Source organism: Syngnathus typhle, linkage group LG5 (genome assembly GCF_033458585.1).
Source record: "Syngnathus typhle isolate RoL2023-S1 ecotype Sweden linkage group LG5, RoL_Styp_1.0, whole genome shotgun sequence".
NCBI lineage: Eukaryota > Metazoa > Chordata > Actinopteri > Syngnathiformes > Syngnathidae > Syngnathus > Syngnathus typhle.
Window position 1 is genome coordinate 531,826 of NC_083742.1, and position 144,179 is coordinate 676,004.

Consider the following 144,179-nt stretch of genomic DNA (forward strand, 5'->3'; position numbering starts at 1 on the left):
CCAAAACGCAACAATATAATTACGTGAGCTCTTTGCATAAACATCGATGCAAAGAAACTCCTCTTTTTGGGTACAGGCTACAAGGAGTATATATTACAAAGGAGACTTTCTACTTAATTGTGATCATCATTCATCCATCCATCCATTTTATTTTATTACTCAGGTATTTTCAAAGCAAATTAATATTGTTGCATTTATTAATTTGCTTTAACATGACAGCGCAATATAATTAAAAGCTGACACGATAGCAATGTCAAACGTGTTCATTTAAGAAAAAGCCACACACGTTTTGTGATCAAATCTTTCATAACGAGAATGATTTGAGTGAATTGATTTTACAATTTTTATCCCCCCTCCCCACCATCTGTCACTTTGCTTGGGACAAAAGGAGCCTTCAGAACTGAAATTTTGTCTCAATTATTCATTCAAATCAATTCACTCAAATCAGTCAAGTTATGAAAGATTTGATCACAAAACGTTCCCGTCTGTACGACTGGTTTTTGAATGCACCCCGCTTCAATGGCAGAACGCGGATGAATTTAAAAACATCAAATGAGAATAATCCTTTATAAAAATTAAAATTGACTGACGCAAACGTGAGTTCTTCATGTTTTTATTGAAAACAACATAGTGCTGACGCCGTACGACGCCGTACGACATCGGTTTTTCGCTATAATTCGGTATAATTTGACGTAGTTCAAACGTACCCAAAGTTAAGGTTTCATGGGAATATTATTGTCATAATTGTCTGGACCATATATGATATTTGTTTAATGGTAGTTATTGATAGATCTTGAAGATGTCAGGTTATAGGTGCATATAGCACGTTCATTGTAAGAGGGGAAGAGATGTTGTGTATTTTGGGCTAACTCAAATTCCGTAGTAGAAAAACCCTGGAAGTGGGATGGGCGCATTCTGTGTTGTTGTGGTACGCCCTGTGAACGCACTGTGAGTAAGGAATAAAGCAGTTATCATTCACGTCGTTGTCCGACCTATTCTTGCTATCTAAGAACCTGGAAAATAGTAAGGATATAACATATATCACGGGTCATTACGGCGAGTTTGGTGGAGTTTTTACTGCTTCTTACAACTCCTACCGCGCTGACTGTAACGTGACACTCTCTGGCTGCGTCTTGACTCTTTTTTTTTTATTGTCGGACTCGGTGGACTCGGTCAAAATCAGCACTGAGTCCGAGTCCGAGTCCGGCAAAAATGACCGAGTCTGACCGAGTCCGAGTCCCCGAGTCCGAACCGAGTCCATAGCCCTGTGTGTATGTATATATATTAAGACCGGGCGTGCGTAAAAGCCATGTACGAGCCCCATCCACCGTCCCCGGACAGCCACCGGGCCAAGCGCCGGCCCCCGGCTTCCATCCACGGAGGTGAAAGAGAGCTCCGTAGAGTAGGACCGGGCGTGCGTAAAAGCCATGTCCGAGCCCCATCCACCGTCCCCGAACAGCCACCCGGCCCAGCGCCGGCCCCCGACTTCCATCCACGGAGTTGAAAGAGAGCTCCCTGGAGTAGGACTGGGCGTGCGTAAAACCCATAATAGTTTTTCAAACCTTCTGTGTCACTCCAAATCATTAAATCCTTCAAACTCTTCGTCCTCCGTGTCACTTACAAAAAAAGCTGCTAATGATGCCGGTAGTACGTGGGCCCCTTCGTCATCTTCGTCGTCCCATGATCAAATCTTTGGCCTTTATGTAAACAACCGGCGGGCCGTGACGCTGACGTCACTTGAAATTCAAATTACAATAATCCCTTGCTACATCGCGGTTCCACCTTTTTTTGGGGGGGGAATTTTTGAAAATTTGTGAAAAGATTCACATATAAGTCGCTCCTCAGTATAAGTCGCCCCCCACCCTAACTATGAAAAATAAACGCGATTTACAGTCCGAAAAATACGGTATATATGAGACGGCGGGCGGGGGAATGCTCGCGAGTCGCCAAGGCTAACGTTGCCCGGGTAACCCTAACCCGCTCCCGATTCACGAAAATACTTTCGACAGAAAAAAACACGGAAATCCGCGGAGCCGCGGAAAATTCTCATCCCTGTTGTTAGGGTTTACAGATTATCTTGATCGGATGATTATGTTGGTATGTAAACTGTAATAAGTTACCTAGCTTGTTCTGTCTTAACAAAAGTAGTAGAACAAAGTGCTAAGATCTTTTGAACTGATTGACTAGCTGCAGAGGAAGCAATCAAAGTTGCCTTGTTTACACAACGTTGTAAAAGACCCCCTGCTATGCTTTGATCAGCAGGCCAGGGGCTTCAACCCCATCCTGTTGTATCTTCCACCCCCACTCTGTTTCTCTCAATAAAAATGCTCCTGCACGAGGCCTGACAGATCTCATTCGACCATCGCTGTAAGCACAGCGACGAATGGACTCTCCACCTGCAGGTGTCTAAAAGGACTTGTCTCCCGTTTGGTTCTTGCAACATAAGTTAGAGTGAGCACCACCCTAACACCTGTGATTTAGGGAAACAAGACTGGCTAGAAGCTCTCGTGTTACCTCTCCTTTATTTGTGTTTGCTATCTAGTGGAGTTGGCGACAATGTGCTGTGTCATCATGTCCTTGCACATCTCCCTGATGCATATAAATCTGCGGGGAGGGGGTGGTGTTTGAGGATCGAGATCATAATGTAATTTTTAACAATCTCATTAAAAAAAATTCAAAATCATAACTGATACACTCGAAAGATTATTTATGATGGGAGGGGTGGACTGGGGCTAGTCTATGGGCAAAAAGTCTGCTTTTTTAATATGGAGAAATGGGATGTGACAATGGGCTATTGACCCAATATTCAACCACCTTCCATCTCATGGCTGTGGGGCTGAGCAAGGAAATCCCGAACACTTCTTCAATAACAGATACAGGAACTCCACAGTCACAACTTGGAATCAAATGTTTATATGGTCATAAGTTAAATGGCAAAGCGAATGTAGCAAAATGTCATAGTTAGATGTTAATAAACATTTCTTTCACATGATATATTAACAGAAATAAAAACAATATAGGGAAAAAGAAAGGGTAAGACACAGAAATGGACAAAATAAGAGACACTGGAGGATGCTTAAAATTTAAACATGGAATGGAGGAACAAACAACTACACCCGTTCTATTTTATAATTGTGAAAACAGAGAAAATAAACACAAATTTAACGGAATCTTTGTTCCACTATGCTTGGTTCTTAAAAGCAGCAGTCACAAGCCAACTTCAATGGTACTATTTAAAAGAATGTGTCCACCAATTATTTTATTCAAAGCGCCTTACTGATTACAGAGTCTAGCCACTTTTTGTATGCCAGGCCAAAGTGTCTTTGCTCAGGGTTACATTGTCTGTCTAGAATAGCGCTCAGAAATGTGCATTCTGAGGACAAGCTGGGGAGGTTTGACTCATAGCCACCCCTCTTAAGACGCTTGTTACAAGGATCAGGCAAAAATATGCCATCTACCTCTATTGCACCATCTCCCCGATTGCCACACCCTTGGGCACCTGGCTTCAGTTGGGCTGCGTCACCAATGTTATGAAGGACAGTGCCTCCATGAGAGCTGAAGTAGACAAGCTGGTGTTCCCACCTCCACTGGTGCCACAAATAGAAGACATGACGTCTGGAGTAAAGGAATATATACATATTTAGTATCAAGTAGGTTTTTATAAATCATGCACATTTAATATCCTTACAGTAACAAAATTCAATAAATGGTCAATAAATAAAAAAAAGACTGATTTCAGCTATGTTTCAACTGGGCTGTTAAAGCATGCTTGAAAATGACAACATATTATTACAGGGCTTGACAAACATCTGCCAATCCGCCAAATGCGGATGAATTTATTCACCATAATTATAACGAGCCACTTTGGTCTTTCCGTATGGATTACTGCCCACGCAAAATTTGGCATGCAGGTAGTCAAGCAGATCGATTGGCGAAAAAAAAAGTGTCTTTACGTTAAAGAAGCAGGTCCAGGGCGGATATACATTGGCTCCACCAATCAAAATCCGCAAGCATCCTGAACTCAGTCACCTCCGCGGAGTAACAAAATGTGCTGTGTGCTGGCTGTCTGTGATCTACTGTCTGCAGTGAGAGTGCACAAAAGACCATAAAGGCATGTATTATTTAAGGAAATATGTGAGTGTGCCTTTCAAGGATAGTGTTCTTATTCTGTTAATTTTAGCAGAAAAAGCTGAATTTATTAATGTTAGTTTTAATGTACATTTACCGTAATTTTCGGACTATAAGTCGCGTTTTTTTCATAGTTTGGGTGGGGGGGCAACTTAATAAGGAGCGACTTATGTTTTTTTTTTTCAAAAGTTCCCCCCCCCCAAAAAAAAGGGATACCGCGATAAACGAATTTGAATTTCAAGTGACGTCAGCAGCGCGACGCGGCGTGGTGCGGCGGTTGTTTACATAAAGGATAAAGATTGATCTCGGGATAACGAAGGGCCCCACGTACTACCGGCATCATTAGCGGCTTTGTTTCTAAGTGAAACGGCGGACGAAGAGTTTGATGGGTTTAAGGATTTGGAGTGACACAGAAGGTTTGAAAAACTATTATGGCTTTTACCCAAGTCAGGGGCCGGCGCTCGGCCGGGTGGCTGTCCGGGGACGGTGGATGGGGCTCGGACATGGATTTTACCCACGCCCGGTCCTACTCTACCGAGCTCTCTTTCACCTCCGTGGATGGAAGTCAAGGGCCGGCGCTCGGCCGGGTGGCTGTCCGGGGACGGTGGATGGGGCTCGGTCATGGCTTTTACGCATGCCCGGTCCTATTCTATGGATCTCTCTTCCACCTCCGTGGCTGGAAGTCCACGCCGCCACACGCCTGGAAGTTTGTTTTGTGAAATAAAGACCCGTTTACCAAACCCACGTCTTTCCTTGTACTTTGTTATGGCTACAATATAGTTATATACTAGATCCGTGGAATAACGACAAGGCTGACGTCAGGGCTCACGCGCGAGGACAAAGGATGAGGACTCTGCTGTAAACTGAAGATGACTTCATACATGCTGAGGGCTCAGGTAACAACTAGTCTCGGTGTGGGTGCAAGAATTGATTGGCCTGCAAATTTGTACCGGGGTCTTCTCATACAAATACAAACCGGATTCGGTTGAAGTTGGGAAATTGTGTAAAATGTAAAAAACAAAATACGATTTGAAAATCCATCTCAACCCATATTCAATTGAATACACTGCAAAAACAACATATTATTTGGGTTATTTGTTTATTATTTATTCGTCACTCATTTTATTTATTTATTATTTATTAGTTATTGTTTGTGTTTTCTTGTTTTTATTTTGTGTCGTCTACTTGTATGTTTATCGTGTACTGTGTCTCGTCACCGTGGGATGGAGGAAACGGAATTTCGGTTTCTTTCTTTCTTGACATATGAAGGGATTGACAATAAAGCTGACTTTGACTTTGATATTTAATGTTCAAACTATTAAACTTAATTGTTTTATGCCAAATAATAATTACAGTTTTTTTCCATGTATAATGCGCAAAATTTAAGTAATTTATTGTCCTAAAATCTGGGGCGCCATTATACATGCGTACAATAATTATTATTATTATTTCTTAAGAAAATCTCCCTCGAAATAAAACTTGAAATCACCTTTCTTCTTGTTCGTTGTCAATCGCGCATCGCATTCAGCCATCCTGCCCAACACACTTAGTCAGTAAAATTCATAATTTTCGACACATCGTTTGATGCGATGATGCAATCCTTGATGGTGTGTTATTGTCAAATAGCTTGTTTTTAAATCTCCATCGCAGACCGGATATCATATGGAGGCCGCCATTACAGTATGCGCAGAACGGATGGGCAAGACACGTCAGCTATATAAAGAGCGAGAGATCAGTTCTCTACCTATTCATTTCAATTCACAGTTTACTTAGCAGTTTCAATCAGCAAATAACAAAATGCGTATTACAGGTAATATTTTATTTCACAACACTTTGCCTTGTTCCTTTCCTCTCTGCTGTTCACTTCAAAAACGCTCCATACGAACACAATGCTCCTGTATCAGACGCTTGCTCAATCACCTGCTCGTTTGCTGTCACAATGTACCCTAAACAAATCCGAAACATTTCTTCGCTATCGAGTTTGCTAGCGCATGCGCAGTGATACTGACCGGCAGAATAACATCCGGTTGTTCACAAAGATGATATTTTTTCTGAAATAATTTTACGTTTACGGACTTAAGTAGGAGTCAGAATTTGGGTGCGTATTATACATGGGTACAGGCTTTTTTCCAGCATCAGCATGCCATTTTTAGGGTGCGTAATATACATGGGGGCGCACTATACACGGAAAAAAACGGTAAGATTTTCATGGCTGCAACACGTCCAGTAAAGGTTGTGAAAGGTGGCAAAAAATAAGCTGAGGAAAGCTCATCAAACACCTATTTGGAACATCCCATATGTGATCAGGCTGATTGGGAACAGGTGGGTATCATGATTGGGTATAAAAGGAGCTTCCCCAAACATGCTCAGTAATTCACAAGCAAGGATGAGCCGACGTACACCACTTTGTCCACAACAGCGTGAGAAAATAGTTGAACAGTTTAAGAACAACATTTCTCAGAGCAAAATTGCAAGAGCTTTAGGGTTTTTAACATCTACGGTCCATAATATCATCAAAAGATTCTGAGAATCTGGTGAAATCACTGCACGTAAGCGCCACGGCCGGAAACCAAGAATGAATCACCGTGACCTTCGATCCCTCAGACCGCACTGCCTTAAAAACCAACATGAGTGTGTCAAGGATATCACCAAATGGGCTCAGGAAAACTTCAGAAAACCACTGTCACATCAGTAAGTGCGGGTCAAAACTCTACCATGCAAAGCAAAAGCCGTTTATGAACAACATCCAGAAACATCCTGGCCCAGGGTTCTCTGGGCCCGAGCTGATGTAAAATGGACTGATGCACAATGGAAAAGTGTTTTGTGGTCTGATGAGTCCACTTCTCAAATTGTTTTTGGAAACACTGGACATCGTGTCCTCCTAACCAAAGAGGAAGCAGACCATCCGGACTGTTATCAACGCAAAGTTCAAAAGCCAGCATCTGTGATGGTATGGAGGTGCATTAGTTCCCATGGCATGGGTGACTTGACTAACATTTCTGTGAAGGCAACATAAATGCTGAAAAGTACATACAGATTTTGGAGCAACATATGCTTCCATCCAAGTGACGTCTTTTTCATGGACGCCGCTGCTTATTTCAGCAAGATAATGCCAAGCCACATTCTGCACGTGTTACAACTTCGTGGCTTCGAAGTAATAGAGTCCAGGTTCTCCCCTGGCCCGCTTGCAGTCTAGACCTGTCTCCCATTGAAAATGTGTGGCATATTATGAAACGTAAAATACTGAAGACCCTGGACTGTTGAACAACTGAAGCTGTTCATCAAGCAAGAAGGGGAAAGAATTCCACATGAGAAGCTAAGAGAATTAGTTTCCTCTCTTCCAAAACATTTATTGAGTGTTATTAAAAGGAAAGGTGATGTAACGAAGTGGTAAACATGCCCTTTCCCAACTTCTACTGCACGTGTTGCAGCCATGAAATTCTAAGTTAATTATTATTTGAAAAATAAAAAAAAGTTTAAGAGTTTTAGCATTACATATGTTGTATTTGTAGTGTATTCAATTGTATATACTTTGAAAAGGATTTTCAAATCATTGTGTTTTGTTTTTATTTACATTTAACAAAATTTCCCAACGTCAACCAAATCCGGTTTGTATTTTAATTAAGACCAATGATTTTTTGTGTACTAATGTATTCTTTTTAATAACGTCACCAAAAGAGCCATACTGGCTCATGAGCCATAGGTTCCCGACGCCTGTTTCTTCAAGAAGTGCATTTGTGAGGTCACTTACTGATAAATATGTTGTCTTTGTAGTGTATTCAATTGAATATACCGTAATTTTCGGACTATAAGTCGCTCCGGAGTTTAAGTCGCACCAGCCATAAAATGCCCAAAAATGTGAAAAAAAACATATACGTATTAGGGGTGTAAATCGCGGGTTTTGTCACGATACGATATCATATCGATACAAAGAACTACGATACGATATTTGCAGATTTCTGAAAGCCTGCTGCGATTCATTCACGATATATCGCGATATAGTGCTCTACGATCGATATATTTTTTTTAAATAAATAATATAGAACAATATCCTGATTTATAACAATTCATACGCAAAATCAACAAGGTACTGCAAACTCTATATTTTATTTAGGAAATTAGAAGAGTATTGTAGTATACAAAGTGCATATTTTAACACTGAACTTTGATGTCGTGTTTTTTCTTTAAATGTGCGGCGAGATTTGTGCTCCCTGAATAATTGATCACCGCATGGCAGGATTTACGAACTGCACGTGTCCGTTGAGTCATCTTTTCTTTGGAATCCAAAGTGCTTCCAAAGAATGACTTGAAGCCTAAAGGGGAGCCAATTTCCTCGTCTTTTTGGACACTAGCCATAACACCAGCCCAGGAGCCGCGTACTAGTTGTCGACTCCCCTTTCACGTGCCTGCTCTGCTCACAACACAACAACGCTGCGCACTGCTCCCGGAAAGAGGAAGCAAGCAACAATGAAGTGGATTTCAAAATAAAGTCGCGTCTAATGTCCGAGGTCAAACACGGCGATATAAATCGATCTTTACGTTTAGCATCGATGCCAATAAATCGTACAGCATTATATCGATTAATCGATGTGTATCGATGAATCGTTACACCCCTAACACGTATTAGTCGCTCCGGAGTATAAGTCGCATTTTTGGGGGCAATTTATTTGACAAAATTCAACACCAAGAACAGACATGAACGAGCAACAACAGGCTAAACCATACGGTATGCTAACGTGACAAACACAAACGAGGAGCTGAGAACGGGCCTGACGTAACATTCAGTTATTTAAAAAAAACTATTATATAAATAACACGTTTATAAAACCATCTGTGTAACTCCAATTCATTAAATCCATTGATTGTCCTTTGTCAACAATGCCGTGTGCCGCGCCGCAGCTCAAATTATTCCACAAGCCCATACAACGATATATAAACTATATTTTAAATAACTATCACATAAACAACAATATTATCAAACCATTTGTGTCACTCCAAATCATTAAATCCATCGATCAAATTTCTCGTCCATTATGTCATCCTGATGACAGAGGACATGTCCAGAGGATATCGCGCTTTAAAGTGTTAATTACTTTATTTGATTTTTTCTCTCTATTTTTCATGTTTTGAATATGTTCAAGATAAAGCATGTGAAGTGATCAACTAAACTAAAAATAACATGTGAAGTGGTCAACTATACTTGTAAGTGATGTGTTAATGATCAAGTAAAAACTTCTGAAAAAAAACATATATAAGTCGCTCCTTAGTACAATTCGCCCCCCCACCCAAACTATGAAAAAAAAAACGCGACTTATAGTCCAAAAATTACTGTAGGTTGAAAAGGATTTTCAAATCATTGTATCTTGTTTTTATTTACATTTTACAATATTTTCCAACTTCAACCAAATCCCGTTTGTACAACAGCCAGTGGGTGGCAAAGGTGAGGGAGAGAAATAGCACTGGGTGCTGTGACTAAAAACTGGGTTTACTCTCACATTTACATACGTATTTTTCGGACTATAAATCGCGTTATTTGTCATCGTTTGGGTTGGGGGGCGACTTATACTGAGGAGCGACTTATATGTGAATTTTTTCACAAATTCCCCCCCCCCCCCAAAAAAAAGGTAAACCACGATAAACGAACCGCGATGTAGCAAGGGATTACTGTAATTTGAATTTCAAGTGACGTCAGCGTTGCGGCGATTGTTTACATAAAGGACAAACATTCGATCACGGGATGACAAAGATGACGAAGGGCCCCACGTACTACTGTCATCATTAGCGGCTGTTTCTAAGTGACACGGAGGACGAAGAGTTTGAAGGATTTAATGATTTGGAGTGACACAGAAGGTTTGAAAAACTATTATCGCTTTTACGCACGCCCGGTCCTATTCTACGGAGCTCTCTTTCAACTCCGTGAATGGAAGTCGGGGGCCGGCGCTCAGGCGGGTGGCTGTTCAGGGACGGTGGATGGGGCTCGGACATGACTTTTACGCACGCCTGGTCCTACTCTATGGAGCTCTCTTTCACCTCCGTGGATGGAAGTTGGGGGCCGACGCTCGGCCGGGTGGCTGCCCGGGGACGGTGGATGGGGCTCGGACATGGCTTTTACGCAGGCCCGGTCCTATTCTATGGAGCTCTCTTCCACCTCCGTGGCTGGAAATGCCACCTCTGGGGATTGAAGTCCACGCCGCCACACGCCTGGAAGTCGACGCCGGTGCTTGGGTCCGTGTGGCAGTGAACTACTTATGTATTAATTATTTGATATATTTTATTTCGTGGCGCAATTTATTTATGGTTTTATCGTTACAGTGCAGTATTTGTTGGCTTGTTGAACTCGTTTTGTTAAATAAAGAGCCGTTTACCAAACCCACGTCTTTCCTTGTACTTTGTTAACGCTACAATATAGATATAATATCATAGATCTGTAGAATAACGACGAGGCTGACGTCAGGGCGCACGCGCGGCGTTGTTGTCAAAGGACGAGGAATTTGATCAATGGATTTAATGATTTGGAGTGACACAGATGGTTTGATAATATTATTGCTTATATAATAGTTATTTGATATATAATTTATATATCGTTATATGGGCCAGTGGAATAGTTTGAAGCGCACCTGGCCGTCATTGTTGACAAAGGACAATTGATGGATTTAATGATTTGGAGTGACACAGTTTGATAATAAGGGTGTAACGATTCATCGATACACATCGATTAATCGATATAATGCTCTACGATTTATTGGCATCGATGCTAAACGTAAACATCGATTTATATCGCCGTGTTTGACCTCGGACATTAGACGCGACTTTATTTTGAAATCCAGTTCATTGTTGCTTGCTTCCTCTTTCGGGAGCAGTGAGCGGCGTGTTGTGTTGTGAGCAGAGCAGGCACGTGAAAGGGGAGTCGACAACTAGTAGGCGGCTCCTGGGCTGGTGCTATGGCTAGTGTCCAAAAAGACGAGGAAATTTGCTCCCCTTTAGGCTTCAAGTCATTCGTTTGGAAGCACTTTAGATTCCAAAGGAAAGATGGCTCAATGGGCAAGACACGTGCAGTTTGTAAATCCTGCCATGCGGTGATCAAATATTCAGGGAGCACAAATCTCGCCGCACATTTAAAGAAAAAACACGACATCAAAGTTCAGTGTTAAAATAAGCACTTTGTATACTACAATACTCTTGTAATTTCCTAAATAAAGAGTTTGCAGTACCTTGTTGATTTTGCGTATGAATTGTTATAAATCAGGATATTGTTCTATATTTTTTGATTTAAAAAAAAAAAAAAAAAAAAAAAAATCAATCGTAGAGCACTATATCGCGATGTATCGTGAATGAATCACAGCAGGCTTTAAGATATCGGCAAATATCGTATCGAGGTTCTTTGTATCGATATATCGTATCGTGACAAAACCCGCGATTTACACCCCTATTTGATAATATTATTGCTTATATAATAGTTATTTGATATATAATTTATATATCGTTATATGGGCCTGTGGAGTATTTTGAAGCGCACCTGGCTTGTTGACATCAGGGCTGTGGACTCGGTCGGATTTTTGCACCGAGTCCGAGTCCGGCCTCTTGACCATGAGTCCGAGTCCGGCTGTCCATTTTTTCTGTTAATTCATGTGAATGCTTAGTCTTTATTCAAGGATAATTTAGATCAAAATCTAAATAATTACAATAGTTTTGTGATGGCTTTGTCTTTATTAAACATATAAACGAATACAATAAACAGATACTTTCAAGTTTTAATCATTAATTACACCATTACAGCTCAGACATTTTTCTAAACACAAATAATTAGGGACGACCCCTTATTTGGAAAGCGAAAAACCCATGTCGTACGGCGTCAGCACTATGTTGTTTTCAATAAAAACATTAAGAACTCACGTTTGCGTCTGTCAATTTAAATTTTTATAAAGGATTATTCTCATTTGATGTCTTTAAATTCATCCGCGTACTGCCATTGAAGCGGGGTGCATTCAAAGACCAGTCGTACAGACGAAACACTCATTCACTTCACCAAAACGCAACATTATAATTACGTGAGCTCTTTGCACAAACCTCGATGCAAAGAAACTCCTCTTTTTGGGTACAGGCTACAAGGAGTATATATTACAAAGGAGACTTTATACTTAATTGTGATCATCATTCATCCATCCATCCATTTTATTTTATTACTCAGGTATTTTCAAAGCAAATTAATATTGTTGCATTTATTAATTTGCTTTAACATGACAGCGCAATATAATTAAAAGCTGACACGATGGCAATGTCAAACGTGTTCATTTAAGAAAAAGCCACACACGTTTTGTGATCAAATCTTTCATAACGAGAATGATTTGAGTGAATTGATTTTACAATTTTTATCCCCCCTCCCCACCATCTGTCACTTTGCTTGGGACAAAAGGAGCCTTCAGAACTGAAATTTCTTCTCAATTATTCATTCAAATCAATTCACTCAAATCAATCTCGTTATGAAAGATTTGATCACAAAACGTGTCCGTCTGTACGACTGGTCTTTGAATGCACCCCGCTTCAATGGCAGAATGCGGATTAATTTAAAGACATCAAATGAGAATAATCCTTTATAAAAATTAAAACTGACTGGCGCAAACGTGAGTTCTTCATGTTTTTATTGAAACCAACAGTGCTGACGCCGTACGACGCCGTACGACATCGGTTTTTCGCTATAATTCGGCATAATACGAGGTAGTCCACCCTAACCCAAAGTTAAGGGTTCATGGGAATATTATTGTCATAATTGTCTGGACCATATATGATAATTGTTTAATGGTAGTTATTGATAGATCTTGAAGGTGTCAAGTTATAGGTGCATAAGACTGTTGTTCATGCATATAGCACGTTCATTGTAAGAGGGGAAGAGATGTTGTGTATTTTGGGCTAACTCAAATTCCGTAGTAGAAAAAACCTGGAAGTGGGATGGGCATTCTGTGTTGTTGTGGTACGCCCTGTGAACGCACTGTGAGTAAGGAATAAAGCAGTTATTATTCACGTCGTTGTCCGACCTATTCTTGCTATCTAAGAACCTGGAAAATAGTAAGGATATACCGTAAATTCCGGACTATAAGCCGCGACTTTTTTCCAAAGTTTTGAACCCTGCGGCTTATAGTCAGGTGCGGCTTATATAAGGATTTTTTTGTGATTTTTGTGATGACTTGATCACTTGAAGATTCAAGATTCAAGAGTTTTTTATTCGCCATGTTTGAGCGTGCCAAACAAGGAATTTGACTTCCGTAAAACACACCCTCTGTTCAACATTTAGGTGACTAACAACACGCAGGACATGTGAAAAATGGCAAAAAATAAAATAAAATTCACTTTTATACACTGCGGTATCTTGAAGAAAAAAACAACAACAAAAATACTATTTTGAAACACTACTATGGCTGCTGCTTATTCTGGCTGTGTTGCTTGTGACTATTATGAGCTTTAGTAGAAATGTACGCTAGGTGACCTGCGTCAAAAGGCTCTAAACCCTTTCTCTTACTCTGCTATGTGACTCAGAGATTACACAAAGCAGTGGTGCTGTTTGGACCATCTGCATTGTATTAAAACCCAATCAATCAGCATTTAAATTTAATTCTTCTGACATTTTGCTCACCAAAAACAAGTTGTAATGAACGTGAACTTTTAATGCATTTTATTCAGAAGGTTACTTTGAACCCCGAGGCTTAAATGGCGACGTGGCGTATTTATGGATTTATACGGCCTCCAGGGGGCGCTCTAGCAGGATTGCTTCTTCTTATTCTTATTATTATTATTATTTCTTCTTCGTCTGTCAGATAATGCGCCGAAGAAGACGTGCTAGTTTGTGTTTTGAACATTTCGCGCATCATGCACACACCCTCATGGAAAACGCGAAAGAAATGCATTTGATGCAGCTTTTAAGTTAAAAGCAATCGATTTGGCTGTCAAAGAGGGAAATAGAGCTTAAATGGCGGCGCGGCGTATTTATGGATTTTTACGGCCTCCGGGGCGCTCTAGCAGGAAGCAAGAGCGAGACAGACAAAGAAGAGATAATGCGCCGAAGAAGACGTGCTAGTTTGTCAAGACGGTTGCGTCACCCTTTTCTTTATTTCGTGGTCCCGTCCGTCTACTCTGGAGCTATACGTGTCGCTCGCTAGTTTAATGTAATTTAGTGCTTCGTGCATGAATACAATTAACATGAACAGACCCTCATCACACTCCTAGCAATGCATAAAAGCGACGACGAAAGAGAGACTGAGAAAGTGTGAGGCGAAGGATATCTAACGCTATTCCAATCGGACGCTGAGGAGGAAGGCTTCGATGGTTTCAGTGCACTGGAGGAAGATGAAGACGAAGCTCTTTTTTTACTTTTACTGGTATGTTTTTTAACGAGCCCTGTTGGTGCTGTACTACAGTGTTGCTGCTGTGTTACCGCCGCGTCTCAGTGACTTTTACCGGGTATGTTCTTTTTAATCCAGCCCTATTAGTCTTGTGTTACTTCCGTGTTGCTGCGGTATTACTGCCGCGGCACAGCCAGTGTTTGGAAAGAAATGTTAAGGTATGTTATTAAAACTTTAAAAAAGCTTTCTGTGTCCAGTCTTTCTTTGTTAATAACTCGCGTTGGAAAGAAATGTTAAGGTATGTTATTAAAACTTTAAAAAAGCTTTCTGTGTCCAGTCTTACTTTGTTAATAACTCGCGTGCACACTTCCGTGTTGCTGCGGTACTACTGCTGCGTCACAGGCAATGTTTAGAAAGACATGTTAAAGTATGTTATTAAAACTTTAAAAAGGCTTTCTGTGAACGGTCTTTCTTTGTAAGAAACGCGTGTGCACGTGCGGCTTATAGTCCGGTGCGGCTTATATAAGAAAAAAAACTAAAATGTCCCCCAATTTTAGCTGGTGCGGTTTATAATCCGGTGCGGTTTATAGTCCGGAATTTACGGTAATATATATCACAACGAGTTTTGTGGAGTTTTTACTGCTTCTTCCAACTCCTACCGCGCTGACTGTAACCTGACACTCTCTGGCTGCGTCTTGCCTCTTTTTTTTATTGTCGGACTCGGTGGACTCGGTCAAAATCAGCACCGAGTCCGAGTCCGGCAAAAATGACCGAGTCCGAGTCGGAACCGAGTCCACAGCCCTGGTTGACATAAAAGACAATTGATGGATTTAAGGATTTGGAGTGACACAGATAGTTTGATAATATTATTGCTTATATAATAGTTATTTGATATATAATTTATATATCGTTATATGGGCCTGTGGAAAATTTTGAAGTGCATCCGCCGTCAGCTGCGCGCACCCAGCCGCCATTGTTGACATAAAGGACGATCGATGGATTTAATGAATTGGAGTGACACAGATGGTTTTATAAACGTGTTATTTATGTAATCGTTATTTGAATAACTCTGAATGTTACGTCAGGCCCGTTCTCAGCTCTTTGTTTGTATTTATGTCACGTTAGCATACCTATCGTTTAGCCTGTTGTTGCTCATTCATGTCTGTTCTTGGTGTTGGGTTTTGTCGAACAAATTTCTCCCAAAATGCGACTTATACTCCGGAGTGACTTATATATGTTTTTTTTCACATTATTGTGCATTTTATGGCTAATGCGACCTATATTCTGGAGCGACTTTTAGTCTGAAAAATATGGTACTGTAAAGGGCTACACACCAATGCACACAATATTGTTACAAAACAAGTTAATCCTTCAATCAGTCCCTCATTTTCTTTCTGCTTATCCGGGGACAGGTCATGGTGGCAGTAGCTTTAGCTTGGAAGACCAGACTTACCACTCCCTAACCACTTTATCCAGCTCTTCCAGAGTGATTTTGAGGCCTTCTCAGTTCAACCGGGAGACAGTCTCTCCAGCATGTCCTGGGTCATCCCCTGGGCTTCCTCCAGGTGGGACGTGCCTCAAACATCTCACCAGGAAGACGTCCAGAAGGCATCCTGATTACAACCCAAAGCCATTTCATCTTCTCAATGTCGAGGAACAGTGACTCTACTCTCTTGGAGGGAGTGCTGGGTGTGAGTGTGCTCACAAATGAGCCTAAGATGGGTGGATCGGTGCAGCATCTGCTGTGATGCAGAAGAGTTTGGTCAGCATTTCCAGCAGTAAGTCAGATTTGTTTCCAGTGAGGGTTGGACTCTGCCAAGGCTGCTTTTTGTCACCGATTCTGTTCATATATTTTATGGACAGAATTACCAGGGGCAGTCAAGGGCGTTGAGGGAGTTTGGTTTGGTGACCTGTTTGCTTTTTGCAGACGATTTGGTGCTGTTGGCTTCTTCAAGCCGTGATCTCCAGCTCTTACTCGGCCACGAGGCGAAGGTCTCGATTTACCAGTCGATCTAATTTCCTATCATCTAGGGGTGTAAATCGCGGGTTTTGTCACGATACGATATAATATCGATATAAAGAACTGCGATACGATATTTGCCGATATCTTAAAGCCTGCTGCGATTCATTCACGATATATCGCGATATAATGCTCTACGATCGATTTTTTTTTTTTTTAATAAAAAATATAGAACAATATCCTGATTTATAACAATTCATACGCAAAATCAACAAGGTACTGCAAACTCTTTATTTAGGAAATTACAAGAGTATTGTAGTATACAAATTGCTTACTTTAACACTGAACTTTGATGTCGTGTTTTTTCTTTAAATGTGCGGCGAGATTTGTGCTCCCTGAATATTTGATCACCGCATGGCAGGATTTACAAACTGCACGTGTCTTGTCCGTTGAGCCATCTTTTCTTTGGAATCCAAAGTCCTTCCAAACGAATGACTTGAAGCCTAAAGGGGAGCAAATGTCCTCGTCTTTTTGGACACTAGCCATAGCACCAGCCCAGGAGCCGCGTACTAGTTGTCGCCTCCCCTTTCACCAGCGTGCTCTGCTCACAACACAACAACGCCGGGCGCACTGCTCCCAGAAAGAGGAAGCAAGCAACAATGAACTGGATTTCAAAATAAAGTCGCGTCTAATGTCCGGGGTCAAACACGGCGATATAAATCGATGTTTACGTTTAGCATCGATGCCAATAAATCGTAGAGCATTATATCGATTAATCGATGTGTATCGATGTATCGTTACACCCCTACTATCATCACCTATGGTCGCAAGCTAGTATGTGTTGTGATTGAAAGAATAAGAATCCGGAGACATTCACTGAGTGTCCCGGCTTTCTCATAGCGATAGGGTGAGAAGCTAGGTCATACGGGACGAACTCAGAGTTAAGCTGCTGCTCTTCTGCGTTGAGAGGAGCCAGATGAGGTGTCTCGGGTATTAGGATGCCTCCTGCATGCCTCTCTGGTGAGGCGATTCAGGCATGTCCCACCGGAAGGAGGCCCCGGGGACACGCTGGAGTGACTACGTCTCCCGGCTGGCCTGGGAACGCCTTGGGCGCCTGGGGAGAAGGAGTTTGGGCTTCCCTGTTGAAACTGCTGTCCCCGCAACCTGACTCCAAATAAGTGGGCAAAGATGAATGGATGATTGGATCCCTTGCCACAATCGATGGTGAGGAAAAACGTTAATGTCAAGCCCTGATCTCATATAAATGTCACTTGGGATCCTCACCTGTGACTCCACAGGGTCTCATGTCCAGGAAAAGACCGGATCAGGTCTGAGCACAGTTCTATCTCCTGGTGAAAGAGCTCAAACAGTTCAAGCTCCCTCTCATCTTGATCCACTGTATTGATTTCTAACTGCTTGCCATTGGCCAGGGGATTGATGGAAGATAAGAAGCGGCTTCTAGGCATGGACTGTTGTTGGGGTGAGCAGTATATGCTGGGAGCTGGGGGCTGAGAAAAATCTTCGATGAGCTCCTTGAGCAGGAATTGGCGGTAGTGAAAGCCACTATGGTCCGTTACATGCATTAACACCCATTGACGCATTGTGGACAGCTCATCCTGGAAAACCTTAAAGAGATCAAAACACATGGCCTTATGAAAAAAAAATACATTTACTTTCAGATCACAGTTAATGGTATACTTTTGAATTGTCAATATAAGTGGCTTCAAAGTGTACCCATGGAGATCCCACATTGAGGTCTTGATGGGGAAAGGGAACGATTATTTAAAGTTTGGTCAATAACCAGTGTTCCTATTTTTTTGTGTCTAGTCCTGTATTTTCCAAAATAATCCCCACCTTTACCATTTTATGCAGGGCACAATGTTGGAACACATGACGTTGACAGGGCCATCTTTTTTACTTACCCACCTGCCTGCTATAGCCAGATCGCGCGCCTATGGATGAATTTTTATTCTATTATTATTATTTTTTAATCACTAGGTGACCTTTATGAGCCGCCATACAAGAAAAAAGAAACAGCTAGGTCACTGACCAAGATCGTCGCTGCTTCTGCCCCTGGGCACCTGCTTCTTGTTTGGCTTGCGATGTCCCCAAAATCCACACGACCCAGGCAGTAGATAACTCAGCTCTAATAAATCCAGACCTTAAAGTGGAAGCTCCGGGGGTAAATTTCAAGCACCATAACACAAACATCTTTTTTTCTATAACACCTCAGCGCAGAGCCAGTTCAGTTCTGATTGAACTGCAAATTTGTGAAACAATTTAGCTTTCCATGCTTTGAGAAGCTATAGTTCTCACTAAAATAAAAAAAAATATAGATCATATCACTCCAGTTCTGAGGTCCTTACACTGGCTTCCTGTCTACCAAAGAATTAATTGTAAAATACTTCTATTGGTTTATAAGGCTCTGTATGGTCTAGGACAAGGGTCACCAACACGGTACCAGGTTGCCCGTGAGGACCGCATGAGTCGCCCGCAGGACTGTTCTAAAATTAGCTCAAATAGCGCCACTTGTCAGTGAGTCGCATTTATTTATTTTACAGTCAAACTTTGGTTTTTGAAAAAAATCGGAATTCGAAAAAAAAGATCGAGATTTTCGGTTGTCAAACAAAATTCGGAGCTCGAACCTCGCGAGATGAGCCGGGAGGACCCGAGAAAACCCGACCGCGCGGCCCGGATGCCGACTGACTCCGTTATTGTATTTTCATTACTTTGAGGATTGTATTAACTCCTAATCATGCCTCCAAAGAAAGCAAGTGGGAGCAGTAATCATCGGCATCACGGTCTCGAAAGACCATAGATTTCTTGTGTCTGGAGATTAGGTGTTCTTTGCACAGCATCTGCTGTGGGTGGTGAGCCTCTCCAGTGCGCAAGAAGCCTGGCCAAGTTTTAGGGAAGCCTAGAGTTTCCCAGGCATCAGGGCTTCCCTCTTGGCCTTCCTGTTGTCATCCAAAGGAACGGTGAACCGATACATTTGGCATCAGGTTGGCTGTAGGAGTTGCCAGAACAATGCTTTTTTAAAGCATGAGTCTGCCAAACGGTGTCCGAGCCGGGTTTCCTGTCGGGGTTTGCTCCCTTAGCATTTTCGTTCCAGACGATACCCACAAGGCAGTGGGGGTGCTATTTCCCCCATAGCTGGGACAGTGGTTAGCGGGTGCCAGGACATCCACACGCCAGTGGGCCTGTATGTCACGCCTAGGGGCCCACTGTTGCTCCCCCGATCGATCCCCTGCAATTTAGCCTGGAGCCGTGAGGCACCCAGTTACCATGTGTGGCCACGAGGAGGCATGCAGAAGTCTTGACGGTGGAGAGGCTATGTACCGGCTGAGGAGACTTACGCACTCGGCTCCTCTTTTCGCCCCCGGAAACAGGGGGCGAGGTAGAAAGCAGGAAGAAGCATACAGCATGCACTAACTACGAGCACACACACACTAAAGCAGCAGTAAAGCCGTCCTAAAACACAAAAACGCTCTTAAAGCAATGAGACAGTGAGCGCCTGGCGTGCTGCGGGTGCACGATCGGACCGAATTAAGCTCCCTGCGCACTGAGGTCCACTTAAATTTTGGAAAGTACATAAGGACTTTAAAATTATTTTCTAAATTTTAGCGACGGCTCTGTCACAATAATGCGACCAGCGCGGTTGGAACAAACTCCCAGAGACATGCAGGTCTGCTGTAACTCTCAATATATTTAAGACAGAACTGAAGACTTCTTTGTCCAAGTCAAAGTCAGCTTTATTGTCAATCTCTGTCAAGACACACGAAGAAATCGAAATTACGCTTCCTCTATCCCACGGTGACGAGACATAGTACACAATAGACCAGGGGTGGGCAAACTACGGCCCGCGGGCCACATCCGGCCCACGGGACCGTTTAATCCGGCCCGCCAACCCTGAACAAATTGTATTATTAAACTTTTTTTTTTTGGTCATTTTGCCTGCAATGACTGCGTTTTCCCAGTAGATGGCGAAGCGCTCGCCTGCGCATTTACTACCGGAAGCCGTGTCAGAAAGCTCGGTGCACACTCACAAGTGCGTGTACGTACTCAGTAGTACGGACTTGGCGCACTCTCGCTCTATTCGTATCAGTCCCGAATTTAGACGACAGCATTCTTATAATTCGCGCGCTGAGCTTTCAGATGCAGTTTTGCGCTAAAGCCACCCACAAACCTTCCCCTGGAATCCTTCCATTAAAATGAGTGGCCCAAAAAAAAGAAGTGAGTGCCGAATGTTAAAAAAGAGTGGCCAATTTGGCTCGACGTACGCGACGTGACGTTCAGCCACATCAACATCAACCCGTCACAGATCAAGGTAAACGGACCAACATCTCGGATCTCGCCTAAGAATTGCCACAACAAATTTTACTCCAGACTATGACGCACTAGCAAAAAAGGGAGACCAACAACACTGTTCCCACTGAAAATGAACGGGAGGCTCTCAAGTTTATTGTAAAAAAATGCATTTTGAATATGATTTGTACACATAGCAGGGATTGAAACTAGCGACCATTCTCATTTTCAAACAATGCAGGATGCTCAAGGACATTGATGCACCACCTATTTGCGACTAATCTTAACCTGTAAAGTTCTTAAGGCTTACTTTAAGGAGGTGTTTCCCGTTTCCTCACCTCTGTTACCAGGTGTTTGCGAGTTAAAACTCTGCTCTGATTTTCAGATACCCCTCACCGTGTTGCTGTTTTGATTACTTTATTTGTATGTATGCTTTCACCGATTCTTCAAGATGATATATTTGGTCAGAATGTTTGCCGTTTGATGTGATCTCATAAGATAAACATCTTTCATTAATCTGACCTGCAGGCACTGAAGTGATGGAGATTGTTATTCATAATAACAGTATCGTATTTTATGAGAATCACTGATAGCAGTTTTTTAGTGAATTATTATTTTTTTAAAGCTGTTAATAAATGCATTTGTTTTCAAAAAAATTGTTTGGAATATCCATGCTTTACTACCTACTGAAGGCCAAGATCTTTTATGCAATGACCTTTACAGGTCGCTTATATGACTTCACACAACGCCTACGTCCATCTGCTCCTGGTCCGGCCCTCCGGTCCAAATTTAGAACCCAGTTCGGCCCGCGAGTCAAAAAGTTTGCCCACCCCTGCAATAGACAAACAAGTAAACGACACAAAAGAAAAACAAGCAGGCTAAAAGACAATAAATAATAAGAGTGATGAATAAATAATAAATGAACAAATAACACAATAAATAAGAGAAGCAAAACGGAGCCAGTGTGCATACAGCAGACAGTAAGCATAGCGCAAAAGTACAGGACGCTACGGCCTATGGCTGATATTACCTTAACTTATACTGCACTGTAACTCCGTTCCTGTTTTATTTGATTTTTACTGATTTTAATTTTAATCAACTGTTTTTAATGTTTTTTAACTGTACCTTGATGCTTTTAATGTTTTCTTTTATGCGTTCATGTCTTGTGTGAAGCACTTTGGATTGCCTGATTGCTGAAAAGTGCTATACAAATAAACTTTCCTTGCCTTACCTTGCGTCTAAAACGTGGCATGTGCTTAATGTAACTGTATATATCACCTATCTTAGCATCCAGCTCAGTGGCCTAGTGGTAGAGTGTCCGCCCTGAGACTGGAAGGTTGTGGGTTCAAACCCCGGCCGGGTCATACCAAAGACTATAAAAATGGGACCCATTGTCTCCCTGCTTGGCACTCAGCATTAAGGGTTGGAATTGGAGGGTTAGATCACCAAATGATTCCCGAGCGCGGCACCGCTGCTGCTCACTGCTCCCCTCTCCCCCAGGGGATGGATCAAAATCACATGGAGATGGATTAAATGCAGAGGACAAATTTCACCACACCCAGATGTGTGTGTGACGATCATTGGGACTTTAACTTTAACTTTATTAATTCAGAAAAATCAAGTAATTGTGATTTTGTACGTCATAAGATGGCGCCGCGGATGACCGCCTCGGTGACTCGCTCTCTGCTACTTTGTGTTATTTTGTATGTGTTTTGCGTCTTCTGCTGCCGGATCACTTTTAGCAGAGAAGAACTGTTAAACATCGGAGAGTCTTCTGGTACTTTCTCTCCAGTTTTCACGGACCCAGGCTGTTTGACGGAGATTTTAGCCGGAACGGCGGTGCTCTACAAACTATGCCGAAGACGGCGGCGTGGCAAGCGCACCGGAGGCCTTGTGAAGCTGAGGCAGAGAGGGTTCCGTGCTCCCCTACCATCAATTCATCTGGCGAATGTCCCCTCCCTGGCGAACAAGATGGACGAACTACTGCTTCTAATCCCAAGGAACCTGGACGTTAGCAGATCCGCCACCCTGTGCTTCACCAAATTGTGGCTCACCAAACTCGTCCCAGACAATGCCGTGCAGCTGCCTGGATTTAGGCTACTACGTGCCGATCGCAACACGGAGCTCACGGGAAAAACAAAGGGAGGTGGTCTATGATTCTATATTAATGAAGGTTTTTTCACTTTGACACTCAAAGTGTTGAAAGAGTTTTGCAGCCCTCTCCTAGAACCACTTTTCATAAACTGCTGGCCGTTTTATTCACCACGTGAGTTTGCCTCGATGGTAATGGCGGCTGTTTACGTTCCACCACACGCACGTGCGATCGAAGACACGCAGCTGCTGGCTGACCAGGTAACAGACATGGAGAGAAAACTACCAAATTCACTGATCATTGTTTTGGGTGATTTTAACAGAGCGAACCTCACACACGAACTCCTCAAATACAGACAGCACATAACGTGTCCCATCAGAGGGACACAGACACTGGACCACTGCTACTCAGTAATAAAGGACGCATAAAAGACTTAGGACTCTCGGACCACTGTGTAGTAAATAATTTACTCGTAATCTAGTAATAATTTACTAGTAATCTAGTAATAAACTCCAGTCCTCGGGGGGCGAATCCTTACATGTTTTCTAAGTTTCCCTCGTTAAACACACCTGATTCAATTGATCAGGCTCCTGCAGAACACGAGGATGAAATGGTCATTTGAATCAGGCGTGTTTAACGAGGGAAACTTGGAAAACATGTATGGATTCGGCCCCCGAGGAACCCTGTCTGATCCCAACCTACAGGCAGAAATAAAAAAAAACTTCTAAGCCTGTGGTAAGGACTGCGAAGAAATGGACAGTGGCGTCAAAGCAGGACCTCAAAGTCTGCTTTGACTGCACCGATTGGGGTGTTTTTGAAGCTGCAACTTAAGACCTGCATGAACTCACTGATACTGTGACCATCAAAGCCATTCACAGCCTGTGACAAGTCATTAAGGACAAACTCTTCAATCAAATCAACACATCTAATTAATTTTTGTGAAGACTTGTGTGTGCAGACTAAGACCTTCTGCACGTACAACAACAACAAACCGTGGTTTACAGCAAACCTCAGGATGCTGCGCAAAGCCAAGGAGGAGGCTTACAGGAGTGGGAACCGTGACGTGTTCAGGCAGGCCAGGAACACACTGAACCGAGAGATCAGAAAAGCCAAGAGGTGCAATGGGGAGAGCCTGGAGGGACACCTCTCTGCCGATCCTGATCCCTCAACAGTGTGAAAAGCCTGCAGTGCATTACGGGCTTCAAGAAATCAACTCCTGTGGAGAACAAAAGGCTTGCAAACCAGCTAAACAAGTTTTATTGCAGGTTTGAACGGTCCACCCACACAAATGGACCTCCTGCATCACAATCAACATACACACCTCCCCACACAACCCCCCTGTTCACACCTCCATCATCATTATCACCTACTCTCTCTCTTTCAGAAGCCAAGCTCGCACTTCAGATCCGCGAGGAGGAGGTGCGTCAGATGTTCTGGAGACAAGAGGTCAGGAAGGCACCAGGCCCAGACGGCGTGTCCCCCTCCTGCCTGGAAGTCTATGCTGAACAACTGGCAACAACCTTTGCACAGATCTTCAACGGTTCCCTGGAGCTCTGTGAGGTGCCCTTGTGCTTCAAAAGCTCCACCATCGTACCGGTGGCAAAAAAGCCTGCCATCAGAGGTTTGAATGATTATAGACCTGTCGCTTTGACATCTGGGGTCATGAAATCCTTTGAGGCCAGTGTTGAGCTACCTGAAGGACATCACGGCCCCCTGCTTGACCCCCTGCAGTTTGCCTACCGGGCTAACAGGTTGGTGGACGATGCGGTCAACATGGGACTGCACTACATCCTGCGCCACCTAGACACCCCAGGGACGTACGCCAGAATCCTGTTTGTGAACTTCAGCTCAGCGTACAACACCATCGCTCCCGACATCCTCCACCAGAAGCTCATCCAGCTTGCGGTGCCTGCCTCCACCGGTCAGTGGACCCTGACCAACAGGAGACAGCATGTGAGGCTGGGGACCATCACATCTGACACCCAGACCACCAGCACTGTCACCCCCCAGGGGTGCGTCCTCTCCCCACTGTTCTTCTCTCTCGACACCAATGATTGCTCCTCAGGCGACTTTTCTGTGAAGCTCCTGAAGTATGCGGACGACACCGCTCTCATTGGACTGATCCGGGACGGTGACGAGACAGGAGGTGGAGCGGCTAGTCCACTGGTGCAGCCAAAATCACCTGGAGCTGAACCCGCTCAAGACCGTGGAGATGACAGTGGACTTCAGGAGAGACCCTTCGGCACTTCCACCCCTCACCATCCTCAGTAATGCTATTCCCACCACAGACACCTTCAAGTTTCTGGGATCCACAATCTCCCAGGACCTGAAATGGACCGGCCACATAGACTGTCCGGAAGAAGGCCCAGCAGAGGTTGTACTTTCTGAGAGAGCTCAGTATGTTCAACCTGCCACAGGAGCTGCTGAAGACATTCTACATTGCCATCATCCAGTCTATCCTCTGCACCTCCATCACTGTCTGGTTTGGATCGGCCACCAAACAAGACAAGCACAGACTGTAACGGACAATCAGGACTGCGGAAAAGATAATTGGGACCAACCGCCCATCTAACCAATTCTTCGGACTGTCCAGGACCAGGAAACGCAAGTAACATCTCTACAGACCCTTCTCAACCAGGTCGCAGTCTGTTCGAACTACTCCTCTCCAGACGGCGTTACAGAGCGCTGTACGCCAAAACCAGCAGACACAGACACAACTTCTTCCCCCAGGCTGTCGCTCTGATGAACTCATACCTCTCAGAGACATCACTGGGCAATAACATACACCTCTTGCCACATAAATGTTGTTAGTCACCTGTATATATGTATGGCAAGTACGTATGTCTTCAGATCAACAGGTTTGTACAGCTCCGTGCACCACCTGCATCATTTTAAAGAGGTTGTGTCTGCTAGAGGGACGTGTCCGCCAGCTATAGCAGAACAACCCGATAACTGTAGATGTGCCAGACACAAATGGGGGCTGTAGTCAGCCCGCGATCCCAGTTAGCATAAGCCCCAAGTGGCTTGCTAACAGTGACGAGCTTGTTAAGATGGATAGCCGTCCAAAGCCACCTTGGTCTACTGGCTGTCGCACTTCAGTCATAGGTGAGTCCATTACCCGCAACATCTCGCTTAAAAATCCAGCCATAGTAAAGTGTATCCCTGGAGCCAAAGCACCCGACATTGAATCTAACCTTAGGAAGCTGTCAGGGAATAGGTCTAATCAACAGCATAACACCAACAACAGTCGTTACTCGAATATAGTGATACACATCGGCTCAGGGCTGTGGACTCGGACCCGGACTCGGTCATTTTTGCTGGACTCGGTGCTGATTTTGACCGAGTCCGACAATAAAAAAAATACGTTCCATTTTATTTTGATCATGCTGCTGAGAATGCGTGTAGGAATACTGTCCACAGCCCTGCTTGCTTGTTATGCAGACAAATTTAGTTGTTGCATGCGCGCCCGCGCCTGCCAGCCTGCGTGCGTGCACGTACAAGACCCACAATGCCCCGCGCGCAGCCAAGATGGAAGAACCAGCCGCGGTTCTCCCCTGCCGCGGGAGCGCGCACGCCTTATTTGGAAAGCGGAAAACCGATGTCGTACGGCGTCAGCACTATGTTGTTTTCAATAAAAACATGAAGAACTCACGTTTGCGTCAGTCAATTTTAATTTTTATAAAGGATTATTCTCATTTGAGGTCTTTAAATTCATCCTCGTTCTGCCATTGAAGATGGTAATGATACAAGGATGAGGCAATCAGAGATCACAAAGAAAATGATCTCGCCAGAAAGATGAGTCGGCATCGAGTAATTGTCTCTGGCCCCTTGCCAGCAAGAGGCAATGATGAGAGGTTTAGCAGATTATTTCGCTTAATCGGTGGATGGCTGGTTTCTGCAAGAATCAGGGATTGCAATTGGTAGATAATAAACTGGTCTTCCTTCTGGGGATGCCCCAACCTGCTGAGGATGGACAGCCTTCATCTTAACCGTGAAGGCGCCATAACTCTTTCTAGGAACATAGATTACTGTTTTGATTCATTCATGACAGTCCACTTTAGAGCAGCCCGGGTCACAGGTGGCTAGGCCACCTATTAAGATAGGTTTGGAGTCTGTTAAGTTTAAGTCAACTAGCGCTAGGCTAGACTCACATCATGCACGAAGCTCTTTGTGTAGACTAGAGCATCACAGTTTGAATAGTGCTACAACATCCGGAAGTAAGATGGTGGCGCGTGGACACGCAGCGGCCTCTCTGTCCCGAACGGTGGTTTGTTTTGTCATTTAATGTGGGTTTGTCCGACAGTTTTGTGTGTCCGTCTTGTCGTACCGGGTTGTGCTACAAGTACAGCGGGCTGGTTCTGCTCGACATCGGCGAAAGCGAGTTTTGTGGCGATCTGGACTTTGAAGCGGGGACATTAAAGGCGCTCGGTCTGCTCCGTCCTGAAGCGTCGCCGGACTCGCCTGCTGGCGGCCAACCCAGCTCGCCCGGCCGTGCCTTCCATTCTTCTGGCGAACGTTCGATCGCTGGACATCAACATGCCTGCTGAGATCTACGAACCGGACAGTGCGTGACTGCTGTGCATCTGGAGCGGCTAGCGTGCTATTGGGCGGACCGGGCCATTGTACGAGGGGGAACATCGCGAGGAGGTGGAATGTGCGTCTACATCCGTGACGAATGGTGCCGGGACTCTGTAGTGGGATGCAAGCACTGCTCGCCACTGGCGAAGTTTGTGATCTCCAGGCTGTTGGGGTCCTGAACTCTCTCCCCCGTTTACTTGTATGTTAATCGTGTACTGTGTCTCGTCACCGTGGAATAGGGGAAACGAAAATTCGATTTCTTTGTGTTTCTTGGCATGAAGGAATTGACAATAAAGCTGACTCTCTCTCTCTCTCTCTGACATACGTACACTGACATACTTTCTACTAATGGTATGGTGCTCGCTCCTAATAACAGCGTGTGTGTGCTGAATATTAACTATCAAATTCCTACAGCTGTCTCCTTCCGTCGCGTTAATAAACATCTCAAAGGGCGAGATAACGCAATCTCACTCTTATATTGTCCAAACATCTTCCGATGGGTGCAAAGTCCTCTCAACTAATTAGACTCAAACTCAGTTGTATAAATATTAGATCACTCCCCACGAAAGCGCTAGCGACTAGTTAATTACTAGGGGTGTAACGATACATCGATACACATCGATTAATCGATATAATGCTCTACGATTTATTGGCATCGATGCTAAAGGTAAACATCGATTTATATCGCCGTGTTTGACCTCGGACATTAGACGCGACTTTATTTTGAAATCCAGTTCATTGTTGCTTGCTTCCTCTTTCCGGGAGCAGGGAGCAGTGCGCGGCGTTGCTGCACGTGAAAGGGGAGTCGACAACTAGCACGCGGCTCCTGGGCTGGTGCTATGGCTAGTGTCCAAAAAGACGAGGAAATTTGCTCCCCTTTAGGCTTCAAGTCATTCGTTTGGAAGCACTTTGGATTCCAAAGAAAAGATGGCTCAACGGACAAGACACGTGCAGTTTGTAAATCCTGCCATGCGGTGATCAAATATTCAGGGAGCACAAATCTCGCCGCACATTTAAAGAAAAAACACGACATCAAAGTTCAGTGTTAAAGTAAGCAATTTGTATACTACAATACTCTTGTAATTTCCTAAATACCGTTTTTTTCCGTGTATAGTGCGCCCCCATGTATAGTACGCACCCCTAAAAATGGCATGCTGATGCTGGAAAAAAGCTTGTACCCATGTATAATACGCACCGAATTTTTATGAATTTTTTTAAAAAAAAAATTTAATTTTTTTTTTTTTTTTTTAAGTCCCAATGATCGTCACACACGCAGGGAGGCAATGGGTCCCATTTTTATAGTCTTTGGTATAGTCTTAACTAGGCTGGATGTAATTTTTTTTGTTGGCGTTGATTTCTCCGACTGCCCGTAAACGCACCACCGCGCTCCGTGCGCATGGAGCGTGTTTGAAGTGAACAGCAGAGAAGAAAGGAACAAGGCAAAGTGTTGTGAAATAAAATATTACCTGTAATACGGATTTAGGTAGAGAACTGAACTCTCGCTCTTTATATAGCTGACGTGTCTTGCTCATCCGTTCTGCGCATCTGTAATGGCGGCCTCCGTATGATATCCGGTTTGCGTGTGTGCGAGAGCGAGAGAGAGCGAGAGAGAGCGAGAGAGAGAGCGTGCGAGAGAACGCTCAACCGTAGCGCGCCGCCGACCGCCCAACTGCACCGGGCTGGCCGATTATTGTGACAGAGCCGTCGCTGAAATTTAGAAGATATTTTTAAAGTCCTGATGTACTTTCTAAAATTTAAGTGGACCTCAGTGCGCACTGCGCAGGGAGCTTAATTTGGTGCGGTCGCGCAACTGCAGCGCGCCGGGCGCTCACTGTCGCATTGCTTAAAGAGCGCCTTTGTGTTTTAGGATGAACAGCAGAGACCAAAGGAACAAGGCAAAGTGTTGTGAAATAAAATATTACCTGTAATACGCATTTTGTTATTTGCTGATTGAAACTGCTAATTAAACTGTGAATTGAAACTAATAGGAAGAAAACAACTCTCGCTCTTTATATAGCTGACGTGTCTTGCGCATCCGTTCTGTGCATTTTATTTCACAACACTTTGCCTTTCTTCTCTGCTGTTCACTTCAAACACGCTCCATGCGACCGCAATGCTCTCGTATCAGACGCTTGCTCGATCACCTGCTCGTTTGCTGTCCCGTGCGCGCACGAAGCGCGGTGGTGCGTTTACGGGCAGTCGGAGAAATCAACGCCAACAAAAAAAATTACATCCAGCCTAGTTAAGACCATACCAAAGACTATAAAAATGGGACCCATTGCCTCCCTGCGTGTGTGACGATCATTGGGACTTAAAAAAAAAAAAAAAAATTAAAAAAAAAAAAAAATCTTTTTTTTTTTTTTTTGTACCCATGTATAATGCGCACCCTGGATTTTAGGACAATAAATTAGTAAAATTTTGCGCACTATACACGGAAAAAAACGGTAAAGAGTTTGCAGTACCTTGTTGATTTTGCGTATGAATTGTTGTAAATCAGGATATTGTTCTATATTTTTTATTAAAAAAAAAAAAAATCGATCGTAGAGCACTATATCGCGATATATCGTGAATGAATCGCAGCAGGCTTTAAGATATCGGCAAATATCGTATCGTAGTTCTTTATATCGATATTATATCGTATCGTGACAAAACCCGCGATTTACACCCCTATTAATTACCTCATTAGAGACCATAATCTTAACATGATTGGTCTTTGCAAGACCTACCGTTTTTTTCCGTGTATAGTGCGCAAAATGTAACTAATTTATTGTCCTAAAATCTGGAGTGCGCATTATACATGGGTACAAAAAAAAAAATTTTTTTTTTTTTTTAATTTTTTTTTTTTTTTTTTTTTAAGTCCCAATGATCGTCACACACGTAGGGAGGCAATGGGTCCCATTTTTATAGTCTTTGGTATGGTCTTAACTAGGCTGGATGTAATTTTTTTTGTTGGCGTCGATTTCTCCGACTGCCCCTAAACGCACCACCGCGCTCCGTGCGCGCACGGGACAGCAAACAAGCAGGTGATTGAGCAAGCGTCTGATACGAGAGCATTGCGGTCGCATGGAGCGTGTTTGAAGTGAACAGCAGAGAAGAAAGGCAAAGTGTTGTGAAATAAAATGCACAGAACGGATGCGCAAGACACGTCAGCTATATAAAGAGCGAGAGTTGTTTTCTTCCTATTAGTTTCAATTCACAGTTTAATTAGCAGTTTCAATCAGCAAATAACAAAATGCGTATTACAGGTAATATTTTATTTCACAACACTTTGCCTTGTTCCTTTGGTCTCTGCTAGAGATGCACCGATCCGACTTTTTCAGTTCCGATACCGATACCGATGCCGTGGCTTTGCGTATCGGTCGATACCCGATACCGATCCGATATTATGGTTGACTTAACAAGCTACATAACTCTACATGTGGAACAGAAAAGACCAAAGGCAATGGCATCAGGCAGACTACACAGTTCTTTGCTCTAAATTAGGGGTGTCCAAACTAACGGTCCAGTTTTTATTGGCCCGCAGCAAATTCTGAAAACATAATTGAATATGGCCCGCACAAGAAGCTTGAGCTCAGCTTCTCAGTTTCCACACTAGATGGAGCCCGCCACACAAAGCGTTTGACGTCCCATTAACACCCCCGCCGGAAGAGAAGCGAACACGCAGCGTTTGACATCCGATTAGCCTCCGCCCCCCCCATTCGGGAGAGAAGCGAACGCGCAGCCTTTGACGTCCCATTAGCAACCCGAAGAGAAGCGAACGCGCAGGGTTTGACGTCCGCTTAGCAACCCGGGTAAGAGAAGCGAACGTTCGCTCCATGTTTGCGTTTGTTTAGAAAACTCTCGTGGCATGCGGCACACGTGCTGCTGGCGTATGACGTAGCCCGCGTCCCAATAGATTAAGGAAAGTATCGGCTCACAGATCGGCTGTATTTTCCGATACCCGATCCATCTATTTTGTTGATATCGGGGCCGATATCCGATCCAGATATCGGATCGGTGCATCTCTAGTCTCTGCTGTTCATCCTAAAACACAAAAGCGCTCTTTAAGCAATGCGACAGTGAGCGCCCGGCGCGCTGCACCAAATTAAGCTCCCTGCGCAGTGCGCACTGAGGTCCACTTAAATTATAGAAAGTACATCAGGACTTTAAAAATATCTTCTAAATTTCAGCGACGGCTCTGTCACAATAATTGAGTTGGGCGGTCGGCGGCGCGCTACGGTTGAGCGTTCTCTCTCGCGCTCTCTCGCTCGCTCTCTCTCGCTCTCGCACACACGCGCACACACGCACACACACACGCAAACCGGATATTATACGGAGGCCGCCATGACAGATGCGCAAGACACGTCAGCTATATAAAGAGCGAGAGTTCAGTTCTCTACCTAAATCCGTATTACAGGTAATATTTTATTTCACAACACTTTGCCTTGTTCCTTTCTTCTCTGCATCGAGTAATTGTCTCTGGCCCCTTGCCAGCAAGAGGCAATGATGAGAGGTTTAGCAGATTATTTCGCTTAATCGGTGGATGGCTGGTTTCTGCAAGAATCAGGGATTGCAATTGGTAGATAATAAACTGGTCTTCCTTCTGGGGATGCCCCAACCTGCTGAGGATGGACAGCCTTCATCTTAACCGTGAAGGCGCCATAACTCTTTCTAGGAACATAGATTACTGTTTTGATTCATTCATGACAGTCCACTTTAGAGCAGCCCGGGTCACAGGTGGCTAGGCCACCTATTAAGATAGGTTTGGAGTCTGTTAAGTTTAAGTCAACTAGCGCTAGGCTAGACTCACATCATGCACGAAGCTCTTTGTGTAGACTAGAGCATCACAGTTTGAATAGTGCTACAACATCCGGAAGTAAGATGGTGGCGCGTGGACACGCAGCGGCCTCTCTGTCCCGAACGGTGGTTTGTTTTGTCATTTAATGTGGGTTTGTCCGACAGTTTTGTGTGTCCGTCTTGTCGTACCGGGTTGTGCTACAAGTACAGCGGGCTGGTTCTGCTCGACATCGGCGAAAGCGAGTTTTGTGGCGATCTGGACTTTGAAGCGGGGACATTAAAGGCGCTCGGTCTGCTCCGTCCTGAAGCGTCGCCGGACTCGCCTGCTGGCGGCCAACCCAGCTCGCCCGGCCGTGCCTTCCATTCTTCTGGCGAACGTTCGATCGCTGGACATCAACATGCCTGCTGAGATCTACGAACCGGACAGTGCGTGACTGCTGTGCATCTGGAGCGGCTAGCGTGCTATTGGGCGGACCGGGCCATTGTACGAGGGGGAACATCGCGAGGAGGTGGAATGTGCGTCTACATCCGTGACGAATGGTGCCGGGACTCTGTAGTGGGATGCAAGCACTGCTCGCCACTGGCGAAGTTTGTGATCTCCAGGCTGTTGGGGTCCTGAACTCTCTCCCCCGTTTACTTGTATGTTAATCGTGTACTGTGTCTCGTCACCGTGGAATAGGGGAAACGAAAATTCGATTTCTTTGTGTTTCTTGGCATGAAGGAATTGACAATAAAGCTGACTCTCTCTCTCTCTCTCTGACATACGTACACTGACATACTTTCTACTAATGGTATGGTGCTCGCTCCTAATAACAGCGTGTGTGTGCTGAATATTAACTATCAAATTCCTACAGCTGTCTCCTTCCGTCGCGTTAATAAACATCTCAAAGGGCGAGATAACGCAATCTCACTCTTATATTGTCCAAACATCTTCCGATGGGTGCAAAGTCCTCTCAACTAATTAGACTCAAACTCAGTTGTATAAATATTAGATCACTCCCCACGAAAGCGCTAGCGACTAGTTAATTACTAGGGGTGTAACGATACATCGATACACATCGATTAATCGATATAATGCTCTACGATTTATTGGCATCGATGCTAAAGGTAAACATCGATTTATATCGCCGTGTTTGACCTCGGACATTAGACGCGACTTTATTTTGAAATCCAGTTCATTGTTGCTTGCTTCCTCTTTCCGGGAGCAGGGAGCAGTGCGCGGCGTTGCTGCACGTGAAAGGGGAGTCGACAACTAGCACGCGGCTCCTGGGCTGGTGCTATGGCTAGTGTCCAAAAAGACGAGGAAATTTGCTCCCCTTTAGGCTTCAAGTCATTCGTTTGGAAGCACTTTGGATTCCAAAGAAAAGATGGCTCAACGGACAAGACACGTGCAGTTTGTAAATCCTGCCATGCGGTGATCAAATATTCAGGGAGCACAAATCTCGCCGCACATTTAAAGAAAAAACACGACATCAAAGTTCAGTGTTAAAGTAAGCAATTTGTATACTACAATACTCTTGTAATTTCCTAAATACCGTTTTTTTCCGTGTATAGTGCGCCCCCATGTATAGTACGCACCCCTAAAAATGGCATGCTGATGCTGGAAAAAAGCTTGTACCCATGTATAATACGCACCGAATTTTTATGAATTTTTTTAAAAAAAAAATTTAATTTTTTTTTTTTTTTTTTAAGTCCCAATGATCGTCACACACGCAGGGAGGCAATGGGTCCCATTTTTATAGTCTTTGGTATAGTCTTAACTAGGCTGGATGTAATTTTTTTTGTTGGCGTTGATTTCTCCGACTGCCCGTAAACGCACCACCGCGCTCCGTGCGCATGGAGCGTGTTTGAAGTGAACAGCAGAGAAGAAAGGAACAAGGCAAAGTGTTGTGAAATAAAATATTACCTGTAATACGGATTTAGGTAGAGAACTGAACTCTCGCTCTTTATATAGCTGACGTGTCTTGCTCATCCGTTCTGCGCATCTGTAATGGCGGCCTCCGTATGATATCCGGTTTGCGTGTGTGCGAGAGCGAGAGAGAGCGAGAGAGAGCGAGAGAGAGAGCGTGCGAGAGAACGCTCAACCGTAGCGCGCCGCCGACCGCCCAACTGCACCGGGCTGGCCGATTATTGTGACAGAGCCGTCGCTGAAATTTAGAAGATATTTTTAAAGTCCTGATGTACTTTCTAAAATTTAAGTGGACCTCAGTGCGCACTGCGCAGGGAGCTTAATTTGGTGCGGTCGCGCAACCGCAGCGCGCCGGGCGCTCACTGTCGCATTGCTTAAAGAGCGCCTTTGTGTTTTAGGATGAACAGCAGAGACCAAAGGAACAAGGCAAAGTGTTGTGAAATAAAATATTACCTGTAATACGCATTTTGTTATTTGCTGATTGAAACTGCTAATTAAACTGTGAATTGAAACTAATAGGAAGAAAACAACTCTCGCTCTTTATATAGCTGACGTGTCTTGCGCATCCGTTCTGTGCATTTTATTTCACAACACTTTGCCTTTCTTCTCTGCTGTTCACTTCAAACACGCTCCATGCGACCGCAATGCTCTCGTATCAGACGCTTGCTCGATCACCTGCTCGTTTGCTGTCCCGTGCGCGCACGAAGCGCGGTGGTGCGTTTACGGGCAGTCGGAGAAATCAACGCCAACAAAAAAAATTACATCCAGCCTAGTTAAGACCATACCAAAGACTATAAAAATGGGACCCATTGCCTCCCTGCGTGTGTGACGATCATTGGGACTTAAAAAAAAAAAAAAAAATTAAAAAAAAAAAAAAATCTTTTTTTTTTTTTTTTGTACCCATGTATAATGCGCACCCTGGATTTTAGGACAATAAATTAGTAAAATTTTGCGCACTATACACGGAAAAAAACGGTAAAGAGTTTGCAGTACCTTGTTGATTTTGCGTATGAATTGTTGTAAATCAGGATATTGTTCTATATTTTTTATTAAAAAAAAAAAAAAATCGATCGTAGAGCACTATATCGCGATATATCGTGAATGAATCGCAGCAGGCTTTAAGATATCGGCAAATATCGTATCGTAGTTCTTTATATCGATATTATATCGTATCGTGACAAAACCCGCGATTTACACCCCTATTAATTACCTCATTAGAGACCATAATCTTAACATGATTGGTCTTTGCAAGACCTACCGTTTTTTTCCGTGTATAGTGCGCAAAATGTAACTAATTTATTGTCCTAAAATCTGGAGTGCGCATTATACATGGGTACAAAAAAAAAAATTTTTTTTTTTTTTTAATTTTTTTTTTTTTTTTTTTTTTAAGTCCCAATGATCGTCACACACGTAGGGAGGCAATGGGTCCCATTTTTATAGTCTTTGGTATGGTCTTAACTAGGCTGGATGTAATTTTTTTTGTTGGCGTCGATTTCTCCGACTGCCCCTAAACGCACCACCGCGCTCCGTGCGCGCACGGGACAGCAAACAAGCAGGTGATTGAGCAAGCGTCTGATACGAGAGCATTGCGGTCGCATGGAGCGTGTTTGAAGTGAACAGCAGAGAAGAAAGGCAAAGTGTTGTGAAATAAAATGCACAGAACGGATGCGCAAGACACGTCAGCTATATAAAGAGCGAGAGTTGTTTTCTTCCTATTAGTTTCAATTCACAGTTTAATTAGCAGTTTCAATCAGCAAATAACAAAATGCGTATTACAGGTAATATTTTATTTCACAACACTTTGCCTTGTTCCTTTGGTCTCTGCTAGAGATGCACCGATCCGACTTTTTCAGTTCCGATACCGATACCGATGCCGTGGCTTTGCGTATCGGTCGATACCCGATACCGATCCGATATTATGGTTGACTTAACAAGCTACATAACTCTACATGTGGAACAGAAAAGACCAAAGGCAATGGCATCAGGCAGACTACACAGTTCTTTGCTCTAAATTAGGGGTGTCCAAACTAACGGTCCAGTTTTTATTGGCCCGCAGCAAATTCTGAAAACATAATTGAATATGGCCCGCACAAGAAGCTTGAGCTCAGCTTCTCAGTTTCCACACTAGATGGAGCCCGCCACACAAAGCGTTTGACGTCCCATTAACACCCCCGCCGGAAGAGAAGCGAACACGCAGCGTTTGACATCCGATTAGCCTCCGCCCCCCCCATTCGGGAGAGAAGCGAACGCGCAGCCTTTGACGTCCCATTAGCAACCCGAAGAGAAGCGAACGCGCAGGGTTTGACGTCCGCTTAGCAACCCGGGTAAGAGAAGCGAACGTTCGCTCCATGTTTGCGTTTGTTTAGAAAACTCTCGTGGCATGCGGCACACGTGCTGCTGGCGTATGACGTAGCCCGCGTCCCAATAGATTAAGGAAAGTATCGGCTCACAGATCGGCTGTATTTTCCGATACCCGATCCATCTATTTTGTTGATATCGGGGCCGATATCCGATCCAGATATCGGATCGGTGCATCTCTAGTCTCTGCTGTTCATCCTAAAACACAAAAGCGCTCTTTAAGCAATGCGACAGTGAGCGCCCGGCGCGCTGCACCAAATTAAGCTCCCTGCGCAGTGCGCACTGAGGTCCACTTAAATTATAGAAAGTACATCAGGACTTTAAAAATATCTTCTAAATTTCAGCGACGGCTCTGTCACAATAATTGAGTTGGGCGGTCGGCGGCGCGCTACGGTTGAGCGTTCTCTCTCGCGCTCTCTCGCTCGCTCTCTCTCGCTCTCGCACACACGCGCACACACGCACACACACACGCAAACCGGATATTATACGGAGGCCGCCATGACAGATGCGCAAGACACGTCAGCTATATAAAGAGCGAGAGTTCAGTTCTCTACCTAAATCCGTATTACAGGTAATATTTTATTTCACAACACTTTGCCTTGTTCCTTTCTTCTCTGCTGTTCACTTCAAACACGCTCCATGCGACCGCAATGCTCTCGTATCAGACGCTTGCTCGATCACCTGCTCGTTTGCTGTCCCGTGCGCGCACGGAGCGCGGTGGTGCGTTTACGGGCAGTCGGAGAAATCAACGCCAACAAAAAAAATTACATCCAGCCTAGTTAAGACCATACCAAAGACTATAAAAATGGGACCCATTGCCTCCCTGCGTGTGTGACGATCATTGGGACTTAAAAAAAAAAAAAAAAAAAAAAAAAAAAAAATTTAAAAAAAAATCATAAAAATTGGGTGCGTATTATACATGGGTACAAGCTTTTTTCCAGCATCAGCATGCCATTTTTAGGGGTGCGTACTATACATGGGGGCGCACTATACACGGAAAAAAACGGTAGTTAAAACCTAATGAATTGCTGCAGTTTAATGAGGCCTTGCCTCCAAACTTTGTGAGCTTGCATGTTCGTAGGAAGGGTGGGGGTGTAGCCCTTATCTCAGATACTCATCTCAGACTTAGCCCTCGCTCAATTAACACATTTAAAACTTTTGAAGTTCTTGTTATCCGATCCACAGACTTGTTGGCATTTTATCTTACTGTTAACTACCGTCCACCTGGCGCTTACTCTGGCTTCTTAGATGATTTTTTTAGAATTTGTGGCTGACTGGGTGACCCATACAGATAGTGAAATAATCATAGGGGATTTTAATAGTCATATGAATCTACCGGCAGAATCACTTACTATAACATTTCAGACAATAATCGAAACGTTCAGTTTCATACAGGTAATACAAGTGGCAACGCATAAAAATGAAAATACATTAGATTTGGTGTTATCACGAGACTTGGCAACCTCAAATATAAGATGGAAGAACATGGCGCCCCCCGTGGCTGTGTTTGCTAGCTCTGCTCTAGAATGCCGGCTTTTTCTTCTTTTCTTTGTTGTTCTTCTTAATTCTGCGGTACACAAAATATCATGCACTGCTAATCTACAACAAGCAGGCACTGCTGGATATAGCCAGGCTGCACAATAACCTGGATTTACGGGATTCATACCACCAGAGCTACAACTCATTGTACGCTCCCGCAAAGACCCCCCCGAATCTCAGGAAGGCACGGGCGCATCGACCTCGAGTGAGCCCGCCGACCCCAGAAGAGTGCTCCGAAGACGGCGTCAAAAGTGAGGCGAGAAGGGAGGGCTCCATGCTAAGTTAAAAGCTCGCGCAAGCCGACCACCGCTACCCAGCTTCCTGCTAGCCAACATGCAGTCTTTGGACAACAAACTGGACGAACTGAGACCACGAATCGCATCCCAGTGTGAAATAAGAAAGTGCTGTGCTTTGATTTCCCGGAACGTGGCTTTCTAACGAAGTTCCAGAGTGCGCCATTCAGCTACAGACCCACTCCGAGATGTGTGTGTGCTTATTAACAACTCGTTATGTGGGGACATACAGACTGTTCATAGACACTGGTCGCCGTACGTGGAGTTTTTACTGCTGAAAAGCCGTGCCCATTACCTACCGAGGGAATTCACTGCTGTGTTTTTAGCCGCTGTTTACCCCACCACCAAACAACAAATTTTGGACCAGAGAAGCTGAGTGCATCTTGCAGGAGTGTTTTGCTCAAACAGACTGGGATGTGTTTAGGGATGCTGCCACAATGAAGGATTCCTCAGCCAACGTCCAGGATTATGCTGATTATGTGACCGGGTACATCAGCACCTGCGTTGATAACATCGTGCCCACGGCAAAAGTGAGGAAGTTCCCCAACCAGAAGCCCTGGATAAACAGTCATGTACATCACAATGTACACCTCGGACTTCATGTATAACACTGACATCTGCCATCTCCAGAAGTTCTCCGATGACTCGACTATTGTTGGCTGTATGTCTAAGGGGGGCGAGCTGGAGTACCTGTCGGCCATCAGCGCCTTTGTGGACTGGTGTGAGCACAATCACCTGTGCTTGAACACCAGTAAGACGAAGGAGCTGGTGATTGACTTTAGGAGAGGAGCACCTCCCCACTCACCGGTGGACATCCAGGGTCAGGACATTGAGGTCGAGGACAGTTTCAGGTACCTGGGTGTTCACCTCAACAATAAACTGAACTGGACTGATCACATGAACGCCGTCTACAAGAAGGGACAGAGCCGCCTCCACCTCCTGAGGAGACTCAGCTCCTTTGGAGTGAGCAGGCCTCTGCTAAAAACCTTTTATGACTCAGAGGTAGCCTCTGCTATCCTCTACGCTGTGGTCTGTTGGGCTCCGAGCAGCACAGAGAGGGATAGGAAGAGTCTCAACAAACTGGTTAAGAGGGCCAGCTCTGTGGTGGGCTGCCCTCTTGACACTGTTGAGGAGGTGGGCGAGAGGAGGGTGCTAGCCAGGCTAGCATCCATCAGGAACAACCCCTCTCACCCACTGCATCTGACCTTGGAGAACTTGAGCAGCTCCTTCAGTCAGAGACTCAGACTCCCCCCGTGTAAGAAGGAACGCTACCGCAGCTCCTTCATCCCCACCGCAATCAGGCTGTACTATGACAACCTGTAAACACATCCTTCTGTGCAATACTTGTCTCCGTAACGTGCAATTTTTAACCCCAATGTGCAATTTAAGACCAATGTGCAATATCCTCTGCCACACAATGCATAGATCTATTTCACTTCTATAACCCGTGCACTATTTATTTTTGTTATTAGCATTACTAAACTTCATACACTTCACGACACTTTTCCACTATTTTATCTTCTTTTTGTAAATATTCATAGCTTATATTTTTAGTTTTACTACAATTGCTGTTATTTTTCCATATTTTTCTTTTTATATTGTATTCTATTTTTTATGCCGGAGGACTACGGTCCAGAAGTTTCTTTTTGCACCTTTATCCCCCAACTTGTACCTTCCTGTAAATCGAGCTGTGGTTACATGCAGTTTCTCACACATGAGATTAATAAAGTTACTCTTATTTTATCACATGCTGTGTGCTCGCTGCCTGGCATTCAGATCAGACAACGAGGCAGGGTAAAAAGCTGCAAGTACGGGCTGAGAAAAGCCATCACAGCAGCCAAGAAGCAGTACAAAGAGAAGCTGAACAGCTTATATTCCACGGCTGACGCCGGGCGGGTGTGGCAGGGCCTCCAGCACATCACAGACTACAGGGCATCCATCAGCACCATCAACGCCACTGACAGCCTCCCAGACGACCTCAACAGCTTCACACCTGCTTTAAGACCTCCAACCCCAGCACAAAGAGAAACACACACACCCGGACCACCCGACATCCCTCCCCCGTTGCAACAGTTCACATTAAGCCAGGTATGCAGAGCCCTGAGGAAAATCAACCCCTGCAAAGCAGTAGGACCACACAACAACAACTCTCCACAATTGGCTTCCACCCCAACCTCTGTGACTGGCTCCTGGACTCTCTGACTGGCAGGCCTCAGTCCGTCAGGATTGGCAACAGGATTTCAGCCAGCATCACTACCAACCCCAAAACCCACAGGGATGTTTCCTCAGCCCCATCCTCTACACCAGGGGTATCAAACTCATTTTTCTCACGAGCCGCATTGTAGTCATAGCTTCTTTCGGAGGGCCATTATGACTGTCAACCCAAATAAATGTATGAGCACCTCATATTACATACAGTATTTGCTGCAAAACAAACTGACAAATAACTCATTTTCAAATCAGTCAAGTAAAAAGTGGTCAAATATTTAAAAAAAAAATCCTATTAAAAGTGAAGGCAATTTGCAATTCTAGTAATGACACACGAATTTGATGCACAATTTGACTTCGCGGGCCACATAAAATGATGCAGCGGGCCGCATCTGGCCCCCGGGTCTTGAGTTTGACACCTGCGCTCTACACCATGTTCACTCACGACTGCGTCGCCTCCCACAAGGACCCATCATCAAGTTCGCAGACACTGCAGTGATTGGACACCTTACAGGCGGAGAGGGAGGCTACAGGAGGGAGGTGGACAGCCTGGTGTTACAGTGCAACGAAAAAAACCTCACCCTCAACACGGACTAGACAAAGGAGCAGATAGTGGACATGATGGAGGAAAGGACACCTCATCAGCCACTTTTCATCCAGTAGCTTGAAGTTGATAGGGTGAGCAGCTTCAAATACCTGGGTGTTCATATCAGTGAGGACCTCACCTGGACATTGAACACCACACAGCTGGTCAGAAAGGCTCAACAGCGGCTGTGCCTTTTTGACCAGACTTTGACTTTCTGAGGAGGCTGAGGAAGTTTGGGATTCCTCCTAAGATCCTCAGCAACTTCTACAGCTCCGTCGAGAGCATCCTGACCAGCTGCTTCTCCGTGTGGTATGGCAGCCCCACTGCCAGACCGCAAGCGGCTGCAGAGAGTGGTGAAGACGGCAGAGAGAATCACCAGGACTGCTCTGCCCTCCCTGCAGAACATCCACCATTGCAGGGTCCACAGGAGAGTGGCCTCTATCCTCAGAGACCCCACCCACCCCCAACATTGACTGTTCACACTTCTCCCCTCAGGCCCAAGGTAAAAAAGTGTAAAATGCCAAACCTCCCGCTTCAAGAACTCTTTGACTTGAAACTTGACTACTCGACCCACTTCCAAGCAAACTAGTTAAATGATTTTTTCAGCTTTTAGGACCCTCTGTCTTAAATATAATTAATGTAATTAATGACTGCATTTTACCGCGGCACCATTGAGAGCGTCCTCTCCAGCTGTATTGCTGTTTGGGGTGGCGGCTGCACTGACTACAACTTGAAGGCCCTGCAGCGCATAGTGAACACTGCTGGTAAGATTGCTGGTGCTTCGCTCCCCTCCTTGAAGGACATTTACACCTCCCATCTCACCCGCAAGGCGACCACGATTGTGAGTGATGCGAGTCACCCCGCTCACTCTTTGTTCGAGCTTCTGCCCTCTGGGAAGAGGTACAGAAGCCTGCGCTCCCGCACCTCCAGACTCTCAAACAGCTTCATACTCCAGGCTGTTAGGATCCTGAACTCGCTCCCCCGTTCTGCGTAGCGTCCTGTACTTTTTACTGTCTGAACTGTCTGAATGCACACTGGCTCTTATTATTTATTATTTGTTATTATTCTTATTTATTGTTTGTGCCTTTTTGTTTATGATGTTTTTTACTTTTGCGCTATGCTTGCTGGCTCCGTTATTTATTGTGTTATCTGTTTATTTATTATTTATTCATCACTCTTACTATTGATTGTTTGAATTTTTGCCTTCTTGTTTTTATATTGTGTCGCGTACATGTATGTCTATCGTGTTATGTGTCTCGTCACCGTGGGATAGAGGAAAACGTAATTTCGGTCTCTTTGTGTGTTGTGACATGTGGAGAGATTGACAATAAAGATGACTTTGACTTTGACTTTGACTAATAAAATTAATCCTCTGGCAGTATGCCAATAGCCTTTAAAACTGCTATTATTCAAAAATTAATTACAGTGCCTTGCGAAAGTATTCGGCCCCCTTGAACCTTTCAAGAGTTCGCCACATTTCAGGCTTCAAACATCCATCCATCCATCCATTTTCTGTACCGCTTAGTCCCCACGGGGGTCGCGGGCGTGCTGGAGCCTATCCTAGCCGTCATCTGGAAGTAGGCAGGGGACACCCTGAACCGGTTGCCAGCCATTCACAGGGCACAGAGACAAACAACCATACGCACTCACACCTAGGGCCAATTTGGAGTGCTCAATCGAACTACCAAGCATGTTTTTGGGATGTGGGAGGAAACCGGAGTGCCCGGAGAAACCCCACGCGGGCCCGGGGAGAACATGCAAACTCCACACAGGGAGGGTTGGAGGTGGAATCGAACCCGCACCCTCCAAACTGTGAGGCGGACGTGCTACCCAGTGCTCCACCGAGCCGCCTTGGCTTCAAACATAAAGATATAAAATTGTAATTTTTTGTCAAGAATCAACAACAAGTGGGACACAATCGATAAGTGGAACGAAATTGATGGGATAATTTAAACTTTTTTAACAAATAAAAAACTGAAAAGTGGGGCGTGCAATATTACCGTTTTTTTCCATGTATAATGCGCCCCCATGTATAATACGCACCCTAAAAATGGCATGTCGATGCTGGAAAAAAGCCTGTACCCATGTATAATACGCACCCAAATTTTTTTATTTATTTATTTATTTTTTAAGTCCCGATAATCGTCACACACGCATCTGGGTGTGGTGAAATTTGTCCTCTGCATTTGACCCATCCCCGTGTGATTTTGATCCATCCCCTGGGGGAGAGTGGAGCAGTGAGCAGCAGCGGCGCCACGCTCGGGAATCATTTGCTGATCTAACCCCCCAATTCCAACCCTTAATGCTGAGTGCCAAGCAGGGAGGCAATGGGTCCCATTTTTATAGTCTTTGGTATGGTCATAACTAGGCTGGATGTATTTCTTTTGTTGGCGTTGATTTCTCTGACTGCCCGTAAAGCCATCAGTTAGGTTAAAATGGAAAGAGGAAAGTGAGGTGCGGACATGTGAAAAATGCGGCTCTGTATGGGAGAGAAGTTGAAGAGGAATAAAAACACCCTTGAAAACCAAAACTTGCTCCTCGTCGTGACTCGGAGCCGCAACAAATGTTTTGGATTTTGCGTTTGCATGGAGCGTGTTTGAAGTGAACAGCAGAGACGAAAGGAACAAGGCAAAGTGTTGTGAAATAAAATATTACATGTAATACGCATTTTGTTATTTGCTGATTGTATTAAACTATCACATTCATTGTCAGTCAAGAAGAGGACTATTCGTATCGGATCCATAGTGCGCATGCGCAGTGATACTGCCTCCGTATGACGTCCAGTCCGCGATGGAGATAAAAAAAAAAAACAATATTTGACAATAACACAGGTGTCTGTTCCTGTCTTCTGTAATGTCACCCTGTCTTTTTGTTCCACTTCTTTGTCGGTCAGTCCTGTTGTTGGTTTTGTTAGAGAGTTACGTTAGTTTACCAAGTCTGTGTTTTGAGTTCCTCCAATGAACCCTGGTCCAAGCTGCACTTGGTCGCCCTGCTCCTTTCCACACTCCATCCGTGACAAGATTTTCTTCAAAAATTGTTGTACCATGATTTTCTTAAAAAAATAAAAATAAAGAAATTTAAAAAAAATTGTACCCATGTATAATGCGCACCCCAGATTTAGGGCAATAAATTAGTTAAGTTTTGCGCATTATACATGGAAAAAAACGGTATGCGGGCCCCTTTACTTTCAGTGCAGCAAAGTCACTCCAGAAGTTCAGTGAGGATCTTTGAATGATCCAATGTTGTCCTAAATGACTGATAATGATGATAAATAGAATGCAACTATGTGTAATCAAGAATCCGTATAAATGCACCTGCTCTTTGATAGTCTCAGGGTTCTGTTTAAAGGGCAGGGAGAACCATGAAGACAAAGGAAATCACCAGGCAGGTCCGAGATACTGTTGTGGAGAAGTTTAAAGCCGGATTTGGATACAAAAAGATTTCCCAAGCTTTAAACATCTCAAGGAGCACTGTGCAAGCAATTACCGTTTTTTTCCGTGTATAATGCGTAAAATTTAACTAATTTATTGTCCTAAAATCTGGGGTGCGCATTATACATGGGTACAAAAAAAAATGTTTTTTTTTTTTTTTTTTTTTAAGAAAGTCATGGTACAACAAAACCAACAACAGGACTGACCGACAAAGTCGTGGAACAAAAAGACAGGGTGACATTACCAAAGACAGGAACAGAAACCAAACAGACATCATGACAGTAACATGCAATTTATTCCTCTTCAACGTCTCTCCCATACAGAGCCACCTTTTTCACGTCCGCATGCCTTTTTCACATGTGCGCACGGAGCGCGGTGGTGCCTTCACGGGCAGTCGGAGAAATCAACGCCAACAAAAAAAATACATCCAGCCTATTTAAGACCATACCAAAGACTATAAAAATGGGACCCATTGCCTCCCTGCGTGTGTGACGATCATTTGGACTTAAAAAAAAAAAAAAAAATTAAAAGTTTTTTTTTTAAAAATTGGGTGCGCATTATACATGGGTACAGGCTTTTTTCCAGCATCAACATGCCATTTTTAGGGTGCGTATTATACATGGGGGCGCATTATACACGGAAAAAAAACGGTATATTGAAATGGAAGGAGTATCAGACCACTGCAAATCTACCAAGACCCGGCCGTCCCTCCAAACTTTCATCTCAAACAAGGAGAAGACTGATCAGAGATGCAGCCAAGAGGCCCATGATCACGCTGGATGAACTGCAGATAACTACAGCTGAGGTGGGAGAGTCTGTCTATAGGACAACAATCAGTCATGCACTGCACAAATCTGGCCTTTATGGAAGAGTGGCAAGAAGAAAGCCATTTCTCAAAGATATCCATAAAAAGTCCCGTTTAAAGTTTGCCACAAGCCACCTGGGAGACACCAAACATGTGGAAGAAGGTGCTCTGGTCCGATGAAACCAAAATCGAACTTTTTGGCCACAATGCAAAACGATATGTTTGGCGTAAAAGCAACACAGCTCATCACCCTGAACGCACTATCCCCACTGTCAAACATGGTGGTGGCAGCATCATGGTTTGGGCCTGCTTTTCTTCAGCAGGGACAGGGAAGATGGCTAAAATCGATGGAAAGATGGATGGAGCCAAATACAGGACCATTCTGGAAGAAAACCTGTTGGAGTCTGCAAAAGATCTGAGACTGGGACGGAGATTTATCTTCCAACAGGACAATGATCCAAAACATAAAGCCAAATCTACAATGGAATGGTTCACAAATAAACGTACCTAGGTGTTAGAATGGCCAAGTCAAAGTCCAGACCTGAATCCAATCGAGAATCTGTGGAAAGAGCTGAAGACTGCTGCTCACAAACGCTCTCCATCCAACCTCACTGAGCTCGAGCTGTTTTTTTGCAAGGAAGAATGGGCAATAATTCCAGTCGACTTGCAGCTGTAGTTGCAGCAAAAGGTGGCGCTACAAAGTATTAGCGCAAGGGGGCCGAATAATATTTCACGCCCGACTTTTCAGATTTTTATTTGTTAAAAAAGTTTAAATTATCCAATAAATCTCGTTGCACTTCACGATTGTGTCTCACTTGTTGATTCTCGACAAAAAATTAAAATTTGATATCTTTATGTTTGAAGCCTGAAATGTGGCGAAATGTTGAAAGGTTCAAGGGGGCCGAATACTTTCGCACTGTAACCTCCCGCTTCAAGAACTCGACCCACTTCCAGGCAAACTAGTTAAAGATTTTTTTCAGATTTTAGGATAGTCTATCTTAAATATAATTAATGTAATTAATCTAATATAATTAATCCTCTGGCAGTATGCCAACAGCCTTTAAAACCGCTATTATTCAACAATTAATTAACCTCTCGCTTCAAGAACTCTGACTTGAAACTTGACTACTCGACCCACTTCCAAGCAAACTAGTTAAAGATTGTTTTCATATTTTAGGACCGTCTGTCTTAAATATAATTAATGTAATTAATCTAATATAATTAATCCTCTGGCAGTATAACTTTAAGGCCCCTATTATTCAATTAACTGACCAAACCTCGACCCGGATCGTCTCAGTAATTCAAATCTTCTGTTCATTGCAAAAATTCTTGAAAAAGCAGCAGCTTAATGATTACATAGTTGCTAACAATCGATTTGAATATTTTCATTCTGGTTTTAGAGCTAACCACTCCACTGAGACAGCACTTGCTAAAGTGACTAAAGATCTCTTAGCTATGGATTCAAACACCTCATCGGTACTAATATTAGTGCTGCCTTCGTCACTGTCGATCACAACATATTAGATCGCCTTGAAACATGTGTTGGTATTTCGGGGTCAGCACTTTCTGGGTTTAGTTCTTATCGCTCAGAGAGGATCCACCATGGCAAAACGTCCTCTGAGCCAATTAATGTTAGATGTTGTGTCCCGCACGGATCAGTACTTGGACCTGTACTGTTTAGTATTTCTATGATTCCGCTTGGGGACATTATATTTAAATAAAAGAAAAGTTTTCACTGTTATGCCGATGGCAACCAATTTTTTAAGCTGTTTAAAATGACAAATCCGCGGGATTGTTGTAATCTCGAGGTGTGTCTTGCTGTGATTAAACAATGGATGTCGCTTAATTTCCTAATTCTTAACCCAGATACAACTGAGATGTTGATAATTTGTCCTGCTCATTGTCAGCACCTATTTAAGGAAGCCACTGTAAATTTAGATAAATGTCCAAAGTGATAATGTAACCAATGTTAGTGTAATATTTGACCAAACTCTCCTTTCAGGGATGAGAACGAGAAATGAAAAAACACTGAAAAGTAGCCGAGGTCTGGGGGCTGCATACCCCACTGGGGGGGCCGAAGGCCCCCATTGGGGGGGCTTGCGCCCCCCCACTTGCCGCAGGGGGCCAGGGGCCGCAGCCCCCCCCCAATGGGGGCCACAGGCTCTCATTGGGGGCTGCAGGGGCCAGAGGCCACTATTGGGGGCCACAGGGCCCACAGGCCCCCATAGGGGCCGCAGGGGGCCAGTGGCAATGCCCCGGAGGGGGCTCAGGGGGAAAAGCTCTCTGGAAACTCCTGAATTTTTGCAGTATCGCAACCCCAATACCATTCATTTCATCACTCAATTTCAACAGTTTTGTTGAAAAAATATTCCTGCTTGGTGGGCTACCAAGGTGAATATGATACAGTCTAGCCTCGGTTTTCGACCACAATCCATTCCAGAAGGCGGTTCGAGAAGCGAATCGGTCGATTTCCGAATCTATTTTTCCCATTACAAATAATAATATAATCGGTTCCAAGACTTTTTTTAGGCATTTTTTCATTTGCGCATTTTTGTCCGATCGCGCAACTGCAGCGCACCGCCAAACGCGCAACCATAGCGCGTCGCCGACCGCGCAACTGCACGGCGCTGGTTGCATTATTGTGACAGAGCCGTCGCTGAAATTTAGAAAATATTTTTAAACTCCTGATGTACTTTCCAAAATTGAAGTGGACCTCAGTGCGCAGGGAGCCTAATTTAGCCCGATCGCGCAACCGCAGCGCGCCGGGCGCTCACTGTCGCATTGCTTTAAGAGCGTCTTTGTGCTCCGAGTTGTAAGATGACGCTGCTCTCGAGCCCTGCCCATCTGAAGCAGTTCCTGATCCCATTCGACTTGCCCGCCCCACCCCCGCCCCAGATAAAAACAATTTTCTCAACGGATCTACACGATTCACAAAAATGATACTCCCGACGGAAAACAACACGGAAACCCGCGGACCCGCGGAAGATTCTCATCCCTGTCCTTTGAAAAAACACATTAAGAACATTACTCAAACTGCATTTTTCACCTCTGTAATATTGCTAAGATTCGTCCGATTCTTTCAACCCACCCACTCACCCATCCATCCATCTTCTTCCGCTTATCCGGGGTCAGGTTGTGGGGTTAAGCAGCTTTAGGAGGGACTCCCAGGTTTCTCTGTCCTAAGCCACTTTGTCCAGCTCATCCCGGGGTAACCCAAGACCATCCCAGGACAGCTGAGAGACCCGGGCCCTATGGGCGAAGGCCCGGCCACCAGACGCTCTCCTTTGAGCCCCACCTCCAGGCCCGGCTCCAGTGACCAGCGTCCGGGCGAGGGAAAATTAATTCCATATATTGTATTCTTCATAAGGGGTTTTATGAGCCGTGCTTTGTCTGGCCCCTCACCTAGGACCCTTTTGCCATAGGTGACCCTAGCAGGGGCATGAAGCCCCAGACAACATGGCTCCGAGGATCATAGGGACACGCAAACCCCTCCACCACGATAAGGTGATGACTCACGGAGGAAAGCCCTGCTAGTTAATCAGAATCAGCTTTAATGACCATGTTTGTGCATGACAAATTATTATACATGCGTTTGTTACGTCGCGCCTTGATTACTGTAATGTATTGTTCTCTGGTCTTCTTAAGTCTCGTATTAGAAGTCTGCAATTGGCACAAAACACTGCAGCGAGACTGCTTACAAGGATAAGAATGTTTGATCATATTACACAGATACTAGCCAACTTAATGGCTCCTGGTCCACTTAAAATCTGACTTCAAGGTTCTCTTATTAACATATAAAATATTGCATGGCTTAGCGCCTTCGTATCTCGTCGACCTACGTAGTTGTACCTTACATTCTGTCCCGAAACCTTTGTTCGCACAAGACTGGTCTGTTAGTGACCCCAAGGACCAAAAGGAGTCTGCAGGGTCAAGAACATTCTCTATTCGGGCTCCAGAGCTTTGGAATGCCCTACCAATACATATTATGCAGCCCTTCACTTTAAATTGGACATCCACTTTTTCTTTCGATTATTTTACCTTATGTGTTCTATGTCAAAGTCAAAGTCAAAGTCAGCTTTATTGTCAATCTCTCCACATGTCACAACACACAAAGAGACCGAAATTACGTTTTTCTCTATCCCACGGTGACGAGACACCCTATCTGCATCCATTGCTGGAAGGAGGATCTTCTCAAGGTTTCTCATTTTTCCCCCAGTAGTTTTTTTTCTAGTTTTTCCTTGCCCTTCTGGGAGTTTAAGATCAGGGGATGTTTGAGAATAATTGTCAATGTTCGTACATGTGAAGCCCTTTGAGACTTGTTTGTGATTTAGGGCTATATAAATAAATTTGACTTGACTTGATTATTTTTAGTTACAGTTCTTAATCTTTAATGCTCGCTATGCTAACAGTAATTACCAAGAGGCAGCCTTCACAGTTTAACTATTTAATGTATGCCAGAAAGATCAATACACAGCTGTGGAGCCTTCTCTGCGAGATTGCGGAAGAAGGTCTAACTCCTGCAAGGAGGCGACTCTGCCTAGCTTGTGATAATGTGTGACCTTGTCGTCTTAACTGAGTGACTTCTATGTATGTGCAAAGAGTGTCATAGAGAAGAAAAAGCCAAGAAAGCAAGAGAAGGGTTACAGCGATATAACGGCATAGCTCAAGCTACATAGCTAATCACATGTGCCAAAGAGACCTATTCTAACAACTTGTATGTGTGCGTGCGTAGTCCCTCAACTAGTCGCTGCTCAGCGAGGTGCTTGGCCAGATTAGATGTGCTCCCACCTTGAGCCACAGTAGTTTTAAAACAAGTCTTAGAGACAGGCTTTGCATGGTTGTCGGCAAAAAACTTCCAAGAAATTCTGTATGACACTTCGTGCATCATGCTTCTCTGTTTGAAGGCATCTTCCTTCCTCCCAGAAGGAGGCGTGTTAAGCACTTAAAGGCATTTTCCACGGCGAGCCACCATTTTTTTTAAGTACCGTATTTTCCGCCCTATAAGGCGCACCTAAAAACCTAAATTTTTATCAAAAGTCAACAGTGCGCCTTATAGTCCGGTCCGCCTTATATATGGATCAAGTGATGAATTTGTTGATCCATACTGATTGTACACAGTACTCTGCCAAAATGTTTTAGTACGTTTTAGTACGACTAGTAAATTACAAGGTCGCATCGCTTCCCAGCATTACGGTAACTGTAGTCAGGGGGCGTCACCGAATAGCTGTTGTACCCGCGAGGCTATTTCATTTCAAAATAGGCTGCTCCGTTAATGTTTCGAGTAAATCTACGGATCGATATGGAAGGGAAACATAGGTAAGTGGTACCAATGCGTTATATCGAACTTTAGTCAGTTCTGATCATTTTACAGGAGCTCGTTTGAGAGACGCGATTGTTTACACTTTGCTGAGGCTCATGGGAGATTGCGAGCTGAGGGTCATGGGTTTTTGCGGATGGCTAATGCTATAACGATAGCTGCTAAACGCGCGAGGCTATTTCATGTCAAAATAGGCTGCTCTGTTAATGTTTCGAGTAAATCTACGGATCGATATGGAAAGGAAACATAGGTAAGTAGTACCAATGCGTTAGATCGAACTTTAGTCAGTTCTGATCATTTTATAGGAGCTCGTATGAGGGACGCGATTGTTTACACTTTGCTGAGGCTCATGGGAGATTGCGAGCTGAGGGTCATGGGTTTTTGCGGATGGCTAATGCTATAACGATAGCTGCTATACGCGCGAGGCTATTTCATGTCAAAATAGGCCGCTCTGTTCATGTTTCGAGTAAATCTACGGATCGATATGGAAGGGAAACATAGGTAAGTAGTACCAATGCGTTAGATCGAACTTTAGTCAGTTCTGATCATTTTATAGGAGCTCGTTTGAGAGACGCGATTGTTTACACTTTGCTGAGGCTCATGGGAGATTGCGAGCTGAGGGTCATGGGTTTTTGCGGATGGCTAATGCTATAACGATAGCTGCTATACGCGCGAGGCTATTTCATGTCAAAATAGGCCGCTCTGTTCATGTTTCGAGTAAATCTACGGATCGATATGGAAGGGAAACATGGGTAAGTAGTACCAATGCGTTAGATCGAACTTTAGTCAGTTCTGATCATTTTATAGGAGCTCGTTTGAGAGACGCGATTGTTTACACTTTGCTGAGGCTCATGGGAGATTGCGAGCTGAGGGTCATGGGTTTTTGCGGATGGCTAATGCTATATTGATAGCTGCTATACGCGCGAGGGTATTTCATGTCAAAATAGGCTGCTCTGTTAATGTTTCAAGTAAATCTACGGATCGATATGGAAGGGAAACATAGGTAAGTAGTACCAATGCGTTAGATCGAACTTTAGTCAGTTCTGATCATTTTATAGGAGCTCGTATGAGAGACGCGATTGTTTACACTTTGCTGAGGCTCATGGGAGATTGCGAGCTGAGGGTCATGGGTTTTTGCGGATGGCTAATGCTATAACGATAGCTGCTATACGCGCGAGGCTATTTCATGTCAAAATAGGCCGCTCTGTTCATGTTTCGAGTAAATCTACGGATCGATATGGAAGGGAAACATAGGTAAGTAGTACCAATGAGTTAGATTGAACTTTAGTCAGTTCCAATCATTTTATAGGAGATCGTTTTAGAAACGCAATTGTTTACAGAGGGCTCGTTAGTTATTGGCTAGTGGGTGCATACCGCAACCCTAGTCAACCTCAGTTTGTTGCAGTAAAGCTTCTATTTTATGCGTCTTATAGGCCGGTGCGCCTTATATATGGACAAAGTTTTAAAATGGGCCGTTCATTGAAGGTGCGCCTTATACCCCGGTGCGCCTAATAGGGCGGAAAATACGGTACATGATATGAGCCATTTTAACAGTACCGGTATCACGTGCAACACTACAATTGACCCCTACATACCTTAACATTGCCTTTGGCCATGTGTTGCAGAATCCAGATGCGGTGGGACCATGCATTGTAGTTGCTGGGATAACGACATGCAGCATCAGAGCAGACATTTAGCTCTTTGTGGAGCATTGGAGCAAGATGGTAATTGAACTTCTGACTCCTTTTTAAATCTGCCTGCTCTGCTTCACCCGGTTGCTTCTTTCCATCACAATCCACATCTGAGGGGCCTCTCAGGATTTGCTGCAGCACCCAGCGTCTGCAAAGAGGCATTACTGTTCATCATTTGTCTAATCAAGTCATGTTGTTGGTAAAACACCATTTACAAATAATTAACAACATAAAAATGAGACATTTAATAATGGGTACCTCTCAAGTTAAGGTCACCTTAAAACATAATAAAAATATGTAAACATATTAAGAATGCTATAAAAGTAAAATTAATCAAGTCTGTCAAGTAGCCTGGTGGTACAAGATGGTGTACAATTGGGTATCGAATTTGGCCCAGGCACATTGGCTCTTCTAAAACATGAAGTAGTTCCAAAATGTCACCAGGAGATGGTGTTAAAGCTTGACATAGGGGTGACCTGATGGAACCTAACAAATCTGATAAATTAAATTGTTAGGAATTGGGAAGACACAAGCTGTTCAAACACGTAACAACACACAATTTTGGAAAAGGATTTTGCTATGCCATAATTTTAAACTGTAACAGTTTGAGCAATATCAATATAGATGTACAAGTTAGAAGAACCCATTATAATGGCTAAGTATGATTATCTGTTACCGTTTTCTTCCGTGTATAATGCGCCCCCATGTATAATGCGCACCCTAAAAATGGCATGTTGATGCTGGAAAAAAGCCTGTACCCATGTATAATACGCACCCAATTTTTATGATTTAAAAATTCTTTTTTTTTTTTTTCAAGTCCTAATGATCGTCACATACGCAGGGAGGCAATGGGTCTCATTTTTATAGTCTTTGGTATGGTCTTAACTAGGCTGGATGTAATTTTTTTTGTTGGCGTTGATTTCTCCGACTGCCCGTAAAGGCACCACCGCGGTCAGTGCGGACATGTGAAAAAGGCGTGCGGACGTGAAAAAGGCGGCTCTGTATGGGAGAGACGTTGAAGAGGAATAAAAACACCCTTGGAAACCAAAACTTGCCCCTCGTCGTGACTCGGAGCCGCAACAAATGTTTCGGATTTGTGTAGAGTACATTGTGACAGCAAACGAGCAGGTGATCGAGCAAGCGTCTGATACGAGAGCATTGCGGTCGTATGGACCATGATTTTCTTAAAAAAAAATAATAATAAAAAATAAAAATAAAATTTTTTAAATTTAAAAAAAATTGTACCCATGTATAATGCGCACCCCAGATTTTAGGACAATAAATTAGTTAAATTTCGCGCATTATACACGGAAAAAAACGGTAATTTTTCTTTTTTTTTTTTTTTTTTTTTTAAGAAAGTCATGGTACAACAAAATCAACAGGACTGACCGACAAAGTCGTGGAACAAAAAGACAGGGTGAGATTACCAAAGACAGGAACAGAAACCAAACAGACATCATGACAGTAACACATGCAATTTATTCCTCTTCAACGTCTCTCCCATACAGAGCCGCCTTTTTCACGTCCGCATGCCTTTTTCACATGTGCGCACGGAGCGCGGTGGTGCCTTCATGGGCAGTCGGAGAAATCAACGCCAAAAAAAAAAAATACATCCAGCCTATTTAAGACCATACCAAAGACTATAAAAACGGGACCCATTGCCTCCCTGCGTATGTGACGATCATTGGGACTTAAAAAAAAAATAAAATAAATAAATAAATAAATAAAAAATAAAAAAAAAATAAAAATTGGGTGCGCATTATACGTGGGTACAGGCTTTTTTCCAGCATCAACATGCCATTTTTAGGGTGCGTATTATACATGGGGGCGCATTATACACGGAAAAAAACGGTATTATACATTGTTTTGGGTTATTTTCCCTGCAATTACTATGTTTCCCCAGTAGCGCCCGCCAGCACATTTACTCCCGGAAGCCGAGTCAGAAAGCTCGGTGCGTGTACGCACTAAGTAGTACGGACCCGGCGCACTCCGCGCTCTATTTCCATCAGTGCCGAATTTCTAGTGTGGGCTGTGACGTCAGCATTCTCGTAATTCACGCACTGAGCTTTCAGATACAGTTTTACGCCAAAGCCAACCACAAACCTTCCCCTGGAATCCCTCCATCAAAATGAGTGGCCCAGGGAAAAGAAAGGTGGACACTGATTGCTGAGAAACGGTTGCAAGGAGTAGAATATTTGCTGTCACTTTGCTACAAAGCATGCTAACTGTGCGAGGAGTCAACACATGAATGAGTGGCTACAGTGGAGATGTTGACAGCTAATTTGAAAACTCAGCAAAACTTTTTTCACCGACAAACTGCGGATCAAAAGTCAAGTACAGTGGCAAGTTTATGATGCACCATCTATTTTTGACTAATCTTAACTTTTAAAGTTTTTAAGGCCGACTTTGAGGAAGTGTTTCCTGTTTCCTTATTTCTGTCACCAGGTGTTTGTGAGTTAAATCTCTGCTCTGATTTTCAGTAAATCTGTCACCGTGTTGCCTTTTTGATTTCTTTATTAGTAATTTCTATATTAGCACTTTATTTAGATGCATTCTTTCACTGATTCTTCAAGATTATGTATTTGGTCAGAATGTTTGCCGTTTGATGTGATTTCACCTCATTAGATAAACATCTTTCATAAGTCTGACATGCAGGCGCTGAAGTGATGAAACTGTTATTCATAATAGCAGTGTCTTATTTAATGAGAATCAGTGATAGTAGTTTTTCGGTGAAATATTTTTTTAATGCTATTAATAAATGCATTTGTTTCCAAAAAGCGTTTTTTGAATATTCATGCTTTACTTCCCTACTAAAGGCCAAAACCATTTATGCAATGACCTTTACATGTCGTTTATATTACTTCCCACAAACACTACATCCATCTGCTCCTTGTTTGGCCCCCCGGTCAAAATTTAGAAGCCTAGAAGCCAATTCGACCTGCAAGTCAAAAAGTTTGCCGACCCCTGTGCTAGACAAACAGTGGACTATCCTTTGAGCGAATGCTAGCTTGAGAACAAAGCTGCTCGATGAAGCAAAGGCTCAGTTTAGCGCCGTACCAGACTCAATCCTTTTAACTGTTGGGAAATATGTCAAATATTATCATTAGATTCTATGGAGGATCTTTGCTGTATGTGACAGTTTGACCTTGTGCCCAGAAATTTGCAACCGCAATGGAATGTTAAGAGAACAATGGTGGTTTTCATGGCTCAGGAGCATATGGCTGGAGCCATTAATCGCTTCAAACAATAACATCCTGGTTTGAAAAATAACATCGTTGAGATGTCCATAATGCTCGTTTGAAACAATGACATCCTTGTTTTTCTAAAATCATGAGATGTGCGAAGCTATGCATTTGCGTAAACTCCACCCATTGCATTTATTCAATTAAAAGCGGCCAGCCTGTAGCTGGAGCGCGGTTCGGGCCATACATCCTGTGTGTGTGTCTCGGGCGCCCTCCTGCAGGAGTTGTTGTCCTGATGAAGACAACTCTTGGGTCTGGAAAAATTTGTGCAAATGTTGACAAACAACAGCCGCCTTCTACTTAATGACTGATTTCAGGTTCTTCATTCGTTTAAGCCTTCTTAAATTATAAGAAAATCAACAAAGTGGTGCCCTTGTGGCAGTTGATTGCATTTCTGATAGTAGAATTTTGCCACCATTAACTAAATAATTATTTAACTACCGTTTTTTTCCGTGTATAGTGGGCAAAATTTAACTCATTTATTGTCCTAAAATCTGGGGTGCGCATTATACATGGGTACAAAAAAAAATTAATTTTTTTTTTTTTTTTTTTAAGTCCCAATGATCGTCACACACGCAGGGAGGCAATGGGTCCCATTTTTATAGTCTTTGGTATGGTCTTAACTAGGCTGGATGTAATTTTTTTTTGTTGGCGTTGATTTCTCCGACTGCCCGTAAACGCACCACCGCGCTCCGTGCGCACTGCAAGCCTTGTCTGATACGAGAGCATTGGGGTCGCATGGAGCGTGTTTGAAGTGAACAGCAGAGAAGAAAGGAACAAGGCAAAGTGTTGTGAAATAAAATATTACCTGTAATACGGATTTAGGTAGAGAACTGAACTCTCGCTCTTTATATAGCTGATGTGTCTTGCGCATCTGTAATGGCGGCCTCCGTATAATATCCGGTTTGCGTGTGTGCGCGTGTGCGTGTGTGTGCGAGAGCGAGAGAGAGCGAGAGAGAGAGCGCGAGAGAGAACGCTCAACCGTAGCGCGCCGCCGACCGCCTAACTGCACCGCGCTGGTCGATTGTGACAGAGCCGTCGCTGAAATTTAGAAGATATTTTTAAAGTCCTGATGTACTTTCTAAAATTTAAGTGGACCTCAGTGCGCACTGCGCAGGGAGCATAATTTGGTGCAGCGCGCCGGGCGCTCACTGTCGCATTGCTTAAAGAGCGCCTTTGTGTTTTAGGATGAACAGCAGAGACCAAAGGAACAAGGCAAAGTGTTGTGAAATAAAATATTACCTGTAATACGCATTTTGTTATTTGCTGATTGAAACTGCTAATTAAACTGTGAATTGAAACTAATAGGAAGAAAACAACTCTCGCTCTTTATATAGCTGACGTGTCTTGCGCATCCGTTCTGTGCATTTTATTTCACTACACTTTGCCTTGTTCCTTTCTTCTCTGCTGTTCACTTCAAACACGCTCCATGCGACCGCAATGCTCTCGTATCAGACAAGGCTTGCTCGATCACCTGCTCGTTTGCTGTCTGTCACAATGTACCCTACACAAATCCGAAACATTTGTTGCAGCTCCGAGTCACGACGAGGGGCAAGTTTTGGTTTCCAAGGGTGTTCTTATTCCTCCTCAACGTCTCTCCCACACAGAGCCGCCTCTTTCCCGTGCGCGCGCGGAGCGGGGTGGCGCCTTTACGGGCAGTCGGAGAAATCAACGCCAACAAAAAAAATTACATCCAGCCTAGTTAAGACCATACCAAAGACTATAAAAATGGGACCCATTGCCTCCCTGTGTGTGTGACGATCATTGGGACTTAAAAAAAAAAAAAAAAAAAAAAAAAAAAAACAATTAAAAATTCATACAAATTGGGTGCGTATTATACATGGGTACAAGCTTTTTTCCAGCATCAGCATGCCATTTTTAGGGTGTGTATTATACATGGGGCGCACTATACACGGAAAAAAACGGTAATTGATAATTACCGTAATTTTCCATGTATAATACGCACCCTAAAAATGGCATGTCGATGCTGGAAAAAAGCCTGTACCCATGTATAATACGCACCCAAATTTTGACTCCTACTTAAGTCCGTAAACGTAAAATTATTTCAGAAAAAATATCACCTTTGAGAACAACCGGATGTTATTCTGCCGGTCAGTATCACTGCGCATGCGCTAGCAAACTCGATCGCGGAGAAATGTTTCGGAATTGTGTAGGGTACATTGTGACAGCAAACGAGCAGGTGATCGAGCAAGCGTCTGATAGGAGAGTATTGTGTTTGTATGGCGCGTGTTTGAAGTGAACAGCAGGGAGGAAAGGAACAAGGCAAAGTGTTGTGAAATAAAATATTGCCTGTAATACGCATTTAGGTAGAGAACTGAACTCTACCTAAACTCTATAAGTCACGTTTTTTTTCATAGTTTGGGTGCGGCGGCGACTTATACTCAGGAGCGACTTATATATGTTTTTTTTCACAAATTTGTACTTGATCATTCACACATCACTTACTTACAAGTATAGTTGACCACTTCACATGTTATTTTTAGTATAGTTGATCACTTCACATGCTTTGATATCTTTATCTTGAACATATTCAAAACATGAAAAATAGAGAGAAAAAATCTAATAAAATAACACTTTAAAGCGCCATATCCTCTGGACATGTCCTCTGTCACCAGGATGACATAAAGGACGAGAAATTTGATCGATGGATTTAATTATTTGGAGTGACACAAATGGTTTGATAATATTGTTGTTTATGTGATAGTTATTTAAGATATAGTTTATATATCGTTATATGGGCCTGTGGAATAATTTGTAGTGCAACCGCCGTCAACGGCGCGGACCCGGCATTGTTGACATAAAGGACGATTGATGGATTTAATGATTTGGAGTGACACAGCTGGTTTGATAAAGGTGTTATTTATGTTATAGTTATTTGGATAACTGTCAATGTTACGTCAGGCCCGTTCTCAGCTCTTTCAGCTCAGACATTGTGTTGCCTTTTTCTTTCTTTATTTGCCAGTCACGTCTACGCTGGAGCTATGCATGTAGCTCGCTAGTTTAATGTAACTTAGCGCTTTTGCATGAATAAAATTAGCATGAACAGACCCTCCTCATGGAAAATGCTAGAAGAAATGCATAAAAGCGACGACGAAAGAGAAACTGAGAAAGTGTGTGGCGAAGGATATCTAACGCTATTCCAATCAGACACTGAGGAGGAAGACTATGATGGTTTCAGTGCACAGGAAGATGACTTTTTTAAGCAGCCCTGTTAGTGCTGTGCTACCATGTTGCTGTATTACCGCTGCGTCTCAGTGACCTTTACCGGTATGTTTTTCTTTAATCCAGCCCTATTAGTGCTGTGTTGCTGCGGTATTACTGCCGCGTCACAGGCAGCGTTTAGAAAGACATGTTAATTTATGTTATTAAAACTTTAAAAAGGCTTTCTGTGTACCGTCTTTCTTTGTAAATAACTCGCGTGCACATGCGGCTATGTCATGTCTCGTCGCCAGTTTTGTGATGTGTATAGGTGTGTGCTCGCCCCCCCCCCTTCCTGTGTGCCCTTGATTAGTGTAATCACACTCACCTGCCTCTTGTTAACTGTGTTGTATTTAAGTTCTGTTAGTGTAGCACTCGCTGTCGGAGCATTGTGCATGCTGTTGCTGCTGTCATGGAATGCCACGCTGTCCGTTTTGTCTCACGTCGCTGTTCGGTTCCTGTTATTGATTTTGCCAGTAAGTTATGTTAGTTGCCGAGTATGTCTTTTGAGTTTGCTGCAATAAACCCTGATCCAAGCTGCACTTGGTCGCCTCGCTCCATCTCCACCATCCACACATCCGTTCGTGACAGAATGCTCCGACCACTACAGCGACCAGTGCTCGGACCTTCTTCCACCATCAGCTCCCACTGCGACGCCCGATCGACGTCCATCGTCCGAGCATGTTCCAGCGCTATCGGCTCCGCTGTCGCCATCGGGCTTCGCTCCAGCGACGCCGGCTCCACAGCCGCCATCGGGACCTTGCTCCAGCGACGCCGGACTCGCGGCCGCCATCGGAGTTCCTCCCGGCGCCATCGGCTGCGGAAGTCATCGGAATTTGCTGCCGCGACGCCGGACACGTGGCCGCCATTGGAGTGCCCCTCGGCGTCATCAGACTCGCGGTCGCCATCGGAGTGCTTCTGGCGACCGCAGCTTTGCGGCCGCGATCAGACTCCGCTGCCGCGACGCCGGACCCGCGGCCGCTATCGGAGTGCCTCCCGGCGTCATCAGACTCTCGGTCGCCATCGGGCTCCACCCCAGCGTCGCAGGGCCCTTTGACGTCGCCCGACTTCAAGCCAGCTGCACCGGACCGGCAATCATCCTACTGCTGCGGCGCGTGGAGTCTCTTGCTGCTGCCACAGCTCCGCCTTACGAATGCCGCTGATCGCGGTCCGGACTTTCGAGTGCCGCTGATTGCAGCGAGGACTTTTTTTTTTAGCAGCCCGAGTGCGGGTTTTGCGTGAGTTGCCGCCCGAGTGCGGTTCGGTTCCCTTCGTCGCCGCCCGAGTGCGGTTCGGTTCCCAAAGTCACCGCCCGAGCGCGGTTCTGTCCCCCAAGTCGCCGTCCGAGAGCGGTTCTGTCCCCCAAGTCGCCGCCCGAGCGCGGTTCTGTCCCCCAAGTCCCCGTCCGAGAGCGGTTCTGTCCCCCAAGTCGCCGCCCGAGTGCGATTCTGTGCCCCAAGTCGCCGCCCGAGTACGGTTCTGTGCCCCAAGTCGCCGCCCGAGTGCGGTTCTGTGCTCCAAGTCGCCGCTCGAGTGCGGTTCGGTTCCCAAAGTCACCGCCCGAGCGCGGTTCTGTCCCCCAAGTCCCCGTCCGAGAGCGGTTCTGTCCCCCAAGTCACCGTCCGAGAGCGGTTCTGTCCCCCAAGTCACCGTCCGAGAGCGGTTCTGTGCCCCAGGTTGCCGGCGTTTGCGGTTCTGTCCCTGAGTGGCCGCCGTTTGCGGTTCTGTTTCCCTGGGTTGCCGCCGAGTGCGGTTCTGTCCCCAAGTCGCCGTTCGAGAGCGGTTCTGTGCCCCCGGTTGCCGCCGTTTGCGGTTCTGTCCCTGAGTGGCCGCCCTTTGTGGTTCTGTCCCCCAAACCGCTGCCGATTGTGCGTCAGTGTGTGCCGCGAGTGTGGCCCTGGGCCCCTGACCGCCGCTGCGTGCAGTTCTGTTCCCCAAGTCACCGCCCGAGTGCGGTTCATTTCCCCTCGTCGCCGCCCGAGTGCGGTTCTGTTCCCCTCGTCGCCGCCCGAGTCCGGTTCTGTGCCCCAAGCCGCCGCCCGAGTGCGGTTCAGGCTATTTCAGAGACCAGTAGGGTCGTCTGGACTTGTGCGCAGACCCCCCCGGGGTTGGGTCATTTGGGACGTCGGGAGCCGTCCCTTGTGGGGGGAGGGTTCTGTCATGTCTCGTCCTCAGTTTTGTGATGTGTATAGGTGTGTGCTTGTCCCCCCCTTCCTGTGTGCCCTTGATTATTGTAATCACACTCACCTGCCTCTTGTTTTTGGCAATATAGCATCCCCAAAACCATTAATTTCATCACTTGTTAAAAAAAGATTCCCGCTTGGTGTGCTACCAAGGTGAATATAATAGTCAAGCCTCGGTTTTCGACCACAATCCGTTCCAGAAGGCGGTTCGAGAAGCAAATCGGTCGAATTCCGAATCTATTTCTCCCATTACAAAGAATGGTATTTTTTTTCATCCGTTCCAAAACTTTTTTTAACCATTTTTTCATTTGTGCATTTTTGTCCTATCGCCCAACCGTAGTGCGTCGCAGACCGCGCAACTGCCCCGCGCTGGTTGCATTATTGTGACAGAGCTGTAGCTGAAATTTAGAAAATATTTTTAGACTTCTGATGTACTTTCCAAAATTCAAGTGGACCTAAGTACGCAGGGAGCCTAATTTTGTCCGATCGCGCAACTGTCGCGCACCGCCGAACGTGCAAATGTAGCGCGCTGATTGCATTAGTGTGACAGAGCCGTCGCTGAAATTTAGAAAATATTTTTAAAGCCCTGATGTACTTTCCAAAATTTAAGAGGACCTCAGTGCGCAGGGAGCTTAATTCAGTCCGATCGTGCAACCGCAGCGCGCCGGGCGCTCACTATTGAATCTACACGATTCACAAAAATGATACTCCTGACGGAAATAAACACGGAAATCCGCGGATCCGCGGAAGATTCTCATCCCTGTATATTTTAGATTTTACTTTGACTTCAGGAACCCTGCACGGGCCAGTCAGACTATAAAAGCTAAAATTGTGGCCAGCAGGCTTTATCTTCCCTAATTTTGCATGATGACAATTTCCTATAGTAGTCACATGGCAGATGTTAGGCAGTCTCACCGATGTATCCACGTCTCCGGGCTCTTGGGGAATTTGGTGAGTGCCAACTTGCCCAAGTAGAGGTCCATTTCCGCAGTAAGAACTCCACGCTGAATTAACTCCTTCCTGTAAGTCATATCAGAATAGATATATACGCGCAGTGCACCTTTCACACAAATCTATAGGGCTGGGTGGTAATTCATTATCAATAGACACATGACCAGTATTGAGGAAGAAGAATGTCTTCGATAAACATATGATAGAAATAAATTAGAAAATAAACTACCGACCCTGGCATTATGTGTGATGTAAGCAGTGCCCGAAGACGCAGCTAAATCAATGAAGTAGAAGCAGAGGTACTGGGTGTGACATCTGGACAGCGGAAGGATGGCAAAGAGACTTGGTGGACAAATCTAAAGGGCTGGGCGATTATTCATTATCAATAGACGCATGACTAGTATCGAGGAAATAAATGCCTTCGATAAACGTTCAATAGAAATGAATTAGAAAGCAAACCACTGACACTGGCTTTATGTGTGTTGTAAGCAGTGCGCGAAGACGCAGCTAAATCAATGACGTACAAGCAGAGGTACTGGATGTGACATATTGACAGCGGAAGGAAGACAAGGAGACTTGGTGGTGGAACACCGACGTCTAGTAAAGCATAGGGAGAAAGAGGATGTCAAAAAAGAAGTCAGCATGATGAAGAAAGTAGACCGTTGTACAAGGAGATTTGGCGAAATAGGAAAAGAGAGGCTCCAAAAGCTAAAGAACAGGCATATAGTGAGATGTACAAGAAGTTGAAAAGTAAAAAAGGAGGAGAGGACTTGTACGCATTGGCCAGACAAAGGGACAGATCTGGAAAAGATGTGTAGCAGGTTAGGGTAATTAAAGATTTAGATGGCAATGTTCTGACAAGTGAGGGAAGTGTGTTGGGAAGGCGGAAGTGATATTTTGAGGAGATGATGAATAAAAAAAAGAGTGGAAAGGCAGTTGGCCCAGTTGGCAAGTTAGTATAGAGACATGGAAATGTCTAGGATAGCATTGGAGTTTCTAACCAGAGTGGTTAATAAAATCTTGGAAAGTGAGTAGATGCCTGAGGAGTGGAGACAACGTGTGCAGGTTCCTATTTTTAAGAACAAGGGTGATGTGCAGAACTGCAAGAACAACAGACGCACGCATACTACTAAACCTTCTAAGCATGTGGTGAGGACTATGAGGAAATTGACAGTGGAGTCAAAGCAGGACCTCCAGGCCTGCTGTGACTGCACCGATTGGGGTGTTTTTGAAGCTGCAGCTTGAGACCTGCATGAACTCACCAATACTGTGACATCCTACATTAGCTTTTGTGAGGACTAGTGTGTGCAGACTAAGACCTTCTGCGCGTACAACAACAATAAACCTCAGGATGCTGCGCAAAGCCAAGGATAAGGCCTACAGGAGTGGCTACAGCAGATTCCAGGAACAACATCAGACATCTCAGTCCAGAAGAGTGCAGTGCTAGGAACAGCCAAAATACTGCGCAGAACCCTCAAGCTCCCAGGCCTCTGGTAGAGGACCCGAGCTTGGAGTGGAAAAAAACACCCGCGGAGGGTGAGAGGGGAATTTTTATATGTGTGTGATGTAAGCAGTGCCTGAAGACACAGCTAAATCAATGAAGTAGAAGCAGAGGTACTGGGTGTGACATCTGGACAGCAAATTTAGGCAAAATGGGTGAGCCTGCCACATCATTTTTTTCACCTTGATTTTTGGGGTGTCTATATACTGAGCCCTCTGGAGGCTGAAAACTTATTTCCATCAATAGATGTGGCATCCTTTACACGATTCACGAAATTACTTTCGGCGGAAAAAAACACGGAAATCCGTGGATCCGCAGAAAATTCTCATTCCTGATGGTTACAGACCTGTTGCCCTGACATCTGTGGTTATGAAATCTTTTGAGAGGTTGGTGTTGAACCACCTGATCGACATCACGGAACCCCTGCTCGCCCCCCTGCAGTTTGCCTACCGGGCAAACAGTTCAGTGGACGATGCGGTGCACTACATCCTGCAACACCTAGACACCCCAGGGACGTATGCCAGGATCCTGTTTGTGGACTTCAGCTCGGCGTTCAACACCATCGCTATTGACATCCTCCACCAGAAGCTCATCCAGCTCACGGTGCCTGCCTCTACCTGTCAGTGGATCACCAGGTTCCTGACCAACAGGAAATAGCAAGTGAGGCTTGGGACCATAACATCAGACACCCGGACCACCAACACTGGCGCGCCCCAGGGGTGCGTCCTCTCCCCACTGCTCTTCTCTCTCTATACCAATGGTTGGTCCTCAGGCGACTCTTCCGTGAAGCTCCTGAAGTATGCGGACGACACCACTCTCATCGGACTGATCCGGTGACAAGATTGTGTACAGACAGGAGGTGGAGCGGCTGGTCCACTGGTGCAAGACCGTGGAGATGACTGTGGACTTCAGGATAGACCCTTCACCACTTCCACCTCTCACTATCCTCACTAATGCTATTCCCTCCACAGACACCTTCAAGTTCCTGGGATCCACAATCTCTGGGGACCTGAAATGGACCGGCCACATATCCTCTGCCTAGAAGAAGGCCCAGCAGAGGCTGGACTTTCTGAGACAGCTCAGGAAGTTCAATTTGCCACAGGAGCTGCTGAAAACCTTCTATACTGTCATCATCCAGTCTATCTTTTCTACCTCCATTACTGTCTGGTTTTGATCGGCCACCAAACAAGACAAGCATAAACTGCAACGGACAATCAGGACTGCAGAAAAGACCAACCTCCCATCTATCCAAGTCTTGTACTTTTCCAGGACCAGGAAACGTGCAAGTAACATCTCTACAGACCTTTCAAAGTCAAAGTCAAAGTCTGCTTTATTGTCAATCCCTTCATATGTCAAGACACACAGAGACACCAAAATTCCGTTTCCTCTATCCCACGGTGACGAGACATAGTACACGATAGACATACAAGTAGACGACACAAAATAAAAACAAGAAGGCACAAACAATAAATAATAAATAAATAATATGAGTGATGAATAAATAAACAAATAACACAATAAATAAGAGGAGCAAAACTGAGCCAGTGTGCATACAGCAAACAGTAAGTATAGCGCAAAGTACGTTGTCGCCGTTGTCGCGCTCCCATAGCAACCAGCGGTAGCATTGATTTTTGACTAAATCTGCTGCTCGCCCTTGTCTATATATAAAAAACAAAACAGATGTACAGTAGTAGAAGAGACAAAACATCTGTTACTAAATTTTGATGATGTGCCAGAGAATAAGTGCTAGCTAGATCAGGGGTGGGCAAACTTTTTGACTCGCGGGCCGAACTGGGTTCTAAATTTGGACCGGAGGGCCGGACCAGGAGCAGATGGACGTAGGCGTTGTGTGAAGTCATATAAGCGACCTGTAAAGGTCATTGCATAAAAGATCTTGGCCTTTAGTAGGTAGTAAAGCATGGATATTCCAAACAATTTTTTTGAAAACAAATGCATTTATTAACAGCATTAAAAAAATAATAATTCACTAAAAAACTGCTATCAGTGATTCTCATAAAATACGACACTGTTATTATGAATAACAATCTCCATCACTTCAGTGCCTGCAGGTCAGATTAATGAAAGATGTTTATCTTATGAGATCACATCAAACGGCAAACATTCTGACCAAATACATCATCTTGAAGAATCGGTGAAAGCATACATCCAAATAAAGTAATCAAAACAGCAACACGGTGAGGGGTATCTGAAAATCAGAGCAGAGTTTTAACTCGCAAACACCTGGTAACAGAGGTGAGGAAACGGGAAACACTTCCTTAAAGTAAGCCTTAAGAACTTTACAGGTTAAGATTAGTCGCAAATAGGTGGTGCATCAATGTCCTTGAGCATCCTGCATTGTTTGAAAATGAGAATGGTCGCTAGTTTCAATCCCTGCTATGTGTACAAATCATATTCAAAATGCATTTTTTTACAATAAACTTGAGAGCCTCTCGTTCATTTTCAGTGGGAACAGTGTTGTTGGTCTCCCTTTTTTGCTAGTGCGTCATAGTCTGCAGTAAAATTTGTTGTGGCAATTCTTAGGCGAGATCCGAGGTGTTGGTCCGTTTACCTTGATCTGTGACGGGTTGATGTTGATGTGGCTGAACGTCACGTCGCGTACGTCGAGCCAAATTGGCCACTCTTTTTTAACATTCGGCACTCACTTCTTTTTTTCGGGCCACTCATTTTAATGGAAGGATTCCAGGGGAAGGTTTGTGGGTGGCTTTAGCGCAAAACTGCATCTGAAAGCTCAGCGCACGAATTATAAGAATGCTGTCGTCAAAGCCCACGCTCTAAATTCGGGACTGATACGAATAGAGTGAGAGTGCGCCAAGTCCGTACTACTGAGTACGTACACGCACTTGTGAGTGTGCACCGAGCTTTCTGACACGGCTTCCGGTAGTAAATGCGCAGGCGAGCGCTTCGCCATCTACTGGGAAGACGCAGTCATTGCAGGCAAAATGACCAAAAAAAAAAAGTTTAATAATACAATTTGTTCAGGGTTGGCGGGCCGGATTAAACGGTCCCGTGGGCCGGATGTGGCCCGCGGGCCGTAGTTTGCCCACCCCTGAGCTAGATAGTTTGGCTGATTATTCATTGCTATAGTCTGCAATGGGAGTATCATTTCCCCCTCCCCCACCCTCAGCAAAGACGAGCTGTGTTGTGTCACATTCCCCACAATGAAAACTGTTTACGTGATTCTAAAATTGTGAGATTCGCAAGACAATTGGCTTATGGACAAGACTAATGGGGGAGTTATGCAGCTGATAGATTTGAAAATGGGGGGCACTGGGCTATTGTTGATGACATTTCGTTGCGTCACCTTTTTCTTTCTTTATTTCCCCGGTCACGTCTACTCTGTAGCTTGCTAGTTTAATGTAACTTACCACTTTGTGCGTGGTCTGTTCATGCCAATTTTCATCATGGAAAATGCTAGAAGAACAACAAAAGAGAGACTGAGAAAATGTGTGGCAAAGTATATCTGACCCTATTCCAATCCGACACTGTGGAGGAAGACTTCGATTGTTTCAGTGCACAGGAGGAAGATGAAGTCTCAGTGACTTTTACTCGTATTTTTCTTTAACCAGCACGGTTAGTGCTGTATCGGCTGGCAACCGGTTCAGGGTGTCCCCCACCTCCTGCCCGATGACTGCTGGGATAGGCTCCAGCACGCCCGTGCCCCACGTAGGGACGAGCAGAATAGAAAATGGATGGATGGATAGATGGATGTTAGTGCTACCGTGTTGCTGCTGTGTTACTCCCTTGTCTCAGTGACTTTTACCGGTATGTTTTTTTTTATCCCGCTCTATTAGTGCTGTGTTACTTCCGTATTGCTACTGTGTTACTGCCACGCGGCAGGCACAGGCATTGTTTGGCAGAAAAGTTAAGGTATGTTATTAAAACTTTGAAAACTCTTTCTGTGCATCGTCTTTCTTTGTAAACAACTCGCAGGCACATGCGGCTTTTAATAGGGTGTGGCTTATGTATGAAAGAAAAAAAAAAAAAGATTTTCCCCTAATTTTTGCTGGGGAGTCTTAAAATCAGGTGAGGCTTATAATCCAGAAATTACAGTAAGCAAGCAGGAAACAAGAGTAACATGCCTTTGTTTCCTTCTCTGACAGTCAGGCTGATGTGCCAAATCAGGAAGGCTCCACCCAAAAAGTGGGCGTCAGTATGTCCACCGCCAAGTTGTGTCAAAATACCGTTAAATCTCGTGAGTTGTTTTACAGGGGGAATTGTAGAATAATTTTTCAATATTGATCCATCATTTAAGTGCCTATGTTCAGCCCGGTTTATGTAGTGTCCCTTTAAACATTAAAAAATACCGTAATTTTCGGACTATAAGTCGCGTTTTTTTCCCATAGTTTGTGTGGGGGGGGGCGATTTATAATAAGGAGCGACTTTTTTTCAAAAATGTTCAACAAAAAAAAAAAAAAGTGAAACCGCGATAAATGAACCGCAATGTAGCAAGGTATTACTGTAATTTGAATTTCAAGTGACGTCACCAGCGCGACGCGGCGTGGCGGTTGTTTACAAAAAGGACAAAGATTGATCACGGGATGACGAATATGACGAAGGGCCCCACGTACTACCGGCATCATTAGCGGCTTTGTTTCTAAGTGACACGAAGGACGAAAAGTTTGAAGGATTTAAGGATTTGGAGTGACATGGAAGGTTTGAAAAACTATTATGGCTTTTACGCACGCCCGGTCCTACTCTGTGGAGCTCCCTTTCACCTCCGTGGATAGAAGTCGGGGGCCGGCGCTCGGCCGGGTGGCTGTCCAGGGACGGTGGATGGGGCTCGGTCATGTCTTTTACCCACGCCTGGTCCTATTCTATGGATCTCTCTTCCACCTCTGAGGCTGGAAGTCCACGCCACCACACGCCTGGAAGTTTGTTTTGTTAAATAAAGAGCCATTTACCAAACCCACGTCTTTCCTTGTACTTTGTTAACGGTACAATATAGTTATATACGAGATCTGTGGAATAACGACAAGGCTGACGTCAGGGCACACGCGCGGCGTTTTTGACAAAGGAGAGTCCTACTTAAGTCCGTAAACGTAAAATTATTTCAGAAAAAAGATCATCTTTGGGAACAACCGGATGTTATTCTGCCGGTCAGTATCACTGCGCATGCGCTAGCAAACTCGATAGCGAAGAAATGTTTCGGATTTGTGCAGGGTACATTGTGACAGCAAACGAGCAGGTGATCGAGCAAGCGTCTGATACGAGAGCATTGTGTTCGTATGGAGCGTGTTTGAAGTGAACAGCAGAGAAGAAAGCGCATCTGTAATTGTGGCCTCCGTATCATATCCGGATAAATTAAAAAATACATTTTTTTCTTGTACTCATGTATAATTATTTTAGGACGATAAATTAGTTAAATTTTGCGCATTATACATGGAAAAAAAACGGTAACTGAATGTTACGTCAGGCCTGTTCTCAGCTTTTCGTTTGTTTGTCACGTTAGCATACCTATCGTTTAGCCTGTTTTTGCTCGTTCATGTCTGTTCTTGCTGTTGGATTTTGTCGAATAAATTTCCCCCCAAATTGCGACTTATGCTCCAGAGCGACTTGTATATATATTTCTTTTTTCACGCTATTGTGCATTTTATGGCTAATGCGACCTATATTCCGGAGCGGCTTTTAGTCCCCCCTCGGTGAGTCGTCACCTTATCGTGGTGGAGGGGTTTGCGTGCCCCTAAGATCCTAGGAGCCATGTTGTCTGGGGCTTCATGCCCCTGGTATGGTTACCCATGGCAAACGGGTCCTAGGTGAGGGGCCAGACAAAGCACGGCTCACATTACCCCTTATGATGAAAACAATTAGTGACTCACGTTTTCCCTCGCCCGGACGCGGGTCACCGGGGCCCCCCTCTGGAGCCAAGCCTGGAGGTGGGGCTCAAAGGCGAGCGTCTGGTGGTCGGGCCTTCGCCGATGGGGCCCGGCCGGGCTCAGCCCGAAAAGGAAACGTGGGTTGCCCTTCCCATGGGCTCACCACCTGTTGGAGGGGCCAAAGGGGTTGGGTGCATTGCAAGCTGGGCGGCGGCCAAAGGCAGGGACCTTGGCGGTCTGATCCCCGGCTGCAGAAGCTGGCTCTTGGGACATGGAATGTCACCTCTCTGGCTGAAAAGGAACCCGAGCTGGTGTGCGATGCGAGGCAGAAAGGTTCCGACTAGATATAGTCGGACTTGCCTCCACGCACAGTTTGGGTTCCGGTACAAGCCCTCTCGAGAGGGGCTGGACTCTCTTCCACTCTGGAGTTGCCCACGGTGAGAGGCGTCGAGCAGGTGTGGGTATACTTATTGCCCCCCGGCTGGGCACCTGCACATTGGGGTTCACCCCGGTGAACGAGAGGGTAGCCTCCCTCCGCCTTCGGGTGGGGGGACGGGTCCTGACTGTTGTTTGTGTCTATGCACCAAATGGCAGTTCAGAGTACCCACCCTTTTTGGAGTCCCTGGAGGACGGGCTGGAGAGCGCTCCTTCTGGGGAATCCATCGTTCTACTGGGTGACTTCAATGCTCACGTGGGCAATGACAATGAGACCTGGAAGGGCGTTATTGGGAGGAACGGCCCCCCCGATCTGAACCCGAGCGGTGTTCTATTATTGGACTTCTGTGCTCGACACGGATTTTCTATAATGAACACCATGTTCAAACATAAGGGTGTCCATGTGTGCACTTGGCACCAGGACACCCTAGGCCGCAGTTCGATGATCGACTTTGTAGTCGTGTCATCGGATTTGCGGCCGCAGGTTTTGGACACTCGGGCGAAGAGAGGGGCGGAGCTGTCAACTGATCACCACCTGGTGGTGGGTTGGCTCCGTTGGTGGGGGAAGATACCGGTCCGACCTGGCAGACCCAAACGTTCTGTGAGGGTCTGCTGGGAACGTCTGGCGGAATCCCCGGTCAGGAAGAGCTTCAACTCCCACCTCCGGCAGAACTTTTCCCAGGTCCCGGGGGAGGCGGGGGACATCGAGTCCGAGTGGACCTTGTTCCGCGCCTCCATTGTTGAGTCGGCCGACCGGAGCTGTGGCCGTAAGGTCATTGGTGCCTGTCGTGGCGGGAATCCCCGAACCCGCTGGTGGACACCGGAACGCGGCTTCGGCGGTTGCTGAGGCAAAAACCCGGGCGTGGGAGGAGTTTAGCGAGGCCATGGAGAATGACTTCCAGACGGCTTTGAGGAAATTCTGGTCCACCATCCGGCGTCTCAGGAGGGGGAAGCAGTGCAACGTCAACACTGTTTACAGTGGAGATGGCGTGCTGCTGACCTCGACTCGGGACGCCGTGTGTCGGTGGGGAGAATACTTCGAAGACCTCCTCAATTCCACCGACACGCCTTCCATTGTGGAGGCAGGGCCTGGGGACTCTGAGGCGGACTCTCCAATCTCTGGGGTTGAAGTCACTGAGGTAGTTAAAAAACTCCTCTGAGGAGGAACAGTGTGGCTTTCGTCTTGGCCGTGGAACAGTGGACCAGCTCTTCACCCTCAGCAGGATACTCGAGGGTGCATGGGAGTTCGCCCAACCAGTCCACATGTGTTTTGTGGACTTGGAGAAGGCGTTCGACCGTGTCCCTCGGGAGGTTCTGGGGTAAATGCTGCGGGAGTACGGGGTACCGAGCCAACTGATAAGGGCGGTTCGGTCCCTGTATCACCGATGCCAGAGTTTGGTCCGCATTTCCGGCAGTAAGTCGGATTTGTTCCCAGTGAGGGTTGGACCTCAGGCTGCCCTTTGTCACCGATTCTGTTTATAACTTTTATGGAGAGAATTTCTAGGCGCAGCCGAGGCGTTGAGGGTGTCCGTTTTGGGGACCTCAGCATCGCGTCTCTGCTTTTTGCAGACGACGTGGTGCTGTTGGCTTCTTCAGGCCGTGATCTCCAGCTCTCACTGGAGCGGTTCGCAGTCGAGTGTGAAGCGGTTGGGATGAGGGTCAGCACCTCCAAATCCGAGTCCATGGTCCTCGATCGTAAAAGGGTAGAATGCCCTCTCCAGATCGGGGATGAGATCCTGCCCCAAGTGGAGGAGTTTAAGTATCTTGGGGTCTTGTTCACGAGTGAGGGGAGGATGGAGCGCGAGATCGACAGGCGGATCGGTGCAGCGTCGGCAGTAATGTGGACTCTGTACCGGTCCGTCGTGGTAAAGAGAGAGCTGAGCCAAAAGGCAAAGCTCTCAATTTACCGGTCGATTTACGCTCCTACCCTCACCTATGGTCACGAGCTATGGGTCGTGACCGAAAGAACGAGATCCCGGATACAAGCGGCCGAAATGAGTTTTCTCCGCAGGATGTCCGGGCTCTTCCTTAGAGATAGGGTGAGAAGTTCGGTCATCCGGGAGAGACTGGGAGTAGAGTCGCTACTCCTCCACGTTGAGAGGAGCCAGATGAGGTGGCTCGGGCATCTCATCAGGATGCCTCCTTGACGCCTCCCTGGGGAGGTGTTCCGGGCATGTCCCACCGGTAGGAGACCCCGGGGACGACCCAGGACGCGCTGGAGAGACTATGCCTCTCAGCTGGCCTGGGAACGCCTTGGGATCCCCCGGGATGAGCTAGATGAAGTGGCTGGGGAGAGGGAGGTCTGGGAGTCCCTCCTGAAGCTGCTGCCCCCGCGACCCGACCCCGGATAAGCGGAAGAAGATGGATGGATGGATGGATGGATGGATGGATGGATGGATGGATGGATGGAGATGCCAACGGCACGCTGAATTTAACAGAGGTGGGCAAAATCCCCACAGCAGTTGGCCGTTGGCCTCCGATAGCAAGGCTCTAATGCAATCATGAATGCATGCATATCACTTGTAAGAAACGTGAGAGCTCTAAATTGTAAAAATTTGGTAAACTCAAGAAAATGATCCAGGAGATTTTAAGGTATTTCATTTTTTTCTGTGTTTTTGGTTTTTCAGGTTTTCAGTTTTAAGGCTTTTGCCTTCCTCATTTTTAGTTTTCGGTTCCAGCTCATCCCCATTGCCAATGACACATGAATGTTGTGTGTTACAATGTACACGGTTACTTTTTTCAAAGCGCACAGAGAATCTCTGCAGACCCCTCCCACCCTGGTCACAGTATATTTCAGGTACTGCTATCAGGAAGGAGGCTGAGGCATCTTGAGGCAATGTACCATTGAGAATGCCAGCTGCAATTAAGGATTTGTTGGTACCTGACATTCCAAGCAGTTGTGAAGTCCGGATTAAGCAGCAAGAGGGTGGATGTGATTTCCACTAAAGCTGAGGGAAAACAAACATGATCATTAATGTCAGTTTCATTCTATAATGTTTGTCCATCATAGTTTTCCAAACATTATTGTAACATGACATTTTACATGTCTTTCAACTATTTTAAATGTTACATTTTATGATTCACACCACCAAACAAAAATATCACAAACATGAACATTTGTTAACTCAGGTCCTATTGTTTGAACACAAAGCTATAGTATTGTTTTGTGTAAACGGCAACATGTGGACCCAATTTTTTAAATCATCCATTACCAAGCAGTAAATCACACATTACCAGCTAGTATAAAGTATTTTATATTATTTTTCAAAGACTTTATAAAATCATGACAAGGTGTAAACCAGTGGTCGGGAACCTTTTTGGCGGACAGAGCCATACATGCCCATTTTTTACAAATAATTTCCCGTGAGAGCAATACCATTTAAAAAACAAAAGATAGGCTAGATACAATTAAATGCATGTACGTATTTTAATTAAGACCAACAATTCTTTGAGTGTACCAATGTATTCTTTTTAATAACGTCACCAAAAGAGCCATAGGTTCCCGACGCCTGGTGTAGAGTGTTTCTTCCAGAAGCGCATTTGTGTGATCACTCGCTGATGCAAGGCAATTTCATCAACTTTGCGGTAAATAATTTGTGACTTTGATTTGACAGACTAACTGTCCATATGAAAAATGTACCTTAAATACTGACAGCCCTGAACAATATTTCTAGCATTATCATTAAGTTTTTTTGGCTCAAAAGCAGGGCTGTGGACTCGGTCGGATTTTTGCTCCGAGTCCGGCCTCTTGACCATGAGTCCGAGTCCGGCTGTCCATTTTTTCTGTTAATTCATGTGACTGCTTAGTCTTTATTCAAGGCTAATTTAGATCAAAATCTAAATAATTACAACAGTTTTGTGATGGTTATGTCATTATTAAACATATAAACGAATACAATAAACAGATACTTTCAAGTTTTAATCATTAATTACACCATTATAGCTCAGACATTTCTCTAAACACAAATAATTAGTGACGACTCATTTGGAAAGCGAAAAACCCATGTCGTACGGCGTCAGCACTATGTTGTTTTCAATAAAAACATGAAGAACTCACGTTTGCGTCAGTCAATTTTAATTTTTATAAAGGATTATTCTCATTTGATGTCTTTAAATTCATCCGCGTTCTGCCATTGAAGCGGGGTGCAATCAAAGACCAGTCGTACAGACGGAACACTCATTCACTTCACCAAAACGCAACAATATAATTACGTGAGCTCTTTGCATAAACCTCGATGCAAAGAAACCCCTCTTTTTGGGTACAGGCTACATGGAGTATATATTACAAAGGAGAGTTTATACTTAATTGTGATTATCATTCATCCATCCATCCATCCATTTTATTTTATGACTCAGGTATTTTTGAAGCAAATTAATATTGTTGCATTCATTAATTTGCTTTAACATGACAGCGCAATATAATTAAAAGCTGACACGATAGCAATGTCAAACGTGTTCATTTAAGAAAAAGCCACACACGTTTTGTGATCAAATCTTTCATAACGAGAATGATTTGAGTGAATTGATTTTACAATTTTTATCCCCCTCCCGACCATCTGTCACTTTGCTTGGGACAAAAGGAGCCTTCAGGACTGAAATTTATTCTCAATTATTCATTCAAATCAATTCACTCAAATCATTCTCGTTATGAAAGATTTGATCACAAAACGTTTCCGTCTGTACGACTGGTCTTTGAATGCACCCCGCTTCAATGGCAGAACGCGGATGAATTTAAAGACATCAAATGAGAATAATCCTTTATAAAAATTAAAATTGACTGACGCAAACGTGAGTTCTTCATGTTTTTATTGAAAACATAGTGCTGACGCCGTACGACGCCGTACGACATCGTTTTTTTGCTATAATTCGCTATAATTCGAGGTAGTCCACTCTCACCCAAAGTTAAGGTTTCATGGGAATATTATTGTCATAATTGTCTGGACCATTTATGATAATTGTTTAATGGTAGTTATTGATAAATCTTGAAGATGTCAAGTTATAGGTGCATAAGACCATGTTGGTCGCATTCATGCATATAGCACGTTCATTGTAAGAGGGGAAGAGATGTTGTGTATTTTGGGCTAACTCAAATTCCGTAGTAGAAAAACCCCGGAAGTGGGATGGGCATTCTGTCTTGTTGTGGTACGCCTTGTGAACGCACTGTGAGTAAGGAATAAAGCAGTTATCATTCACGTCGTTGTCCGACCTATTCTTGCTATCTAAGAAAATACCTGGAAAATAGTAAGGATATAACATATATCACGCGTCATTACGACGAGTTTGGTGGGGTTTTTACTGCGTCTTCCAACTCCTACCGCGCTGACTGTAACCTGACACTATCTGGCTGCGTCTTGCCTCTTTTTTTTTTATTGTCGGACTCAGTGGACTCGGTCAAAATCAGCACCGAGTCAGAGTCCGGCAAAAATGACTGAGTCCGACCGAGTCCGAACCGAGTCAGCAGCCCTGCTTAAAAGAGCAAATGACCCCAAAGCCTCGTTTTCACCAACAGTATCTAACCTCCTTCACTACTGTGCTCTACTGTACTCAAAAGCATCCATTTGTGTTTGTCAACAAAACGAGAGTAAAATTATCTTTCATGATCTCGTCTCAATCAACATATAACAAAGGAAATGCTGGCACGCAAAGCTAATTTTTTATGTCATTTACCACACGGCTTTGTTTGCTTCAACCTCCTCTCTCCTTTTTACCAGATCCTTGCTTTGTTACAACGCTGAAAATGCCCAAGAGTCTGGACCTTTTTCAGGCCAACCAACTGGTGGTGTCACGTGCCTGTGCCACCTGCCATCCAGTTGGTGGCTTTTCCTTGCCACCAATCGTTCTCAGCCACGCCCATACAATTGAGCTGTTCACCGGCACCTGTTCTCGCTTGTTAAACAGCCTACTCTGGACTCCGGTTTACACGCTGTCAGTTCGTCCCCTTGTCCTGCCCTATGATACCATTCGTGTGCTCACTGTGCTTCACCAGACTGATACCTGTTGCGAACCTTGCCTGACCTAACTCGCCTTGGTCACTCCCCGTCCTGACCACCTGCCTGTCCTTGACCACGTTCTGATCGCCACCCACCCCGACCATCCGCTTGGCCCTGAGTGCAACTACATGCTGAGCTCCGCTGCCCTGCACGCTCGCTCTGCTGCTCTCTTCATCAGGTTGGTTCCTGCTACCTGACAGGTTGCCACTGCAGTCAGCAACGATCCTCGGCTCTGACTATGTCCTCCGATAGTCCCACTCCGCCGCCCAGCAACACTAGCCAAGCCAGCAATCCAGCTTTCCACTTACACTTTCCCCCAATTCAATAAAGTCCATGGATCACATGGTCGTTCTGTCTCTGCTTGTGACAGGTGGAATGTAGCAGTTCCCAGATTCACATATGGACAATGGATGGAGAATTTCGGTATGTCTGAGGAAATATTAATTTTTTTATGCAACATTGACCAACAATATTGCAAGTGTACCACTCAAGAAAATAAATGGCGATCGCACTTTGGAAGAATGCTACTAGGGATGGGAATTGAGAACCGGTTCGTTATCAATTTGTTATCAATTCCTTGGATTCGTTTGCTATTTTGCTAACAATTCCCTTACCGATTCCAGTCAGCACGACTTGCATCACTACGCATGTTACACACACTACGCAACATGCGTAGCAACGTAAACAATGATGGCACCTTTCTTAATTCTGAAGATGAACAAGTTAAAGTTAAAAGTTAAAGTTCAAATGATCGTCTCACACACATCTGGGTGTGGTGAAATATGTCCTCTGCATTTAACCCATCCCCGTGTGATTTTGATCCTTCCCCTGGGGAGAGGGGAGCAGTGAGCAGCAGCGGTGCCGCGCTCGGCAATCATTTGGTGATCTAACCCACCAATTCCAACAGTTAATGCTGAGTGCCAAGCAGGGAGGCAATGGGTCCCATTTTTATAGTCTTTGGTATGACCCGGCCGGGGGTAAAGTTGCATTGCTTGGCAAGGAAAAAAACACTTTTCTAATTGACTTGCAATACATCCATGCCCTCGAGCAGCCAACACCATGTGTTGGAAATTTCAATACAAAGGTGTTTAAATTTCTAAATTATATATATATATATATAATTTAGAAAGGGTCATATATATATATATCCCTCGTTTTTCGCGGGAGATGCATTCCGGAAAGTTCTTCCGCTGATCGCATTATTGTGACAGTCGCTGAAATTTAGAAAACATTTTTAAACTCCTGATGTACTTTAAGGAATTTAAGTGGATCTAAGTGGGCAGGGAACTTAATTTTGTCCGAACGCACAACTGCACCGCGCTGGTCGCATTATTGTATATATATATATATATATATAGAGTATCTTTTTTTTTTTTTACGCAGGTGGTTCCGGAATGCATCTCCCGCGAAAAACGAGGGATTGCTGTACTTGCTAACGAGAATTAAGTCACCCCCCTTCTAAATCAAACACAACCACATCTTAGCAGTGAATTCATTGTGCATGTCAGTATTTACCTTTTACCAACATTGCACATTTCATTGCAATTAGAAATGAGGAATTGAAAAAATATGACAATAAAGCAACAACATTTAGATATAACAAATTTAACTACTGGTAACAAAAAGATTAGTAACAAGGATTAATGCTACAGATTAAAATTATTGCATCACGCGATGCATTATGGGTGGTGAGAGCATATAAGGCTATGCAATGTTGCTTCTGACTGTCGGTGTCACATAAATAAAACACAAAAAATGTATGCTCTGCATTGTTGGCACAAAATTTGCCATTGACCAAAGAGTCAGCTGCGTTTGAGAATTGAGTCAGGTCAAGTCAAATTTAACCATTAATTATAAAAAAAACATCATCTATATCATCAACCTTTCTTAAACCGAGAGCTACTTCCTGGGTACTGATTAAGGCAAAGGGCTACCAGTTTGACACACTTCTGAAATAGCCAATTTGCTCAATTTAGCTTTCACTATGTGTTATTATTGTCATTTCCAGTTCACATGTACGTAAGTGTGATTTTAACAAGAATAGCAAAAATACAGTCAAACCTCGATTTTCGACCACAATCCGTTCCAGAAGGCGGTTCGAGAAGCGAAACGGTCAAATTCTGAATTTATTTTCCCATTACAAGTAACAGAAAAAAAAATTGTCCGTTCCAAGAATAAAAAAACGTCTTTTTTTTTGCATTTTTTCATTTGCGCATTTTAGTCCGATCGCCCAACTGCAGCGCACCGCCGAACGCGCAACCATAGCGCGTCGCCGACCGCGCAACTGCAACCCGCTGGTCGCATTATTGTGACAGTCGCTGAAATTTAGAAAATATTTTTAAAGTCCTGATGTACTTTAAGGAATTTAAGTGGATCTAAGTGGGAAGGGAACTTAATTTTGTCCGAACACGCAACTGCACCGCGCTGGTCGCATTATTGTGACAGAGCCGTCGCTGAAATTTTGAAAATATTTTTAAAGTCCAGATGTACTTTCCAAAATTTAAGTGGACCTCAGTGCGCAGGGAGCTTAATTTGGTCCGATCGCGCAACCGCAGCGCGCCGGGCGCTCATTGTCGCAATGCTTTATGAGCGTCTTTGTGTTTAGGATGGCTTTACTGCTCCCACTTGATTTCTTTGATTAGGGCAGGGGTGTCAAACTCCTTTCCTCGGGGGCCGAATCCCTACATGTTTTCCAAGTTTCCCTTGTTAAACACACCTGATTCAAATGACCAGTTCGTCCTCACTTTCAGCAGGAGCCTGATTAATTGAATCAGGTGTGTTTAACGAGGGAAACTTGGAAAACATGTAGCGATTCGGCCCCCGAGGAAAGGATCCTGACACCCCTGGATTAGGGGTTATTACAATCCTTAAAGTATCGAAAATGCAATAACTACGGAGTCAGTCGGCAAACGGGCCGCCCGGTTTTGGTTTACTCGGGTCCTCCTGGCTCATCTCGCAAGGTTCGACCTCCGAATTTTATTCAACAACTGAAGCAAAAATATCTCGAATTTTTTGTTTGAATTCCGATTTGTTCGAAAACCGAGGTTTGACTGTAAAATAAATAGATGCAGCTCACTGACGAGTGCCGCAATTTGAGCTAATTTTAGAACAGTCCTGCGGGCGACTCATGCGGTACTCACGGGCGACCTGGTGCCTGCGGGCACCGTGTTGGTGACCCCTGATCTATAGTAAGATATGAAATTAATAAAAGCCATAGCAAAGAATAATTGCACCACTCACATACATATGCAATTTATCTTTTAATAGTGGGATAATTCCTGGTAAAATCAAGATAGCAAAAGTCCTCCCTAGTTGTACCTTACGGTCCGTCCCGAAACCTTAGATCTTTTAGTGACCCCGAGGGCCAAAATGAAGTCCACAGTATTTAGAGAGCATTCTCTATTGTGCTCCCAATCTTTTCAAGTCAAATTCAAGCGGACCTCTGGGGTTGTCTCGCAATTATTTAAACAAAATTGATAAACATGAGCCGGCTGACTGGCAACGTGACGATGCATGCGGGCATGTACGCACGGCAGGCGGCCGCCACCAACAGCTCCGGAGAAGAAGGTGCCACCTCACCAGCTTCAGTCAATGAAGTTGGTGTCAGGGAGGGAGCTCTGGCTGCTGATTGACAGTGAGGTGTCTGTGACACAGAGCCCCAATGTCAAGCTGGTAATAAGCTGAAATAGTTCTGCTAATGTCTTTCATATTTTCATAAGTTGAAGTGAACACGTAGTAATGTGCAAATGAATTTTGGTGGTAATTAATCACCATTTCAGATACTATGTGACAACAGAACATGAGAAGCCAAGCCAGAAAACAATACGCATTACAATGGTTGCTTGCAGGACTCTGGTGACGTAATAGCTCCAAAAGTGGGCCAATTTGTCGAAAACCTCATTCCCCAAAAGCCCTTAAATCACTACAGATTCTTTTAGTGCCTTGAATATTAGTGCTGGCATCATTTTTACATAAAGACCTATCATTAAAGTGCCAATGTTCAACTCGGTTTAGTGGCCCTTTGAACTAGAACCCCACGGAGCATTTCAGCCAAATCCTGGTGGATTAATGCAACTTTAAACCCATGTTGTGCAAAACAAAAGTTGATGGAAATGATGAATACTAATTTGTGCTCGCTTATTTTTTGATACCATCATCTTCTTTTTAGGTGACAATGAAGTGATTTTAACACTTTTTAGGGCTTTGAACACTATGGTGTCAATAAAAGCACAATATAAGGGCATTCAGTTTACCTTTTACCATTCCTACGTTGTAAAATAAATAGATTAATTAAAGCATGCTACACTGACATCCTCCCACAGATCCGCGAAACAGCGAGGTCTCGAAAGGTAAACTGCAATATATATCTGTTGAGATACTGCGTATTAACATTAAGAATTGCAAATGTCAATGGCATCTGCTTCTCTGAAAAATAACAATCAGAATCAGATTTATTGGCCAGGTTTGGCATGCAACATTCAGGCAACTACCGTAATTTTCGGACTATAAGTCGCGGGTTTTTTTTCATAGTTTGGGTGGGGGGGCGACGTATACTCAGGAGCGACTTATATGTTTTTATTCAGAAGTTTTTACTTGATCATTAACAAATCACTTACAAGTATAGTTGACCACTTCACATGTTATTTTTAGTATAGTTGATCACTTCACATGCTTTGATATCTTTATCTTGAACATATAAAAGTCCGACTGGGTGCCCAGGACGCTGCTCACACGTTTGCCTGCTTTGTGATGTTTTTCACCGATTCACGACCACGGTCCATTGGGCGCCGTTGAACTGGACTGCCGTTACACCTGTCTATGGACCCCGTGGAGGCTATTTTGTGTGTTTTGGGGTGTTCTCTTGTATTGAGGGGTGCTGGTTGGCCACAGTTATTTTTTTTCCTTTGTCTTTTAGCTTTGTTTTGCTTTGATGGCTTTTATCTTGAGCACTTTCTGGCTTTCTTTGTGGCGCCGTTGTGTGGCAGCCTTATGAGAGCCTGTTGAGTTGCGCTCATGCCATCTGTGTGTCTTTTGTATACCCACTCTGTGGTATGAATACTGCTGGGGCCTGAATTTCCCCACCCCTGGGGATCAATAAATATTCAATCAATCAATCAATCAATTCAAAACATGAAAAATAGAGAGAAAAAAATCAAATAAAGTAATTACGTAACACTTTAAAGTGCCATATCCTCTGGACATGTCTGTCATCTGGATGATATAAAGGACGAGAAATGTGATCGATGGATTTAATGATTTGGAGTGACACATATGGTTTGATAATATTGTTGTTTATGTGATAGTTATTTAAAATAAAGTTTATATATCGTTGTATGGGCCTGTGGAATAATTTGAACTGCGGCGCGGCACACGGCATTGTTGACAAAGGACGATCGATGGATTTAATGAATTGGAGTGACACAGATGGTTTTATTTACGTGTTATTTATGTAATAGTTTTTTTTAAATAGCTGAATGTTACGTCAGGCCCGTTCTCAGCTCCTCGATTGTGTTTGTCACGTTAGCATATCGTTTAGCCTGTTGTTGCTCGTTCATGTCTGTTCTTGGTGTTGAATTTTGTAGAATAAATTGCCCCCCAAAATGCGATTTATACTCCAGAGCAATTTATATATGTTTTCTTTCACATTTTTGGGCATTTTATGGCTGGTGCGATTTATACTCCGGAGCGACTTATAGTCCGAAAATTACGGTAATAACATTTGTGTGGCGAGAGCAGGATGTTATTGCACAGTGATAACAATAATAATAAGACATATCAAATCCACCTTTTTTGGTTTGATATTCATTTTCTTGTGTATTTGGACTCTCCAAGAGTGTAGAAACGTGTAATCTATCCCTCCAGGTGCTGCGGTGATACTTTAATGATCTGTTTGGGGGCTATTTTTAACTCTGTTCAGTTTTCTCCATTTTCTTTTATGTAATTTTATCTATTACATCACATCCGTTGGGGCGGGACAAACCAAACAAGGAAATGGGTGTTGCCAAATGGTTTTGCAAATCCACCATTTTTATTACCATATTTTCTGCCCTATTAGGCGCACCGGGTTATAAGGCGCACCTTCAATGAACGGCCCATTTTAAAACTTTGTCCAAATATAAGGCGCACCGGACTATAAGGCGCATAAAATAGAAGCTATACTGCAACAAACTGACCACTAGCCAATAACCAACGAGCCCTCTGTAAACAATCATGTTTCTCAAACGATCTCCTATAAAATGATTGGAACTGACTAAAGTTTGATCTAACACATTGGTACTACTTACCTATGTTTCCCTTCCATATCGATCCGTAGATTTACTCGAAACATTAACGGAGCAGCCTATTTTGAAATGAAATAGCCTCACGGGTACAACAGCTATTCGGTGACGCCCCCTGACTACAGTTACCGTGATGTTGGGAAGCAATGCGACCTTGTAATTTACTAGTCGTACTAAAACATTTTGGCAGAGCACTGTGTACAACCAGTATGGATCAACAAATTCATCAATTGATCCATACATAAGGTGCACCGGACTATAAGGCGCATTGTCGACTTTTGATAAAAATTTAGGTTTTTAGGTGCGCCTTATAGGGCGGAAAATACGGTACTCTGAGATAATTTTGTGGTCCAAATAACACAAGGCTGCCGAAATGGAGGGATCAAAATGTTCCGTCGTTGGATGCATCAATCCATGCAACTCATTACACCGCCCCCCGCATCAGAACCTCAAAGAAGTGCCTGGTCAAATTTCATTTTTCAAGCAGTGTCACCCCATCTGTGGGCAAAGTCGCAAAGTCCTGCTTGTTCAAGGACGAATGTTTCGGAAATCTTTTGTCAGTATAAAGTAGGAAAACTTCGTTTTGTTGATGGCTCAGTTCCTTCAATCTATGAAAACGACAGACACAGTAAAGTGGTAAGCTTGAGACGACAAAAATACTGTATTGGCCCGAATACAAGACGACCCTGATTATAAGACGACCCCCTCTTTTTCAAGACTCAAGTTTGAAAAAAGACTTTTTGAACACAAAATTAAATTTTTATACAGAAAATTATTACATCTAAGACAAATGATTATAACAATATATTCAAGAGAAAATCATGTTATTTTGCCTCATTCAAATCATGCAAAAATAGTCTATCACATCTAAATATCTGAACATTTAAATATGTTAACTAAAGTGCAATCACATTTGTAAAAGAATGGCTTCTGGTTTTTGAAATGTAAATAAATCAATGTACTGTGATAAAACAACAAAATTGCAATAACTGCATTAACCATCAAAGTGAAGTCTAACTGTAACTGTAGTCTTGAAACAAATCTGAATAAGGAAAAACATTGCAATAAAATAATGCAAACTGCTACCGCTATTGAGGACTGTATAGGGCAGGGGTGGGCAAACTACGGTCCGCGGGCCACATCCGGCCCACGGGACCGTTTAATCCGGCCCGCCAACCCTGAACAAATTGTATTATTAAACATTTTTCTTTGGTAATTTTGCCTGCAATGACTGCGTTTCCCCAGTAGATGGGGAAGCGCTCGCCTGCGCATTTACTACCGGAAGCCGTGTCAGAAAGCTCGGTGCACACTCACAAGTGCGTGTACGTACTCAGTAGTACGGACACGGCGCACTCGCGCTCTATTTGTATCAGTCCCAAATTTAGAGCGTGGGCTGTGACGACAGCATTCTTGTAATTTGCACGCTGAGCTTTCAGATGCAGTTTTGCGCTAAAGCCACCTACAAACCTTCCCCTGGAATCCTTCCATTAAAATGAGTCTCCCAAGGAAAAGCAAGGTGGACACAGTGCCGAGTGTTTAAAAGAGAGTGGCCAATTTGGCCACATGAACGCCAACGCGAACACCTCGGATCTCTCCTAAGAATTGCCACAACAAATTTTACTCCAGACTATGACGCACTAGCAAAAAAGAGAGACCAACAACATTGTTCCCACTGAAAATGAAGGGGAGGCATTTTGAATATGATTTGTACACATAGCAGGGATTGAAACTAGCGACCATTCTCATTTTCAAACAATGCAGGATGCTCAAGGACATTGATGCACCACCTGTTTGCGACTAATCTTAACCTGTAAAGTTCTTAAGGCTTACTTAAAGTGTTTCCCGTTTCCTCACCTCTGTTACCAGGTGTTTGCGAGTTAAAACTCTGCTCTGATTTTCAGATACCCCTCACCGTGTTGCCGTTTTGATTACTTTATTTGGGTGTATGCTTTCACCGATTCTTCAAGATGATATACTCGGCCCCCTTGAACCTTTCAACATTTTGCCACATTTCAGGCTTCAAACATAAAGATATAAAATTGTAATTTTTTGTCAAGAATCAACAAGTGGGACACAATCGTGAAGTGGAACGAAATCGATTGGATAATTTAAACTTTTTTAACAAATAAAAAACTGAAAAGTGGGGCGTGCAATATTATTTGCACCTACAGGTGCTTCACATAAACACTACGTCCATCTGCTCCTGGTTCGGCCCTCCGGTCCAAATTTAGAACCCAGTTCGGCCCGCGAGTCAAAAAGTTTGCCCACCCCTTGAATAGTTATGCTCTTTTTGCCCCCCGGTGTCGGTCAGAACACAGGAGGGAACACGTGGTTCAGTTTTGATTGCTTTACTGAGGCACTGTGGCTCAAAGGGGCGTACAGGCAAACTGCCAAAAGGGTATAGGCACAAGTTTGGTCGTACGGATGTGAGAGCAGGTGTGTGTAGTGTACATGGGTGAGTCTTTGGGCGTGTGAATGTGATTCTTGTGTGTGTGATTATTGTATGAACCGTGTGAAGGGTGGGTCTGCAGCAGACAGAAATACAGCACATAAGTCAACGCTCAACTTCTGACGTCACACAACACTAGTAGATGGCACACGTTACATAACTAATTCCGCTATACTAAATAACCATAAATGAAATACTCTCGGCAACACACCAAACATAAGTCATCGAGACAACAAATACATTTGTTGGTGACCGTTAGTCGTCGTACCGCTGCGTAACGGCTGCAGTCATGTGTGTACGCTTTAAGCGAGCAGGCCGGAAATGTCAAACGGCGCTCACACGAAGCAAACCACGATCTGACAAACGGCACAACAGTGGACAGTAGTAACAATGAGATGTATATACCGTATTTTCCGCCCTATAAGGCGCACCGGGGTATAAGGCGCACCTTCAATGAACGGCCCATTTTAAAACTTTGTCCATATATAAGGCGCACCGGCCTATAAGGCGCATAAAATAGAAGCTTTACTGCAACAAACTGAGGTTGACTAGGGTTGCGGTCTGCACCCACTAGCCAATAACCAACGAGCCCTCTGTAAACAATCGCGTTTCTCAAACAATCTCCTATAAAATGATCAGAACTGACTAAAGTTCGATCTAACGCATTGGTACTACTTACCTATGTTTCCCTTCCATATCGATCCGTAGAATTACTCGAAACATTAACAGAGCAGCCTATTTTGACATGAAATAGCCTCGCGCGTATAGCAGCTATCGTTATAGCATTAGCCACCCGCAATTTCCTAAGAGCCTCAGCTCGCAATCTCCCATGAGCCTCAGCAAAGTGTAAACAATCGCGTCTCTCAAACGAGTGCCTATAAAATGATCAGAACTGACCAAAGTTCGATCTAACGCATTGGTACTACTTACCTATGTTTCCCTTCCATATCGATCCGTAGAATTACTCGAAACATGAACAGAGCAGCCTATTTTGACATGAAATAGCCTCGCGCGTATAGCAGCTATCGTTATAGCATTAGCCATCCGCAATTTCCTATGAGCCTCAGCTCGCAATCTCCCGTGAGCGTCAGCAAAGTGTAAACAATCGCGTCTCTCAAACGAGCTCCTATAAAATGATCAGAACTGACTAAAGTTCGATCTAACGCATTGGTACTACTTACCTATGTTTCCCTTCCATATCGATCCGTAGAATTACTCGAAACATTAACAGAGCAGCCTATTTTGACATGAAATAGCCTCGCGCGTATAGCAGCTATCGTTATAGCATTAGCCATCCGCAATTTCCTATGGGCCTCAGCTCGCAATCTCCCGTGAGCGTCCTCCTATAAAATGATCAGAACTGACTAAAGTTCGATCTAACGCATTGGTACTACTTACCTATGTTTCCCTTCCATATCGATCCGTAGATTTACTCGAAACATGAACAGAGCGGCCTATTTTGACATGAAATAGCCTCGCGCGTATAGCAGCTATCGTTATAGCATTAGCCATCCGCAATTTCCTATGAGCCTCAGCTCGCAATCTCCCATGAGCGTCAGCAAAGTGTAAACAATCGCGTCTCTCAAACGATCTCCTATAAAATGATCAGAACTAACTAAAGTTCGATCTAACGCATTGGTACTACTTACCTATGTTTCCCTTCCATATCGATCCGTAGATTTACTCGAAACATTAACAGAGCAGCCTATTTTGACATGAAATAGCCTCGCGCGTATAGCAGCTATCGTTATAGCATTAGCCATCCGCAATTTCCTAAGAGCCTCAGCTCGCAATCTCCCATGAGCCTCAGCAAAGTGTAAACAAACAATCGCGTCTCTCAAACGATCTCCTATAAAATGATCAGAACTGACTAAAGTTCGATCTAACGCATTGGTACTACTTACCTATGTTTCCCTTCCATATCGATCCGTAGATTTACTCGAAACATTAACAGAGCAGCCTATTTTGACATGAAATAGCCTCGCGCGTATAGCAGCTATCGTTATAGCATTAGCCATCCGCAATTTCCTAAGAGCCTCAGCTCGCAATCTCCCATGAGCCTCAGCAAAGTGTAAACAAACAATCGCGTCTCTCAAACGATCTCCTATAAAATGATCAGAACTGACTAAAGTTCGATCTAACGCATTGGTACTACTTACCTATGTTTCCCTTCCATATCGATCCGTAGATTTACTCGAAACATTAACGGAGCAGCCTATTTTGAAATGAAATAGCCTCCCGGGTACAACAGCTATTCGGTGACGCCCCCTGACTACAGTTACCGTAATGCTGGGAAGCGATGCGACCTTGTAATTTACTAGTCGTACTAAAACGTACTAAAACATTTAGGCAGAGCACTGTGTACAACCAGTATGGATCAACAAATTCATCACTTGATCCATATATAAGGCGCACCGGGCTATAAGGCGCACTGTTGACTTTTGATAAAAATTTACGTTTTTAGGTGTGCCTTATAGGGCGGAAAATACGGTACTCACTTTTCGCTTACGCTAGCGCAAGCATTAGCTTACTTTGTAGCTTGACTGCAATGATTGATTACGTGTTCATAAATATTATGAGGGGGTTTATTTTGTTACGTGTTATATGTGTATGGACAAGTCTTCTGCCGTTGAGATAATTTAATCAATCAAAAAGTTTGTGGTGCAAGTAAATACTACCTCAGCTAAAAAAAACCTACAAATATGTCGACTGGAAAAGGAGGTGCACCTCTTGCGGCCTGGAGGGAGTGGGGTGTGAAGTATCTCATTTACATTTAAAGAAACCGCACCAAAACGGCTTGCTCTGAGCAGCACCTAATAACAGAAAGGAGGGACCTGTGATGGTATCAAAACGAGGAAATCAGACAAAAGCGTCGCTGTTCCACTTTATATATACCACAACTAGGGGTGTAACGATACATCGATACACATCGATTAATCGATATAATGCTCTACGATTTATTGGCATCGATGCTAAACGTAAACATCGATTTATATCGCCGTGTTTGGCCTCGGACATTAGACGCGACTTTATTTTGAAATCCAGTTCATTGTTGCTTGCTTCCTCTTTCCGGGAGCAGTGCGCCCGGCGTTGTTGTGTTGTGAGCAGAGCAGGCACGTGAAAGAGGAGTCGACAACTAGTACGCTGCTCCTGGGCTGGTGCTATGGCTAGTGTCCAAAAAGACGAGGAAATTTGCTCCCCTTTAGGCTTCAAGTCATTCGTTTGGAAGCACTTTGGATTCCAAAGAAAAGATGGCTCAACCGACAAGACACGTGCAGTTTGTAAATCCTGCAATCAATTATTCAGGGAGCACAAATCTCGCCGCACATTTAAAGAAAAAACACGACATCAAAGTTCAGTGTTAAAATAAGCACTTTGTATACTGCAATACTCTTGTAATTTCCTAATGAAAGAGTTTGCAGTCCCTTGTTGATTTTGCGTATGAATTGTTATAAATCAGGATATTGTTCTATATTTTTTATTAAAAAAAAAAAAACGATCGTAGAGCACTATATCGCGATATATCGTGAATGAATCGCAGCAGGCTTTAAGATATCGGCAAATATCGTATCGTAGTTCTTTGTATCGATATTATATCGTATCGTGACAAAACCCGCGATTTACACCCCTAACCACAACTGAATGAGTAAAACGTAAAGCAGTAGAATTTATTACCGTGATACGTAACCTTTAATTTAAGCCTGTCAAGTATCACGAATAACTTGTTCGCTGCCGAATTGGACATTTCTGACTGGTTCACGTTGATCACTGAGACGTGCTAATTTTGTTCTTGTTTCCTGCTTTATTGTGCTATAAAACTGCCATATGACATCTGTATTAACATGCATTACATTTTAGTTGGCACTCCTAAAAGTTTCAAATTCTTCCTTAGAGGGAAAAAAAACAATTGGCAAACACAGCTAACCTGTGTACTGTTCATATGCGCAACTAGTCCATTACGATTCCAAAATATACATAAATGGTGATAAATTCTTAACAAAATTAGTATTTTTTTTCTTTTCACGAAACTTTATCAACTGTCACCCAAATTTGTGGACATGGATGTAAATCTCGTTATCGTAGCCTGAAAATATTAGAAACATTTTGTGTTATAATAATGCCGGAAGCATATGCATATTAGTTTGGGTTTAGACAAATCACTGTCTAATCTGAATGTCAGTTACCTTCCTTATCCAGCCAATGTTTCTGCTGGCGGTAGAGTAACAACTTGTTGTGTACATAGGGCAGCAGAAACTTGAGACACCAGCTCTCAACACCCAGCTTGTTCTCCAACACCACGATGGGGCTGCGGTTGTAACGTCCCTCTGGACATGGAATCACACCAATCTCATCACTGAGGAAAGAGACAATGGAATTAGAGTATGTAAGAATCTTATGTAGCGAATGTTCTCCTGTACACCAATAGAAGATCACGAGAAACTATTATAAAGGTGTCAAACTCTGCACCTGAGTTACATGATTGTGATCAGGCTTTCGCAGCCCTTTATGATAAGATGATCATTTGAATCGGGTGTGTTGGAGGAGGTAAACAACTAAAACAAAGGATAGGCCCTCAAGGCCTTACTAAACTACTATTTGTAAAGCACAAATCACAACATCTACACCTGTAACCAGCACTTTACATAAAACGTCCATGTGTGTGGGTATATAGTATATACTTTATACTACATATACGTACATATACCGTATATTCACGACCAAAGAGTGCACCGTACTAAACGGCGCAGTCTCAGTTATGTGTGCCATTACTGTATTTAACACACACATAGGGCGCACCGCATTATAGGGCGCATGCATTCCATGATTTACAGTATCCAAAAAAAAAACGTCACGGGAGCAAGAAAGTGAGTTTGGTTGTACAAACCGGGTTCGGTTGAAGTTGGGAAATTGTGTAATATGTAAACAAAAAAAAAATACCGTAGTTTTCGGACTAAAAGTCGTTCCGGAATATAGGTCGCATTAGCCATAAAATGCACAGTAACGTGAAAAAAAACATATAAGTCGCTCCGGAGTATAAGTCGCATTTTGGGGGGAAATTTATTCGACAAAATCCAACACCAAGAACAGACATGAACGAGCAACAACAGGCTAAACGATAGGTATGCTAACATGACAAACACACACGAAGAGCTGAGAACGGGCTTGACGTAACATTCAGAGTTATTAAAAAACTAGTACATAAATAACACGTTTATAAAACCATCTGTGTTCATTAAATCCATCGATCGTCCTTTATGTCAACAATGGGTGCGCATCGCTGACGGCGCTTGCACTTCAAAATATTCCACAGGGCTATATAACAATATATAAATTATATATCAAATAACTATTATATAAGCAATAATATTATCAAACCATCTGTGCACTCTAAATCATTAAATCCATCGATCAAATTCCTCGTCCTTTGTCAACAACGCCGCGCGTGCACCCTGACGTCAGCCTCGTCGTTATTCTACAGATCTAGTATATAACTATATTGTAGCGTTAACAAAGTACAAGGAAAGACGTGGGTTTGGTAAACGGCTCATTATTTAACAAAACAAACTTCCAGGTGTGTGGTAGCGTGGACTTCCAGCCACAGAGGTGGAAGAGAGATCCATAGAACAAGACCGGGCGTGCGTAAAAGCCATGACCGAGCCCCATCCACCGTCCCCGGACAGCCACCCGGCCGAGCGCCGGTCCCCGACTTCAATCCACGGAGGTGAAAGAGAGCTCCGTAGGAGTAGGACCGGGCGTGCGTAAAAGCCATAATAGTTTTTCAAACCTTCTGTGTCACTCCAAATCCTTAAATCCTACAAACTCTTCGTTCTCCGTGTCACTTAGAAACAAAGCCGCTAATGATGCCGGTAGTACGTGGGGCCCTTTGTCATCTTCGTCATCCCGTTATCAATCTTTGTCCTTTTTGTAAACAACCGCCGCCCCACGCCGCGTCACGCTGCTGACGTCACTTGGAATTCAAATTACAGCAATCCCTTGCTACATCGCAGTTCCACCTTTTTTTTCAAATTTTTTTGAAAAAAAACAATTATCCTCCTTATTATAAGTCGCCCCCCCCACCCAAACTATGAAAAAAAAGACGACTTGTAGTCCGAAAATTAATTATTTGAGACCAATTAATAGACATTGGCTCTTTTAAAAACAAATTTTGACTGTTTTCCAGATTTGTGTATTTATGATGTGGGTCCAGGTGACAGGCTTCAAAATTGTATATTCTCTTTTTTGGGTTCGACAGTTCTTATCTTTGTATTCAGCCTTTTCCGGAATAAATTCCATTTACTTGTCAAAAGGAATAAGAAGCTGAAATGACCGTTCAGGGCCAGATTCCGAGGTTGCTTCACTGCTAGTTTCAGGATCAGTTTCATCATGACTGAATCCCAGAGGTGACCAGATATTGTGTCTGTTTGTTTTTACAAAGGTGTACAGAGCCTTTGCTGACATCTTTTCCAACTGGTCACTCAGATCTGTCCACACAGTAGCGCTTGGAGTGGCTATGTTACCATTTTCAAGTATGGCCTCTCCAATCTTCGGAGATAGTTGTGCATTTGTCGCTTGAAAAAGTTGCACGGCTTTGTTTTTCGCCACCCTGTTGCAATATGTCTTACCGGCCTGCAGAGGTCACTTTCCAGGGTACTTAGTTGGATAATACACGTGTAAGAATTGAAGAGACGGTAACTAGAAAACCGTTACTGCACAAACGAAAATATTTATGGCACAAACCAGCACAAACGAAGCACAAACGAAACAGACTATTTTCCTTAAATTTTGCGTGGGGTGGGGGGCCAGCTTCACGCAGGTTCCTGATGGAGGGTAACAATGATGGTCCTCTGGACAGCAGTCAGATCAGCAGTCTTTCCCATAGTTTACTGAACCAAGCTGAGTGTTTTTCAAGAAACCCTTGAAACCCTTGCAGGTGTTTCAAGTTAATTAGACCATTCAAGTGATTAGTTGAATACCGGACTAGTATACTTTTTCACGATATTCTAATATTTTGAGATAGGATATTTGAGTTTTATTAAGATGTATGCCATAATCAGCAATATTAAAATAATAAAAGGCTTTGAATATTTCAGTTGATTTGTAATGAATTCAGAATGTATGATATTTTTGTTTTTTGAATTGCATTACAGAAAATAAAGAACTTCATCACAATATTCTAATTTTCTGAGACAGTCTTCTATACACACACACACACAGACACACACACACACACACACAGACTGCTCAAAAAAATTAAAGGCACACTTTGAAAACACATCAGACTCCAATGGTGAAAAAAAAGTTGGATATCTATACTGATATGGACAGTTTAATGTCTCAGGAACGAAAGGATGCCACATCTTTAGATGAAAATAAAAGATTTCCGCCTACAGAGGGCTCAGTATATAGACACCCAAAAAATCAAAGTGAAAGAATGATGTGGCAGGCTTGTCCATTTTGCCTAAATTCAATTTCTGCAACTCAAATTTATTTTCAATAGCTTGTGTGGCCCCCACGAGGTTGTATGCATGCTTGACAACGTCGCGGCATGCTCTTAATGAGACGACGGATGGTGTCTTGTCGGATGTCCTCCCAGATCTGTCTAAGGCAGGGGTGGGCAAACTTTTTGACTCGCGGGCCGAACTGGGTTCTAAATTTGGACCGGAGGGCCGAACCAGGAGCAGATGGACGTAGTGTTTGTGTGAATTAATATACGCAACCTGTAAAGGTCATTGCATAAAATATTTTGGCCTTTAGTAGGTAGTAAAGCATGGATATTCCCAAAAAATTTTTTGAAAACAAATGCATTTATTAACAGCATTAAAAAATAATAATAACTAGTATTTGCAATTCCTGAAGAAATTGCGTGTGAAGGTGAAGAAGTTGAATAAATATTTAAGGAATGTTGCAGAATGATGTTGAAACGAGTTGAATCGGTTGAAAAATGTAGAAATGAGAAGGGAAGAAGGAACTGGGTGTGAATTTCAAAATAAAAGATGTGAAGTTTTTGGTAAGTTGTGGAATAGGTAAAAAAATGATTAACAGTTGAAAGTTGGAATGGGTTGAATCGGTTGAAAAATGTAGAAATGAGAAGGGAAAAGGGAATTGGGTGTGAATTTCAAAATAAAAGACGTGAAGTTTTTGGTAAGTGGGAAGTTGTGGAATAGGTAGAAAAATAATGAACAGTTGAAAGTTGGAATGGGTTGAATCGGTTAAAAAATGTAGAAATGAGAAGGGAAAAAGGAATTGGGTGTGAATTTCAAAATAAAAGATGTAAAGTTTTTGGTGAGTGGGAAGTTGTGGAATAGGTAGAAAAATAATGAACAGTTGAAAGTTGGAATGGGTTGAATCGGTTGAAAAATGTAGAAATGAGAAGGGAAAAAGGAATTGGGTGTGAATTTCAAAATAAAAGATGTGAAGCTTTTGAGAAGTTGTTGAATAGGTAGAAAAATGATGAACAGTTGAAAGTTGGAATGGGTTGAATCAGTTGAAAAATGTAGAAATTAGAGTAGAAAAAAGGAAATTTTAGAGAAATTTGGTTGAATTTCAAAATAAAAGATGTGAAGTTTTTGGTAAGTGGGAAGTTGTGGAATAGGTAGGCAAAAGATGAACAGTTGAAAGTTGGAATGGGTTGAATCGGTTGAAAAATGTAGAAATGAGAAGGGAAAAGGGAATTTGGTGTGAATTTCAAAATAAAAGATGATAAGTTTTTGGTAAGTTCTGGAATATGTAGAAAAATGATGAACAGTTGAAAGTTGGAATGGGTTGAATCGGTTGAAAAATGTAGAAATGAGAAGGGAAAAGGGAATTGGGTGTGAATTTCAAAATAAAAGATGTGAAGTTTTTGGTAAGTGGGAAGTTGTGGAATAGGTAGGCAAAAGATTAACAGTTGAAAGTTGGAATGGGTTGAATCGGTTGAAAAATGTAGAAATGAGAAGGGAAAAAGGAATTGGGTGTGAATTTCAAAATAAAAGATGTGAAGTTTTTGGGAAGTTGTGGAATAGGTCGAAAAATGATAAACAGTTGAAAGTTGGAATGGGTTGAATCGGTTGAAAAATGTTGAAATAAGAGTAGAAAAACGAAACTTTAGAGAATTTTGGTTGAATTTCAAAATAAAAGATGTGAAGTTTTTGGTAAGTGGGAAGTTGTGGAATAGGTAGGCAAAAGATGAACAGTTGAAAGTTGGAACGAGTTGAATCGGTGGAAAAATGTAGAAGTTAGAAGTGAAAAACGAAATTTTATGAAATTTTGCAACATTTTATGCAAATATTAAAAGTGAAAACGTGAAAATTTTGAATTTGGGAAGTTTGGGAATGTCCCCAATGTGATTTGAATGTGTTGAATGATGTGAATTTCAAACTGGAACAACGTAAATGTGAAATGTTGAATCTGCCATTAAGAATGAATGGGGCAAAAATCGCCATAAATTTATGAATTATGCGAAAACGGAAAATTTTTGGAACGAGAAAAATGTGAGCAGTCGTGCCATGAATATTTGGAATAAGTGAAAAGTGGAATGGAGTGAATCGGTTGAAGTATGTGGAAGTAGTTAAGCGTCAAAAAAGTGGGCAGAAGATGTTGAATAATAATAATAACTAGAATTGCAATTTCGGAAGAAATTGCGTGTGAAGGCGAAGGCAGATGTTAATTTAGAAACGTTAAGCGTTAAAAATGATGAGAGGGAAGAATGAAAAGGGAAAGAAATAATTGTGAAATAAATGGGAAAATGTTACAAATACATGTTACAAAAAGGTACAAATGATAAGCGTTAAAAATGAAATGTTACAAATGTTACAAAAAAGGTACAAATGATAAGCGTTGAAAATGATAAGGGAAAGGATAAAGAGTAAAATAAATAATGACGCCCAACGTGGGAATCGAACTGACGCGGGTTTTGATACCACTCGGGAATGATGCTCGTGTACTGGAATCACTTGTGTTTCCCACGAGCTAATTGAGTCCCTTACTATGCCGTGGTTGAAATTGGTTAATGTAATGAATGTGTTTGTTGAATGCGAATACGTAATTAAAGTGGTGGAAATTGCTTAATGTAATGAATGTTGAATGCGAATGTTAGTTACAAATGATAAGCGTTGAAAATGATAAGCGGGAAGAATAAAGAGTAAAATAAATAATGACGCCCAATGTGGGAATCGAACCCACTACAGGAAACTGGCTCGGGTTGACATTGCCATTAAGAATGAATGGGGAAATAAAAGGCACAAATTTGCTAATTACTTAAAAACGGTAAATGTTATGAACGAGAAAAAAAGTGGCAAGCTTGCCATGAATTTTTGGAACGTGTGAAAGTTTGAACGAGGTGAATCGGTTGAAGCATGTGGGAGTAGTTGGATGTCAAAAAAGTGGGAGGAATAAGTTGTTTAATAAAAATAATAATAAAGTAGAATAACAATGTGTGAAGGCCTTCGCCTTCACACAACTAGAATTGCAATTTCGGAAGAAATTGCGTGTGAAGGCGAAGGCAGATGTTAAGTTACAAACGTTAAGCGTTAAAAATGATGAGCGGGAAGAATTCAAAGGGAAAATAGATAATTGTGAAATAAATGGGAAAATGTTACAAATACATGTTACAAAAAGGTACAAATGATAAGCGTTAAAAATGAAACGTTACAAATGTTACAAAAAAGGTACAAATAATAAGCGTTGAAAATGATAAGGGGGAAGAATAAAGAGTAAAATAATTTATGACTCCCAATGTGGGAATCGAACCCACTACAGGAAACTGGCTCGGGTTGACATTTCCATTGTGTTTCCGACTGAGCTAATGAGGATCCTTCCTTCTTGCTGGTTGAATCTGGTTAATGTAATGAATGTGTTTGTTGAATGCGAATGCGTAATCAAAGTGGTGGAAATTGCTTAATGTAATGAATGTTGAATGCGAATGACAAAAGTTACAAATGATAACCGTTGAAAATGATAACCGTGAAGGATAAAGAGTAAAATAAATAATAACGCCCAATGTGGGAATCGAACTGACGCGGGTTTTGATACCACTCGGGAATGATGCTCGTGTACTGGAATCACTTGTGTTTCCCACGAGCTAATTGAGTCCCTTACTATGGAGTTGTTGAAATTGGTTAATGTAATGTATGTGTTTGTTGAATGCGAATACGTAATCAAAGTGGTGGAAATTGCTTAATGTAATGAATGTTGAATGCGAATGTTAGTTACAAATGATAAGCGTTGAAAATGATAAGCGGGAAGAATAAAGAGTAAAATAATTAATGACGCCCAATGTGGGAATCGAACCCACTACAGGAAACTGGCTCGGGTTGACATTGCCATTAAGAATGAATGGGGAAATAAAAGGCACAAATTTGCTAATTACTTAAAAACGGTAAATGTTATGAAGGGGAAAAAAGGTGGCAAGTTTGCCATGAATTTCTGGAACGTGTGAAAGTTTGAACGAGGTGAATCGGTTGAAGCATGTGGGAGTAGTTAGATGTCAAAAAAGTGGGAGGAATAAGTTGTTTAATAAAAATAATAATAAAGTAGAATAACAATGTGTGAAGGCCTTCGCCTTCACACAACTAGAATTGCAATTTCGGAAGAAATTGCGTGTGAAGGCGAAGGCAGATGTTAATTTAGAAACGTTAAGCGTTAAAAATGATGAGCGGGAAGAATGAAAAGGGAAAGAAATAATTGTGAAATAAATGGGAAAATGTTACAAATACATGTTACAAAAAGGTACAAATGATAAGCGTTAAAAATGAAATGTTACAAATGTTACAAAAAAGGTACAAATGATAAGCGTTGAAAATGATAAGGGGAAGGATAAAGAGTAAAATAAATAATGACGCCCAATGTGGGAATCGAACTGACGCGGGTTTTGATACCACTCGGGAAAGATACTCGTGTACTGGAATCACTTGTGTTTCCCACGAGCTAATTGTGTCCCTGTCTACATACTGGTTGAATTTGGTTAATGTAATGAATGTGTTTGTTGAATGCGAATACGTAATCAAAGTGGTGGAAATTGCTTAATGTAATGAATGTTGAATGCGAATGTTAGTTACAAATGATAAGCGTTGAAAATGATAAGCGGGAAGAATAAAGAGTAAAATAATTAATGACGCCCAATGTGGGAATCGAACCCACTACAGGAAACTGGCTCGGGTTGACATTGCCATTAAGAATGAATGGGGAAATAAAAGGCACAAATTTGCTAATTACTTAAAAACGGTAAATGTTATGAACGCGAAAAATACTGGCAAGCGTGCCATGAATTTTTGGAACGTGTGAAAGGTTGAACGAGGTGAATCGGTTGAAGCATGTGGGAGTAGTTAGATGTCAAAAAAGTGGGAGGAATAAGTTGTTTAATAATAAAGTACAATATCAATGTGTGAAGGCCTTCGCCTTCACACAATAACTAGAATTTGCAATTCCTGAAGGAATTGCGTGTGAAGGTGAAGAAGTTGAATAAATATTTAAGGAATGTTGCAGAATGATGTTGAAACGAGTTGAATCGGTTGAAAAATGTGGAAATGAGAAGGGAAAAAGGAACTGGGTGTAAATTTCAAAATAAAAGATGTGAAGTTTTTGTTAAGTTGTGGAATAGGTAGAAAAAGGATGAACAGTTGAAAGTTGGAATGGGTTGAATCGGTTGAAAAATGTAGAAATGAGAAGGGAAAAAGGAATTGGGTGTGAATTTCAAAATAAAAGACGTGAAGTTTTTGGGAAGTGGGAAGTTGTGGAATAGGTAGAAAAATGATGAAGAGTTGAAAGTTGGAATGGGTTGAATCGGTTGAAAAATGTAGAAATGAGAAGGGAAAAAGGAATTGGGTGTGAATTTTAAAATAAAAGAAGTGAAGTTTTTGGTAAGTGGGAAGTTGTTGAATAGGTAGAAAAATAATGAACAGTTGAAAGTTGGAATGGGTAGAATCGGTTGAAAAATGTAGAAATTAGAGTAGAAAAAAGGATATTTTAGAGAATTTTGGTTGAATTTCAAAATAAAAGTTGTGAAGTTTTTGGTAAGTGGGAAGTTGTGGAATAGGTAGAGAAAAGATGAACAGTTGAAAGTTGGAATGGGTTGAATCGGTTGAAAAATGTAGAAATGAGAAGGGAAAAGGGAAAAAGGAATTGGGTGTGAATTTCAAAATAAAAGATGAAAACGTGAGAATGTTGAATTTGGCAAGTTTGGGAATGTGCCCAATGTGATTTGAATGTGTTGAATGATGTGAATTTCAAACTGGAACAACGTAAATGTGAAATGTTGAATCTGCCATTAAGAATGAATGGGGCAAAATTCGCCGTAAATTTGTGAATTTTGCGAAAACGGAAAATTTTTGGAAGGAAAAAAAAGTGAGCAGACGTGCCATGAATATTTGGAATAAGTGAAAAGTGGAATGGAGTGAATAGGTTGAAGTATGTGGAAGTAGTTAAGCGTCAAAAAAGTGAGCGGAAGTTGAATAATAATAATAACTAGAATTTGCAATTCCTGAAGGAATTGCGTGTGAAGGTGAAGAAGTTGAATAAATATTGAAGGAATGTTGTAGAATGATGTTGAAACGAGTTGAATCTGTCGAAAAATGTAGAAATGAGAAGGGAAAAAGGAACTGGGTATGAATTTCAAAATAAAAGATGTGAAGTTTTTGTTAAGTTGTGGAATAGGTAAAGAAATGATGAACAGTTGAAAGTTGGAATGGGTTGAATCGGTTGAAAAATGTAGAAATGAGAAGGGAAAAAGGAATTGGGTGTGAATTTCAAAATAAAAGATGTGAAGTTTTCGGGAAGTGGGAAGTTGTTGAATAGGTAGAAAAATGATGAACAGTTGAAAGTTGGAATGGGTTGAATCGGTTGAAAAATGTAGAAATGAGAAGGGAAAAAGGAATTGGGTGTGAATTTCAAAATAAAAGATGTGAAGTTTATGGTAAGTGGGAAGTTGTGGAATAGGTAGAAAAATGATGAACAGTTGAAAGTTGGAATGGGTTGAATCGGTTGAAAAATGTGGAAATGAGAAGGGAAAAAGGAAATATTGGAGAATTGGGTGTGAATTTCAAAATAAAAGATGTGAATTTTTTGGTAAGTGGGAAGTTGTGGAATAGATAGTAAATTGATGAACAGTTGAAAGTTGGAATGGATTGAATCGGTTGAAAAATGTAGAAATGAGAAGGGAAAAAGGAAATATTAGTGAATTGGGTGTGAATTTCAAAATAAAAGATGAAAACGTGAAAATTTTGAATTTGGGAAGTTTGGGAATGTCCCCAATGTGATTTGAATGTGTTGAATTATGTGAATTTCAAACTGGAAGAACGTAAATGTGAAATGTTGAATCTGCCATTAAGAATGAATGGGGCGAAAATCGCCGTAAATTTGTGAATTTTGCGAAAACGGAAAATTTTTGGAACGAGAAAAATGTGAGCACCCATGTCATGAATATTTGGAATAAGTGAAAAGTGGAACGGAGTGAATCGGTTGAAGTATGTGGAAGTAGTTAATGGACAAAAAAGTGAGCGGAAGATGTTGAATAATAATAATAATAACTAGAATTTGCAATTCCTGAAGGAATTGCGTGTGAAGGTGAAGAAGTTGAATAAATATTGAAGGAATGCTGCAGAATGATGTTGAAACGAGTTGAATCGGTTGAAAAATGTGGAAATGAGAAGGGAAAAAGGAAATGGGTGTGAATTTCAAAATAAAATATGTGAAGTTTTTGTTAAGTTGTGGAATAGGTAATGATGAACAGTTGAAAGTTGGAATGGGTTGAATCGGTTGAAAAATGTAGAAATGAGAAGGGAAAAAGGAATTGGTTGTGAATTTCAAAATAAAAGAAGTGAAGTTTTTGGTAAGTGGGAAGTTGTTGAATAGGTAGAGAAAAGATGAACAGTTGAAAGTTGGAATGGGTTGAATCGGTTGAAAAATGTAGAAATTAGAGTAGAAAAATGGAAATTTTAGAGAATTTTGGTTGAATTTCAAAATAAAAGATGTGAAGTTTTTGGTAAGTGGGAAGTTGTGGAATAGGTAGAGAAAAGATGAACAGTTGAAGGTTGGAATGGGTTGAATCGGTTGAAAAATGTAGAAATGAGAAGGGAAAAGGGAAAAAGGAATTGGGTGTGAATTTCAAAATAAAAGATGAAAACGTGAAAATTTTGAATTTGGCAAGTTTGGGAATGTCCCCAATGTGATTTGAATGTGTTGAATGATGTGAATTTCAAACAGGAAGAACGTAAATGTGAAATGTTGAATCTGCCATTAAGAATGAATGGGGCAAAAATCGCCGTAAATTTGTGAATTTTGCGAAAACGGAAAATTTTTGGAAGGAAAAAAAAGTGAGCACCCATGCCATGAATATTTGGAATAAGTGAAAAGTGGAACGGAGTGAATCGGTTGAAGTATGTGGAAGTAGTTAATCGGCGAAAAAGTGAGCGGAATAAGTTGAATAATAATAATAATAACTAGAATTGCAATTTCGGAAGAAATTGCGTGTGAAGGCGAAGGCAGATGTTAAGTTACAAACGTTAAGCGTTAAAAATGATGAGCGGGAAGAATACAAAGGGAAAATAGATAATTGTGAAATAAATGGGAAAATGTTACAAATACATGTTACAAAAAGGTACAAATGATAAGCGTTAAAAATGAAACGTTACAAATGTTACAAAAAAGGTACAAATGATAAGGGGGAAGAATAAAGAGTAAAATACTTTTTGACGCCCAAAGTGGGAATCGAACCCACTACAGGAAACTGGCGCAGGTTGACATTGCCATTGTGTTTCCAACTGAGCTAATCAGGTTCCTACCTCAGTAACTGTTGAATTTGGTTAATGTAATGAATGTGTTTGTTGAATGCGAATGCGTAATCAAAGTGGTGGAAATTGCTTAATGTAATGAATGTTGAATGCGAATGACAAAAGTTACAAATGATAACCGTTGAAAATGATAACCGGGAAGGATAAAGAGTAAAATAAATAATGACGCCCAATGTGGGAATCGAACTGACGCGGGTTTTGATACCACTCGGGAAAGATGCTCGTGTACTGGAATCACTTGTGTTTCCCACGAGCTAATTGAGTCCCTTTCTTTTATTGGTTGAATTTGGTTAATGTAATGAATGTGTTTGTTGAATGCGAATACGTAATCAAAGTGGTGGAAATTGCTTAATGTAATGAATGTTGAATGCGAATGTTAGTTACAAATGATAAGCGTTGAAAATGATAAGCGGGAAGAATAAAGAGTAGAATAATTAATGACGCCCAATGTGGGAATCGAACCCACTACAGGAAACTGGCTCGGGTTGACATTGCCATTAAGAATGAATGGGGAAATAAAAGGCACAAATTTGCTAATTACTTAAAAACGGTAAATGTTATGAACGCGAAAAATACTGGCAAGCGTGCCATGAATTTTTGGAACGTGTGAAAGTTTGAACGAGGTGAATGGGTTGAAGCATGTGGGAGTAGTTAGATGTCAAAAAAGTGGGAGGAATAAGTTGTTTAATAATAAAGTACAATATCAATGTGTGAAGGCCTTCGCCTTCACACAATAACTAGAATTGCAATTTCGGAAGAAATTGCGTGTGAAGGCGAAGGCAGATGTTAAGTTACAAACGTTAAGCGTTAAAAATGATGAGCGGGAAGAATACAAAGGGAAAATAGATAATTGTGAAATAAATGGGAAAATGTTACAAATACATGTTACAAAAAGGTACAAATGATAAGCGTTAAAAATGAAACGTTACAAATGTTACAAAAAAGGTACAAATGATAAGCGTTGAAAATGATAAGGGGGAAGAATAAAGAGTAAAATAATTTATGACTCCCAATGTGGGAATCGAACCCACTACAGGAAACTGGCTCGGGTTGACATTTCCATTGTGTTTCCGACTGAGCTAATGAGGATCCTTCCTTCTTGCTGGTTGAATTTGGTTAATGTAATGAATGTGTTTGTTGAATGCGAATGCGTAATCAAAGTGGTGGAAATTGCTTAATGTAATGAATGTTGAATGCGAATGACAAAAGTTACAAATGATAACCGTTGAAAATGATAACCGGGAAGGATAAAGAGTAAAATAAATAATGACGCCCAATGTGGGAATCGAACTGACGCGGGTTTTGATACCACTCGGGAATGATGCTCGTGTACTGGAATCACTTGTGTTTCCCACGAGCTAATTGAGTCCCTTACTATGTCGTGGTTGCAATTGGTTAATGTAATGAATGTGTTTGTTGAATGCGAATACGTAATCAAAGTGGTGGAAATTGCTTAATGTAATGAATGTTGAATGCGAATGTTAGTTACAAATGATAAGCGTTGAAAATGATAAGCGGGAAGAATAAAGAGTAAAATAATTAATGACGCCCAATGTGGGAATCGAACCCACTACAGGAAACTGGCTCGGGTTGACATTGCCATTAAGAATGAATGGGGAAATAAAAGGCACAAATTTGCTAATTACTTAAAAACGGTAAATGTTATGAACGCGAAAAATACTGGCAAGCGTGCCATGAATTTTTGGAACGTGTGAAAGGTTGAACGAGGTGAATCGGTTGAAGCATGTGGGAGTAGTTAGATGTCAAAAAAGTGGGAGGAATAAGTTGTTTAATAATAAAGTACAATATCAATGTGTGAAGGCCTTCGCCTTCACACAATAAAGGACAGGAATAACAATAGTGTGAAGGTCTTCACCTTCACACTAATAATAATAATAATAAAGGACAGGAATAACAATAGTGTGAAGGTCTTCACCTTCACACTAACTAGAATTGCAATTTCGGAAGAAATTGCGTGTGAAGGCGAAGGCAGATGTTAATTTACAAACGTTAAGCGTTAAAAATGATAAGCGGGAAGAATGAAAAGGGAAAATAAATTATTGTGAAATAAATGGGAAAATGTTACAAATACATGTTACAAAAAGGTACAAATGATAAGCGTTAAAAATGAAATGTTACAAATGTTACAAAAAAGGTACAAATGATAAGCGTTGAAAATGATAAGGGGAAGGATAAAGAGTAAAATATATAATGACGCCCAATGTGGGAATCGAACTGACGCGGGATTTGATACCACTCGGGAAAGATGCTCGTGTACTGGAATCACTTGTGTTTCCCACGAGCTAATTGTGTCCCTGTCTACATACTGGTTGAATTTGGTTAATGTAATGAATGTGTTTGTTGAATGCGAATACGTAATCAAAGTGGTGGAAATTGCTTAATGTAATGAATGTTGAATGCGAATGTTAGTTACAAATGATAAGCGTTAAAAATGATAAGCGGGAAGAATAAAGAGTAAAATAATTAATGACGCCCAATGTGGGAATCGAACCCACTACAGGAAACTGGCTCGGGTTGACATTGCCATTAAGAATGAATGGGGAAGTAAAAGGCACAAATTTGCTAATTACTTAAAAACGGTAAATGTTATGAATGAGAAAAAAAGTGGCAAGCTTGCCATGAATTTTTGGAACGTGTGAAAGTTTGAACGAGGTGAATCGGTTGAAGCATGTGGGAGTAGTTAGATGTCAAAAAAGTGGGAGGAATAAGTTGTTTAATAAAAAAAATAATAATAAAGTAGAATAACAATGTGTGAAGGCCTTCGCCTTCACACAATAATAAAGGACAGGAATAACAATAGTGTGAAGGTCTTCACCTTCACACTAATAATGACGCCCAATGTGGGAATCGAACCGACGCGGGTTTTGATACCACTCGGGAAAGCCTCTCGTGTTCTGGAATCACTTGTGTTTCCCACGAGCTAATTGGGTCCCTTTCTTAACAGTGGTTGAATTTGGTTAATGTAATGAATGTGTTTGTTGAATGCGAATACGTAATCAAAGTGGTGGAAATTGCTTAATGTAATGAATGTTGAATGCGAATGTTAGTTACAAATGATAAGCGTTGAAAATGATAAGCGGGAAGAATAAAGAGTAAAATAATTAATGACGCCCAATGTGGGAATCGAACCCACTACAGGAAACTGGCTCGGGTTGACATTGCCATTAAGAATGAATGGGAAAATAAAAGGCACAAATTTGCTAATTACTTGAAAACGGTAAATGTTATGAACGAGAAAAAAGGTGGCAAGCTTGCCATGAATTTTTGGAACGTGTGAAAGTTTGAACGAGGTGAATCGGTTGAAGCATGTGGGAGTAGTTGGATGTTAAAAAAGTGGGAGGAATAAGTTGTTTAATAAAAATAATAATAAAGTAGAATAACAATGTGTGAAGGCCTTCGCCTTCACACAATAAAGTAGAATATCAATGTGTGAAGGCCTTCGCCTTCACACAATAATAAAGGACAGGAATAACAATAGTGTGAAGGTCTTCACCTTCACACTAATAAAGGACAGGAATAACAATAGTGTGAAGGTCTTCACCTTCACACTAATAATAATAAAGGACAGGAATAACAATAGTGTGAAGGTCTTCACCTTCACACTAATAATAAAGGACAGGAATAACAATAGTGTGAAGGTCTTCACCTTCACACTAATAACAATGTGTGAAGGCCTTCGCCTTCACACAAATATCAATGTGTGAAGGCCTTCGCCTTCACACAATGAAGGACAGGAATAACAATAGTGTGAAGGTCTTCGCCTTCACACAATAAAGGACAGGAATAACAATAGTGTGAAGGTCTTCACCTTCACACTAATAAAGGACAGGAATAACAATAGTGTGAAGGTCTTCACCTTCACACTAATAAAGGACAGGAATAACAATAGTGTGAAGGTCTTCACCTTCACACTAATAAAGGCCAGGAATAACAATAGTGTGAAGGTCTTCACCTTCACACTAATAATAAAGGACAGGAATAACAATAGTGTGAAGGCCTTCACCTTCACACTAATAAAGTACAGGAATAACAATAGTGTGAAGGTCTTCACCTTCACACTAATAAAGGCCAGGAATAACAATAGTGTGAAGGTCTTCACCTTCACACTAATAATAAAGTACAGGAATAACAATAGTGTGAAGGTCTTCACCTTCACACTAATAATAAAGGACAGGAATAACAATAGTGTGAAGGTCTTCACCTTCACACTAATAATTCACTAAAAAACTGCTATCAGTGATTCTCATAAAATACGAGACTGTTATTATGAATAACAGTCTCCATCACTTCAGTGCCTGCAGGTCAGATTAATGAAAGATCTGATGAGATCAAATCAAACGGCAAACATTCTGACCAAATACATCATCTTGAAGAACCGGTGAACGCATACATCCAAATAAAGTAATCAAAACGGCAACACGGTGAGGGGTATCTGAAAATCAGAGCAGAGTTTTAACTCACAAACACCTGGTAACAGAGGTGAGGAAGCGAGAAACACTTCCTTAAAGTAAGCCTTAAGAACTTTACAGGTTAAGATTAGTCACAAACAGGTGGTGCATCAATGTCCTTGAGCATCCTGCATTGTTTGAAAATGAGAATGGTCGCTAGTTTCAATCCCTGCTATGTGTACAAATCATATTCAAAATGCCTCCCTTTCATTTTCAGTGGGAACAGTGTTGTTGGTCTCCCCTTTTTGCTAGTGCGTCATAGTCTGGAGTAAAAAATTTTGTGGCAATTCTTAGGAGAGATCCGAGGTGTTGGTCCGTTTACCTCGATCTGTGACGGGTTGATGTTGACGTTCATGTGGCTGAACGTCACGTCGCGTACGTCGAGCCAAATTGGCCACTCTCTTTTAAACGCTCGGCACTGTGTCCACCTTGCTTTTCCTTGGGCGACTCATTTTAATGGAAGGATTCCAGGGGAAGGTTTGTGGGTGGCTTTAGCGCAAAACTGCATCTGAAAGCTCAGCGCGCGAATTACAAGAATGCTGTCGTCACAGCCCACGCTCTAAATTCGGGACTGATACAAATAGAGCGCGAGTGCGCCATGTCCGTACTACTGAGTACGTACACGCACTTGTGAGTGTGCACCGAGCTTTCTGACACGGCTTCCGGTCGTAAATGCGCAGGCGAGCGCTTCCCCATCTACTGGGGAAACGCAGTCATTGCAGGCAAAATGACCAAAAAGAAATATTTAATAATACAATTTGTTCAGGGTTGGCGGGCCGGATTAAACGGTCCCGTGGGCCGGATGTGGCCCGCGGGCCGTAGTTTGCCCACCCCTGGTCTAAGGGTATCAGCAAGCTCCTGTAAAGTCTGAGGAGCAACCTGGCGGCGTCTGATGGACCAAAACATTATGTCCCAGAGGTGTTCTATCGGGTTTAGATCAGGTGATCGTGAGGGCCGTTCAATTCTGTCAATCTCTTCATCCTCCAGATACTGTCTGCATAGTCTTGCCACATAAAGCCAGGCATTGTTATGGATAAGGAGGAACGCAGGACCTACTGCACCAGCATAGGGTCTGACCATGGGTGCAAGGATTTCATCCCGTTACCTAATGGCAGTCAGACTGCCGTTCTCTAGCCTGTAGAGGTCTGTTCGTCCCTCCATGGAAATGCCTCTCCAGACCATCACTGACCCACCACCGAACCGGTCATGCTGAATGATGTTGCAGGCAGCATACCGCTCTCTTGGCTTCTCCAGACCCTCTCTCGTCTATCACAGGTGATCAGGGTAAACCTGCTCTCATCTGTGAAAAGCACAGGACGCCAGTGGCAGACTCAGTGGCCTAGTTGTAGAGTGTCCGCCCTGAGACTGGAAGGTTGTGGGTTCAAACCCCGGCCGGGTCATACCAAAAACTAGAAAAATGGGACCCGTTGCCTCCCTGCTTGGCAATCAGCATTAAGGGTTGGAATTGGGGGGTTAGATCACCAACTGATTCCCGAGCGCGGCACCGCTGCTGCTCACTGCTCCCCTCTCCCCCAGGGGATGGATTAAAATCACATGGGGATGGGGTAAATGCAGAGGACAAATTTCACCACACCCAGATGTGTGTGTGACGATCATTGGGACTTTAACTTTTAACTTTAACTTGCCAATTCTGGTGTTCTATAGCAAATGCCAATCGAGCTCCACGGTGCTGAGCAATGAGCACTGGGCAGACTACAGGACGTCGTGCCCTGTGGCCACCCTCGTGAAGTCTGTTTCTGACTGTTTGGGCAGAGACATTCACACCAGTAGTCTGCTGGAGGTCATTCTGTAGGTCTCAGGCAGTGCTCAACCTGTTCTTCCTTACACAAAGTAGCAGATATCGGTCCTGCTAATGAGGACCGTCTACGGCCCTATCCAGCTCTCCTAGAGTAACTGCCTGTCTCCTGGAATCTCCTCCATGCTCTGGAGATTGTCCTGGAAGACACATCAAATCTTCTTGCTACAGTACGCATGGGTGCCATCCTGGAGGGGTTGGACAATCTGCACAACTTCAGGAGGGTTAAGAAATCACCTCATGCTCCCAGTCGTAATGACTCTAGCTAAAGCCAACACTTGTGGAAAAACTGTTAAAAAAGATCAAGAGGGAAGAACTTGAAATGGCCTCCACCTGCAAAAGCAGTCCTGTTTTGGGGACCATCTGGTTGTTGCCCCTCTAGCGCACCTGTTGTTAATTCCATAAACACCAATGCAGCTGAAACTGATGAACAACCCCTTCTGCCACGTACCAGACCAAAACCTTATCAGAAAAGTCTAATTGAATTCATGCCATACCCTGATAAAAAAACGTTCCTTTAATTTTTTTGAGCAGTGTATGTACATATGTAGTGGTTTTTGTCATCTGTCTTTAACGTCGTGTTTCTAGAGATGAACAAAACAGCTTTCAAGAGAGACTCAACGGAGACAACGAAAAAACCGTTCTCCAGCCTTATGGCAGGGTGGCGCTAGTGATCCCAGGATGCTTCATGCGCCCACCTGTAGAATAAGTGGTCTCCAGTTCAAATTTACAGTGAACAACTCAGGAGCAGTCGTCCAGTTATTTCATTTTACAGTCGTTTTTTTTTTTTTTTTTTTTACATTTCTTTTTACAATGGAGGATAACATATGCTAACTCAAACAATTTTCAACTGGATTTTCGGTCGAAGCAAGATGTCATCAGTAAAGGAAGACCAACTCCGGAGTTAAAAGATTTGATTCGGACAACGGGACTTCGGAGCATGTCTTTTCAAACGCACGATCGAAAACAAGTTTTTGATTCCATGTGCTTTATTGAGTGTTTTGATGTGTGAAGGCTGCTGATACGGGATTTTATTTAAAATAGTTCAAATTATATAATGAATAACCTACTCTAGAGCAGCGTTCCGCAACCTTTTTTGTGACACCGTCAGGTGTCGGACAAATTTTACCGGGGGGAGGGGGGTTGACGTCAGTCCCTCCGTTGTCCGCTCCCCCCATATATAAGAAAAATAATTTTCTCAATGGATTGACACGATTCACAAAATTACAAAACATGGAAATCGGCAAAAAATTCTCATCCCTGCAAATGTATCTGAAATTATTTGCATTGCCCCCTTAAATATTAGGTTACGGATACACTGGTCTGGCCATCTTCAGACAAATTGGAGTGAACTGACCCTAAAATAAATGACAAGATCCTGCACCCCTGCAACACTTAAGTATAAACTTTAGAATAAAGAGTAATCGATTTAGTAGTGGTACATACTTCTTGATAATTGACTTACTAGTCACTACCTCCATCCTCCAAGAGCGCATTAATTGGCACAGAAGTGGTAAATAACGTTATTTTAAATTGTAATAAAAACGACAGCGTTTTGTATAAAAAGAATGAATGAGAATTCCTTGTATTAGTCATTATACATATATAACGAGATTGTAGCTGCCTAACAGTGCAAAATAAAACAAAGAAATCTTGTAAGAGCAACGTCGCTAATCTCAATGGACGATCTCGATTAAAACACGCTTCATCAATATACTTGCTTTTACAACCTAAACTGAATAGAACACTTACTGAAGAGCCCAGAAAGGAAAATTGGGAACTTTGCTTGACCTGCTCACATTCCAGGATATTGTTGAGGCCGACATATGTTTATATGTCGGCAGTTTTGCTAGTCAACAGCGACGACCAGGTAATTTAAAATAGCAGATGCAGACGTTTTAGTAAGTAAATATCACAGATAGTCACACTTACATGTTGGGGTTCCTCTTCAATGCATTACTAATGTCTTTAACTACTCGTTGTACCAAGACATCCAACTCTGACCGCGACTCCGCCATTTTGGGTCACCATATGACGCCGTGGACCGGGCCAGTGTTTCCGGGTGAAAAGTTAGCTCATGTCTCTTATGCTGCATTCCCATGAAAAAAATCAGTCGCAATCATACAGGGATGACAATGGCAAATGTGAAAAATGTGCGTGCGTGCGTGCGTGCGTGCGTGTGCGTGTGTGGATGTATGTATATATATACTATTACTATATACTATATATACTATTACTCCACATCTTTGTTTTCTTGCTCAACGACGGATATATATATATATATATTGATTAATAATAAATAATAATAAAAACAACTATTGTAGCAATTATGAACAAAAAACTGCAACAATGTCTGATCTGCTTTACAGCAACAGACCCAACACCCTATCGTCCTCCACAATACAGAATACAGACAACACAATACACGAGCACAACAGCACAAAAACACTCACAAATCACACAACATAAAAGAAGACCCCGGATTCACCCTCGGACGTTTGAACACAAAAGACAGAAAACTTCTGATTCCTCCTCGGAAGTTTTAACACATTAGAAAGAAAACTCTGGATCCCTCCTCGGCAGTTTTAACACACACACACACACAAAAAAAAAAAAAGAGCTAGATGAAGTGCCTGGGGAGAGGGAAGTCTGGGAGTCCCTCCTGAAGCTGCTGCCCCCGCGACCCGACCCCGGATAAGCGGAAGAAGATGGATGGATGGATGGATGGATGGATGGATGGATGGATGGATGGATGGATGGATGGATGGATGGATGGATGGATGGATGGATGGATGGATGGATGGATGGATGGATGGATGGATGGATGGATGGATGGATGGATGGAAGACAGAAAACTTCGGATTCCTCCTCGGAAGTTTTAACACATTAGAAAGAAAACTCCGGATTCCTCCTCGGAAGTTCTCACAAAAGACAGAAAACTCCGGATTACCCCTCTGAAGTTTTAACACATTAGAAAGAAAACTCCGGATTACCCCTCGGAAGTTTTGACGCATTAAAAAGAAAACTCCGGATTCCCCCTCGGAAGTTTTAACACATTAAAAAGAAAATTCCGGATTCCCCCTCGGCAGTTTTAACACACAAAAAAGAAAACCATAAAGAAACAACCACCTCCACATAAATCATTGAAGTATCAAATTTGGGGTCGGGAAAAACAACTTCTCTACGATGCGGAGGGACCACAGTTTATGAGGGAAAAAGCCTTCTTACCTCCTAAAGGTGGGGCCCCGGGCCTCCACACCGCAGAAGAAGCTCTCTTAAAACCGATCTACCAATTTGTAATGATCAGGCACGCTCAAACATGGCGAATAAAAATTCCTGAATCTTGAATCTTGACACCTCGCGGTACCCCAATCGCATCAATGTAAGTGGGGTTATCAGTACCCTGCCAGCGTAAATCACGTTTGTATATTGTAAGCCAATCAAAGTCAAAGTCATCTTTATTGTCAATCTCTTCACATGTCAAGACACACAAAGAAACCGAAATTACGTTTTCTCTATCCCACGGTGACGAGACATATTACACGATAGACATACAAGTAAACAACACAATATAAAAACAAGTAGGCACAAAAAATAAATAATAAGAGTGATGAATAAATAATAAATAAACAGACAACACAATAAATAAGAGGAGCAAAATCACTCGCGCAATCTGTAGGAACAACACTGTTAGCTCCATCAATGAGCTCTTCAGTAGTCATCGGGTACACGGAGGCGGGCAGTATAAGAGAGACCAGGGCGCACAGGCCCTTTACACCGGCAGGCAAGCGATCAAAAAGACAATCATCATCACACCACCACCACACGTCACTCCTAGAGACTGGTCTAAACGTCGGGCTTACCTTAGTGCTACTTTGTTCCACGCCCCGTACAATTAACACATGTGAAATTGCCAGGAGCCGTCTTACTAAAAACGAAATCATTCCTTGTAGCTACTGTGAGGGGGTAATATTTATCATACATAGCACAAACAGGAGACGGGTTGGTAGAATTCATGACATCAACTAAGGAGGCAATCGTAATCGGAGCAGGTACTAATCTTAACAAAGGCCTGGGACCCAAACACACCACACATTCCGTTTTATCCGCAAGCAACCAATTATTATTGTCCTTGGCGATGCCGGTCGTTACCTTAAACCAGTCATCTGTTGACAGCTCCGAATTGTGTATATCTATTATCACAGAGGAAGCCGACCTAGGGCCCATGGTCAATCCTGGTTGCCTGGCCAGCAAATTCGGTAACATTAGGGCATAGTGAGAGAAAAACGAACGGGTCTGTATTCCAATATTTAACACAAAATCCTAGCCTAGAACACAAGGGGCTCGGACGTTTGTGCAAGGATGGTGGTGAAGGAATAGGGTAAAAAACAAAACAAAAAAAAACGCCTAGCCACAATAACAGACACGTTGCCCGCATGCGAGAAAGGTCGACGTGGCTATTAATACCTCCCTCCGGATAATAACTGGATGCTTGAAACCTACTCCTGTGTCCCTCTTGCCAGTCCTCGCTGGAATAGCACCGGCCGGCCTCCGACGGGAGGCTGCCACCCTCGCCCTGGCCAGGAAGGCACAAAAATACGACTGGCACATCTTGCACAACACCACAATAACACCAGCACCTCCAAGCAGACTCAAGTCCCGCCACCCCTACAACAAGGCAGCACAAGAGATGCTCAACTCCACCTCTGAGGACATCTCCAGAGATGCATGGTTGGCAGCAGCTTGGAAGCAGGAGTGGGAGTCGGCCGGACCCTCCCGAGGCCACCGCTACATTTGGGACCCAGGAGATGGCGCCATCGGAGGAGCTGACCTACCACGCCGGCAATGGACCATGCTGAACCGCCTACGGACTGGGGTCGGTCGCTTTGGGTCATCAATGAAGACGTGGGGCTTGGCGGACAGTGCGGCATGCAAGTGTGGTGACCCTGAGCAGACCGCCGACCATATAATCAACATCTGCCCCTTATATGGACCACCATCGGAAGCCAGCCTCTTCGACCTAGGACCAGAGATGCGGGCATGGCTACGCGACACCGAGTTGGACATTTGACGTTACACGAAAGAAGAAGAACAGATACGTTCACATCTCTTTGGATAAAGTATATAAGCAGACAAGTACCGTTTTTTTCCGTGTATAGTGCGCAAAATTCAACTAATTTATTGTCCTAAAATCTGGGGTGCGCATTATACATGGGTACAAAAAAATTTTTTTTTTTTTTTTTTTTTAATTTTTTTTTTTAAGTCCCAATGATCGTCACACACGCAGGGAGGCAATGGGTCCCATTTTTATAGTCTTTGGTATGGTCTTAACTAGGCTGGATGTATTTTTTTTTGTTGGCATTGATTTCTCCGACTGCCCGTAAACGCACCACCGCGCTCCGTGCGCGCACGGGACAGCAAACGAGCAGGTGATCGAACAAGCGTCTGATACGAGAGCATTGCGGTCGCATGGAGCGTGTTTGAAGTGAACAGCAGAGAAGAAAGGAACAAGGCAAAGTGTTGTGAAATACGTAAAATGCACAGAACGGATGCGCAAGACACGTCAGCTATATAAAGAGCGAGAGTTGTTTTCTTCCTATTAGTTTCAATTCACAGTTTAATTAGCAGTTTCAATCAGCAAATAACAAAATGCGTACCGTTTTTTTCCGTGTATAGTGCGCAATATTTTACTAATTTATTGTCCTAAAATCTGGGGTGCGTATTATACATGGGTACAAAGAAAAAAAAATTTTTTTTTTTTTTTTTTAAATTTTTTTTTTTTTTTTTTTTAAATAAAGTCATGGTACAACAAAACCAACAACAGGACTGACCGACAAAGTCGTGGAACAAAAAGACAGGGTGACATTACCAAAGACAGGAACAGAATGACAGTAACACATGCAATGATCCAACGGTGAGCGAGGGGCAGACAGGACTTAAATACAAAACACGTTACATCGATTGAGGTGACACAGGAAGAGCGGGGTGACACGAACAGAAACTATGGCAACCTAGACACATAGCAAAACTGGGGACGAGACATGACAAATCTCCCCCGAAATAAAACTCACCTTTCTTCTTGTTTGTTGTCAATCGCGCATCGCATTCAGCCATCCTGCCCAACACACTTAGTAAAATTCATAATTGACGACACATCGTTTGATGCGATGGTGCAATCCTCGATGGTGTGTTATTGTCAAATATTGTTTGTTTTTTAATCTCCATCGCGGACCGGACGTCATACGGAGGCCGCCATTACAGATGCGCAGAACGGTTGCGCAAGACACGTCAGCTATATAAAGAGCGAGAGTTCAGTTCTCCACCTATTAGTTTCAATTCACAGTTTAATTAGCAGTTTCAATCAGCAAATAACAAAATGCGTATTACAGGTAATATTTTATTTCACAACACTTTGCCTTGTTCCTTTCGTCTCTGCTGTTCATTTCAAACACGCTCCATACGACCGCAATGCTCTTGTATCAGACGCTCGCTCGATCACCTGCTAGTTTGCCGTCTGTCACAATGTACCCTACACAAATCCGAAACATTTGTTGCGGCTCCGAGTCACGACGAGGGGCAAGTTTTGGTTTCCAAGGGTGTTTTTATTCCTCTTCAACGTCTCTCCCATACAGAGCCGCCGTGTGCGCACGGAGCGCGGTGGTGCGTTTAGGGGCAGTCGGAGAAATCAACGCCAACAAAAAAAATGACATCCAGCCTAGTTAAGACCATACCAAAGACTTTAAAAATGGGACCCATTGCCTCCCTGCGTGTGTGACGATCTTTGGGACTTAAAAAAAAAAAAAAAAAATTAAAAAAAATTCATAAAAATTGGGTGCGTATTATACATGGGTACAAGCTTTTTTCCAGCATCAGCATGCCATTGTTAGGGGTGCGTACTATACATGGGGGCGCACTATACACGGAAAAAAACGGTATTACAGGTAATATTTTATTTCACAACACTTTGCCTTGTTCCTTTGGTCTCTGCTGTTCATCCTAAAACACAAAGGCGCTCTTTAAGCAATGCGACAGTGAGCGCCCGGCGCGCTGCGGTTGCGCGACCGCACCAAATTAAGCTCCCTGTGCAGTGCGCTCTGAGGTCCACTTAAATTTTAGAAAGTACATCAGGACTTTAAAAATATCTTCTAAATTTCAGCGACGGCTCTGTCACAATAATCGACCAGCGCGGTGCAGTTGGGCGGTCGGCGGCGCGCTACGGTTGAGCGTTCTCTCTCGCACTCTCTCTCTCGCTCTCTCTCGCTCTCGCACACACGCGCACACACGCACACGCGCACACACGCAAACCGGATATCATTACAGGCCGCCATTACAGATGCGCAGAACGGATGCGCAAGACACGTCAGCTATATAAAGAGCGAGAGTTCAGTTCTCTACCTAAATCCGTATTACAGGTAATATTTTATTTCACAACACTTTGCCTTGTTCCTTTCTTGTCTGCTGTTCACTTCAAACACGCTCCATGCGACCGCAATGCTCTCGTATCAGACGCTTGCTCGATCACCTGCTTGTTTGCTGTCCCGTGCGCGCACGGAGCGCGGTGGTGCGTTTACGGGCAGTCGGAGAAATCAACGCCAACAAAAAAAATTACATCCAGCCTAGTTAAGACCATACCAAAGACTATAAAAATGGGACCCATTGCCTACCTGCGTGTGTGACGATCATTGGGACTTGAAAAAAAAAAAAAAAAATTTCATAAAAATTGGGTGCGTATTATACATGGGTACTGGCTTTTTTCCAGCATCAGCATGCCATTTTTAGGGTGCGTATTATACATGGGGGCGCACTATACACGGAAAAAAACGGTATATTCACGTAGTCAACCAATAAAGAAGACATAACTAGACATTCTTTGATATAAGATAATAACAGCGGTTGCTACAACTTCACGTTTCAATATGTATTTCTGTGAAATAAAAAATGTTTTTTGATATATTGCCTAAATAGCTTAATGACCCTTAAGGAACTGTGTAATAATAACAATAATAATAATAATAAACTTTATTTGTATAGCACCTTTCATACAAGAAATGCAGCTCAAAGCGCTTTACAACATCCATCCATCCATCCATTTTCTGAACCGCTTAGTCCCCACGGGGGTCGCGGGCGTGCTGGAGCCTATCTCAGCTGTCACCGGGCAGTAGGCGGGGGACACCCTGAACCGGTTGCCAGCCAATCGCAGGGCACACAGAGACAAACAACCATCCGCACTCGCACTCACACCTAGGGACAATTTGGAGTCTTCAATCAGCCTACCAAGCATGTTTTTGGGATGTGGGAGGAAACCGGAGTGCCCGGAAAAAACCCACGCGGGCCCGGGGAGAACATGCAAACTCCACACAGGGAGGGCCGGAGGTGGAATTGAACCCGCACCCTCCTGACTGTGTGCTACCCAGTGCGCCACCGAGCCGCCTGCGCTTTGTAACAATGAAAGAAAAACATGAATACATAAAAACAAAACAATGTATGCATACACAATTAATAAAGTGAGTTTAAAATAGGACCACGCTTTAATAAAATAAAGAATATATCTTTAAGAAAAGGTAAAAAATAAAATAAAGATAAAATTAGGCTTAAAATGAAATTTACAAAACATAATTACCGTATTTTCCGCACTATTAGGCGCACTTAAAAACTTACATTTTACTAAAAAAACACAGTGCGCCTTATAATGCAGAGTGCCTTATATATGATTCAATTGATGAATTTGTTGATCCATACTGGTTGTACACAGTGCTCTGCCAAAATGTTTCAGTACGTTTTAGTACCACTAGTAAATTACTAAGTCGCATCGCTTCCCAACATTACGGCAGGTCATTTTATAGGAGATCGTTTGAGAAACGCGATTGTTTACAGAGGGCTCGTTGGATATTGGCTAGTGGATGCATACCGCAACCCTAGTCAACCTCAGTTTGTTGCAGTATAGCTTCTATTTTATGCGCCTTATAATCCGGTGCGCCTTGTATATGGACAAAGTATTAAAATGGGCCGTTCATTGAAGGTGCGCCTTATAATCTGGTGCGCCTAATGGTGCGGAAAATACGGTAGTTAAATGCTCGGGTAAAGAAATGAGTTTTAAGTTTTGTTTTGAAAATATCTAGCAACCTGGCCTCCCTGATACCTATTGGCAGTGTGTCCCATAGTTTGGGGGCGTAATTAACAAAGGCTGCATCACCGATCTTCTTTCTGCTGTTGCTGGGAGCCTCCAATAAACCAGCAGCAAGGTTCTTGGTGGTATGTAGCTAACAAGAGAGTGTGCAATGTAGCTTGGTCCCTGCCCGTTGAGGGCTTTGTATATAAGGAGAAGGACTTTAAAATCAATTCTAAATGTTACAGGGAGCCAGTGCAGAGCAGCTAGAACTGGTCTAATGTGCTCTCTCTTCTTGGTCCTGGTTAATAGGCGAGCTGCAGCGTTTTGGATGAGCTGAAGTCTATCAGTGTTTTTTTTTCGGGAGACCAGTAAAGAGTGCATTACAGTAGTCAAGCCGGCTTGAAATCAAGTCAAGTCAAGTCACAAGTTCACATAGACAGAAATTGACAATTATTCTCAAAGCATCCCCTGGTCTTAAGCTCCCAAAAGGGCAAGGAAAAACTTAGACACCCCTACTGGGAGAAAATGAGAAACCTTGAGAAGGGACCACAGATAGAAGGATCCCCCTTTCAGGATCACCAGGTTGAAATGGATGCAGAGAGGGCACAAATGATACAACATGAAAATCAATGAAATAAAAAGTAGATGTCCATGTCAGAGCAGAGGGCTGCCGAAGGAGCCCTCAATTGTCCTGGCAGTGTCTTCGAGGAGGTTGAGCTGCAGTTCCCCCATCCTGAATTGGCCCATGACAGGCCATGTCATAGAAATGTGTCTTTAAACGTGTCTTAAATGTTTCTACTGAGGTAGCAGTCCTAATATCCATTGGTAGGGCATTCCAAAGCTCTGGAGCCCGAATAGAAAATGCTCTAGAGCCTGCAGAGATTTTCTTGGCCCTCGGTGTCGCTAAAAGGGTAGCGTTTTGCGAACGAAGGTTACGAGACGGAACATAAGGAACAACTAGGTCGACGAGATATGAAGGCGCTAAGCCATGCAGTGATTTATAGGTTTATAGAAGAACCTTGAAGTCACATCTTAAATGGACCGGGAGCCAATGTAAGTTGGCTAGTATTGGGGCAATGTGATCAAATTTTCTTTTGTCCGAGAGAGCAGCCTTGCAGCAGCATTTTGTACTAACTGTAGACTTTTGATGCGGGACTTAGGAAGACCCGAGAATAGTACATTACAGTAGTCCAAGCGCAACGTCACGAACGCATGTATAATAGTTTCCGCATCACCGGTCGAGAGGATCGGACGAATCTTTGCAATATTACGAAGGTGAAAAAAACGCAATTCTGGTTATATTCTTAATGTGCTTTTGAAAGGAGAGAGTTTGGTCAAATATTACCCCGAGATTAGTTACAGTATCGCTTTGAGTGATAGTACGGTTATCTATAGTTATAGCGATTTCCTTGAATAAGTGTTGACAACGAGTTGGACCAATTATCAACATCTCAGTTTTATCTGGGTTAAGACGAAGGAAGTTGAGAGACATCCATTGCTTGATCTCCGCAAGGCACGGCTCAAGATTACAACAATCCCGCGGATCTGTCATCCATAACGGCATATATAATTGGGTGTCATCCGCATAGCATTGAAAACTAATATCATATTTACGTATTATGTCCCTAAGTGGAATCATATAAATATTAAAAGGAATTGGTCCGAGAACCGATCCCTGTGGGACACCACACGTAACATTATAGAGCTCCGAGGACGCATTGCCATGGACCACTCGGTGCGTCCTGTTTGATAGGAATCGAACCAGCCTAGTGCTGACCCTGAAATACCAACACAACTTTTAAGACGCCCTAATAAAATATCAAAGTCTACAGTGTCGAAGGCAGCACTCAGATCGAGTAGTAACAGTACAGACAAAGTGTTTGAATCCATAGTTATGAGGAGATCGTTAGTCACTTTAGCAAGTGCTGTCTCAGTGGAATGATTAGCTCTAAAACCAGACTGAAAAGTGTCATATCGATTATTGGCGACCATGTAATCGATAAGCTGCTGCGCTACTACTTTTTCAAGAAGTTTTGCTATGAATGGGAGGTTTGAAACTGGCCTATAATTACTGAGACAGTTCGGGTCAAGATTTGGTCGCTTAAGTAACGGTTTAATGATAGCGGTTTTAAAGGCTGTTGGCACTATCCCAGAGGAGACAGACAGATTGATTATATTTAAGACTGACGGTCCTAAAATTTGAAATAATTCTTTGAGTAGTTTGGCTGGAAGAGGGTCGAGTAAACATGTTGTTTGTTTAGCCGCACTAACCAATTGCGTAAGCCTTTCAAGAGACACGCTTTTAAAAGTTGAGAGGGTTGTTGCATGATCATCAGCGTTGGTAAACGGCGGGCTCGACCGAGCGATTGGAATGGTATTCTTGATCTCATCCCTAATGGATTCAATCTTTTGAGCAAAAAATTTCATGAACTCGTCAGCTGAGTGGAAGGAACTATCGGGGGTCGGCTGGCGCAGAGTCAGCTTTGCCACTGTATCAAATAGGTGTTTCGGATTGTTTTTATTGAGATTAATAACTTGCGAAAAATACTGAGTTTTTGCTAAAATAAGCGCATCTTTATATTTCAGGAGGCTATCCTGCCATGCCTGATGGAAAACCTCGTTTGGTTAGACGCCATCTGCGCTACATAATTGCTTAAGCGTACGCGTTTCATCTGTGAACCACGGAGTAGGCACTCTACGGCGAGTTTTCAGACGTAACGGCGCCACAGAGTCAATGGCATTTAACAATGTCGCATTGAATTCATTTGTAAGATTATCAATAGAGCCGGCGTATGTGAGAAATATAGCGGTTGCCGGCGACAGTATCTCAGATAGCGCAGTTGAAGTCATGGAGTTGAGATGACGGCTCCTATAATGCTGATTGCTCTCTTGTCTTTGACAAGGAACTAGAATTTCAAACTTTATTAAGTAATGATCAGACAAAACAGTAGTGTATGGCAGTACTGCTATATTTGAGGTTGCAAGTCCTCGAGATAATACCAGATCTATGGTATTTCCATTCTTATGCGTTGCTGCTTGTACGGCTTGCGTAAAACCAAACGTATCAGTTAAAGTCTGAAACGCCGAAGTAAGTGGCTCTGACGGTAAATTCATGTGGATGTTGAAATCGCCCATGATAATTATATTATCCGCATTGGTTACTAGATCAGCCACAAATTCTGAAAATTCATCCAGGAAGCCAGAGTAAGCCCCTGGTGGACGGTAAATAACAGCAAGATAAAATGACGGTAAAGCGGTGGATCGGACAGTGAGAACCTCAAATGTTTTAAATACGTTGATCGAACGAGGCCTAAAACTAAGCTCGGAATTCGAGATGAGGGCGACACCCCCACCCTTTTTTCGAGGACGCGCCACATGCGAGCTCACAAAATTTGGAGGCGAGGCCTCATTAAGCGGCATCAGTTCATTAGGTTTTAACCAGGTCTCGCAGAGACCAAAAACGTTTAGATTATGTTCTGTGATGAGATCATTAACTAGAATGGCTTTCGTATGAAGCGATCTAATATTCATAAAACCAAGTTTAAGTGTAATTGGTCGATCTGGGTGCGTATCTATCGAAGGATATTTATACGAGATGCGAGTAAGATTGTGTTCTCTAGGCCTGACATCACCTCTCAAATGTTTGTTAGCACGGTGGGATGATACGACCGTGGGAATCTGATAGTAAATATTTGTTACACGTGTAGAATTATCTGAAACCAGCACCGTTTCATCAGCAAAACCGACTAAAATTACTCCAGGATATTGTTTTCTTTCAGAAACGAGTTTATTTGCACTGAAACTATCTTTTCAAGTATCTTACTAATTAAAGGAAGGTTGGATATTGGCCTATAGCTGGTCAATACATTTCCATCTAGGTTGGGCTTCTTTAGTAAAGGTTTTACCACAGCTGTTTTAAAGGCATCTGGGAAGATGCCTGTTTGAAGGGATGTGTTTATAATGTTCAGGACATGACTTGAGACACTGTTGAATACCCGCTTAAAGAATGCTGTCGGTACAGGGTCAATACTTGAAGTGGAGGAGTTACACTCAGTGACAGTCTCGCAAAGCTCATTCAATGTAATACAGGTGAATTTTCCCATGGTTACACAATTTTTATAGGATTTACTGAGATTATCTATGTTTATATCGGCAACAATACTGGCTCTAATTGAAGTTATTTTACTAGTAAAGAATAATGCGAGTTCTTCACATTTTGATGCAGAGAACTGTGGGGGTGTGGGGCCAATGTTGAGTAGTTGATCAATAGTGGAGAATAATATTCTAGAGTTTTCAGTGTTCTCTGAAATAATCTTAGAAAAGTAATCCTTTCTTGCCAGACATATTATTTTATTATAAGCAGTCATGGCGTCTCTGTATATATCACGATGAACTGTGAGTCTAGTTTTCCTCCATTTTCTTTCAGCTGCCCGACAGACTCTCTTGGTTTGCCTAACATTGCTATTGTTTAACCATGGGGAGATTCTGTCAGTACTTTTCCTTTTAACCTTTAGCGGTGCAACAGTATTCAGTAGGGGTGTAACGATTCATCGATACACATCGATTAATCGATATAATCCTCTACGATTTATTGGCATCGATGCTAAACGTTTACGTTTCATATCGATTTATATCGCCGTGTTTGACTTCGGACATTAGACGCGACTTTATTTTTAAATCCAGTTCATTGTTGCTTGCTTCCTCTTTCCGGGAGCAGTGCGCGGCGTTGTGTTGTGAGCAGAGCAGGCACGTGAAAGGGAAGTCGACAACTAGTACGCGGCTCCTGGGCTGGTGCTATGGCTAGTGTCCAAAAAGACGAGGAAATTTGCTCCCCTTTAGGCTTCAAGTCATTCGTTTGGAAGCACTTTGGATTCCAAAGAAAAGATGGCTCAACGGACAAGACACGTGCAGTTTGTAAATCCTGCCATGCGGTGATCAAATATTCAGGGACCACAAATCTCGCCGCACATTTAAAGAAAAAACACGACATCAAAGTTCAGTGTTAAAGTAAGCACTTTGTATACTACAATACTCTTGTCATTTCCTAAATAAAGAGTTTGCAGTACCTTGTTGATTTTGCATATGAATCGTTATAAATCAGGATATTGTTCTATATTTTTTATTTAAAAAAAAAAAAAAAATCGATCGTAGAGCACTGTATCGTGATATATCGTGATTGAATCGCAGCAGGCTTTAAGATACCGGCAAATATCGTATCGTAGTTCTTTGTATCGATATATCGTATCGTGACAAAACCCGCGATTTAGACCCCTAGTATTCAGAGCAGATACCAAGATACCATTGTCATAGTTGTATGGCTCAAATTACCTCATAATATCAGAAAACTCTGCTTCAGCCTGCTCATCTAGGAATCTCTTTTGAACTAAAATTTCCCTTTTAGTCTGTGTTAAGGTTTTCTGTTATGTTAGGTTTTGGATTTTAGCTATTGATCTGACTCCAAATTATGATCAACATTTAACACATAAATTGCTATGTTCTAATCCACACACTGGCGCACCTAGAAATTTTGCGAGTTCGTTCTGTCAAAGAGAAGACCAGTATATCAATCAGACCGAATTTACCAATTGTTTATTCCTGACAAAGCAAGCTAATACAGGCCTGGGTTCCCCGGGCCCCTGACACAAAAACTGGTGTGTTCCTCGAGACCATTAAGGAACAACACATTCTTCCGGGTTGCCCAGTTATAAAGAAACACAATATGAATATTCAAACATGCAAAACAATGTGAGATGATTGGTTGATGACCGTCTCCTCCTCACTGGGTGCTTATGGGCAAGTGCCGATGTTCTGGTGGTTGGGTTTGTCTCGCGCCCGACCACAACGACGAGGTGTGATTCTCACTTTGATGGCTTGTACGTGTCTTGGTCTCGCCTGACCGATGCTTGCACCCTGTGTACACAACACTTAGGAAAAAACATCTTGGTGCAATTGTCTGCACACTTTCTCACTTTCCAGTTCATCAACTGCTTTGCATGAGCACAGCCACTACTGAAGATTAACTTGATGTGATTATATATATGTCTAATTAGCCTTTAAGAAAATATGTTTGCAAGCTGCCAAAATGACAAGAAGGCACAACAATAAATAATAAGAGTCAAGTCAAGTCAAGTCAAGTTTATTTGTATAGCCCTAAATCACAAGCAGTCTCAAAGGGCTTCACATAGACAGAAATTGACAATTATTCTCAAAGCATCCCCTGATCTTAAGCTCCCAAAAGGGCAAGGAAAAACTTAAAAACCCCTAGCAGGGGAAAATGAGAAACCTTGAGAAGGGACCACAGATGGAAGGATCCCCCTTTCAGGATCACCAGGTTGAAATGGATGCAGAGAGGGCACAAATGATACAACATGAAAATCAATTAAATAAAAAGTGGATGTCCATGTCATAGCAGAGGGCTGCCGAAGGAGCCCTCAATTGTCCTGGCAGTGTCTTCGAGGAGGTTGAGCTGCAGTTCCCCCATCCTGAATTGGCCCACGAGAATCCAGATAGCCGCTGTCAGCATGGGTGCCACCTAACCACCTCCCCGGCCGGGGAGGGGGGAGGGAGGGGGTGGAGAGGGAGAGAAAACAAACTCCAGCCGAATCGGCCACTACAGGTTAGTTAAAGGCCATGTCATAGAAATGTGTCTTTAAACGTGTCTTAAATGTTTCTACTGAGGTAGCAGTCCTAATATCCATTGGTAGGGCATTCCAAAGCTCTGGAGCCCGAATAGAAAATGCTCTAGAGCCTGCAGACATTTTCTTGGCCCTCGGTGTCGCTAAAAGGGTAGCGTTTTGCGAACGAAGGTTACGAGACGGAACATAAGGAACAACTAGGTCGACGAGATATGAAGGCGCTAAGCCATGCAGCGATTTATAGGTTAATAGAAGAACCTTGAAGTCACATCTTAAATGGACCGGGAGCCAATGTAAGTTGGCTAGTATTGGGGTAATGTGATCAAATTTTCTTGTCCGAGAGAGCAGCCTTGCAGCGGCATTTTGTACTAACTGTAGACTTTTGATGCGGGATTTAGGAAGACCCGAAAATAGTACATTACAGTAGTCCAGGCGCGACGTGACGAACGCATGTATAATAGTTTCCGCATCACCGGTCGAGAGGATCGAACGAATCTTTGCAATATTACGAAGGTGAAAAAACGCAATTCTGGTTATATTCTTAATGTGCTTTTGAAAGGAGAGAGTTTGGTCAAATATTACCCCGAGATTAGTTACAGTATCGCTTTGAGTGATAGTACGGTTATCTATAGTTATAGCGGTTTCCTTGAATAAGTGTTGATAACGAGTTGGACCAATTATCAACATCTCAGTTTTATCTGGGTTAAGACGAAGGAAGTTGAGAGACATCCATTGCTTGATCTCCGCAAGGCACTTCTCAAGATTACAACAATCCCGCGGACCTGTCATCGATAACGGCATATATAATTGGGTGTCATCCGCATAGCATTGAAAACTAATATTATATTTACGTATTATGTCCCCAAGCGGAATCATATAAATATTAAAAAGAATTGGTCCGAGAACCGATCCCTGTGGGACACCACATGTAACATTATAGAGCTCCGAGGACGCATTGCCATGGACCACTCGGTGCGTCCTGTTTGATAGATAGGAATGGAACCAGCCTAGTGCTGACCCTGAAATACCAACACAACTTTTAAGACGCCCTAATAAAATATCGAAGTCTACAGTGTCGAAGGCAGCACTAAGATCGAGTAGTAACAGTACAGACGAAATGTTTGAATCCATAGCTATGAGGAGATCATTAGTCACTTTAGCAAGTGCTGTCTCAGTGGAATGATTAGCTCTAAAACCAGACTGAAAAGTGTCATATCGATTATTGGCGACCATGTAATCAATAAGCTGCTGCGCTACTACTTTTTCAAGAAGTTTTGCTATGAATGGGAGGTTTGAAACTGGCCTATAATTACTGAGACAGTCCGGGTCAAGATTTGGTCGCTTAAGTAACGGTTTAATGATAGCGGTTTTAAAGGCTGTTGGCACTATCCCAGAGGAGACAGACAGACTGATTATATTTAAGACGGACGGTCTTAAAATTTGAAATAATTCTTTAAGTAGTTTGGCTGGAAGAGGGTCGAGTAAACATGTTGTTTGTTTAGCCGCACTAACCAATTGTGTAAGCCTTTCAAGAGACACGCTTTTAAAAGTTGAGAGGGTTGTTGCATGATCATCAGCGTTGGTAAACGGCGGGCTCGACCGAGCGATTGGAATGGTATTCTTGATCTCATCCCTAATGGATTCAATCTTTTGAGCAAAAAATTTCATGAACTCGTCAGCTGAGTGGAAGGAACTATCGGGGGTCGGCTGGCGCAGAGTCAGCTTTGCCACTGTATCAAATAGGTGTTTCGGATTGTTTTTATTGAGATTAATAACTTGCGAAAAATACTGAGTTTTTGCTAAAATAAGCGCATCTTTATATTTCAGGAGGCTATCCTGCCATGCCTGATGGAAAACCTCGTTTGGTTAGACGCCATCTGCGCTACATAATTGCTTAAGCGTACGCGTTTCATCTGTGAACCACGGAGTAGGCACTCTACGGCGAGTTTTCAGACGTAACGGCGCCACAGAGTCAATGGCATTTAACAATGTCGCATTGAATTCATTTGTAAGATTATCAATAGAGCCGGCGTATGTGAGAAAATTAGTGGTTGCCGGCGACAGTATTTCAGATAGCGCAGTTGCAGTCATGGAGTTGAAATGACGGCTCCTATAATGCTGATTGCTCTCTTGTCTTTGACAAGGAACTAGAATTTCAAACTTTATTAAGTAATGATCAGACAAAACAGTAGTGTATGGCAGTACTGCTATATTTGAGGGTGCAAGTCCTCGGGATAATACCAGATCTATGGTATTTCCATTCTTATGCGTTGCTGCCTGTACAGCTTGCGTAAAACCAAAGGTATCAGTTAAAGTCTGAAACGCCGAAGTAAGTGGCTCTGACGGTAAATTCATGTGGATGTTGAAATCGCCCATGATAATTATATTATACGCATTGGTTACTAGATCAGCCACAAATTCTGAAAATTCATCCAGGAAGCCAGAGTAAGCCCCGGGTGGACGGTAAATAACAACAAGATAAAATGACGGTAAAGCGGTGGATCGGACAATGAGAACCTCAAATGTTTTAAATACGTTGATCGAACGAGGCCTAAAACTAAGCTCGGAATTCGAGATGAGGGCGACACCCCCACCCTTTTTTCGAGGACGCGCCACATGCGAGCCTACAAAATTTGGAGGCGAGGCCTCATTAAGCGGCATCAGTTCATTAGGTTTTAACCAGGTCTCGCAGAGACCAAAAGCGTTTAGATTATGTTCTGTGATGAGATCATTAATGAGAATGGCTTTCGTATGAAGCGATCTAATATTCATAAAACCAAGTTTAAGTGTAATTGGTCGATCCGGGTGCGTATTTATCGAAGGATATTTATACGAAATGCGAGTAAGATTGTGTTCTCTAGGCCTGACATCACCTCTCAAATGTTTGTGAGCGCGGTGGGATGATACGACCGTGGGAATCTGATAGTAAATATTTGTTACACGTGTAGAATTATCTGAAACCGGCACCGTTTCCTCAGCAAAACCGGTCGGGGTCGAGTGATTGGATTTGTCTACTACCCCAGTAGAAAGTGTGTTTATGTGTACTGTAGCACTATTCAAACTATCACGCTCTAGTCTACACAAGTAGCTATGTGCATGCTGGGAGTCTAGCCTAGCGCTAGTTAACTTTATCTTAACAGACTCCAAACCCATCCTGACAGGTGGTCTAATCACCTGTGACCCGGCCTGCTCTAAAGTGACCTGTCATGTGTGGCTCAAACAGTAATCTATATTCCTAGAAAGAGTGAAGGCGCCTTCACGGTTAGGGTGAAGGCCGTCCTTCCTCAGCAGGTCGGGGCGGCCCCAGAAGGAAGGCCAGTTATCTATAAAATACAGTCCCTGCTTCTTACAGAACCCAGCCATCCATCGATTAAGGGAGACTAATCTACTAAGCCTCTCATCAGTGCCTCTCCCAGGCAGGGGGCCAGAGACAAATACTCGATGCCGACTCATCTTTCTAGCGAGATCACAAGTCCTCGCTATGTTTCTCTTTGTGATCTCCGACTGCCTCATCCTAACATCATTGGAGCCGACGTGTATCACTATGTCCTAGTAGCTAGTGTTGATGGAACTACGCTGTTGACTAGACCTATTGCGAGTCAGCTCCCTAAGATTAGCTTCTATGTCGGGTGCTCTGCCCCCAGGAATACACATTGCCGTGGCTGGATTTTTAAGCGTAATATTTCGGGTAATGGAGTCACCTATGACCAAAGTGCGAGGGCCAGTAGACCGAGATGACTTTGGACGGCTATGCGTCTTACCTGGCTCATCGCGATTAGCAAGCCGCTTGGGGCTAATGCTAACTGGGCTAGCGGGCTGACTACAGCCCGCGACTGTATCCGCCACATCTACAGTTATTGCGCAATTCTGCTCTAACTGGCGGACACGTCCCTCTAGCAGGGACAACCTCTCTAAGAGAAGGGTGCAGTTGGTGCACGAAGCCACACAAACCTCTCGATCCGCAGCCATACTTTGTGTCCGATGATCGACGGCAGACAAACGGCCACGAAGCCTCCGCTCTCCCAGGCACTCCAACTGTGAAAAAAAAAGATCGACAGTGTAATAAAAGATTCAAACTTACTTTAGAGTCAGGGAGATGAGTTCCACGCTGGAGAAAACAAAATCGTCCAAGCCTGAAAAGTATTGGGAGTCTGGCTGAGAAGGAAGAGGGCGTCCGAGTAATAATAAATAATAAATAAACAGATAACACAACAAATAAGAGCCAGTGTGCATTCAGACAGTAAAAGTACAGGACGCTACGCAGAACGGGGAAGCGAGTTCAGGATCCTAACAGCCTCGAGTATGAAGCTGTTTGAGAGTCTGGTGGTGCGGGAACGCAGACTTCTGTACATCTTTCCAGAGGGCAGAAGCTCGAACAAAGAGTGAGGGGGGTGACTCACATCACTCACAAGCGTGGTCGCCTTGCGGGTGAGATGGGAGGTGTAAATGTCCTTCAAGGAGGGGAGCAAGGCACCAATAATCTTACCAGCCGTGTTCACTATGCGCTGCAGGGCCTTCAAGTTGTAGTCAGTGCAGCCGCCACCCCAAACAGCAATACAGCTGGAGAGGACGCTCTCAATGGTGCCGCGGTAAAATGTAGTCATGACGGCCGGAGGAGCGCTCGCTCGCCTGAGTTTCCGCAGGAAGTACAGGCGGCGCTGGGCTTTCTTTGCCAGTGATGCGGTGTTGGTGGACCAGGAGAGATCCTCACTGATGTGCACCCCCAGGAACTTGGCGCTGCTCACTCTCCCCACCACAGCACCGTCGATGGTCAGCGGCAGGTGTTGAGTGTGACCCTTCCGGAAGTCCACAACAATCTCCTTGGTTTTGTCGACGTTCAGCAGGAGGTTGTTGTCCCTGCACCACGTGGTCAGAAGGTCAACCTCCAGCCTGTATTGAGTCTCGTCTCCCTTGGTGATGAGACCCACCAGAGTCGTGTCGTCAGCAAACTTCACTATACGGTTGTCGCTGTAGATTGCAGTGCAGTCACGCGTCAGGAGGGTGAAGAGCAGCGGACTGAGCACGCAGCCTTGGGGGGCCCCCGTGCTCAGCGTGATGCTAGCGGAGATTTTGTCGCCAACACGTACTACCTGTGGCCTCTGACAGAGGAAGTCCAGTAGCCAGTTGCAGAGGTAGGTACTGAGGCCCAGCGTGTCAAGTTTGCTGATGAGGCGTTGTGGCACAATGGTGTTGAAGGCAGAACTGAAGTCCACAAACAGCAATCTCACATACGAGTCCCTTCTCTCCAGGTGGTTGAGGGCCGAGTGGAGGGCAGAGCAGATGGCATCCTCAGAGGACCGCTTGGCTCGGTACGCAAACTGGAAGGGGTCAATGGTGGGGGGGAGAACGGATCGGATGTGCTCCATGACAAGCCGCTCAAAGCACTTCATGATGATGGGCGTAAGTGCCACGGGGCGGTAGTCATTGAAGCAGGACGGAGCGGGTTTCTTCGGCACAGGTACGATGGTGGCAGCTTTGAAACACGACGGGACGATGGCCTGCTGCAAGGAAGTGCGAAAGATGTCTGTGAAGACATCCGTCAGCTCACCAGCGCAGTCCTTCAGCGCTCGACCCGGGATGTTGTCAGGGGCCGCCGCCTTACGGATGTTGATAGCGGCAAGCGCCCTCCTCATGCTGTCGGCGGAGAGGCACAGGGGCAGCTCGTGTGAAGGGGGAGTGGCCTTCAGCGGGCAAGTGCTGTTCTGAGCGTCGAAGCGAGCAAAGAAGCGGTTGAGGTCATTGAGCAGACGGACGTCGCCTTCACAGCTCTGCGGCGCGGGCTTGTAATCCGTGATGGTCTGAATGCCCTGCCAAAGGCTCCGTGCGTCCCTGCTGTCCTTGAAGTGGTGTCTGTACGCGTAAGTCCCTGACTTTACCGTACACGTTACACACGTAAGTTCCAAACTTATCTGCCGTATGTATCTTAGCTTTTTGCACAGCTTATTTGATCTGAACGACAGTCTCCTCTAAAATTAATAAATTGATGATGTCACAGAAGCTCACATAATTCCGTAAAAAAATGACAAAATTGAAAGAATGACGAATGGATGAGGTATGACAGTGTATGTGCAAGGATGGAGGAGAATGTTTACAGGAAGGTCACTTGGAGATAAAGACCAGCAGGTGCCAGAGGGAGTCGGCCAAGGACTCGGCCAAAGATGATCGCCAAGGCCGAAAAGACGGGACGGAAGACAACAGCCCCACACACACCGAATCGCCCATAATCAGCACCCACTCCCATTGAATCAAACTCTACTGCGAACTCGCCCCACCCCAACGACTCATCACCCATCAAACTCGCCCCACACCGGCCTGTGCAACTGAATATAAGATGAGAACCTTGAACGTTGCCTTTTCTGAATGGAGACTTTCCCCTCTTGAAGGGCCCAGCGCTGTATTGTACTTTCCTGAAAACAGAGCTTTCTTAACAACAATTGTGATTGAACTCAACCAACCTGTGTAAGTCTAATTTCTGCTTCAGTGTCTTAGCATTTTCCTAAACCTGAAGAAATCAAACGAGCATGCAGTGAGTAAATTGGATAACAGGTGATTGGCAATGGCTTTTGCCGTGAGGCGCAGATAGCACGCTCCCTAAATTGTGGACCAAATCCAACAGTTGGATCATTCTTAATGGCACTTAGGTGCTATTGAACACCAAAACCAAATTCTTCCTTCCATCATTCTTCTGTTTACTGGTTTTCAAAATTTTAGACCAGGTTTTAGCATGTGCTTCCCACCCGTAAGAACCAGCAGGCCAGTTAGAAGCCGTGGTCGCAAATACCCACCCCCAATAAGATTCCTTTTTCTTACATCCTAACGCATCCCCGTACCAATCATAATCATACCAAGCACCTCCTTTGTAACCCCCCAAAGTGAAAGAATTCATGGGAATTAAAACATAACTTACAAACTTATTCGAATCATAACACACGTAGGGTTTGATAAATGTGTCTTTGTGAGAAGTGTCAACATTACATGGGTCCGGCGGCAAAACAAGCATGTTAGATCCACTTACTCCTCTTCTGCTCCTTTGTACGTAATGAGTCGGGACGCCAAGACCAGGAAACGGTAGTTCTGCTGTCGTCGGTGTAGGGCAAATAGCGGTGGAAATTTGTACCAATTCGAGCCATAACAGGGGAGAAATGATAAAGAGAGCAAGAACACAAATACCTAACATTAATAGAGTAAATGAGGGAGGACGGGGTGGGGGTTGCAAAAGGTGATACATCATCATAATAATTATTATTATTATTATTATTATTATTATCAAAAACTTCAAACAATGTCAGCAAAGAACTGCCGTAAGGAGGCGGTCTCGCCTTAATTCTCCTGTTTAACTTGAGAGTGTGAGTGAAAAACCTGCCGCAAGATGTTATAATGCAGGAAAATGCTCACATGGTCCCTTTGCCTTAGGCGACCAAAATGTTATCAATATTGTCAGTCCAAGATAACACTTGCTCGTAACAGTTCAGCCGTTGGGGGTTTGGCACGCCCACTGGTGGAGGGTAAGCACAGTTCTTACCCCTTTTGCAGCTCTGCTGCGTCCGGAAGGAACCTGAAAACGTCTGCTGTGCAGTTTCTGTCTTCAGTGGCTCAGGGTAGACTACCTGGCCACCAAGGAGGAGAGGATTATTCTGCCTTACATGGGTCCGGCGGCAAAACAAGCATGTCAGATCCACTTACTCCTCTTCTGCTCCTTTGTACGTAATGAGTCGGGACGCCAAGACCAGGAAACGGTAGTTCTGCTGTCGTCGGTGTAGGGCAAATAGCGGTGGAAATTTGTACCAATTCGAGCCATAACAGGTGAGAAATGATAAAGAGAGCAAGAACACAAATACCTAACATTAATAGAGTAAATGAGGGATGACGGGGTGGGGGTTGCAAAAGGTGATACATCATCATAATAATTATTATTATTATTATTATTATTATCAAAAACTTCAAACAATGTCAGCAAAGAACTGCCGTAAGGAGGCGGTCTCACCTTAATTCTCCTGTTTAACTTGAGAGTGTGAGTGAAAAACCTGCGGCAAGATGTTATAATGCAGGAAAATGCTCACATGGTCCCTTTGCCTTAGGCGACCAAAATGTTATCAATATCGTCAGTCCAAGATAACACTTGCTCGTAACAGTTCAGCCGTTGGGGGTTTGGCACGCCCACTGGTGTAGGGTAAGCACAGTTCTTACCCCTTTTGCAGCTCTGCTGCGTCCGGAAGGAACCTGAAAACGTCTGCTGTGCAGTTTCTGTCTTCAGTGGCTCAGGGTAGACTACCTGGCCACCAAGGAGGAGAGGATTATTCTGCCTCTTTTTCAATTGGGAGTGGGAACGCTGTCGATGGTGTATCTGGATCTTTGCAGGAATCCTTTACAGGGGCACACTGGGATAGATGATACCACGTGTCTCCTTTGCCGGCCAGCCACAACATGCGCTCCACCACTGCAAAGGGTCAAGTCCAGCGAGGCTCTGTCCACTTTCTCTTCAGGACTTTCAGCGAGACAGTTGGGGTGATTTGGATCTCGGCGGTCCCATCTGGGTCCGCTGCAGTCTGCGCCGCAAACCCGGAACCATAAAACTGGACAATTGGACAAAAGATGTGTGTGTGCGCTTACCACCATCCAGATCACCAACCGGAAGTGTTGAAGCTGGTCCAGGAAAACAGTGACCTTGCTGCAACTCAAAAGGGGTGTGTCCAGTCCGGACGTTAACAGACATGCGCACACACATCAATGCCAGAGGAAGTGATTGAACCCAATTAAAATGTATAATGCGCAAAATGTAACTAATTTATTGTTCTAAAATCTGGGGGGCGCCTTATACATGGGTACAAAAAAAAAAAAGGACACGGAGGCAGCCATTACAGATGCGCTTTCTTCTCTGCTGTTCACTTCAAACACGCTCCATACGAACACAATGCTCTCGTATCAGACGCTTGCTCGATCACCTGCTCGTTTGCTGTCACAATGTACCCTACACAAATCCGAAACATTTCTTCGCTATCGAGTTTGCTAGCGCATGCGCAGTGATACTGACCGGCAGAATAACATCCGGTTGTTCCCAAAGATTATCTTTTTTCTGAAATAATTTTACGTTTACGGACTTAAGTAGGAGTCAAAATTTGGGTGCGTATTATACATGGATACAGGCTTTTTTCCAGCATCAACATGCCATTTTTAGGGTGCGTATTATACATGGAGGCGCATTATACATTGAAAAAAACGGTAGTCTCTGCCATGACTTTGTTCAGTTTATCTTTCAATGTACGATTCATTCTTTCGACCTGGGCTTGCGATTGAGGGTGATAAACTGACCCGGATTTGTGTTTAAAGCCCAGCATACTTTCCGCACGCTGAAGATCCTTGTTTTTAAAGTGTGTGCCATTATCCGATTTTATAATGTGTGGGAAACCATGTGTCGGGATGTAGTGATTAACCAGACATTTTATCACAGTTTTCGCATCTTCTCTCCGGCATGGATAAGCTTCTGGCCAACCAGAGTATGCATCAACAATCACCAACAAATATCTCTGACCACTCACTGTCTGAGTCATATCGGTGAAGTCCATTACCATTTCCTGTCCAGGAAGTGTAACATTTGGGGCACTCTGAACCTGGAGGGGCTTCCATGTTGGTCTCGCATTGCATTCTTGGCATATTGTACAATGTCCAACACTGTCCTCCAGCACGTCACCCAAAAAAAGATGCCACCATTTTCCCAGTCTCCTTTTAGTCTCTTTCTTACCCACGTGTCCCAGTCCGTGCGCTTCATCAATCAAAGACTTCAACAACTCCATAGGGGGAGCCGGGAGTCCCCCTTTTCGCCAAATGCCATCGTCTGTTTTCTGTGCCCCCTTTTGTTTCCACACACTTATCTCCTCAGGTCTAGCTCGTTTTTGCTGTGACAGCATATCTTCAACTGTCCATTTTGTTTGTCCACCAGGCTGAATCGACAATTGTACCATCATACAGTCGTCTGATACTTTATATCCTGCAGCCGCTTTTGCGGCGGCATCTGCTTTGGCATTGCCCAGTGAAATTGTATCTCATTTCAGAGAATGTCCTTTGCATTTCACAACCACCACTTTTCTCGGTTTCATGACAGCATCTCTTAGTCGTAAAACATAATCTAGATATTTCACTGGGGAACCTGATGTGGTAACATATGCAGTTATCTCCCATTCTGTGAGTCCAAAATGTACTGCTGTAACCACATAAGCTGAATCTGTGTAAATATTTACAATTGTCCCTTCAGCCATTTTCAACGCCTCAGTTATGGCTATCAGTTCAGCTCTCTGGGTCCCACAATCGGCTCAGCTTTGATTGCTTCAGATTTATTATTTACATGTCTCACCACTGTGTATGCAGATTTAAGCGACTCTGGGTCTCTGAAACAGCAGCAGCAGCCGTCTGTGAATAACACTTGTTCAGCTTCTTTCATTGGTTCTATGTACAAATGCTCTCAAAATCTCTGGGCTTGTGTGTCTCGTTCCTCACACTCTCACACGCAGCCTACCTTCCCCCAGACCATGTGCAGCATTCACTCCATCATGAGTGTAAATCAAATTTGGTGCAGTAAGTATCTTTTCCAATGTGCACTGTCTGCCTGATGTCATGGTGAATAATTGGCTGGTGACATACTATACCACTCCATGTGTTGTCAAAATGTACGTTTGGTGGCCAAGTGTGATATGTGCAGTCTTTTGCAAAATTTTGGCCAAAGCTGAGGCATAATGCGCACAGGGCGGTTGTTTTTGTTCATAGGGGTCTAGAAGAACGGAGCAAAACATGAGTATCCTCCTTTCCCCCTTTTGTTTCTGAAAGAGAACAGCGGAAACAGAGTGGCTTCTTACAGAAACATCCAAATAAAAGGGTGAATCATATCGGGGAATGGCCATATCAAGCGCCGATGAAAGTGACTGTTTCAGGGCAATGAATAGTTGTTCCGCCTCAGTTGTCCATGTTAGAGGAGCCGAAAGGTTGCGCATGCCAGCATTTTTGACCAACTGGCGCAAAGTAGCGGTAAACTCAGCAAAGTCAGGAATGAAATTACGGGAGTAATTAGCAACACCCAAGAAACTCAGCATCTCACAGACAGTGTCCGGGCGGGGATGATGCAGAATAGTGGAGCGATGGGAAGCACTCAACCCCGTGCCCCCAGAGGACACCATGCGGCCCAGGAACGAAACGAGACAACGAGCGCACTGCAACTTAGCCCGAGAAACTTTCAGGCCTTGAGACTGCAGGTGAAGCAGAACAGCTTTAGTTGCTTGCAAGCAAGCATCTTCAGAAGAGACGGCCAGAAGGATGTCATCCACACATTGGATGAGCGTGACGCCGACGGGAAGAGTCAGGCAAGACAGAATGTCGCGCAGGACCGCATTAAAAATACCAGGGGAAAGGAAAAAACCCTGGGTTAACCGAGTGTAGGAGTAGGTCTTGCCCCCAAAGGTGAAGGCAAAGATGCATTGGAACGACCTATTGAGAGGCAGGCAGAAAAAAGCCTTTGCCAACTCAATGCAGGAGAAAAATCTATGTTCAGGAGAGATCCGAGACAATGCAGCAAAGGGGTTTGGCACAGGAAGGAGGGGAGTGAGCACTTTGGCATTGACGGCCCGCAGATCATGAACCTTCCTAAACCTCCCCCCTTCCTTTTTAGGAACCGGCAAAATTGGGGTGTTCGAGGAAGGGTCAGATTCAATTTGAAGAACACCTGATTGGAGGAGGGAGCGTATATTTTCTGCGATGGCGGCTGCACCGTCTGGAGAAATACGGTACTGGCGCAAACAAACTGGATCTGGGGTAATTTCAAAAGTAGCAGGAGAAACGTTTCGACAAAAGTCTACGTCATTTGAACCCTGTGACCAAAGATCAGCAGGGAGAGCATCTAACATTTTTTCAGCCAAATCTGAATCAGTCGTTTCCCGACCATGGTGCCGTGACAGGAGAACATGTTGCAGAACGGAGGGGACTGGAACCGCAGACAATTTCATGCGGTAAGAATCACAAGATGACGAGTCGGACAATTCGGGAGATACGGGAACCCAATCAGAGGCATGAGAGGCCGCATACATCATTGGGCTTAAATCTTTAGCGGTGTGTTCCGCTGCCACCATCAAAGTGACATGAGGGCTGCATGGAGGAAGAGATGCATCTGGAGGGTTGTCCATTTCATACCAAAAAAGTTGGTCGTCTGTCAGATTATTCTGCAAAGCCACACCAGCAGGCCCTGCCAATAAATAGGTGTTGTACAGCTGCCATTCACTGCCCTCCACCTGTTGGAATCCCCCCGCATACACCAGATCACTGTACAATACATCATAGTACAAAGTGCAATGCAAGGGGTCAGACGGGGGCAGGTAACGGCGAAGGGTGCGGCACCAAGGCATCCAACGGTCCACTTGACGCACAACCTGCTGCCATGAGTCAGAGGGTTCGTCAACAGCCGCCCAGTATATGTCTGCTACAGCCGCAGCAGGGTCAGGCACATCAGTGTCCAACAACAAAGGAAGAATGTGTGATTCACAAGTCTGTTGTATGGTGCAAAGAAAACGATCCCCATTAGGAAACACAACCCAAATTCCATCAGGAGTGCGATGCAAGGATGCGGCCAGTTTCATCAGCAGGTCTCTTCCCATCAGATTTATGGGACATTGGGGAGCAAAGATGAAGGAATGGTGAAGATATTGGTGTGCCACTGTCACTGTTACATCATGTGTTAACGGCAGAGATTGAGCTTTTCCCGAAAAGCCGGTAAGTGAGACTGATTGGCTTGAAAGGCACACCTGCGATGGAAGCTTCGTGACGGTGGAGTATCTAACACGGTATCCACCATAAAGTCAGTAGCTTCACCATTCAGCATCACTCTGAGCCTGGGTTCCTGCATTCCCATCTCCCCGACTCCTGGGCCCCTTCATTGAGGATATTGTCCCGCACTCGGACCAGAACTTGGTGGAGACATCAGCTGCAGGTTCGGAGTGGGTGGTGGCACCTGCGGTGGAACGTAAGGACGCTGCATTTTTCCATGGGTCGGAGCATACTGCAGAGGGAAACAGAGCTGTTGAGTGCAAGCTCTGTAAGGATGTACAGGCTGTCCACAGTTCCAACAGATCCTAACAGTCGATGGTGATGCACCGCGTGGACCGCCTTCAAACCCACGACCACGACCCACACACCCCCGTGCTCCTGACTGACCATGACCAACTCCCCAAGATGGGACATTCATCTGAGGAGCCATTATAGTCAGGGGGAACCCAAGCAGGTGTACTGGACGTGGCGGGAATTGCTGCTACCGGGGCCTGCACATCAGTCGTTTTGGTTTTTGGGTGGTATGCGGTAGATTTAGCCTCCTGGACTTTCAGGGCAGTTAGTTCTTGTTCAAGTTTCTGCAACTTGGTCTCCTGTTGGGTGATATCGCATAAAATAGAAGGTCACCAGTGAAATACCGTTTTTTTCCGTGTATAGTGCGCAATATTTTACTAATTTATTGTCCTAAAATCTGGGGTGCGTATTATACATGGGTACAAAGAAAAAAAAAATTTTTTTTTTTTTTTTTAAATTTTTTTTTTTTTTTTTTTTAAATAAAGTCATGGTACAACAAAACCAACAACAGGACTGACCGACAAAGTCGTGGAACAAAAAGACAGGGTGACATTACCAAAGACAGGAACAGAATGACAGTAACACATGCAATGATCCAACGGTGAGCGAGGGGCAGACAGGACTTAAATACAAAACACGTTACATCGATTGAGGTGACACAGGAAGAGCGGGGTGACACGAACAGAAACTATGGCAACCTAGACACATAGCAAAACTGGGGACGAGACATGACAAATCTCCCCCGAAATAAAACTCACCTTTCTTCTTGTTTGTTGTCAATCGCGCATCGCATTCAGCCATCCTGCCCAACACACTTAGTAAAATTCATAATTGACGACACATCGTTTGATGCGATGGTGCAATCCTCGATGGTGTGTTATTGTCAAATATTGTTTGTTTTTTAATCTCCATCGCGGACCGGACGTCATACGGAGGCCGCCATTACAGATGCGCAGAACGGTTGCGCAAGACACGTCAGCTATATAAAGAGCGAGAGTTCAGTTCTCCACCTATTAGTTTCAATTCACAGTTTAATTAGCAGTTTCAATCAGCAAATAACAAAATGCGTATTACAGGTAATATTTTATTTCACAACACTTTGCCTTGTTCCTTTCGTCTCTGCTGTTCATTTCAAACACGCTCCATACGACCGCAATGCTCTTGTATCAGACGCTCGCTCGATCACCTGCTAGTTTGCCGTCTGTCACAATGTACCCTACACAAATCCGAAACATTTGTTGCGGCTCCGAGTCACGACGAGGGGCAAGTTTTGGTTTCCAAGGGTGTTTTTATTCCTCTTCAACGTTTCTCCCATACAGAGCCGCCGTGTGCGCACGGAGCGCGGTGGTGCGTTTAGGGGCAGTCGGAGAAATCAACGCCAACAAAAAAAATGACATCCAGCCTAGTTAAGACCATACCAAAGACTTTAAAAATGGGACCCATTGCCTCCCTGCGTGTGTGACGATCTTTGGGACTTAAAAAAAAAAAAAAAAAATTAAAAAAAATTCATAAAAATTGGGTGCGTATTATACATGGGTACAAGCTTTTTTCCAGCATCAGCATGCCATTGTTAGGGGTGCGTACTATACATGGGGGCGCACTATACACGGAAAAAAACGGTACACAAACGGTGATCAGCGGATAATGAGGCTGGATTCTCGCGTAACTGTTCCTGCACTTTAGTAGGCAAACCTCAACTCACAGCAGAACGAAACAGAGAAGCGGACATTTCGCCCATTGGATGAGGTCTTCATACTAAATTCTTCTACTGCTTTATCCAAGAATTGAGTGGGAGATTCCCCGGGCAGTGGTGACAAGATAATTTCATCAAAAACAACTTGAGGTGTGGGGAAAAGCCAACGCATAGTGGCAGAAAAGGCACGCGTCATGTTTCCATCAAGTGCAGTATCAGCAGGACAATTAAGCCAGGACAACGCATGGTGAATGACCAGCAGCCTCTCGGCAGGACAGCAAGAAGTGACCATAGAAAGTACATCCCCTGTGGTCAACATCTGACCAGCAGTAGCAGAGGAAAGCTTAGCAACCCACGACGCAACTCCATTGGACAACGGAGGCAATTTGGCGACAATCAAATCCAAATCCGTTAATGACCCCCCTGGTATAATTAAACCGTGGAATTCCCCCAGTGGTGGACGTGGACACCAATGGCCTAGCCAGAGAGGTGTGAGATCCTGGGTTAGCCTGACCACCAACCGCTCCTAATGTTTTTTTAACCGAGTCACCTCTCAATTGATGACTGGCAGAGGGAGAACTTTCCCCTCTTCCAAACGATTTTTGTTTTGACACATTCAATCGAATAGCTTCAATCGTCCTGTAACAGTCTGCAACCGGATCCGCAGTGGGAGACTAGGGGGTCAAAGGGGAGTAAGTGAGAGGAATAATCATGGGTGATCAGCGAACCACGAGACGTGGAATAACCAGATGTGGCCACATGTCGAGGCCTCTCAGGGGTGCTAGAGTAAATTTCCTCCATCAAGGTGTGCTCTCGTATGGCTTCCAACCGTCGGCCATTAACAAGCGTGCGGGTTTTGGCCAAAAGAGATTTAAGATGGCACTTTTTTTGCAATGCAGGGGCATGTCGTCAACGCATCTAATAATCTGATCAAGGTCTAAGAGAGCGTTCACGGGAGACATCTCGCCTTTCAAACAAGCATTTTGTATGGCTTCAGTTGTATCCACAAAAGATGGTCAACATGATTGCCCAGCAGAGGACCCTCGCACTTCTGCGGAGGAACTGGAACAGATGTAGATGTGGTGACTCTAGTGGTGATTGGAGAAGTCCCAGACGTGTCTTCTCTAATAATTGAACATTCCACTTGGCCACCTGTGATTTGTACAATAGGTGCTTGCATCGCTGGAGCCACACACACAGTAGAGGATGACGTAGGCAAAAAAGGATTCAACAGTGTAGGGTAGGGTGGCGGCCCTGACAAATATAGCAATTCATCCTTATCACTTGTTTGAGGCAGCTGTGGATAACAGCCACTAGGTTGAGCCATCTTAGGAGGAGGAAGAGCAGCCAGCAGACGGAGCCAGCCGAGAGGGGGGAGAGGCGCCTTTCTCCCCCACCCCAGCAGACCCATCCAGCAACGCTGACCCCCCCCCCCCCCCTGCACCGGGGCAACAGCATTTCCCTTCTTCGCCCAATATCTGTTTCCAACAGCCAACATAAATATTCTCACAATCGAGCGCCATATTTCGACTTGATCACGTCTGTTTATATTTTCTTCCGCTCACTGTAAATTTGCTCTGCCTTTCAGCAGCCAATTCTTCCAATCTGATAACCAATTTGGCTTCAGTTTTTTGTAATAATGCCAACTCATCAGTTTTGTGATCATCAGTAGGGAAGTGTCCAGATCTTTGAGAGTTCTTTATCCAATCAGTCATTTCCTGTCGTTTTACGTCGCGCTCCCTTGGTGGGAAATCTTCCACATAAATTGCAACAGCGGCACTCAGTTGATCTCTCACACTCTTATCTGCCAATGGGAGTGCTTTCAGATCAAACCAATCCTTCTCTCGATCAAATTGACCTTCCATTTTCACAATTAATCCAAATTAATACTATTAATATGTAATAATAAAAATAACTATTGTAACAATTATGAACAAAAAAATGCAACAATGTCTGCTCCGTTTTACAGCAAGAGTCAACACCCTATCGTCCTCTACATTACAGACAAGACAATATACGAACGAGCACAACAGCACAAAAACACTCACAAATGACACAACATAAAAGAAAACCCCGGATTCCCCCTCGGACGTTTTAACACAAAAGACAGAAAACTCCCCTCCATGAGTCGTCACCTTATCGTGGTGGAGGGGTTTGCGTGCCCCCATGATCCTAGGAGCCATGTTGTCTGGGGCTTCATGCTCCTGGTAGGGTCACCCATGGCAAACGGGTCCTAGGTGAGGGGCCGGACAAAGCACGGCTCAAAAAGCCCCTTATGATGAAAAAAATATGGAAACAGATTTCCCTCGCCCGGACGCGGGTCACCGGGGCCCCCCTCTGGAGCCAAGCCTGGAGGTGGGGCTCAAAGGCGAGCGTCTGGTGGCCGGGCCTTCGCCCATGGGGCCCGGCCGGGCTCAGCCCGAAAAGGAAACGTGGGTTGCCCTTCCCATGGGCTCACCACCTGTTGGAGGGGCCAAAGGGGTTGGGTGCATTGCAAGCTGGGCGGCGGCCAAAGGCAGGGACCTTGGCGGTCTGATCCCCGGCTGGAGAAGCTGGCTCTTGGGACATGGAATGTCACCTCTCTGGCTGAAAAGGAACCCGAGCTGGTGTGCGATGCGAGGCAGAAAGGTTCCGACTAGATATAGTCGGACTTGCCTCCAATTCTGGTCCACTATCCGGCGTCTCAGGAGGGGGAAGCAGTGCAACGTCAACACTGTTTACAGGGGAGATGGCGTGCTGCTGACCTCGACTCGGGACATCGTGTGTCGGTGGGGAGAATACTTCGAAGACCTCCTCAATTCCACCGACACGCCTTCCATTGTGGAAGCGGGGCCTGGGGACTCTGAGGCGGACTCTCCAATCTCTGGGGTCGAAGTCGCCGAGGTAGTTAAAAAACTCCTCTAAGGAGGAACAGTGTGGCTTTCGTCTTGGCCGTGGAACAGTGGACCAGCTCTTCACCCTCAGCAGGATCCTCGAGGGTGCATGGGAGTTCGCCCAACCAGTCCACATGTGTTTTGTGGACTTGGAGAAGGCGTTCGACCGTGTCCCTCGGGAGGTTCTGTGGGGGGTGCTTTGGGAGTAAGGGGTACCGAGGCAACTGATAAGGGCGGTTCGGTCCCTGTATCACCGATGCCAGAGTTTGGTCCGCATTTCCGGCAGTAAGTCGGTTCTCAGTGAGGGTTGGACTCCGCCAAGGCTGCTCTTTGTCACCGATTCTGTTCATAGTTTTTATGGACAGAATTTCTAGGCGCAGCCGAGGCGTTGGGGGTGTCCGGTTTGTGGACCTCAGCATCGCGTCTCTGCTTTTTGCAGACGACGTGGTGCTCTTGGCTTCTTCAGGCCGTGATCTCCAGCTCTCACTGGAGCGGTTCGCAGCCGAGTGTGAAGCGGTCGGGATGAGGGTCAGCACCTCCAAATCCGAGTCCATGGTGCTCGATCGGAAGAGGGTGGAATGCCCTCTCCGGATCGGGGATGAGATCCTGCCCCAAGTGGAGGAGTTTAAGTATCTTGGGGTCTTGTTCACGAGTGAGGGGAGGATGGAGCGCGAGATCGACAGGCGGATCGGTGCAGCGTCGGCAGTAATGCAGACTTTGTACCGGTCCGTCGTGGTAAAGAGAGAGTTGAGCCAAAAGGCAAAGCTCTCAATTTACCGGTCGATTTACGCTCCTACCCTCACCTATGGTCACGAGCTATGGGTCGTGACCGAAAGAACGAGATCCCGGATACAAGCGGCCGAAATGAGTTTTCTCCGCAGGATGTCCGGGCTCTCCCTTAGAGATAGGGTGAGAAGTTCGGTCATCCGGGAGAGACTCGGAGTAGAGTCGCTGCTCCTCCACGTTGAGAGGAGCCAGATGAGGTGGCTCGGGCATCTCATCAGGATGCCTCCTGGACGCCTCCCTGGGGAGGTGTTCCGGGCATGTTCCACCGGTAGGAGACCCCGGGGACGACCCAGGACGCGCTGGAGAGACTATGTCTCTCAGCTGGCCTGGGAACGCCTTGGGATCCCCCGGGATGAGCTAGATGAAGTGGCTGGGGAGAGGGAAGTCTGGGAGTCCCTCCTGAAGCTGCTGCCCCCGCGACCCGACCCCGGATAAGCGGAAGAAGATGGATGGATGGATGGATGGAAGACAGAAAACTTCGGATTCCTCCTCGGAAGTTTTAACACATTAGAAAGAAAACTCCGGATTCCCCCTCGGAAGTTCTCACAAAAGACAGAAAACTCCGGATTACCCCTCGGAAGTTTTAACACATTAGAAAGAAAACTCCGGATTACCCCTCGGAAGTTTTGACGCATTAAAAAGAAAACTCTGGATTCCCCCTCGGAAGTTTTAACACATTAAAAAGAAAATTCCGCATTCCCCCTCGGCAGTTTTAACACACAAAAAAGAAAACCATAAAGAAACAACCACCTCCACATAAATCATTAAAGTATCAAATTTGGGGTCGGGAAAAACAACTCATCTACAGTGCGGAGGCCACAGTTTATGAGGGGAAAAGCCTTCTTACCTTCTAAAGGTGACCGCAGAAGCTCTCCCCCACGGAGTCTTAAAACCGCTCAACTGGACAAAGCGTCAGGGGTCACCGATTGTTGCGTTTTGTTCAAGATGTCCGTCGTTGAGCAAAAAAAAAACCACATGTAGAGTAATACTTGGTTCTTTGTTTGCAAGATCTTGGGTTGCTTCATGGCAGTCAGTACAAGTGTACTTCAGCAGATGAGAATAACAACTCGTAGTTCCGGTCATAATGGTTTTATAGTGTCCACAGGCAGGAATAAGGAAGAGGAGAACAGAAAGGGAGGAGAAAATGAGGGAAAAACATATTCTCATAAGGCAGGGACTTGCTCTGTTATCACCTGAATGTTTTGTATCAATGTGTCATGAAGTTAATAAGCTTTGCCTTATGTGTAATGAAAAAGTTACTAAGCTCTGTGTGCTGTTTCAGTGTTCTGATTAAATAACTGTGAATAAAGTATTTGGAGTAGTCACACATTGATTGACATGATAAAATATATAAATCAATAAGAATATGTACACATAGATTGGCATGATAAGTGAAACAGTACAATAATATAAAATGTATATAAATTTGTCTAAACTAACAAAAATATGTTGTTGCTCTCTCATATATATATATATATATATATATACATATATATATATGTATATATATATATATGTATATATGTATATATATATATGTGTATATATATATATATATATGTATATATATATATATATATGTATATACATATATATATATATATATATATATATATATATTAGGGGTGTAAATCGAGGGTTTTGTCACGATACGATATAATATCGATATAAAGAACTACGATACGATATTTGCCGATATCTTAAAGCCTGCTGCGATTCATTCACGATATATCGCGATATAGTGCTCTACGATTGATTTTTTTTTTTTTAATAAAAAATATAGAACAATATCCTGATTTATAACAATTCTTACGCAAAATCAACAAGGTACTGCAAACTCTTTATTTAGGAAATGACAAGAGTATTGTAGTATACAAATTGCTTACTTTAACACTGAACTTTGATGTCGTGTTTTTTCTTTAAATGTGCGGCGAGATTTGTGCTCCCTGAATATTTGATCACCGCATGGCAGGATTTACAAACTGCACGTGTCTTGTCCGTTGAGCCATCTTTTCTTTGGAATCTAAAGTGCTTCCAAACGAATGACTTGAAGCCTAAAGGGGAGCAAATTTCCTCGTCTTTTTGGACACTAGCCATAGCACCAGCCCAGGAGCCGCGTACTAGTTGTCGCCTCCCCTTTTACGTGCGTGCTCTGCTCACAACACAACAACGCCGGGCGCACTGCTCCCAGAAAGAGGAAGCAAGCAACAATGAACTGGATTTCAAAATAAAGTCGCGTCTAATGTCCGAGGTCAAACACGGCGATATAAATCGATGTTTACCTTTAGCATCGATGCCAATAAATCGTAGAGCATTACATCGATTAATCGATGTGTATCGATGTATCGTTACACCCCTAATATATATATATATATATATATATATATATACTGGAGGAGTGGCTACAGCAGATTCCAGGAACAACATCAGACATCTCAGTCCAGAAGAGTGCAGTGCTAGGAACAGCCAAAATACTGCGCAGAACCCTCAAGCTCCCAGGCCTCTGGTAGAGGACCCGAGCTTGGAGTGGGAGACCACCCGCGGAGGGTGAAAGGGTAATTTATTTATCAAAAACTAATATATTTTTTTTTAAAAAAAGGTCAAAATTGGGTGCGTATTATACATGGGTACAGGCTTTTTTCCAGCATTGACATGCCATTTTTAGGGTGCGTATTATACATGGGGGCGCATTATACATGAAAAAAAACGGTATATGATTTTGTGAATTCTTTTGAAAAACAAATTGAGGAAAAAAATGAAAACTTTTTGAAAGCTGAAGATTCTTTCCAAGGTGAAGTGAGTGAGGTAAATGTTTTGAATTTCAAATGGGAATGCTGTAAATGTATAACGTTGAATGTGCATTGCAATCAATGGTTAATTTTTGTGTGAATATTCTGAGAAAATTTCAATGAGAGAAATGGGAGCACATCTATTTTTTATTTTTTTAAATATGTGCGGTGTTGAGATTCGGAATGTGGAAGTAGAAGCACATCAGGAAAGTTAATATCAATAAAATAGAAGAAAAAGATGAATAACGTTAATGGTGTCAAATAAACTGAAGACCTAAGCCTATACACAATAATAAAGTCGACCAATCCCTCACATGTTAAAAGTTGGATGATGAAGTTTGATGTGTAAAATAACATGCACCAAGGCCACAGCCTTCACATAATTTATGGTGTACCCACCAAAGTCAGCTGGGTTAGGCTTCATCTTACACGATATTAAATTAGTAAACACGTTCATGGAAATTTATGGATGGACAATTGTGTATTACACTGCCATCTAGTGACCATGGAAGCACATTTGAGCTTTGCCTAATCGGACCACGTTTAGTCATTATTTCTCCAGCCTGGTGGTATAAATATAGTGATATACCTTTGTATAGATATACTTTTGAAGCAGTCTTACTTGGAAAGAAAAATATTTAAGAGGCTGATCAATGATTACAAGGTGACCTGTCACCTAATATATCCATCAATCTATTTCTGTGCGTAGTTTGCATGTTCCCTCAGTTACAAATTGTATCGTAAGTTCTTTCATCTAC

General features: G+C 43.6%; 1 protein-coding gene and 1 long non-coding RNA gene across 7 annotated transcripts; both read right to left on the reverse strand.

Moving 5' to 3' along the window:
• Positions 1-2,897: 2,897 nt before the first annotated feature.
• ptar1 (protein prenyltransferase alpha subunit repeat containing 1) lies at positions 2,898-108,533 on the reverse strand. Of its 6 annotated transcripts, none has more exons than XM_061278290.1 (7): positions 108,374-108,460; positions 72,557-72,623; positions 66,793-66,838; positions 61,870-61,974; positions 52,215-52,458; positions 17,707-18,047; positions 2,898-3,615 (listed from the first exon to the last, which is right to left on the reverse strand). In XM_061278290.1, the coding sequence occupies exons 2-7, from the start codon at positions 72,561-72,563 to the stop codon at positions 3,264-3,266; spliced, it is 1,095 nt and encodes a 364-aa protein (XP_061134274.1). In that variant the 5' UTR covers positions 72,564-72,623; positions 108,374-108,460; the 3' UTR covers positions 2,898-3,263. The 6 variants fall into 6 exon arrangements, with proteins under 6 accessions (XP_061134274.1, XP_061134271.1, XP_061134275.1 ...); XM_061278289.1 differs by lacking the exons at positions 2,898-3,615; positions 66,793-66,838 and adding exons at positions 16,924-17,630; positions 88,577-88,746 and having other exon boundaries at positions 108,374-108,533; XM_061278292.1 differs by lacking the exons at positions 2,898-3,615; positions 66,793-66,838 and adding exons at positions 21,415-21,559; positions 88,577-88,746 and having other exon boundaries at positions 17,921-18,047; positions 108,374-108,533.
• A 13,137-nt stretch (positions 108,534-121,670) lies between these two features.
• LOC133154560 (uncharacterized) lies at positions 121,671-126,839 on the reverse strand. The gene is made up of 2 exons (XR_009714490.1): positions 126,137-126,839; positions 121,671-122,160 (listed from the first exon to the last, which is right to left on the reverse strand). It is a non-coding gene; the product is annotated as an uncharacterized LOC133154560 (long non-coding RNA).
• Positions 126,840-144,179: the final 17,340 nt, after the last annotated feature.

Excerpts from the sequence above, each read along its gene's own strand:
- ptar1 (XM_061278287.1), bottom strand. The coding sequence starts at position 108,459 with ATGGCGGAGTCGCGGTCAGAGTTGGATGTCTTGGTACAACGAGTAGTT. Across the intron at positions 88,747-108,373 it reads TTGAAGAGGAACCCCAACAT|TGATGAGATTGGTGTGATTC; the intron begins GTAAGTGTGACT and ends CTCTTTCCTCAG. Across the intron at positions 72,624-88,576 it reads ACATTGGCTGGATAAGGAAG|CTTTAGTGGAAATCACATCC; the intron begins GTAACTGACATT and ends GTTTTCCCTCAG.